Below are 141,159 nucleotides of genomic sequence, written 5' to 3'. Positions count from 1 at the left end.
CTGATGGAGCAGAGCCATTCGTGGTGAAGGCTGCAGCAGAACTCCATGGAGAGGTGGCCTTGGCCCACATAAGGTGCCTCTTAACACCCTGTGTGCCCCCCCTCAATTCCACCCAGGCTGGGAGCGGGGATAATACTCTGCACATAAACTCTGGGGTGGCACTGACCAGGGACAGAGACTTTTGGGTTGTTGGATTTTGGGGTGATTTGGACTTAAGACCCTGAGGGGAAAAGGACGTTGCAAAACTTACTTGGAGGCGGGTTTTTTGCTCATGATTTGTGTTATGAATCCTGTTTGTGGTGTTTCCCTAACATAATGCCGCATTGTTTCCCTACTTTATTAAAAGGATTTTGCTGCACTCAGACTCCGTGCTTGTGAGAGGGGAAGTATTGCCTCCTAGAGGTGCCCGGTGGAGGTGGTATGTATTTGTCCCAGGTCACTGGGTGGGGGCTCGAGCCAGTTTTGCATTGCATTATTGTAATGGAACCCCTGGATACTGAACCTGGCCCTTGTTGCTGCCAACTCAGAGGGGCAGAAGGGTTACACAAGTGCTTTGAAAGATAAGATTAAAATTCAAAATGATCTGGACAAGTTAGGAGAAGTGGTCTGAAGAAAATAGGATGAAATTCAATAAGGACAAATGCAAAGTACTCCACTTAGGAAGGAACAATTAGTTGCAAACATACAAAATGGGAAATGACTGCTGAGGAAGGAGTACTGCGGAAAGGGATCTGGGGGTCATAGTCAATCACAATCTGAAAATGAGACAACAGTGTGACACTTCCAGAAAAAGTGATCATTCTGGGATGTATTAGCAGGAGTGTTGTAAGCAAGACACAAGAAGTAATTCTGCTCTACTCAGCGCTGATTAAGCCTCAGTTGAAGTATTGTGTCCAGTTCTGGAAGCTACTTTTCAGGAGAGATGTGGACAAATTGGAGAAAGTCCAGAGAAAATCAACAAAAATGATTAAAGGTCACAAAACATGACCTATGAGGGAAGATTGAAAAAACTAGGTTTGTTTAGTTTGGAGAAGAGAAGACTGAGGGGGGACATGATAACAGATTTCAAATACATAAAAGGCCGTTACAAGGAGAAAAAATAAAAATTGTTCTCATTAACCTCTGAGGATAGGACAAGAAGCAATGGGCTTAAACTGCAGCAAGGGCAGTTTAGGTTGGACAGGGTGGTTAACTATCAGGGTGGTTAATCACTGTAATAAATTGCCTAGGGAGATTGTGGAATCTCTGTCATTGGAGATTTTTAAGAGCAGGTCAAACAAACACCTGTCAGGGATGGCCTAGAATGATAATACTTAGGCCTGCCTTAAGTGCAGTGAAATTGAATGAAACAATTATTCCACTCAGGAACTCAGATTAATATGCTGCCTGAACAAGATTATGAGACTGAAAATAAGTTTGAAACTGGACCCAACAAAAATGAGTTACTGATTATTCTGGAACAATTATACCAGTAGAGGAGAGGTGCACTGCTAGCATCAGCTACAAAAAGACCATGTGCAGGCTCCCATTCACTATGGCATCTAAGTTGGTGACACCAATTTTAGGCCTGTCTGCCTGTGAAAAACTGTCTGGCAAAACTGGTGCTCTCAATACTAGAGCATGCTGAACCTGGCTCTGAGGCACTCATTCACGAATATCGTGATCTGTTTCAAGGGTTGGATTGCTTTGCAGGGTAAACATACGATCCAGCTAAACAAGCAGTTCCCTCCAGTTATCCATCCATGTGGAAGGGGCATTTGCACTCCATTATAAACTCAAGGCTGAGTTCACAAGAGTGGAAGCTATGCAAGTAATACAAATAATTGATGAGCCAGTGGAATGGCACCCTAGTCATTGTGGAGAAAAATAAGAGTCAGCTATGCATAAGCTTAGATCCGCGAGACCTCAACAAGGCTGTACAAAAGGAAAATTTCAAACTGCCAACCAGAGAATATTATGGCTCCATTTGCAAATGCTCAATAGTTCAGTAAATTGGATTTCTCCTTAGGATTTTGGCAGCTAAAACTAACTGAAGAAAGCTCAAAACTATGCACATATGCAAATATCCTATTTGGAAGATACAGAGTCTTACGCTTATCGTTCAGCATGGCTTCAGCACCAGAAAGTGTATCATATTAATGGTTTTGAACTAAAGAGGAGCAAAACTGTAGACTTCAGGAAATCTTGATTGCAACTAGAATGGTGTCAAGGCTGAATCCCAACTCTGTCACTCTGAGTGCAGAAGTGGGGCCCGCAAGAATTTAAAAAATTAATACTTGCCACTCCAGGCTTGTAGTAAATTCTCAAGGTTACAGCTTTTTTCTGACCTTGACTTGGTAAACGCTACCACCACCCAAATGCAACCAAACCCCCTTTGAACCCAGAAAGGAGCACTTGGAAATTCCTCGCTATGGGATGCCCTCAAGCCCTTTCACTCCCTCTCCAGGAATGAGCTGAGAAAGGAAACAAAAGAAATTAGCCGTGGCTACCAGCTAATCAAACAACACCCACAAACCTGTTAGGACACCAAAAATCCAATGCTGTTCTTAAAAAAAGGGAGATGTTATTAAAAACAAAAAGAAAGCAAATACATCTAGAGTTTAGGCTTTTGCTAGATTTTAAAAGAGCAATTCCAAAAATCAAGCACTCAAAACAGCTTTCTTGGGAGGTTCAACTTAAAGGTTACAAGCAAACAAAACCATCTGTAGTTAGCACAGAGGAGTCCAAAAACCAATAAGAAATAACCCTAATCACATCTAGCTAAACATTCTGCTTTATATACACATTTGGCATTCAGATAAGTAGTTCTAGGCATGATCTGATGACTTATAATCATACCTGGCTTAGCTGTTTATAGCACGGCTGCTCTGTCCCTCCAGCCCAGAGAACAACAGACAAAGGCAAAGTTTCTTTCCCAATTTTAAAAAGTTCTACCTTCCCATTGGCTCTTCTGGACAGGTATCAACTTTTTTCCTTTTCCTGTGGGACTTCTTAACCCCTTAACAGGTAAAGCAAGTAAAGAACAGCTACCAAGAGGCATTTTACAGCTAACTGGCTGGTTGGGTGTCTATCAAAGGGAGCTAGCCCCCCACTTTATTTATCGGGTCCATACCAGCTGGGATTTCTTTCTGGAGGTTTAAAAAACAGAGTTAATAAGATACATGCACCTCTAATTTTACCAAAAATTACATGAAGAACTAAACAGTACTTTTTACATTTCAGGGACTACAATGATGTAGAATTCAGGGACATTTTTACCTGGCTGAATCTGGGAAACCTTCCCAGGGGAGTGCATCAGCCACTTTATTAGAGGCTCCTGAAATGTGTTGTATTTTAAAATCAAAGTCTTGGAGAGCTAATCTCCATCAAAGAAGTTTTTTGTTAGTCTCTTTGACTGTGTGAAGGCACTTCAGTGCAGCATGGTCAGTTTGCAGGTGGAAACACTGTCCCCAAATGTATGGCCATAGCTTCTCCAGAGCATGAACAATGGCATAACATTATTTTTCTGATACTGACCAGTGGCTTTCCCTCTCAGAAAGGTTTTTGCTGAGAAACATGACAGGATGGAATTGTTGATCTGGTCCTTCCTGCATTAAAATTGTTCCCACACCATGCTCAGATGCATCTGTGGTTGCAATGACTGGTTGGTTGAATTCCGGGGCCCTCAATACAGGGTCAGACGTAAGGGCTGCCTTAAGCTGGTTAAGGGCTTTTTGACACTTTTCAGTCCTGCATTTTCCTGGTCAGGTCTCTCAGTGAGGTGGCAATTTGGCTACAGTGTGGTACAATTCAATGATGATTCTATGAACTCGTTGGTAATACCCAGCCAAGGCCAAGAAGAATTGGACCTGCTTCTTTGACTTAGGGACAGGCTAATTGTGGATAGCATTTACCTTAATCTGTAGGGGGGGGGGTTGATGATTCCTTGACCCACCTGGTGTCCAAGGTACATTACCCTGTTTGACACTTTTTGGCCTCAACAGTTAATCATAGAATATCAGCGTTGGAAGGAAATTCAGGAAGACATCTAGTCCAACGCCATGCTCAAAGCAGGACCAATCCCCGGACAGATTTTTGCCCCAGATCCCTAAATGGCCCCCTCAAGGATTGATCTCACAACCCAGGCCAATGCTCAAAACACTGAGCTATCCCTCCCCCTTTTATGCACTGAAAGACAGCTTGGAGGTGTTCCAGGTGTTCTGCCCATGAATCTGAGCGCATAGACTCATAAACTTTAAGGTCAGAAGGGACCATTATGATCATTCCTGCACAACGCAGGCCACAGACTCTCACCCACCCACTCTTGTAACAAACCCCTACCTATCTCTGAGTTATTGAAGGCCTCAAATCGTAGTTTAAAGACCTCAAGGTGCAGAAAATCCTCCAGCAAGAGACTTTTGCCCCATGCTGCAGAGGAAGGTGAAAAACCTCCAGGGCCTCTGCCAATCTGCCCTGGACGAAAATTCCTTCCCAACCCCAAATATGGCGGTCAGTTAAACCCTAAGCATGTGGGCAAGATTCACCAAGCAGCACCCAGGAAAGAATTCTCTGTAGTAACTCAGATCCCGCCCCGTCTAACATCCCATCACAGACCATTGGGCATATTTACCTGCTAATAATCAAAGATTAATTAATTGCCAAAATTAGGCTGTCCCATCATACCATCCCCTCCATAAACTTATCAACCTTAGTCTTGAAGCCAGATATGTCTTTTGCCCTCACTACTCCCCTTGGAAAGCTGTTCCAGAACTTCACTTCTCTGATGGTTAGAAACCTTTGTCTAATTTCAAGTCTAAACTTCCTAGTGTCCAGTTTATAGCCATTAGTTCTTGTGTCCACATTGGTACTAAATAATTAAATAATTAATTAAATAATTCCTCTCCTTCCCTCATATTTATCTCTCTGATATATTTATAAAGAGCAATCATATCCTCAGCCTTCTTTTGGTTAGGCTAAACAAGTCAAGCTCTTTGAGTTTCCTTTAAGATGACAGGTTTTCCATTCCTTGGATCATACTAGTAGCCCTTCTTTGTACCTGTTCCAGTTTGAATTCATTCTTCTCAAACATGGGAGACTAGAACTGCACACAAAATTCCAGACTGGGAAGTTAAAGTCTCCCATGATCACATAATTCCCACTAGTGTTTACTTCATTAAAAACATTAAAGAGGTCTCTAGCCATATCCAAATCGGATCCCAGCGGTCTGCAGCACACCCCAAGCACTATCTCAGGGGAGACCTCTTTCCCAATGTGATTTTTTTGCCCAGAAAGACTTTGTCTTATCTATTCCATCACTTGTTATTTCTTTACAGTCTGCCTCGTCATTGATATACAATGCTTCTCCACCACCTTTGTCTTTATTACTGTCTTTCCTAAACAGCACATAGCCTTCAATACCTGTACTCCAGTCATGACCAGTAGAGTAGCTAGTGGGATGCAGGGGAAGCAGCTGCTTCCCCTCAGCACAGTTTCCAAAAGTGGAGCGCCTTAGTTAGGGATTACTGGCTCTGAACTCCTGCAGGCAAGGCAGGGGCAGGGATTGATCCCTGCGGTGGGGCGGGGTGACATCAAGCCGGTCACAGGAAGTGGAAAGCAGTGACGCTAGCAACTGCAGCAGCGGGGCTGGTACTGGAAGCAGCATGGAGCGGCCGCGAGAGGTGGGTGCAAGCAGTCCGGCTCTCCCTGCCTGGGGCTCCCCATGCCTGCCACGGAGCTCTAGCTCCTCCTGTGCTGCACTGCCTTTTTTATGTTTGTTCCCCTGCTTTTAGAATCTGGCTATGCCTCTGGTCATGACTACTATTCCACCAAGTTTCTGTTATCTCTATAATATCCGGTTTCACTTCCTGCACCAGTAGCTCTAGTTCCTCCATTTTGTTACCTAGGCTCATCGCATTAGTATACAGACATCTTAAGTTTTGCCGTTTGGCTTTACTGACATCCTTTACCCAATTAGGCACAGAGATTCTACCACCAGTATCACCTATTAGACTGGTATCTTCACTACCCTTCCTCCTTATGTTCATTCTCATATCCACGGCTGCATCCTTTCTTACTTCGTGTTCTTCCCTCTTTATGTTAAATTCCAGCGTGGAGATTACCTGGACATCTCCCAACCATCTTCCCCAAATTCCTAGTTTAAAGTTGTCTTAATTAGTTGTGCCAGCCTCCATCCTAGAAATCTATTTCTCTCCTTACTCAGGTGAAGTCCATCCTGAGAGAAGAGTCCTCTGTCCATGAATGCTTCCCAGTGGCCATACATCCCAAAGTCCTCCTTATACCACCACTGCCTGAGCCATCTGTTAGATCGCCATAATCTTCTCACACCTTTGTTGCCGTTCTCTAGAAACAGGCAGAATCCCACTGACGATCACCTGAGCCTCGATTTCCTTCAGCGTCTTCCCCAGTCTGGCATAGTCTCCCTTGATACGTTCCAGCGAGAATCTAGCCATATCATTCATTCCCACATGAAGGACAATCAAAGGATTCTTTAACGCTCCTGTTAGGATCCTTTTCAGCCTCAGGTCCACATCCCGTATCTTAGCACCTGACAGACAGCACACCCTTTTGTTCTTTGGATCAGCTCTAGTTACAGGCCTATCTATTCTTCTCAGTAAGGCGTCCCCTATCATGTAGACCTGCCTTTTCCTGGTGATGGTGTGATTCTCTGATATCCCTTGTTCTGTCTAGCTGCAAAGTCCTCTTGATTTCTATTGTCCCTTGCAATCCTCCGTAACCCACCCTGTATCCTCCTGGGGCTCATATTTAGTGTTGTCTCCATTGACTCTTCCCCTCTTCCCATAGGACTAGCTGCTCTTCTCTTCTTCCTTGCCCTCTCACCTTCCTTAACCACCTGCTGTGCCCCTTCTTCATTTTCCAACTCTGCAAACCTGTTCCTGAGCTCTATTTCTCCTTCACTGGCCCATCTTTTTCTCTGCCTGGTTCTCTTAGTCACATGCTTCCTCTGCCTGGTTCTTAGGGCTGGTCTACACTACGAGGGGAATCGATCTTAGATACACAACTTCTGAGGGTACGTCTACACTACAGGATAAATTTGAATTAGCTTAAACCGATTTTATAAAACAGATATTATAAAGTCGATTGTGCGCGTCCACACTAGCCACATTAATTTGGTGGTGTGCGTCCATGGTCCGAGGCTAGTGTCGATTTCTGGAGCGGTGCACTGTGGGTAGCTACTGTAAAAGAATGAGGCCAGTAACGTCGATTTGCGTCCACACTAACCCTACATCGATATAGTAATATCGATTTTAACGTTACTCCTCTCGTTTTGTAGAGTACAGAAATCGATTTAAAGAGCCCTTTAAATCGATATAAAGAGCAGTGTAGTGTGGATGGGTGCAGCGTTAAATCGATTTAACTCTGTTAAAATCGGTTTAACAGCTTAGTGTTGACCAGGCCTAGATGAGACGCAATATATCGATCCCCGAGCAATCAATTGCCACCCGCCGATACGACGGGTAGTGAAGACGTACTCTCAAAGAGCTTGGCTTGTTTAGCCTAACCAAAAGAAGGTTGAGGGGCGATATGATTGCTCTTTATAAATATATCAGAGGGATAAATATTACGGAGGGAGAGGAATTATTTAAGCTTAGTAGCAATGTATACACAAGAACAAGTTGATATAAACTGGACACCAGGAAGTTTAGTCTTGAAATTGGAGAAGGTTTCTAATCATTAGAGGAGTGAAGTTCCGGAACTGCCTTCCAAGGCGAGTAGTGGGGGCAAAAGACATATCTGGCTTTAAGACTAAGCTTGATAAGTTTATGGAGGGGATGGTATGATGAGCTAGCTTAATTTTGGCAATTAATTTGGCAATTGATCTTTGATTATCAGCAGGTAAGTATGCCCAATGGCTTGTGATGGGATGTTAGATGGGATGGGATCTGAGTTACTACAGAGAATTCTTTCCTGGGTGCTGGCTGGTGAGTCTTGCCCACATGCTCAGAGTTTAACTGATCGCCGTATTTGGGGTCGGGAAGGAATTTTCCTCCCGGGCAGATTGGCAGAGGCTCTGGAGGTTTTTCACCTTCCTCTGTAGCATGGGGCACGGGTCACTTGCTGGAGGATTCTCTGCAGCTTGAGGACTTCAAACCACAATCTGAGGACTTCAATAACAGACATAAGTTAGGGGTTTGTTATTTGAAATGGATGGGTGAGTTTGTGTGACCTGCATTGTGGAAGAGGTCAGATTAGATTATCATACTGTTCCCTTCTGACCTTAAAGTCTATGAGTCTATGACAGTGTTCTCAATTCTACTCCAGAGCGGGAGGGGGTGATGGGGTGATATTGGATGTGTTCCTGCTTCCATGGTCAGGGCCCCTGTTGTATGCCTTTCCGCTCTTCCCCTTGATAGGCAAGGTCCTACAGAAGGTGAAGTCAGACGGGGCAAGGGTCATTCTCATAGCCCCAGATTCGGCCCGTCAGCATTGGTACGAGTCCCTACTGCAACTCTTAGCGGCCCCTCCTTGCAGGCTGCCGCTGCGTCCGAACCTCCTCTCCCAGGAGGAAGGTCGTCTCCTCCATCCCAACCTAGCCACACTCCACCTTACAGCATGGCTGCTCCATGGTTAAATGAGGAGTAAGGGAGGTGTTCTGAGGATGTGAAGAAGGTCCTGCTGGAAAGTAGGAAACCTTCCACAAGTCTAACCTACCTGGCTAAATGGTATAGGTTCTTTATGTGGGCAAGGGATAGAGGTTCCTCTCCCTCCTCCGTGTCTATCTAGCTTGTCCCTGACTACCTCCTCTCCCTTAGGACCCAAGGGCTGATGCCCTCTTCAGTCATGGTGCACTTGGCGGCCATTTCGGCCTTCCACCACCCGCCCCCCCGCCCCGTTGCAGGGCCTGTCTGTGTTCTTGCATCACATGACAGCCTGGTTTCTGAAAGGATTAGATTGGGCATTCCCATACGCCAGACCCCCAGTTCTGCTCTGGAACCTGACAGGACCTCCCTTTAAGCCGTTAGCCACGTGCTCGTGGTCCCACCTGTCGTGGAAGGTGGCATTTCTAGTGGCCATCACCTCAGCCTGCCGCATCTCAGAGCTCAGGGCCCTGACTTCTGAACCGCCGTATACGGCCTTTCATAAGGACAAGGTTCAGCTCCACCCTCACCCCGCTCTTTTGCCGAAGGTAGTGTCGGCTTTTCACATGGATCAGCATATTTTCCTCCCGATCCTCTGTCCTAAATCCCATTCCTCCAATGAGGAACGCCGCCTGCACACGTTGGACATGCGCAGAGCGCTGGCCTTCTACCTGGACAGAACCAGGTCATTTAGGAGGTCCCCCCAGCTTTTTATTGCTTCTGCCGAGCATATGAGTGGACGGCCAGTGTCCACCCAGTGCATCTCCCACTGGATCACCTCGTGCATTTGCACCTGTTACGACCTGGCAGGGGTTCCCCGCCTCCTATTGTAGAGGTGCATTCCACCAGAGCCGAGGCCTCATCAGCGGCCTATGTGGTTCATATCCCTATCCAGGACATCTGTAGGGCTCCCAAACGAGGGATGACACCGGGTTTGGTAGGGCGGTGCTTAAAACTTTACATTTAAACTCCTACCCGCCTCCATCAGGTATAGCTTGGAGTCACCTAGAGTGGAATACACAAGAGCAATCACTCGAAGAAGAAAGGACAATTACCTGTTCCGTAACTGGCATTCTTTGAGATGTGTTGCTCAGGTGTATTCCATGTCCCACCCTCCTTCCCCTCTGTCGGAGTTGTCTGGCAAGAAGGAACTGAGGGTCGGGGGGGGGGAGTGATATGTCGACGCCACTCCAGGGATCCTAGCAATGCTTCCCCGCTACAGATACTGCTAAGGGAAAAACTTCCTGCACCGGTGCACGTGGCAAGCACACACACCTATAGTGGAATACACCTGAGCAACACATCTCGAAGAACGCCAGTTACAGAACAGATAACTGTCCTTTTCTAAGAAAGCTCACTGAGCGCATGAGTCTGGCCAAGGAGAACCTAGCCAGGGCCCAAGGGAAGCAGAAGGTCTGGTATGACCACTCAGTTCAGGCCCGCTCCTATGCCACCGAGGACCAAGTTATTGTTCTCATCCCAGTGTGAAAGAATAAGCTACAAGCTGCATGGGATGGGCCCTTTAAGGATATCAAACAGCTGAATGACGTGAACTATGTGGAATTGTCCAACTGGGCTCTCAGCCACCGAGGGTACCGGGTCAACATGATGAAGACGTACTGTGACAGGGAAAAGTTGGTGCTGGCAGTGTGTGGCCTGTGGGAGAAGAAGAGGGAAGAGCACCTAGTGGAGCTCTTTCCTGTGATGGAGTCAACCTCCCTCTGCAATTAATTCCCATTTTGACCAGCTATCCCCTGCCTCCCAGACAGAGATCTGAAAGGGGCTGCATTCATACCAGCAGCTGTTTTCCAACCGGCCTGGGCTCACTAACTGAGCTGTCCCACTGGGTGCCAGTCTTCCCATCAGGTATTCCCCATTCAGAGTCATTGGGAAAACCCAGGACCTGTCGAGAGAGATCAGGGACATGCTGGCTTTAGGGGTGGTCCAGCTGTCCTTCAGCCCCTGGGCGTTGCCTTTGGTGTGGGGCCCCAGGAAGGATGGGTTAATCCAGTTCTGTGTGAAAGCTCAATTCCATCATCGTGTTCAGTGCCTAACCCATGCCTCGCCTGATGAGCTCCTAGACAAGTTGCAGGGAGCTTGATACCTATGGATCTCACCAAGGATTACCAGCAGATGCCTTTGGAGCCAGATGCCAGGTTGAAATCTGTATCTATCTGAGGCTTATGGGTTCTTGGTCTTGCCTTTTGGCCTCAAGAGGGCACGTGACACCTCTCAGCACCCGGTGAACAAATTACTGAGGGGGATGGAGGACTTTCTTTGTCCTAGCGTATATTGATGATATCTGTGTCTTTAGCCAGACATGGGAGGCTCATGTGTCCCAGTGAAGAGGATGCTGGGTCACCTCTGGGATGCAGGACTGACTGTTAAAACTGAAAAGTGTAAGGTGGGGGCTGGCAGAAGTGTCGTACCTGGGCCACAAGGTGGGGCGCAGCTGCCTAAAGCCAGAATCGGCTAAGGTGGAGGTGCTCAGAGACTGGCCCGCTCCCAAGACTAAGAAACAGGTCCAGGCCTTTATTGCAATGGTGGGTTTGTACCCCACTTTAGTTCCCTAGCTGCCTCCATCATTGAGCTATGTAAGAAGGGTAAGCCAGATAAAGTGGTCTGGACCAAGCAGTGCCAGAGGGCTCTCTATGCTCTTAAGGAGGCTTTAGTCAAGTGCCTAGTTCTGGTAAACTCAGTCTTTGACAAAGCCTTCATGTGTTCACTGATGCCTCAGCCACTACACTGATGGGGAGGGATAGCTCAGTGGTTTGCGCATTGGCCTGCTAAACCCAAGTCTGTGAGTTCAATCCTTGAGGGGGGCATTTAGGGAGCTGGGGTAAAAATCTGTCTGGGGATAGGCCTTACTTTGAGCAGAGGGTTGGACTAGATGACCTTCTGAGGTCCCTTCCAACCCTGATATTTTATGATTATATTAAATTGATGTGAAGGGGGAGAGATACCCCATCATGTAGCTGAGCAGGAAGCTGCTACTCCTGGAGCAGAGCTATATGACCATAGAGAAGGCATGCCCGGCCCTGGTGTGGGCCCTTAAAAAGCTGCAGCCATATCCATTTGGGTGGTGCTTCACTATGTACACTGACCACTCGCCCCTGCTGTGGCTGCATCAGATGAAAGGGAGCAACACCTGTTAGGATATAGATATTCAGGCCTGTGTGTAAAGGCCTATATTTTAAGACTTTAGGTGTATTCTTATCACTTAGCTAGTTATAGAGGTATAAAAGAAAGAATCAAAATCACGGTCTGCCGGTGTAAGGGCCTTCTCTTACTGTGGCAGTCTGAGGCCTGGTTTTAGGCTAAGGCCTTCAGCAAAGTAGCAGAGACCAGCCATAAACTGGGAAGTGTATGGTCACATCCTCACATTCCAAACTAGTCACATTGAAATAAGGTGCTATTGGGCTGTCCTGTCCTGATATTCCTATCACCTCCAGAGAAAGGGAAAGGCCTAGAAGATATAAAAGAAACTTAGTTTAATAACATCCTGTCCAGCAAGAACTCACTTATCAATAGCTGGGATGTGAAATCCTCATTTCTGTATTGTTCTATCACTGTAGTCGCCATTTCTCTGTTGTTTGTCTGTATAATCTCTGTCTGGTTCTGTGATTGTTTCTGTCTGCTGTATAATTAATTTTGTTGGGTGTAAACCAATTAAGGTGGTGGGATCTAATTGGTTAAATAACCATGTTACATTATGTTAGGATTGGTTAGTTAAATTTCAGTAAAATGATTGGTTAAGGTATAGCTAAGCAGAACTCAAGTTTTGCTATATAGTCTGCAGTCAATCAGGAAGTAAGGGGGGAATGGGAACAGGGACTGGGGGTGGGGGAATTGGGATCATGTTTTGCTAAGGAGTGGGAATAGGGACACAGGCAAGGCTCAGTGGTGTCAGAGCTGGGAAGGGGGACACTAAGGAAGGAAACTGGAATCATGCTTGCTGGAAGTTCACCCCAATAAACATTGAATTGTTTGCACCTTCAGACTTCAGGTATTGTTGCTCTCTAGGAAAGGGTGAAGGAATAAGCCCCCTAACATCTTGGTGCCGTGACTTGGATGCATTGCATTGGATAGGTGAGTGTCAGCCTGTAAGTGCCCCTCCCCAATAGTTCGCGCAGCTCCCTGGTGGGGGTATAGCAAACTCTCGTGATGGTAGTTGTGGGCTCTAACAAGCTGGGTAAAGGATTTTTTTTTTGATAAATGGATAAGGAAGAACCAGGGCCTATACCAGGTGCCAGAGTCAGCCTGGGATGAGATTAAAAAGGAAATGGAGGAAGTGTTAGGGGACCCAGAGGAATGGGGGGTGGCTGAGGATCCGACCCTCCTTTGGTATATGGGTAGTGAAAGAAGGTCCCTGCCCATTGGGACTGAATTCCTTCCAGGGAAAGGAGGCACTTCAGTCCACTTGTGAGAGGTTTGAAGTAAGGGTAGCATTATGGAAAACTGCCAGTAATCTTTCAAGTTTGGTGCTGTTTCAGCAGGGGCCGCTGAAGCATTGTAAATTAGTTAGGGTGGTAAAAGATGATTTGGCACAACGGGGTTTAAAGTCAAAAGCAGAATTAACAGACTATCTTTAAAGACAGGAGCTGGGACTTGGTCCTGGGGGACTGGAGGGAAAAAAGAAAAGGTTTCAATGTGAAAAATGGCAGGGTTTGCAGGAGCAGGTAACAACCCCCCCTCTTCTCCCAGAGCCAGGATGAGAACCTGGGGATAAGGATTCCCAACTGTTTCAACCCAGGGAGCCTACTCTTGGTTCAGAGCTAACTATATCCTTTTCTTTCTTCTTTCTCTCTGTTTACTTAATTTGCTGCTGGTAGCCTGTACTTCAAACTGAACTAACAAGCTTGACTGGTTTCTTTCCATCTCTTCCCCCTCCTCTCCCCCTGCCTTTCCACACTTCTGTTTTTCTGAATTTTTAATGGAGGGTACTTTGGATACTTATGTGAAATGTTTTTGTTTGTTTTTGTTTTGTTTGGGACAAAGTATGACTAAGGTCTGCTGTATTTCACTGGAATTTTTGGAGTAAAAGATCCATGGGCACCCATGGAATCAAATGTTTTACTGCCTTTTGAACAGTCTCAAGGTAAAGACAGCACAGGTTAAGGCAGCTGTGTGGCAGTAATTGTACTTGGTCGCTGAGTTGTTAGAGATAAAGTGCACTACCTTAAAGAACTAAATGTAGGAGTAAGTGATTTAAAGAAATAAGTGAAAAGTTACAAATACCTTTTGCAAAAATTGATAATACAGGGTTTGGAGGAAAGTAAACATTTGGGAGTTTTGCAAATGGTACAGGTAACAGTTGTGGTGTTACAACAAGGAAGTTTTTGGTTTAATAATAAAACCCAGTTATATAAACGTAACTGTATGTGCAGCTCTGCGCAGTCACATTGGATGGAAGCTTGGTAATTAAATTATAACAGGGATTCAGGTAGAGTGGCTACTACCACCACTATGCTTCTGTCCCCAGAAGCCTTTACAGCTATTCTGAGGGAAAATGGACCCTTTCCCCACAGAAATGGTCTATAAGGGACTGCTGCAGAAATAATCTGGAGCAATAATCTGATCAAAATTATTTAACTATTGGGTAATGTAATCAAAATCATTAAAGAAATGTCAGGGTTTTCTATTGGAACTTAACTTGGCTACCCCTGGCTGTCTCTGGTTGTACAAGATGGGAGTGTAATCGGGGTACAGTTGTGTAAAAAAGAGTAATCACAGTGCGAGGGATGTTAGACAAAATAGAATTTTGTGTGTGCACACAGGAAAAGGAAAAGGGGAGCAATGATGGGAACATTGAACCTTGGGGTGGCTCTGGAGGATTGGACTGTGCAAACTCTGTGGGCATGGGGGAGGCAGTTACACCTTGTGTAGCATTGATAAGGCTAATATAATGTTATGGAGTTTAAACTGTTTCCCAGGACATGTGCAGTGTATATTTGAAGGGGTAAAAGAAATGCAAATATAATATGGTACTTAATTAAAATCCTGCTAGGGCTCCAAAAGGAGCCACAACAGGTTGTACTCTTTTTCAGATCTCTTGTGTGTTTTGGATCAGGAGATGAGTGAAAAGCAGGGGAGGCTCTAGGCACCAGCAAAGCAAGCACGTGCTTGCAGCAGCCCATTTGCAGGAGCAGCAGGGATCCAGCATGGGAGCTGAGAACCAACAGGGGGCCCTGGGAGCTGTAGTTCCTTGATAAGCTCCTGCCTATAGAGCCAGCTCTGGATCAGGGAAAGAACTACATTTCCCAGCATTCCCTTGGCCACCACCAACAGGAAAGGAAGCGGGAGGAAGCTGAGAGCTCATGCTGCAGCTTTCTGTGAATGGAGAGCTGTGCTGTGAAGGGTAGGGATACCATATTTTAACATTCAAAACATAGGACACTCCATTGGGAGGGAGGGTAGCCCCACTCTGCCACCATCCACTCCCTCTGACTGCCCCCTACAGAAACCCCAACCCATCCAATCGTCCCTGCTCCTTGATCACCACTCCCTCCCGGGACCCCAGCCCCTATCTAAGCGCCGCTGGTCCTTGTCCCCTGATTGCCCCCGCCCGGGACCCCTACCCCTAACTGCCCCTTGGAACCCCACCCCCTATCTAAGGCCTCCTTCTCCTTGTCCTCAGGGCACCCTCCTGAGACCCCCCAACTTCCCCCCTAGGACCCCACCCCCTATCTGTCCCCTGAAAAACCCCTGGCACTCCCATGCCTATCCAACCGCTGCCTGTCCCCTGACTGCCTCCTCCGAACCCCTGACCCATCTAACCCCCCCGTTCTCTCTGCCCCTGACTTCCCTCCCGAACCTCCGCCCCATCCAACCCCCACTGCTCCCTGTTCCTTGACTGCCCCCCCGGAACCTCCTAGCCTTCTCCAACCCCCCAGCCCCCTTACCGTGCCACTCAGACCAGCATGTCTAGCTCCGCGCAGTGCCAGACACGCTGCTGCTGTGCTCCCCTATGGAGCCACAGCCCCCCCCCCCCCAGCACCTGCCTTCCAGATTTGAACACCTCAAAATTCAGGAGTGCTCAAGCTCAGTTTGGGCAGCTGTTACTTCATTTCTTCCAAATCAAATATACTGATCCACTGTAACTTGCTGTAGAAAAAGTAGGATAAAATTGAGCAAGAAATGCTTCCCAGTGGTTATTAGGACTGGAATTGCTATTTTCAACAGCCATTGCCTTTTTTTTTTATTTGTTTAAAAGGAAGACAGTGATATTGCATTGGCAAATTCCCCATAGAAAGAAAGAGTGGAACAAAAGAATAATAAAGGCATCTCAATTTTTCCTTATTTATGGAGGACAGTCTTATAATATGCATCCAGATATCCTCCAATCACACAAGCTGAAAACTGTTCCACTTTACTGCAGTTCTGTAACCATATGGGAACCAATCCTGTCTGTGTTCTGTGCACATCTAAAATTCCGGCTGAATGACCTGCCCTGGGAGTGAGTTACCAGTGACCCAGGGCTGCAGTGGAAGGAGGGTGCAGGTGAGGACAGGGGGAGCCCAGGGCTGGGGCAGCAGGAGGTGTGTTGGTCAATGGTGGGGGGAAGCCCAGAGCTGGGGCAGCAGGGGGTGTGGGGGAAAGCCCAGGGCTGGGGCAGAAGGGGGGTGCAGTGAGGAGCCCAGGGCTGGGACAGGGGGCAGCCAAATTTTTTTTTGCTTGGGGTGGCAAAAAAACCTAGAGCCAGCCCTGGTGAAAAGTATTGAGAACTCTGGTGGAAGTGGAGTGTGTCCCCTTTTAAGACAGTCTCTGAGCTGCTAATAGCTTTGGATCTAAAAGCAAGCCAAGAAAGCCTCTGTGTGGATGCAAATTAGGTAACTGATGGGGGAAGGAGAAAACTGCCCATAAGTAGCAGCACAAAGAACCTGCAAATAATGAATATATCTGGTCAGCAAACAAGCTACTAGAAGACTCAGATTATGGCCTTCCAGAAAAGGGAGGTGAAAAAACAAGTCAAGCCTGAAAATAAAGGGGACAGGTTAACCCTAAGGGGGGTGTGTGTACAGAGCAGACATCGGAAGCTGTCTCTCAGCTATTACCTGAGAATAAACTTAAAGCTTGGTACAGCACAAAAATTATTGCAAACCTGGTCTGTTGTACAAGAGGGGAATCTGAGGGTATGTCTACACTACGGGATTATTCCGATTTTACATAAACCGGTTTTGTAAAACAAATTGTATAAAGTCGAGTGCACGCGGCCACACTAAGCACATTAATTCGGTGGTGTACGTCCATCGTCCGAGGGTAGCATTGATTTCTGGAGTGTTGCACTGTGGGTAGCTATTCTGTAACTATCCCATAGTTCTCGCAGTCTCCCCCGCCCCTTGGAATTCTGGGTTGAGATCCCAGTGCCTGATGGAGCAAAAATCATTGTCGCGGGTGGTTCTGGGTAAAAGTCATCAGTCATTCCTTCCTCCAGAAAAGCAACGGCAGACAATCATTTCACGCTCTTTTTCCCTGGATTGCCCTGGCAGACGCCATAGCATGGCGACCATGGAGCCCGTTCAGCTTTTTTTTTTACTGTCACCGTATGTGTACTGGATGCTGCTGACAGAGGCGATACTGCAGCGCTACACAGCAGCATTCATTTGCCTTTGCAGGACAGTAAAGATGGTTATCAGTTGTTCTGTACCATCTGCTGTGCTATTGTAAATTAGCAATGAGATGATGATTATCTGTTGTTCTGTACTGTCTGCTGCTGTTATGAGTGCCTTTGGCTAAGGTTGGTAGGGAGCGCAAAGACAAAAATGGGAATGGCTCCCTGAGTCAATTTCTCCTTTATAGTATCTAAAAATAAAGTCAGTCCTGCCTAGAAAATGGGGCACGTGTACTAGAAAACCAGTGTATCAGAGAACCAGAGGGCATAGCGGCTCTGTGTCAGATCCCGCAGAAATGATGAGCTGCATGCTATTCTAGGGGGTGTCCCTGCAACAACCCCACCCATTGCTTCCCTCCTCCCTAAACCTTCCTGGGCTACTGTGGCAGTGTCCCCCCCATTTGTATGATGAAGTAATAAAGAATGCAGGAATAAGAAACGCTGACTTGTAACTGAGATAAAATGAGGAGGAGGCAGCCTCCAGCTGCTATGATAGTCCAGGCAGGACATTAAGCAATGTGGGGGAGAGGAGCCCAGCACCCTGCTGCTATGATAGTCCAGGCAGGACAGAATCTTTTCTTTATACATGAAAGGGGAGGTGCTGATGGAGCTCAGCCCCCAGTTGCTATGATGAGAACGATTACCAGCCATTCTGTACCATCTACTGGGAATGACCAGGAATCATTCCTATTTTTACCCAGGCGCCTCTCGCCAGCCTCACCTGAGGCCAGCCAGGAGCACTCACAGGCTCATGACGAGGACGGCTATCAGTCCTTCTGCACAGTACCGTCTGCCACTGGGGAGGGGTGGAGAGAGGATGCTACTGATTACTGCTGCAGCACTGTGTCTACCAGCAGCATGCAGTGTACATAGGGTGACATATAAAAAAGTCAAGAAATGATTTTTTCCCCTTTTCTATCACAGAGGGGGAGGGGGGTAAATTGATGAGATAGACCCTGAACCACCCCGGACAATGTGTTTGACCCTACAGGCATTGGGAGCTCAGCCAAGAATGCAAATGATTTTTGGGGACGGTGGGGTAGCTGGAGTCCTCGGTACCCCCTGCCTCCCTCCATGAGCGTCCATTTGATTCTTTGGCTTTCCATTACGCGTCACGCAGCATTGTGCTGTGGACTCTGTATCATAGCCTGGAGATTTTTTAAAAATGCTTTGGCATTTTGTCTTCTGTAACGGAGCTCTGATAGAACAGATTTGTCTCCCCATACAGCAGTCAGATCCAGTATCTCCCATACAGTCCATGCTGGAGCTCTTTTTGGATTTGGGACCTCATCGCCACTTGTGCTGATCAGAGCTCCACGCTGGGCAAAGAGGAGATGAAATTCAAAAGTTCACGGGGCTTTTCCTGTCTACCTGGCCACTGCATCTGAGTTCAGATTGCTGTCCACAGTGGTCACAGTGGAGCACTGTGGGATACCGCCCGGAGGCCAATACCGTCGATTTGCGGCCACACTAACCGTAATCCGACATGGTAATACCGATTTTAGCGCTACTCCTCTCGATGGGGAGGAGTACAGAAACCGATTTAAAGAGCTGTTTATATCAATATAGAGGGCCTCATAGTGTGGACGAGTACAGCGTTAAATTGGTTTAACGCTGCTAAAATTGGTTTAAACGTGTAGTGTAGACCAGACCTGAGGCACACCACTTCATGAATTTAATAAATAACCAGTGAGTGGAGTAATTCACTATCCTGACTATAGAACAAAATAAGGACAGCCTGGAGGTAATTCTTCTGTATTTCCTGCAATTAGCAAGGAAAGTTGTAAAAGGAATTGGTATTATTATTTTTATTAATAAACAATAATCTGTCCCCACCAGGGGGGTGGAAATTTTGTTTTTGTTTTGCAAACACTCTACAAGCTGGCGCCAGCGGAAGAATAACCCAGAATACCATGGCTCTATATTTTGTGTTGTTTGTCTGTGGTGTTTGTCTTGTTGCTAGCATGAGGTGGGTCGGTTCAAAAGGTTGACCAGGGGGGTGGGTGGGTGTGTGTGTGTGTGTGTGTGTGTGCAAAATGCTCAATTACGAGGCCAGCACCTGTGTAATAGCTACCATGGTGCCTGGAAATAGAATGGCAACTAAGGTGGGCCCCACAAGCCCTATGGAAATAATGAGAAAGGGAGGCGCTCACTGGGAATCAATGGAGGGGTGTGTAAAATGGTGTAAATCCAGAGAAGATGTTTGGTTGTGCCCATCTCCTATGACTGTGGAGGAGCAGGATCAATGGCCTATGGCAAGGGGTGGACAATTGGGTGTACTGTGTATGAGGTGTTTTGCTGGAAATGTACATATTACTAGGGGGCACAATTACACCAGCCCCTAACCAAACTACACACATCTACACACTGCTATCTGGACTTTGGTGCACAAATGGATCTGTAAATCTTATTGCTGTGAATAATCGAACCAGGGCATACTGCCTGATTCCATACAATGTGGTTAAGTTGGTTTGGACAATAACCCATTTCTCTATGGACATTCAATGGACTTATGATATGAACAAAAGCACGTAAAACTTGCAGGGGCAGCTTGTTGCAACTGTCAGCAAATGGACACATTAAAATCTCGACCCTGTCAAAGGAGGAGAGGCAGTGTTTTGGTTGTGGCTCGGATGTTGGACCATACTGCAGTGGTCAGGACTTGATGTTGCTGTGGATAGTGTATTGTTAACTGTACTTGTGTTACGTTGCATATGGAGATAATCTATAAGTAATGTAGTAAGCCCTCCTCACCCCACAGTGTACTAAACAACCCGGACCCAACCTTCTCGGGCCCACTATAATGGGAAGTCTGGAACACTAATTGGAATAGATGTGGTATACCCATACGAGAGAAGGTGAAGGGCACTGTACTACACAAGGGGCAGTGGGACAAATGGAATATTGACATCTTCCACCTTGATGCCTGGCCCTATCAGGAAATGTGTTGCCATATGTCCTGTGCTTTTCCAGGGATACCTGGGCAGGAGGATCCCAAACGAAAAAAAAAGGGTGGAGTGTTAGGATATAGATATTCAGGGAAGACTTCGGGTATTGTTGCTTGCTGTTCATGCGAGAAGGACCAGGGAAGTGAGAGGGTGAAGGAATAAGCCCCCTAACAATGTCAAACTCCTGAGGTGGAGTGTGGTCCTCCAGGATGGAGGTGGTCCACGTGAATGGCAGTGCCAGTGTTATAGCTGATGCTTTGTCATGAACAGATGGGGTCTGAAGGAAAAGTTCCCCAGGTCACTGGCTAAACTGACCCTGCTCAGTTCAGTCTCAAAGAGGGAAGAGATGTGACAAAGTGGGAGATTTTTTTTTCTTAATGTTTTGCATGAATACCGTGTGTGCCACAGTTTCCCCTGTGTTACATCGATACCTAGGAGGTGAGACAAGGATGTGTTATTGTTTTACTGAGACTGTAGTGGGCAGGTGTGGCTGCCACTAGCTGCCTGCACACAGATAATGGTCAGCAGGGCCTGATTAACGCAGGGGCTCAAGGGGGGGGCCCCAGAAAAATAAATCACAGGTAGCGATCAAAGGGGTGCTCAGACAGGCTGCCTACATGTTGTGGCCGCACACCTCTCCCAGAGACTGCCGGCTGCTAGCACATCTCTGTGGCTTCCAGAGGGGAAGGGGCTCCGCACACTGCCTCCACCCCCAGCACAGTCCCTGGAGCTCCCATTGCACCCCCCCCTGCACCACAATGCCTTGCCCCAGGTCAGAATCCTCTCCTGCACTGAAACTCCCTCCCAGACCCTGCATACCCTCCTGCATCCCAATCTCCTGCCCCAGCCCCCTCCTGCACCAAACTCCCTCCCAGGAAAAAATACTTGTATACAGGGGCCCCACAAAATCTAATAGCCCCGGGCCCACAGGAGAGTTAATCTGGCCCTGATGGTCGGACACTTTGTAACCTGGGAACTGATGGCCAGGGCCCCTCTACCAGGAGCCAGCCAGCTGCGACAAGTTGCAACAAGGAGTGAGGTGGAGACCAGGTGACCTTTTTGCCCAGAAAAGAGACAAAGGACTAAGGACAAGCCGCTGGAGGCTAGTTAGTCTCCTGGTTTGGGACACAGTGGGACAGCCTCCAAGATGGACTTTGCTGTAACTTCCTGCTTTATGTGCTAACAAGCTCTGCTGTATGCTATGTTCTTGTCAACTACTAAACACTTCTATTTCACTATGCTGGCTGAGAGTCACTGCCAACTGTGAAGTGGGATGCAGGGACCCTTTGGGGGTGGAGGTGAGGCTTCCCCAGGTGGCCCATCCAGGGGGACTTGCTGGGGGGAGCTCACAGAGGGCTGAATGCTCCAAGGTCAGACACAGGAAGCGCTGAAGGTGAGCAGGTTGCCCTGGTGAGAGTGGCCCTGAGAGGAGACATGCCCCTGAGTCCTGCCTGGCTTCATTCAGAGCGGTTCCAGAGCACCCAGCCTGTGACTCCATGACAGCCAGTCTCCTCGAGCCAGGTAGCCAGCTCCTTAGCCAAGAGTCCCCTGTGACTCATCAGGCTATGTCTACACTACAATGGGATCAATGCTCTGAGAAGTGAAGACCTGCCAAATCATCAGCAGATTGCTCTCCAGTGGACCCCTGTACTCTACTCCTAATGAGGGACAGATCTACACTACTGCGGGGATCGACGCTCTGAGATGGATCTACCGGCGGTTGATTTAGCGGGTCTAATAAAGACTGCAGATTGCTGTCCAGTTGACCCCTATACTCTACCCCTGGTAAGAAGAGTAAAGTAAGGTAAGATTTTCTCCCATCTACCCCTCGTGGTGTAGACCCCATGGTAACTTGACCAAGGGACATTATTCATGTAGCTGGAATTGCGTAGTGTAGGTCAACTTACTGTGGTAGTATAGACTGTATAGATCCAGCAGCTCAGGGCTGCAGGCAACTCTGCTCCCCACCTGTCCCACAAGGAACACAGCTATGCTAGGAGGAAAAGCCATTGTCCCACCAAACCTGGCTGAACCCAGACTTGCTCACCAGGGACCCCAGTGCTGCTGGCCATGCCCATTCAGCTCAGTCCGGCAGCTGCTGCTAGTTGCTAGTGCCTGTCACCTTCTGGGCTGCCCAGCTCTCCTCAGTGCACATCAGCCCCACTTTGCTGTGTAGTCTCGCTCGATACAGGTCAAGTCATGGCACCCTCTGATTTCTATCAAGTCTTTTTATTCTGTTCCCACAGAAATACGTTGTAGGGGCAACGTCTTGGAGGGAGTCACAATACAAGAGGTGGCACACTGAAATACATGTTCTCACAGAGCACAGCAGGACTACACACCATTCACAAGGTCATTGCACTTACAACTGGCAATTTGTTCTTTTGATTGAGCTTTGAACAGCATGCCCTCCTCCCTCCAAAAGCCAATGCAAAGGAAAGCCCCGGGGGATGTGAGCATGGGGAGGGGATGGCAAGAGCAGTCAGCCCAGTGAGCCCACCACAGACATGTGGCCAGTGTGCTGGGCAGTGAGAGGTGCTCCGTGGCCTCGCTTTGTTTTGTTCTCAGTACCACTGGAAATTCCACACTGTACAACTATTTACATGGCAGGAATGAAGTGGGCTGGTGCAGCCACTTCTGAGCAAACCAGCGGAGCAAAGGAGTCCAGCTAGAGCCCTGGAGAAGCATCTGCAGACTATGCACTTGTCATCGGGGGAAACATCCTGGCAGGCCCTAGACCGTTTCTGCTCAGGAATGTCCTACTGCCTGGGGCAAGAACAGCCATGTCTGCCCCCTTCGAAGGCAGGCAGGAGCCCAAGAGCGAGGCTCTGTGTTCAGGACTAGCTCACTTTTATACCCAAACCAGTACCCCAAGTGAGCCCCTGGCCAAGGCCAAGAGGGGGCATGCCTGGGCAATGCCCCAGCCAGGCAGGATGTTAAGGGAGTCAGGTCTCTCTGTTCTGCTTCACCTGCAGGGCTGACACCATTCTGCCCACAAGTGTGGCCAGTGCAAATCAGCAGGTGTAGTGCCCAGCAGCTGTGCTGGGTCCATGACTAGCTGCTTGCCTGCTAACTGCAGTGTGGCCATGTCTGCAGTGACCGCACACTTGTTGGCAGCGCCACGTTGACCAGGCTGACCCTGCCACACTCTGACCCGGGGGCTGCTGCTCTGCACTCTCCGACAGCCTGGCCAGGCAAAGGGCTCTGTCACCGCCCCCCTCACTCTGTCACACCCAGGCCAGGGGCCTGGTTTTACCTCCTCTCTGAGCTGCAGCACCTAAGCAGGAGGTGGGAGAGGATGTGCTCCTGGCACAGCTGGGGACGGACTGACTCTCAGTCCTCCAGCGACAGTGACACTGTGCCCTGCATGGAAAGAGGAGAACTCAGCCTCCATGGCCACAAGGATGTGGCCTCCGTGCTGAGACACCACCCAGGGGCTCAGTCACTGACTATGACGCTGCAACGTAATGGGAGGACAGTGAAACAAACCCTAAGCAGAGTGTGGAGCCCAAGATCCCTGACCAGAGGTGCTTTGGGATCCGAGAAGGAGGGTGTTGGCTGGGCTGATCACTCACCAATCTGGCACAGCCAAGCTGGTGCACACTGCAGAGTGAGTGCTGTGGTGAGCACCCCCGGGTCCTGCCCAGTCCCCACAGGCTCACAGTGCCCAGGGGCACAGAGAAGGCTCTGGCCCCATCTCTCACCTGAAAGAGCTTTACAGGCTTCATCTAGCTTGTGCAAACACAGGGTTCAGCCAGGTGCTTATGGGCAGGGAGGGAACTGTAACTGCGGGGCAGTCTGCTCTGCTTTACTATCACTGGATCATGCTCAGTTCTCTCTCCATAGATTCCTGGAGTAGTTGTTCGGGCTCTTCAGTCACTGGTAATACTGCACTGGAAGGAGTGGCACTGGGAACTGACACCACTATGAAACCTCTCAGCCTCACAAAGCAGGGCAGCGCAGGGAAGCTTCAGTGCAAAAATTCTAAAACCAATTTCCAGAGCTGCTCCAGCTGCCCTGCCCAACTGGCTACTGGTCTCGCCCGCCCCACCCCCAATTGCCCGGTTGCCTATTCTGAGATGGACCAGGGCTGGACAAAGGTCTATGTCAGGGAATCCCTGGTGGTGCTGTGTATTGGACCTTGGCAGCCACTGCAGGGCAAGAGGCAGAGAGTTCAGATGCATCAGCTGCAGGCTGTCCTGCTTCACATTGGGACTGCACCATCAATAACAAGTGCATAAATCTGCTACTAGCATTCAACATAGAAGATGAACCATGAGAAAAAAGTCCTCCAAGCAAAGAACTGCAAGCATTAAACGTATATGAGAGCGTGCAGAAAAGTAGCAAGCCATGCTCTACTACAGGACAGTCACAGGCCTTTGGCAAAGTGTCCCTCAATGGGTCAAACATGCCACTAATTGAAATGTTATACACACAGGTGTTTGATATAAAGATCACTTTCCAGTATCAATAGCACAGTTGCAATTAAATCCTTATACAGAACATAGAACTTAGTAAATATTAACAGGATTTTTTCAATTTTGTATTTCATTGCATAGAACATTAGACATGAGACTCACTCGCAGTTACCCAAAGTGGATGGAAGCTCCAATGGATCACACCAATGAACTGTTGTTTTGAGCATGCTCAGCATGAACCAAAGACTGGCAGGAAACTGACAACAAAAACAAATGAAAACCAGAACATTTGTACATTTGCTGATTTCTTTAAGGTGAAACAAGCTTTCCATTTGGTTTCCTTCTGCTCTCCTGGGTTATGGTCCGAGGAACTTCATCCTGTCAAGTTAAACTTTTTGTTGTGAGTAGCTCCTCATCTTTCGGAGCATGCCTACCGGCAATGGCTTAAGAAGGACTTGAATTGCACAGTAATAAGAAGGAGAATGGCAGAGGCAGCACTCTCCTGACCTTGTGCTCTTTATAGCCTTCTGGACTCTATTGCTTCTACAGACAATAGCCTGGGTGCTAACTCAGCACAAAGCAGAAAGGAAAGAGAATTCAGTACAAAGGAAACCAAACCAAAAAGAAACAAGAAACCTCCAGCCCCTGGGTGTTGATGAGGTATAGACGTAAATCAAAGTGGAATGATTAAGGCTGTTCTGGAAATAAAAATAATACCCAGGCATACGTAAAACAATGTGTGACGTTACCAGTGGATAGCACTGCCATTTGAATGCTTTAGAATGGCTTCTGGATGGCTTTGGGGCAGCTGAGAGACGTGCCTGGCCAGTATCTACTTTGGGAAAAGTCAGCCAGTTTATGCACTGCCTTTCAGAGTCCTATGGCCTCGTATCTCAGTAAGGAAACAGTGTTAGGTCCTAAATGAAGTTCTCTCAATCCCCGGATGGGGGTGTGGAACACTTTCTGTCACAGGGATGGTGAGAGTACAGGAACGCTGTGCGTGTGGATGGGCCGATGGGGCAAACTGGAATGTGAAGGAGATTGGAGCCTTCAGCTGCCAGCCCTCGACTCGTACATGGCTCAGAGAGAGGGAAAAACCTATGAAGATACTAGAGTTAAGATTCAGTGAGTGAGCAACTCTGTGTATACTCTCTAGAAAGGGCCAGGTCCCCACATCAGATCCCCGGCCCAAGTTGACTACAGGAAGGAGCAGTCCTGCACAACCTCAGAAGTATCCTCTGAGAGTAGGGCAAACCCCACCACCATGACAGTCACATTGTGGCACGGGCCCATACTTTGTCAATGTTCCTGATGGACACCAAGCCTGCGCGCTGGGCACGTGTTCCCATAGCTTGCTCCAGACAGTGCACAGAGCTAAGAAGAGATCACTCCCCACGCCCTCCTGCAGTGCTGCCTCAGGCTCTGAAGAAGCTTGCTACGGGTAAAGGCCTGGTTTGCTCAGTGAGACCCAACATCCTGGCTTCAGCCTTCCATGTCACACTGGGCCCTTCTGGCCTTGCAATTTGTGAAGCAGCCTAGTGGTTTCCATGGTTTCAAAAGCTTGATGAGAGACAGAAAGAGATAGAAAGATCATTGACAACTCTGTGTGTGTGCAGCGCCTGGTGCAAAGGGCCCTGGTCCATGACTGAGCTCCAAGCACTTTCATTATCACTCCTGCCCCCACAGCATGCACAGTCCTCTGGCTTGGGAACAGCTCCCTGCAGGCACAGTGGCCAGCGAGAGGAGTGTGTAGCCTGTTTACAATCAAGGATATGGCTGACGAGCTGCTGACCCAATGAACTGCCCAACCCCCGGGGACCCTTAGCTTAAATCTGGGCTCAGAGCTGTGCATTTCACCCTCTGCAAATCAGCACTGCAGTCCCCGCCCACACACACCTCCCCAGCAGGCCAGGACAGGCTCCCGCAGCTATCCTGCCACAACTCTGGTGTTCGGCTACCCATTGCCAGGCAGGGGTTCAGTAGCCCAGCAACACCCAAGCAGTGGGTGATGCTCCAAGCAGGAGGAGTGGCCTGGGCAAGCCATGATTCAGCAGCCACAATGTCAACCAGTCCCCCTTGGCAAAGGGCTGGTGGGGAGGGTGCTGGGGCAGTGGCAGCCAAAGAGAGATCAGCTCATCTCTGTGGGCAAACATGGGCCAGCCGGCAAGGAGGCCTTCCCAGTGGGGTCATGACCTCCCTGTGGGTTCGGTACTCCAGTGGCTTGTTGGTCACATGCTCTGGGCAGTCCCGTCTCTCACTCCCAGCTCTCCCAGGCAGGGACTGTTATGTTCTGTGCAGTGCCCACACCACAGGGACCAGCCTGCTCTGTCAGACTTCTTCTGTACCCATGTGAATGGCCACCCGGGGCGTGAATGTTGGTGAGAGCAGGGCTGGGGGAGCTGGCCTAGACACTGAGCAGCCTAGGCAATGGCTGCCATGCCCAGGAGATGGCATGGGGCAGGGTCTGGTTCCCAGGGAAGGGAGTGATAGGCCGAGCCTCTCCCACACTTTATTCTTCCCACTGGGACAAGGGCCTCTCAAATGGCCTATCCACTCGCGGCCTGGGGGGCACTGCCCTGTTCCAGCCACCTTCGCCCTGTCAACCTCATCATACAGCAAACATACCACACCTCAGGCGTTTTGCTCTCCAACGCACTATGACTGATGGCACATGGAAAATGAGCCTGTCCGTTCTGGTACCAGCAGAAAGCCTGCACACAGCTTTAATGACGGGCACACTTTCTTCAGGAACAGCAGGGGGCTGTGGGTCGGGAATGAGGGGCACTGGCAGAGCTAGTGGAGGGGGGAGCTGAAATAGCAGAAGGATGTGGTTTGGGAGAGAGGGCACTGGCTGAGCTGGGATAGGGGGGATCCCAGGGCTGGCCTAGCAGGGGCTGCGGGTTGAAGTGGGGCTAGCCTGTGGCTGCAAGGCGGGTGTTGGAGAGGCAACAGCAGAGCTGAGGGAGGAACCTTGCTGTGTGCCTGACCCTGCCCATGGGCATTAATTTCCACATAATCCAATCTGCAAAAAGCAAAAAGCAGCAATTCCCCTCACGACTGTAGCCCAACCCCCACGTGGCTGTACCCGACCCCCGTGCAGCTGCACCCTCAGACCCCCATGCGGCTCTATCCCTAGAAGTCCCCCTTGTGGATGTAGCACCCGCGCAGACCCCTTGCAGCTGTACCCCAACAGACACCAGCCCCACTTTGCAGTGACACTCACTGTTATACCCAGAGTCCAACGTTGCCTGCTGAATTCACTGGTTTCTTCATAGGTTTTTTCCACTGCAAAGACTAGATTGCCACCTGCTTTCCTAGCCTCCTGTTGGGGGAAGAGGGTGGGTTGGGGCAGAGAGGGGGCCGGCAGCTAATGAAAGGTACCCCCAGGCAATTCTTACCTCAGTAGGGTAGTGCAGTCAGCAAATAACAGGTGGGCTACTGGGCAGGAGAGAGGATGGGAGGTCAGTGCAGTGTGCAGGGGCTGGGGAGTGGGCACACGGTGAGTGACTGCTGGTGGGGTATGGAGAAAGTGAGTGGCTGGAGGGATGGTGACTTGGGTGAGTGGTGGGGGATAATGGGGGCCAGGGAGTGGGGGAATGGGTCAGTGGCACATGGATGGGGGCTGGATGGGCTGATTTTCATCTCCCTAGCGTGACATTGCAGACATTGCTTGGGATGCTCTCACCCATTCCCAGCATCCAGCGGACACTATAAAGCCCACACACCTAGTCCGGAGCATCAGGCAGGGCCAATACAGCAGAGCAGTAGTAGGGTAGCGAAGGCTGGGGCATCAGGGTGGATGTGTTCGTCGGGGCAGTTGTCGGGTGGTGAGGGCTGGTGCTTCGGAGCGGTTGTGGGGAGGCAAAGGCTGGTTTGTCAGGAGAGTTGCAGGGAGATGAGGGCTGGCGTGTCCTGGAGGCTGTGGGGAGGCAAGGGCTGGCGCATTGAGGCAGTTGTAAGGGGCGACGGCTGGCACATCAGGGCCGCTCTAGGGAGGCAAGGGCTGGCACATAAGGGCAGATGTGGGGAGACGAGGGCTGGAGTGTTGGGGCAGCTGTGGGGAGGCGAGGGCTGCCACATCGGGGCAGCTCTGGGGAGGTGAGGGCTGGTGTTTTGGGTCCATTGTGGGTACACGAGAGCTGGAGTGTCAGGGCAGCTGTAAGGTGGGGAGAGCTGGTGCTTCGGGGTGGCCATGAGGAGGTGAAGGCTGGTGCTTCGAGGCAGCTGTGGGAATACGAGGGCTGGTGCGTCAGGGTGTCTTTGATGAGGCAAGAGCTGGTGGTTCCGAGTGGTTGTGGGGAGGGGATGGTTGGTGCATGGGGGAAGCAAGGGCTGGAGCGCCTGTGGGGAGGTGAGGGATGGAACATCAGGACGGTTGTGGGGAGGAGAGGGCTGGTGCATCAGGGCAGCTCTGGGGAGGCGAGGGCTAGCACGTAAGGGTGGATGTTGGGAGACGAGGCCTGGAGTGTTGGGGCGGTTGTGGGGAGGTGATGGCTGGCATGTCAGGGAGGCTGTGGGGAGGTGAGGGGGCATGTGTCAGGGTCGCTGCGAGGAGGCAAGAGGTTGGATGTCAGGATGGCTGTGAGGTGGCAAGGACTGATGTGCCGGGACTGTTGTGGGAAGGTAAGGGCTGATGTGTCAGGGTGGTCATAGAGAGACGAGGGCTGGTTGTTCAGAGCAGTTGTGGAGAGTCGAGGGCTGACACATCTGGGCGGCTGTGGGGAGCTGAGGACTGGCGCATTGGGACAGTTGTGGGGAGTCGAGGTTTGGCACATCAGGGCACCATGGGGTGACTACAGATGGCAAATCAGGGTGTCTGTAGGGTGGCAAGGGCTGGTGCTTCTGGGCAGCTGTGAGCAGGAGAGGGCTGGTGCTTCAGGGCAGTTGTCAGGATGCAAGGGCTGGTGCTTCGGGGCGACTATGAAAAGGCAAAGGTTGGTGCTTTGGGGCAGCTGTGGGAAGACGAGGGTTAGTGTGTGAGGGCAGCTGTGGGGAGATGAGAGATGGTGGTTCTGAGTGGTTGTGAGGAGAGGATGGCTGGTGTGTCAGGGTGGTTGTGGGGAAGCGACGTGTGACATTATTGACACGAACTGTGACCGTAAAGACCATTGTTGCAACCAAAATCCTTTAGTGGCACCCAATCTTGTACAAAGAAGGTCAAGTAAGGTGTCTATGAGGAGGTTATGATTTACTGGTTATGATTATGCTATCCATATGCATGTATCATTTTTGTATTTAAAGTTGTAAGTATTGGCTCTATACTGTCTTATTTCAAACCTGTGCTATGCTTCTGGGTGACACCACAGACAATTTGGCATCAGCACTGCCTAGCCTGCTTGATAGCCCATTAAGGACCATCAGCTATACAACTGACCCACTGAGAGAAAGCAGATATGCCTTGTGACTCAGCAAGGCATGCAGGGACATGCCTATGGACAGAACTCTAAGGTTTTTCTATGCCATGTGCTGGATGGCTTATCTTTGGGACAAAGAAAGCAGAGGCCACATGGCAAGAGACTATAAAAGACTGCTGCATCTCCTCCATCTTGTCTTCAATCCTGCATCTGACCTCTGGAGGAACCTTGCTGCAAACTGAAGCTCTGAACAAAGGACCAAATGACCCATCCTTGTGGATGTACTCCAGAGACTTGATTTGAACCTGCAGTTTATTCCATCTGTGATGGAGCAGGGTGGATTTGACCTGGGAATGTTGCAGGGAGGTTACATTGGGAATGAGAAGAAATCTACCTGTGCTGTAACCTGAGCCAGGAGGGGGTTGAGGGAATTCACACCGGCTGCCTAGGGAGACTGAACAAAGGGAGGAGGGGCAGAGGAGAGGAGAAAGAGAGGGGCTGGAGGAATTTTTAGTTTCAGTTTGGGCTAAGCGGTACAACGCAGGGAACCCCAAGGTTGGGGTCTAAGCTCCCTGAATCCCCAGAAGGACTTGATTGAGGGATCCTTGTTGTGCCTACAAACTCTGCTGTAGACAGAGTTCCTATTGTCCAATAAACCTTCCGACTTACTGGCTGGCTGTGAGTCACTGTGAATCCCAGGAAGAGGGGTGCAGGGCCCCGACTCCCCCACACTCCGTGACACCATCACTGCTACAAGCCTGAACCAAGAACTTTGCCATTACTGTATGTAATTGATTCCATTTAACCAATTCTAGCTCTCATTTATATTTCTTTCTTTTTCTGAATAAACCTTTATATTTAGATTCTAAAGGATTGTCAACAGAATGATTTGTGGGTAATATCTAACTGGTATATTAACCTGGGTCTGGTGCTTGGTCCTTTGGTATCAGGAGAACCTTTTTTGCTTTTACTGGGATATTGGTTTTCATAACCATTCATCCCCATAAGGAGTGGCACTGGTGGTGATACCGGGAAACTGAAGTGTCTAAGAGAATTACTTATATGAGTTATGGTTAGCTGGGGGGGGGGGGGAGCGTTAAAACCAAAGCCCTCTCTGTCTGTCTGATTTGGTTTGCCTTAGAAGTGGAGAAACCCCAGCCTTGGGCTGTCACTGCCCTGCTCTAAGCAACTTGTCCTGAATTGATACTCTCAGAAGTGTCTTACCAAGGGCAGCATCGTTACAGTTGGCACATTGGGGCAGTTGTGGGGAGGCGAGGTCTGGCATGTCAGCTTGGACATGGGGATGACAGCTGGAGCATCAGGGCGGCCATGGGGAGGTGAGGACTGGAGCTTCAGGGCAGCTGTGGAGAGGCGAGGGCTGGCGTGTCGGGGTGGCTGTGGGGAGGCGAGGTCTGGTGCGTCAGAGCAGCTGTTGAGAGTTGAGGGCTGGTGCATCGGAGTGGCTCTGAGGAGACAAGGGCTGGTGGTTCTGATCGGTTCTGAGGAGAGGAGTGGCTTTGGAGAGACGAGGGCTCATGGTTCCAGGTGGCTGGGGGAGGAGGGAATACTGGTGATTCAGGGCAGCAATCAGGTGGTGAGCTGGCACACTAGGCGTGGTATTGGCTGGCATTATGGGTGGCCATAGGCTGGCGTGTGAGGGTGGCTGTGGGGATGCGAAGGCTGGCACATAAGGGCGGCTGTGAGGAGGTGAGGGCTGGTGCATCGGGGGCAGCTGTGGGGAGGCGAGGGTTGATGTGTCAGGGCAGCTCTTGGGAGGCAAGGTCTGATGTGTCAGGGCCACTGTGTGAAAGTGACGGCTGAAGCATCAGGGTGGCTGTAGGGAGGCAAAGGGTGGCACATCAGGGCGGCTGTGAGGAGGCGAGGGCTGGCACATCAGGGCGGCTGTGGGGAGGCAAGGGCTGGTGCCTCAGGGCAACTATAGGGAGGCTAGGGCCCACGTGTGAGGGTGGCTGTGAGGATGCAAGGGTTGGTGCATCAGGGCTGCTTTCGGGAGGTGAGGGCTGGCGTGTCAGGATGGCTGTGGGGTGGAGAGGGCTGGTGGTTCAGAGCGGTTTTGGGGAGATAAGGCGTGGCGTGTCTAGGCGGGTGTGGGTAGTCGAGGACTGGAGCGTCAGGGTGGCTGTGGGGAGGCGTGGACTGGCGCTTCGGGACAGTTGTGGTGTGTTGAGGGTGACAACAGCTGGCAAATCAGGGTGGCAAGGGCTGATACTTCCGCACAGCTGTGGGGAGGCAAGGGCTGGAGCATCAGGGCAGCCATGGGGAGGTGAGGGCTGGAGTGTCAGGGAGGCTTTCGGGAGGCAAGGGCTGGAGCATCAGGGTGGCTGTGAGGAGGTGAGGGCTCGAGCATAACAGCAACCATAGGGAGTTGAGGGCTGGTGGTCCAGAGTGGTTGTGAGGAGAGGAGGGTTAGTGGAGAGGAGCGGCTTTGGAGAGATGAGGGCTCATGATTCCAGGTGGCTGGGGGTGTGAGGGAGTACTGGTGATTCGGGGTGGCGATCAGGTGGTGAGGGCTGGCACACTAGGCATGGTGTTGACTAGCTAAAATTCATGTGGTTTGGGAAGGTTTGGAAAGTGTTTTGACTGTGGGGGTAATGGAACCCCTCCTATTTGACCCTCTTCTTGGTAATGATTTTTTCCATGTAGCTCAGGTTAAAGTATTTGCCTGAAGCAGGAGGGGGGTATTATCCTGGGACCCCCAAGGGAAAGGGGAAGGTCTCAGGAACTGCCAAGAGAATGAGACTTTATTCTTCTGCAGCAGGGAGCAACCACATGCTTCCAGGTGGGAGGGTGGTTGAGACCAGCTTCTGCACTGCAGCTGGAAGCAACACCTCATCAGGAAGGGATGGGGGTGTAATGCCTGCCAGGGAGAGAACTGTCCAGGTTGTTAGCTGCCAGCAGGTCATGGCTGAACCAGAGACAAACCCGGCCCTAGGGAGCAGAGATAAATGTGTCCCATAGGAGAACCCAAAGAAGGGGCAGGGAACCTCAGAAACCACTGAGGTGGGTGAGGATTCCTGTGACTCTGTAACACAGGGAAGCAGGGTGCTTCCAAGTATGGGAGGGGCTGAGACTAGCTCCTTTCCAGCAGAAGGCAACATGCCCTCAGGTGCAGGGGCAGGAGAGGTGTTGTCAGGGATTAAGGAAATTGTCCCAGTTGTTAGCTGGCAGAGTTCTGCAGATGAACAAGAGATAGAATCCTCCCTAAGGAGCACAGAGAAATGTGTCTTAGGAGGGGGCCCAGAGGAGGAAATTGTGGAAAGAATAGTGGGGGTACAGGAATGTCTCTTCACTGGTCACTTGGAACAGGATGCCCAGGACACTAGGAGGATGGCTGGGTCAGCAACTGTGCACCCAGGCACTCAGCCTGTGACCCAGGTTTTGAGAAAGAACTGTGTACCTGACATCCTGGAGGGGAGCAGTCACACAGCTGATTTCTCAGGGACAGAGAAGGAGGTGGCAGAATGTACTCCAATCCAGGTCCCAATTTTTCAGGATGCTATTTCTGATAGGTTTTTGGAAAGTAACTGTGTCTCTTTAAATCAAGATGCAGCTCCAATGCCTGTGATAACAGAGGAGTTGGGTCCAGGAAATTGCCAGGTGGTAGTTTGTGAGAACATAAATGACCCAACTGACAAAGAAGGGGGTGTTTCCCCCCAGGCTGGTGAAACACAGAGACCAGTTATGGGAAGGCTGCTGGGAAAAGGTAAATCTGATTAAAGGGTAAACACACCTAGCCCAGAGAGCACAGATCTTAGCCCTCTAAGGGGCAGGGAAGGATTCAGTGCTGGGAGGGGGAAACACAGGGTAAACTCAAAAAGGGAGCTGGATTTTCTGCATATGTACACTCCTGGGGTTAGGAGACCGTTGGCCCTTATCTTGCCAGACCCTGATACATCAAAATGCTAGAAACAGGATTAAATTTAGAGCCAATACAGAAAGAACACTGGAGGGAAGGAAAAGCCAGTGACTGATTTCATGGGAGAGAGTCAAAGGACACCATGGGTAACGAATAAACTAACTTCGAATAGAATACCTGAACAGAGGACATCTGTATTAAAAATTTGGTATTAATGTTAAGTTTTGGTATAAGAAAGGAGGTCAAATAAGGTATCCAAGACAAGGCTATGATTTGCTGGTTATGATTATGCTATCTGTATGCACGTGTCATTTTTGTATTTGAAGTTATAAATATTGACTATGTACTTGTATCTCAATGTGTTTGATTCTAAGTAGCACCAGTGAAGCATTTGGCCAGCTTATTGAGAAGGGACTCTTCAGATTAAGTGCCCAGCCAAGAATCACTTAGCTGACAATGGACCTTGGGAGACTCCAATCAACATACCATGTTCAAGGTAGCATGTGAGCAATGGCTGCTCTACCTGTAAAGAATTGAGTCATGCATGGACATTTGACTTGCCCATGTGACTCCACACTCCATCTTGCTGCTGTGAATTTCCACACTAAGAACAAAGAGGTGTTATTCCACATGGCAGAGGATAGAAAAGGCCCTGGAAACCCCTCCATTTTGGTCTTCAATCCCGCTTCTTACCTCTGGAGGATCTTTGCTACAAACTGAAGTTCGGAACAAAGTACTGAATGACCCACCTAGCTATGGATGTACTCCAGAGACTTGATTTGGACTTGCAGTTTATTCCATTACTGCTATAAGCCTGAACCAAGAATTTTGCTGTATATAATTGATTCAATTTAACCAATTTTAGCTCTCAACTATATTTCTTTCTTTTTCTGAATAAACCTTTAGATTTTAGATTGTAAAGGATTGGCAGCAGTGGGTAAGATCTAGCTGGTATATTGACCTGGGTCTGGGGCTTGGTCCTTTGGGATCAGGAGAACCCTTTTTCTTTTTACTGGGGTATTGGTTTTCATAACCATTCATCCCATAAGGAGCAGTGCTGGTGGTGATACTGGGAAACTGGAGTGTCTAAGGGAATTCTTGTATGACTTCTGGTTAGCCAGTGGGGTAAAACCAAAGTCTTCTCTGTTTGTCTGGTTTGATGTGCCTTAGTAGTGAAGGATCCCCAGCCTTAGGCGGTGACTGCCCTATTCTAAGCAATGTGTCCTGAATTGATACTCTCAGTAGTGTCCCACCAAAGGCCGCCTTGTTACGCGAGCCGTTGTCGTTCCAGGTACCTGTGGGGAAGAGAGGGCTGGTGCTTCAGGGTGGCTATTAGGTGGTGTGAGCTGGCATACTATGTATGGTGTTGGCTGGCATGTTGTGTGACTATGGGCTGGTGCATCACGGTGGCTGTGTGGAGTCCAGGGCTGGCGAGTCAGAAGAGTTATGGGGAGGCAATGGCTGGTGCGTCAGGTTGGCTGTGGGGAGACAAGGGCTGGCATGTCAGCAGAGTTATGGGAGAGGAGGGCTGGCATGTTTGGGCAGATTGGGGAAGTGAGGGCTGGCACATTAGGGTGGCTGTGGGGAGAAAAGGGCTAGAGCATCTGGTCCTGGGTGGTCCATGTTCCACACCTGTTTGGGAACCCAGCTTCAGAGTCCTTTCGTGTCTTTCCAGGGTCCTTCCATCGTGCCTAATTGTGGTGTCAATGAAACTGGGTTTATTTCTGTCAGTGGCTGACAAAGATCCTGCATTGTTTTCCTGGGATCGCCTTGATTTTTCAGAGTGCTTTGCAGAACTCTCAGTCACTTAAATTAACAGGCATTCAATGGCCTCTGTCCCCAGAGGATGCTGCTAATGAACTTTGTTTTCACTGCTTTTTTATCTGGCTGTGCAGGTGTCCAAGACACAAGAACAGAGATCTTCAACCTCTCACTTTGCAGGGCAGCAGGACTAGTCCCTTCCTGAACTCAGATCTAATTATAGGTTCCCCAACTTCTATTTGAAGATTAAAAAGCTCAGTGCTGAGGCTGGGCTTGCAGCTACAGCAGACTTTACAGATCAAAACACAGCACTCAGTTGAGCAGCAGTTGAATTTATCAAATGGCCTTTTGGCCCATTTGCAGCTCTAGGGAGTTTGGAGTGAAGAAGGGAGGCAGGGTTTGTATTACAGGCAAAGAAAATGTCCATCATCAGGCATTGGCAGCGGAGGGGAGCAGGTGGGACTGGCCCCAACAGTGCTAGAAACTGTAAGTAATGACATGGCTGGCCCAGGGATCAGGATTGTCCTGCTCCTCTGTCAGCTATAGGGAGCTGTTGTTTAATGATTGCTGAGTCCCCAAGGCAGGAGAGGCCCTAACACCATCTTGAACGTAGGCAGCCCTCTAGAGAGACAGCTAATATTTAGGTCAGACAGGCTTTGAGGGTGCCATAGCCACCCCTGGGAAGGGATAGCTCAGTGGTTTGAGCATTGGCCTGCTAAACCCAGGGTTCTGAGTTCAATCCTTGAGGGGATAATTTGAGGATTGGTCCTGCCTTGAGCAGGGGGTTGGACTAGATGATCTCCTGAGGTCCCTTCCAACCCTAATAATCTATGATTCTAGAAGGGAGGGCTGGTGTGTCAGGGCAGTTACGGGCAGGCAAGGGGTGGTGCGTCAAGAGAGCTGTGGGGAAATGAGGGCTGGTGCATTGGGATGGTTATGGGGAGGGGATGCTGGTGCTTTGGGGCAGCCATGGGGAGGCAAGGGCTGGCGTGTCTGTGGGGAGGTGAGGGCTGGTGCTTTGGGATGACAATGGCATGGTGAGGGTTGGCACACTGGCGGTGGTTTTGGCTGGGACATTGGGTGGCAGTAGGATTTGTGCATCAGGGCAGTTGTGGGGAGGCAAGGGCTGGTGCATTGATGTGGCTCTGGGGAGGTGAGGGCTGGTGCATCAGGGTAGCTGTGGGGAGACAAAAGTTCGTACATCAGGATGGCCAAGGGGTGGGGCATTGGGGAAGTTGAGTGTGACTCACCTTGTGGCATTTGCTCACCAGAACGATGTGAATTTCTTTCCGAACGCCGACACAGCTGTGATGGGCAAAGAAAAGAGGAGGGTGAGGCATGCAATGACACTGTGCAGTATCAGCATTGTCTGGGGTCAAGGCATGGCCTGCAGGGGAGTGACAGGGCAGCTCCCGGTGACCTCACTGCAGCTCTGGGCCCTGACAGCAAAGCTGCTCTCCAAGTCCAGCCCATGCTGGCACTAGCTCTTTCTCCTGTAACCAGAGGTGAAAGTAAGCCAGTTTGGTTCAGTATGGCGTACTGGCTCTTGCCAGTACGCCATGCTGGACTGGACTGGCTTCCCCAGCGGTGATTTAAAGGGCGCGGGGCTCCAGCCGCTGCGAGGAGCCCCGGGCCCTTTAAAGTACCACTGGAGCTCTGGCAGCAGGGCTCCAGTGGCACTTTAAAGGGCCCGGGGCTTCTCACAGCGGCTGGAGCTCTGGGCCCTTTAAATCCTCACCCAAGCCCTGCTGCCCCGGGGGAAGCAGGGGCAGGACTCCTGCAGTGATTTAAAGGGCCCAGAGCTCTGCAGCTGCCGGAGCCCCAGGCCCTTTAATTCACCCTTGAGCCTCTGCAGCTGGTACTCCAGGGTGATTTAAAGGCCCTGGGGCTCCCAGCCACAGCTGGAGCCCCAGGGCCTTTAAATATTGAAAGGCCCTACCTCTTCCAGTTTAGGCCACACCTCTTCCGGTTGAGGCCATGCCCCTGCTCAGGACTCCGGTGTACCAGTAAGTCCTTTAAGTTACTTTCACCCCTGGTTGTAACCCTGGCTCCACAGTGACAGCCAGGTTGGCTCTGCAATCGCTTGATTGTTTCTAAAACAACACCACCATCTACAACATAAGAACAAAACAGGGAGAAATTCTGAGCCTGCCGTACCCCCCTTCTCCTCCCATTACCTCTTCCAGATATACGGGGCAAGGCCCAGGGAACTGGAGATATGCTAATGTTGTGCCACCACCTGGAAAAGGCAAACAGGGTCGGGCAAATGGTTGGGCAAAGCCATTGAATGGTTGACACAAGTAGCCAAGAATAAATGTGCCTGATTAACGCCAGTCAACATGATTCTCTGTAAAATAGGGCAACAGGAGTGGGTCCCAGAGCCTAGCCGCCAGTCCGAGACCAGATGTCTACACTGCAGTTTTCCAGCCCAAGCCTTATGAGCATGCATGAGCTGACATAGATCAGCCACAGAACTCATTGCAATGTAGCCACATCCCACACAATGGTTGGCAGCCCTAATCTAGGGAGTGAACTTTCTAATTGCACAAAACTGAACACCACTGCCCTGCCCCTTCCCCGAGGTCCCACCCCTGCCCCTCCCCTTCCCAGAGGCCCCATCCCTGCTCACTCCATCTCCCCTCCCTCCATTGATCGCTCTCCCCCACCCTCACTCACCTTCACTGGGCTGGAGCAGGAGGGTTAGGGCTCTGGCTGGGGGTGCGGGCTCTAGGGTGAGGCCGGGGATGTGGGGTTCAGGTTGCAGAGAGGGCTCCGGGCTGGGACAAGAAGTTGGGGTATGTGGGGGTGAGAGCTCTGGCTGAGGGTGTGGGCCCTGGGGTGGGGCTGGGGATGAGGGTTTGAGGTGCAGGAGAGGGCTCTGGTCTTGGACAAGGAGTTGGGGTATGGAGGGGTGAGGGCTCTGGCTGGGGGTGTGGGCTCTGGGTTGGGGCCAGGGATGAGAGGTTTTGGGTGCAGAAGCAGGCTTAGGGCTGGGGCAGGGGGTTGGGGTGTGAAGGGGTTGCGGGGTGCAGGCCCTGGGAGGGAGTTTGAATGTGGGAGGAGGTGCGAGGTCCTGGTGACACTTACAGCTCCTAGATGCAGGTGTGGCCAGTGAAGTTCTGTGCGCTGCCCTCTTGTCTGCAGTCACCACCCCCGCAGCTCCCATTGGTTGTAGTTCCCAGCCAATGGGAGCTGATTAGCTGGCACTCGGGGCACGGGCAGGGCCTCCCTGGCCACCCATGAGCCTAGGGGCCACTGGAACCCAGAGGCCGCTTCCGGGAGTTGCATGGAGCTAGGGTAGGTAGGGAGCTTGCCTTAGACTTGGATCCCTGCTGTGCCTCCGACCAGACTTTTAACATCCAGGTCGATGGTGCCAACCGGAGCTCCTAGGGTCCCTTTCCAACCAGGCATTCCAGTCGAAAACCAGATGCCTGGCAACACTACTCTAGAGCCTCATTCACAGGAATTGCGCTGGAGTTTATTTATATAGATTCCTGCTTTGAAGGTCAGAAGGGTCCCTGTGATCAGCTTGGTTGAGCCCATTTGGCCCAGGTGAGAGAGCGGCCCCACAACACTTCCTAGAGCAGAGCCAGTCATGAATTAGAAATTGATAGTGCCAGAGAATCCACTAGGACCCCAGTAAAAGGCACCAATGGTTAATTCTTCCAACTATTGCAAATGTACACCTGATTTCCAGACTGACTTTGTTCAGCTTCAATGTTCAGCCATTGGAGGGTGTTAGCGCTTTCTCTGCCACCCTGATGAGCCGAGGCTGAAATTTTGTTTGCTGTGAAGCTCCTCCTCCAGGTGCAGCCTGGGCAGCTAATTGGCCTGCCTGTGTGGGGTGAACACCCATCACAGCTTGTCAAAAGGAAATTATCAGCCAGTGTGTGTGGAGGGGGTGTTCTTTTGGGTCTTGTGGGGATCTGTTCTCAGCCCACTGCTGTTCCAGATCTTTACCAAAGATTTGGAAGAAAATGTACAGTCCTTGTGGGTAACATGTGCTGGTGACATGCAGCTGGGGGTGTTGGCAGATAACCTAAGGATGAGTTAGTTACTCATTCATAAAATCATAGAAGATTAGGGTTGGAAGAGACCTCAGAAGGTCATTTAGTCCAACCCCCTGCTCAAAGCAGGACCAACCCCAAATAAATCATCTTAGCCAGGGCTTTGTCAAAGCCAGGCCTTAAAAACCTCTACGGATGGAGATTCCACCAGTTCCCTAAGTAACCCATTCCAGTGCTTCACCACCCTCCTAGTGAAATAGTTTTTCCTAATGTCCAACCTAAACCTCCCGCCACTGCAACTTGAGACCACTGCTCCTCGTTCTGACATCTGCCATGACTTTGAACAGCCTAGCTCCATCCTCTTTAGAATCCCCCTTCAGGTAGTTGAAGGCTGCTATCAAATCCCCCCTCACTCTTCTCTTCTACAGACTAAATAAGCCCAGTTCCCTCAGCCTCTCCTCATAAATCATGTGCTCCAGCCCTCTAATAATTTTCGTTGCCCTCCACTGGACTCTCTCCAATTTGTCCACATCCTTTCTGTTGCGGGTATCCCAAAACTGGATGCAAAACTCCAGATGTGGCCTCACCAGTGCTGAATAGAGGGGAATAATCACATCCCTCGATCGATCTACTGGCAGTGCTCCTACTAATACAGCCCAATATGCCATTAGCCTTCTTGGCAACAAGGGCACACTGTTGACTCATATCCAACTTCTTGTCCACTGTAATCCTCAGGTACTTTTCTGCAGAACTGCCGCTTAGCCAGTCAGGCCCCAGCCTGTAGCAGTGCATGGGATTGTTCCATCCTAAGTGTAGGACTCTGCACTTGTCCTTGTTGAACCTCATCAGATTTCTTTTGGCCCAATCCTCCAATTTCTCTAGGTCACTTTGGACCCTATCCCTACCCTCCAGTGTATTTACCTCTCCTCCCAGCTTAGTGTCATCCACAAACTTGTTGAGGGTGCAATCCATTCGATCACCCAGATCATTAATGAAGATGTGGAACAAAACTGGCCTCAGTACTGACCCCTGGGGCACTCCGCTTGATATCGGCTGCCAACTAGACATCAAGCCATTGATCACTGCCTCTTGAGCCTGATGAACTAGCCAGCTATCTACCTCACTCCAGCCCTGAAGGGGTTAAAGTAGCCCTGGAGGTGGCTGTGTTTGAGAAGCTAGGCTGATTGGGAAAACAGCCAGAGCTGTAGCCAGTGCAATCAGGTCCCAGCTGGCCCTTATAAGAGGGCAGTGGGCCAGAAGGAAACACACTCTCTCTCTCTGCATCTGAAGAAGTGAGGTTATTTACCAACAAAAGCTTATGCCCAAATATGCCCAAATAAATCTTTAAGGTGCCACCAGACTCCTTGTTGTTTTTGTGGATACAGACTAACATGGCTACCTCCTGATACTCTCTCTCTAGCTTCTGAGAGAGAAGGACCTGGCTGCCTGGGAGCTGAGCAGCGTACCTAGAGTGGAGCAGTGCACCTAGAATGGAGCAGGGCTGTGGAAGGGCAGAGGGAGCTGGGGAGCTCCAGCTTGGAAAAATCCCAGGCTGCAGGCCTTGAAAAGGGCCTATAAGAAGATACTGGGGCTGCAGAGGGGCAGCCCAGAGATAGGCAAAGGCAGCAGGTCCTAAACCCCCTTGCCAATGATGATTGGCCATGACAGACTGCAGTCTGCTCCAGGGAGTGGGGGCTAGATGATGACTGGCAGTAGCCACTGAGGCAAGGTGGGGATAGGGTGCTGGGGGTTCCCGTGGGTGGGGAGACCCAGATTGTGGGTTGCTGCTAGGGGGCAGAACCCTGACACAGAAGGGCAACGGGGTCTGCGACGGACACGGGGATCAGCGGCAGGCGAGACACTGGCCTGCAGAGGGTGCTCCAGAGGCTGGAAGAGCTAATTCCCGAGATGACCAGCAGGCGGTGCCGTGCCAGTGAGTCGTAACCCAGCCACACCACCGTATAGTCCATTCATTCAATCCATACTTTTATAACTTGCTGGCAAGAATACTGCGGGTGACTGTATCAAAAGCTTTGCTAAAGTCAAGATATATCACGTCCATCACTTTCCCCATATTCACAGAGCCAGTTATCTCATCATAGAAGGCAATTAGGTTAGTCAGGCATGACTTGTCCTTGGTGAATCCATGTTGACTGTTCCTGATCACCTTCCTCTCCTCCAAGTGCTTCAAAGTGGATTCCTTGAGGACCTGATCCATGATTTCTCCAGGGACCGAGGTGAGGCTGTTCTCATGGCTCCTCTTAGAACCAATTTATCAACATCCTTCTTGAGTTTGGACCCTCTACAATTTATCAACATCCTTCTTGAGAACTGGACACACTATTCTAGAGCATTCACACCAGTGCCAAATCCAGAGGTAAAATAATCTCTCTACCACTTGAGATTTGTCTCTTTAGGCATCCCAGGATTGCATTAGCCCTTTTGGCCACCGGTCACACAAGCAGCTCATATTCAGCTGAGTATCCACCATCACCCCAAATCTTTTTCAGAGTCACTGCTTTCCAGGATAGAGTCCCCATTGTGTAAGTATTGCCTGCATTCTGTGTTCCTGGATGTGTACATTTACATTTAGCCATATTAAAATGCATATTATTTGCTTGCTTCCCATTTACCAAGCAATCCTTATCACTCTATCAATGATCTGTTATGTTCATTATTTATCAGTCCCCCAATTTTTGGATCATCTGCAAACTTATAGGTGATGATTACACATTTTCTTCCAGGTCATTAATAAGCATGTTAAATAGCATAGGGCCAAGAACTGATCCCTGTGGGACCCACTGGAAACACACCCATTCAATGATGATTCCCCATTCTCAGTTCCATTTTGAGCCCTATTTGCCAGCCAGCATTTAATCCATTCATCATTTGCCATGTTAGTTTTATATCATTCTAGTTTTTTACTCAGTGTCATGCAGTCCCAAGTCAAAGGCCTTGCAGGCGTCTAAGAACCTTACATCAGCATTGTGACCTTTAACAACCAAACGTGTAACCTTGTCAAAAAAGCTATCAAGATAGCAAGCTGGGTTCCCCAGGCAGGCAATGGAACTAGCCCTACAGGCATGAGTGCTTTTACAGCCCTGGTCTGGTCTTGCTTTTTACCCAAACACTCACAAAGTAAATCAGCTGAAAAGACTGGGGAGACTGTGCAGAGGCTTCAGACAGCTCCATGAGGAGAAGGCATGTCCTTCCCCTTCCCCTTCCTTTTATACTCTGGCCCAAGCAGCCACAGGACCAGCCAGAACCTGTTAACCTGCTGCAGTGCCTCCACCTTGCAAGAATTGTGGATAGTGCTTATATTTTTAATTTAGGATGTTGTGTGGGACTGAGTCAAATGCCTTACAGAAGACTTAAGCCCATCTGAACATCTCTTAATGCAGCACAATGCAAAGGCATTCATCTAAGAAAAAGAATGCAGGCCATCCCTGCTGGATAGGTGTGACATTCTATATCTTTGGGAAGCACCCTGTAACCCCCATATTCCTCATTTATATATAATTGTGATATTGCATATAAAGCATGCCATATGAGGTATCATGGGAAAGGTTATGATATGCTGAAACCCACTGTCCCATCTAAATATGTACATCATTAATGCATATGAAGTTATGAGAATGTGTCTGGGTTTGGGAAGCACCCAGAAATTAGCTCTCCAGAGACAATGACAAGGGAAGAGGTAATCAACACCAGGGTGGGTGCTGAACAGACATCACCAGTCATTGTCCAGAAGAGGATTTACAATTCAATGACTCACTCACAGGAGACACACCAGGATATTGCTTCATCTTGTGACTCAGCAATGACCACCAGACATGCCTGGATTTGTGTTCTCCAAGCACATGGGATTAAGGGTATAAAACAGAACACAGGGCCTCTATGCTTGGCCTTTCTCCTTCCCTCACCTATGTTCAAGCAACAAGGACACTTAGAAGACTGAAGACTCCAAGAGAGGAGACTAGCCCAGGTTTATGGGACAAACCTGCATACTGAAGACTGCAATATCCAGTGGGGTGAGAAAAACTGCTTCATCCAGATGTTGCCTGGTCTAATAGGGTTGAGAATTTAGCCTGCATACTTATATTTTATTTTATTTTATTTTGGTAACTAATTCTGACTTTTTGCCTATCACTTATAATCACTTTATAGTCAATATACTTGTTTAACTCTTTATCTTTACCAATGAGTTTGCCTGAAGTGTTTGGTAAGAATATTTGCTTAGGTTTACCACTGATGAAGTGGTGAACCAATTAATAAACTTGCACTGCCTATATCCTGAGATACAAGGCTGGGAACTGGGGGGATTTGGCTGGTGCCTTTCTCTGTGTGATTCATGAGTGCCCCTGGGAGCATTCATGCAATCTAGCTGGGCGTGGGGCTCCACATGTGTTTGTGCTGAGTGATTGCATCTGGAGGGGCTTGTTGCTTGTTACTAGCAAAGCATTTTGAGAGACAGCCTAGGCTGGAGAGTTAAGGCACACAGCAGTTCCACAGTCCCAGGCTGCACCCCAGGGATCCAATCAGTTGTGCAGTGAGCAGGGTGAAATACAGAGATTGTTGTACTGAGCAAGATTTGCACTTCATACACTGGTGTAATGATTTTAAGTGAGGCTTTAAGTGTGGTGGCTAAGGACAGTCAGGAGGAGGCTATCGGTTTGTTATTTTCTGTTTGCTTATTTTGGGAAAGGGAAGTAGGGACAGAAAAGCAGGAAAATGAGTGAAAGCAGTGAAGTTATTGCAAAGTTGGAGTTTTGAGAGAGAGCACCATAAAATATTGGAACTGAAACAACTGGAGATAAAGGAAAGAGAAAGAGAGTGAAAATACCAACTGGACCTGCTAGAAAAGCAAAAACAGAATCCAGTGATTCCCATCACTCCAAAAATCCACAATTGGGACCATTTATGTCCTGCATACAATGAGGCAGATGATATTGCTGAGTAACTGACTATCTCTGAAAGACTGTGTGCAGTGCATGAAATCCCTGATGCCAAGTGAATTCCCTACTCTGATTGCAAAATTAACTGGTAAAGTGCTACATGTATTCAATGAAATGTCCATTGAGGATGTTTTGCAGTGGTTTCAGATTACCCCTGAAACGTATAGAGTTAAATTTAGGAATCTCAAGAGGGATGGATATTGGTATGAGTCATGGGGAATATGTGAACAAAATGAAAGATATAATGGGAAAATGGGTGAGGGGCAAAGATGTTACAAGCTTTGAAGGAATGTTTGATCTTATTGCTCAAGAGCATTTCCGTGTCTATGGGACAAATGTAAGAATCTGTAGATGAGATGGTATCTCTAGCTGATGCCTTTGAACAGACCCAGGCATCTATTGAAAGCAAACTACCAAAAGAGGGGTTTAAACATGGTGGAAAGGGAGGATCCTGTTTTATCCCTATCAAGAAAGAGGGTGGCTGGGAGACTGAGTACTCACCTCCCCCAAATCATTCCTCTAACCCTCACCCCAAATCTCCTGTAAAAAGAAGAAGATCCCAAAAGGTGCTATTGGTGTAATCCCACCAATCTGAGGAATAAATGCCCTGTGCTAGGAGGAAGCAGGCAACCAATAGCTCATGTTAGTTCTGCTATCCTCAATACAGAGCCCCCCAGGAGATTGAAACCTATCATATTGGTTTTGTGAGGTTAGCCTCTGCAGAACCAGATATGGAGCATGTTAAGGTTGTCAAAACTAATGTCAGGGAGTACTTGGGTCAGAAGGATACAGGGAACCAGATCTCTCTGGTTAACCTGGTGAAATGGCAGAGCTTGCGAGGATCGGTGAAAGCAGATTCCTCATACACTAGCTAAAATCCATGTGGTGTAGGAAGATTTGGAAAGTGTTTTGACTGTGGGGGTAATGGAACACCTCCTAGTTGACCTGCTTCTTGGTTATGATTTTTCCACATAGCTCAGGTTAAAGTGTTTGCCTGCAGCAGGAGGGAGTGTTACTCTGGGACCCCCAGGGGAAAGGGTAAGGTCTCAGGAACTGCTGAGAGAATGAGAGCGAGCCTCCTTGATTCCTCTGCAGCAGGGGGAAGCCAGATGCTTGCAGCTGGGAGGTTGGCTGAAACCAGCTCCCGCACTGCAGCTGGAGGCAACACCACCTCAAGAAGGGATGGGGGTGTGGTGCCTGCCAGGGAGAGAACTGTCTAGGTCAGTGGTTCCCAAACTTGTTCTGCCACTTGTGCAGGGAAAGCCCCTGGTGGGCCCGGCTGGTTTGTTTACCTGCCGCGTCCGCAGATTCGGCCGATCGTGGCTCCCAGTAGCTGCGGTTCGTTGCTCCAGCCAATGGGAGTTGCTGGAAGCGGCACGGGCGAGGACCGTAATGGCCGCCACTTCCAGCAGCTCCCTTTGGCCTGGAACAGTGAACTGTGGCCACTGGGAGCCGCGATTGGCTGAACCTGCGGCTGCAGCAAGTAAACAAACAGGCCTGCCCCACCAGGGGCTTTCCCTGCACAAGCGGCGGAACAAGTTTGGGAACCACTGGTCTAGGTTGTTAGCTGCCAACAGATCACAGCTGAACCAGAGACAGTTCCCTCTAAGGAGCAAAGGGAGATGTGTTCCAGAGGGGGGCCCAGAGAAGGGGGAGGGTGTAACATGTCATTCCACATTCTTTATGAAAATATGCTTATAATATGAATATGGTATAACTGAGATATACTTTATGCAAGATGGTTCATGTGAGATATTATTGGAAAGGTTATGATTTACTGAATGTGATGTTCCTATTTGTATGCTTGTATAATTTCTGTATTTGAAGTTACGAATATTGATTTTGTATCTGTATTTCAACTATGCTGCTTTGAGTGATGCCCCCTGTTAACATTTCAGGTACAACAATGGAAAAGCCAGACAGGGTGGATGGTCCAAGAACAATGGACTGTAAAAGAGCATAGTCTTCCTGGGAATTTGTGGGTCAGCCTGTGAAGAATGGCTACAAGGGCCCTACAGAGGCATGTAACCATGTCACCTGATACTGGAACCCATCTTGAGTTCTGTACTTTTCCACGAGAAACTGGGGGTGGAGGGGTGGGTGTTAAATTAGGAAACAAAGGACTCCTGCCTTATGCAAATCCTATGTAAGAGTTGGGAGTGAGGTAATCCGGGTCATCAGTTCTCACCTGCTACCCCACCCAAGATGACTGCTGGAAACAACCAAGACTGAACAGGGGGAAAGAACGGGGCCCAAGCTGGAAGGGCATCTGGCCTGTGAAAAAGATTATTAGAACCATATTTAGGGGGAAACTATCAGAGAGGTAGCTGTGTTAGTCTGGATCTGTAAAAGCAGCAAAGAACCCTGTGGCACCTTATAGACTAACAGACGTTTTGGAGCATGAGCTTTCGTGGGTGAATACGCACTTCGTCAGATGCATTTATTTAGGGGGAAAACTCACATGTAACTAGTTTCTTTAGTGTATTAAGCTTAGTTTGCATGCTCTGTTTTATTTTCTTAGTTATCTGCCTTGTTCTTTGTGCTACCTCCTTAACTACTTAAAAAGCATGTGTTTATAGTTAATAAATGTATTTTTGGTTTATAATACAACCCAGTGTATGTGATTTCTAACTGGTGTGTGTGTGTGTGTGGTGGGGGCAAGAAATTGTGCATACCCTCTTCCACATGAGGAAAGAAGCGAATTTCACATGATTTTGGGTTTGTACTCCAAGCGGGGGAGTGGACATGTGGGTGCTGTGGCAAGCCCCTTAAGATGAGCTTTCCCGGAGTGGATCACTGTCTTTCTGTGCAAGCTGGTGTGGCCCTGCCTGCGTACTTGCCTGGAAAAGGTTGGGGAGCCTATCCCAGCTAGACCAGATGAAAAGGGGGCCTAGGCTGGCAGAGTAGTCTGACTCAGTGATCCACAGCCCCATTTGGCCTAGGTGCCCCATACACTTCATGGGGAGAGTTAGGCACTGAAAATGGGATCCACAGAGCCAGCACACGGAGTGGAGAGCCGCCTCAGCTAGCTAGCAGAAAATGCCAAGGAGAGGGGTGTGGCCTTGTGATAAATGAAGAGAGGGGGTATTAATCCTGAGATGGGGGGAAAGTGTGAGTGTGGGCAGGAGGAAGATTACTGCGTGGACAGACACTAGAGCACAGGTGTCAGCTATCCACCAATCCCTGGTGGACCTCAAATTCATCACCCAGAGGCCCAAGTGACAGTGCAACCCTTTAAGGCCAACTCTTTTAACTCGCTTACAGCCATGTTGCCTGTCCAGTACAAGAGCTGCTCAGGAATATGGACTATGACGATTATCCCATTCCCATGCTGCTGGGAGAAGCCAACCAACTGAGGCTAACAAAAAGGGTGAGGATGGTCACCCACAGCGAGGCTAAACAGGCCTCCACATCTAACTCCATTCCTGAGCCTCCTACAAGGACCCAGTCTGTGTCCTCTGATAGCACAGGCCCAGGGACCCAGCCAGAGGTGGTGAAACCAGACCAGAGTCTATGGCAGTGGTTGTAGATCCAGTACCTGGGACCCAACCAGAACCAGCCCAAGGATTGGAACTGGTGTAGCCATCGGCATCAGAGCCTGTGCTTGCAACCCCACCAGAGTCAGGGGAGCCAACACTAAAGGGTACCATAGAGCCTGCACCTGCAGCAGCTGCTATACTAGTGGAAGAAGCTCAACTGGAGCCTGAAATACAACCTAGTGCACCAGTGGAAAGCGGCTCACAGTCGATGGAGACACTCCCATCACATGCATCACTTCCAGTAGCACCAAGCCCAATCCACAACCCAGCGAGGAACTAATGTCTCCAGCATCAAGGGAGCAGTTCCAGGCAGAGCAGGAAGTGGATGAGAGACTCAAGGGACCTTGGACAGTGGCATGGAATGACCCACCACCTCTCAGCTCTTCTAATAAGTCCAGGTTTGTTATAGAAGGAGGACTCTTATATAAGGAAACCCTTTCTGGTGGGCACAAAGAGGACTGGCATCCTCAGAGACAGTTGGTAGTTCCAATTAAGTATAGGAAAGAGCTCTTGAGCTTAGCCCATGATCACCCTAGTGGCCATGCTGGGGTGAATAGGACCAAGGACCATTTGGGAAAGTCATTCCACTGAGAGGGAATGGGCAAAGACGTTTCTACCTATGTCCGGTCTTGTGAGGTGTGCCAGAGGGTGGGAAAGCCCCAAGACCAGGTCAAGGCCCCTCTCCAGCCACTCCCCATAACTGAGATTCCATTTCAGCGTTTAGCTGTGGATATTCTGGGTCCTCTCCCTAAGAAGACACCCGGAGGAAAGCTGTACATACTGATTGTGATGTTGCACTTTATAGGTTTATGGAAATATGCACTCTGTATGTTTATGGAAATATGCTTGTAAGTATATATATATAATCTACCTGGAATATGCTTTGTGCTAGATATGCCATGTACCATATATTTGCAAAGGTTATGATCTACTGAATATATTCATCCTATTTGTATGCATGTATCATTTGTATATCTGAATTTATGAGCATTGGCTCTATGCTTGTATTTGAAGTGTTTGCTGTAGGTACATTAGCCTTTTTCCAGTCATCCGGGATCTCGCCCGATCGCCATGAGTTTCCCAATTTGCAATGTGTGGGCATCAGATCTGGACAGGTCAGGCTTAGCAAAGCTCTGGCTGGGATGATTTAGTTGGGGATTAGATCCTGCTTTGAGCAGGGAGGTGGACTAGATGACCTCCTGAGGTCCCTTCCAACCCTATGATTTTATGAAACACATAAGGGAGGTTTGGCCAACATATTGTGAAGGAGCTATTCAAGTAACTAGGAGTACTTAATTAACAATGGACTTTGGGAGATGTAAATCCACATCTGAGCTTTCCTGGGAACGTTCAAACTAACATGTAAACAATGGCATCAACCTACAAAAAGCTGAAGCATTGATGGGCATGTGACTTTCCTAGGTGGCTACAAACTCCATCTTGTTGCTGTGATTTTGCACAGAAGAACAAAGGAGTTTCTGCCCACAAGAGAGAGAATATACAAGGCCATGGAAGCCAATCCATTTTTGTCTTCAGCTGGCTCAAGAGATGGACTGTCCACTCCAAAGAGATGCCTGAAAGAAACTGGAACAAAGGACTAACTACGGGGATGTGAGTGATTGCTGGACCCAGGCCATAAACTACAACGTTGATCTGAAAAGTATTGTACCTGAGATAACATCTAGCATGAGAAGTTAGTATTTGTAACTAGATCCTTAGTGTACTAAGTTAGCCTTGTGTGTTTTGCTTTATTTTGCTTTGTAACTTACTTTGTTCTCTCTGTTATTACTTGAAACCACTTAATCCTACTTTTTATACTTAATAAAATCACTTTTGTTTATTAATTAACTCAGAGTAAGTAAGTAATAACTGGGGAGAAAACAGCTGTGCATAAGTCTCTATAAGTGTTAGAGAGGGCAGACAATTTATGAATTTGCCCTGTATAAGCTTTATACAGAGTAAAACGGATGTATTTGGGATTTAGGCTCTCAGAAACACTGAGGTCTGGTCAATACTACGTGTTTAAACCAAATTTAGCAGCGTTAAACCGATTTAACCCTGCACCCATCCACACAACGAGGCCCTTTATATCGATATTAAGGGCTCTTTAAACCAGTTTCTGTACTCCTCCCCGATGAGAGGAGTAACGCTGAAATCGGTATTGCCATGTCAGATTAGGGTTAGTGTGGCCGCAAATCGACAGTATTGTCCTCCGGGTGGTATCCCACAGTGCACCATTGTGACCGCTCTGGAAAGCAATCTGAACTTGGATGCAGTGGCCAGGTAGACAGGAAAAACCCTGCGAACTTTGAATTTCATTTCCTGTTTGCCCAGCATGGAGCTCTGATCAGCATGGGTGGTGATGCAGTCCCAAATCCAAAAAGAGCTCCAGCATGGACCGTATGGGAGATACTGAATCTGATCACTGTATGGGGAGACAGATCTGTTCTATCAGAGCTCCGTTACAGAAGACGAAATGTCAAAGCATTTGAAAAAAAATCTCCAGGCTATGAACAGAGTCCACCGCAGAGTGCTGTGTGACAAGCGTAACGAAAAACCAAAGAATCAAATGGATGCTCACGGAGGGAGGGAGGGAGGGAGGGAGGGGGTACTGAGGACTCCAGCTATCCCACAGTCCCCGCAATCTCCGAAAATTATTTGCATTCTTGGCTGAGCTCCCAATGCCTGTAGGGTCAAACACATTGTCCGGGGTGGTTCAGGGTATAGCTCGTCAATTTACGCCCCCTGCCCCTGTGAAAGAAAAGGGGAAAAAAATCGTTTCTTGACTTTTTTCAATGTCACTGTATGTCTACTGCATGCTGCTGGTAGACGTGGTGCTGCAGCACTGAACAGCAGCATCCTCTCCTCTCCCTTCCCCGGTGGCAGATGGTACAGTGCAGAATGACTGATAGCCATCCTCATCACCATCCCGTGAATGCTCCTGGTTGGCCTCAGGTGAGGTCGGCCGGGAGTGCCTGGGTAAAAATAATAATGACTCCCGGTCATTCCCGGCAGATGGTACAGAACGGCTGATAGCTGTCTTCAGCATAGCAGCTGGAGGCTGGGCTCCATCAGCCCCCCCTCCCCTTCATGTCTAAAGAAAAGATTCTATACTGCCTGGACTATCATAACAGCTGGAGGCTGCCTCCCCCTCATTTTATCTCACTAAAAAGTCAGTGTTTCTTATTCCTGCATTCTTTATTACTTCATCACACAAATGAGAGGACACTGCAATGGTGGCCTAGGAGGGTTGGGGGAGGAGGGAAGCAACGGGTGGGGTTGTTGCAGGGGCACCCCCTAGAATGGCATGCAGCTCATCATTTCTGCCGGATCTGACACAGAGCGGCTGTGCTCTCTGGTTTTCTAGTACACTGGTTCTCTAGTACACTTGCCCCATATTCTAAGCAGGACTGACTTTATTTTTAGATAAAACATAAAGGAGGGAATGACTTGGGGAGTCATTCTTGTTTTTGTTTTTGTGCCCCTGGCCGACCTCAGTGAAGGCCAGCCAGGAGCACCCATGACAGCAGTAGACAGTACAGAACAACTGATAATCATCATCTCATCACCAATTTACACTAGCATGGCAAACAGTACAGAACAACTGATAACCATCTCTGCTACCTTGCAAAGGCAAATGAATGCTGCTGTGTAGTGCTGCAGTACCGCCTCTGTCAGCGGCATCCAGTACACATACAGTGACAAAAGGCAAAACGGGGTCCATAGTTGCCATAGTATGGCGTCTGCCAGGGCAACCAGGGAAAAAAGGGTGCGAAATGATTGTCTGCCATTGCTTTCATGGAGGAAGGAATGAGTGACAACATTTACCCAGAATCACCTGCGACACTGTTTTTGCACCATCATGCATTGGGATCTCAACTCAGAATTCCAATCGGCAGGGGAGACTGCGGGAACTATGGGATAGCTACCCACAGTGCAACACTCCAGAAATCGACGCTAGCCTCGGTACATGGATGCACACCACCGAATTAATGTGCTCAGTGTGGCCGCGTGCACTCAACTTTATACAATCTGTTTTACAAAACCGGTTTATGTAAAATCGGAATAATCCCGTAGTGTAGACATACCCTGAATATTGGGTGCTGGGAAAGTCCCTATTAGCAGAGAAGCCCCTGGGCTAAGTGAATCTTAGTTTCCGTGAACTGCAGGGGGGCATGGCCCAATTTCTTGGTCTGTGCTGGAGCCGACTGGGTGTATCTAGCTCAGCAAGACAGAAGTGGAGGGAAGCCTTTTCTGGCAGGGGGGTTTGTTCTCAGTGGTATCCCAGCGCGTCTAGTAACAGTCTTGAGGGAGTTTCTGTGACCCAAAACAACACAGTGGTGTAGTCAAGCAGGATCTGTGCACAGCTGATTGCTTTGAGACACTAGTAGTGATTTTAAGTGAGTTTTAAGTGTGGTAGCTAGAGAACAGACATAGTGGTTAAATAAATTTGTTAGTTTCTAAGGTGTCACAAGTACTCCTCATTCATTTTTTTTATAGTGGTTACTGGTTTGTTATTTTCTGTTTATTTATTTCGGGTGAGGGAAATAAGCACAAGAAAGCAGGAAAATTACTACCAGTGAGGCAGCTACCAAACTAGAGCTGGCCAGACCAGAAGCAGAAGAGAATGCAAAGGACTGCATGTGATGTTGCGCTCCATATGATTTTATGAAAATATGCTAATGAGTGTGAATATAATATAACTGGAATATGCTTCATGCAAAATGAAAGGTATGATTACAAAGCTTATAATCTGAGTGTGGTCATCCTATTTGTATAAATGTATCATTCTTGTATCTGAAACTAGAAATATGAAATACAACTCTGAGGTCCTATTGTAATTATGCACAGTGTGGGCCATTAATGGGAGTTTGGAATCTTGATGGCTCATGTCAACTAGGACAATTGGTTGTAAATGACTCTGTTTACTTGCAAGCCTTCCTGTGAGTCAGGCCAGGAAGAATGAAGGCTTAGGGTCTCACAGGACATGTGACCATGTCACCTGGTACTGGCATCCGTCTTAAACCTTCCATTTAGAAGGAAGGGTGGGGACCCGGAGAGACAAAAGATTCCCGCCTTGTGCCAAAGCTACATAAGAGAGTGGAACAGAACAAAGGAGGCTGCAGTCATGAGAAATCCCCCAGCTACCACCTGAGCTGGAACAAAGACTGCACCAAGGGAAAGGATTGGGCCCAGACTAGAAAGGAATCTAGTCTGTGAAAGAAGCTTATTGGAATATCACTGAGGGTGAGACTTACCTGTATTCAATTTCTTAAATGTATTAGGCTTAGACTTGTGTATTTTGTTTTATTTTGATTGGTAACTTACTTTGTTCTATTTGTTATTACTAGGAACCACTTAAATCCTACTTTTTATACTTAATAAAATCACTTTTGCTTATTAATTAACCCAGAATAAGCAATTAATACCCAGGGGAGCAAACGGCTGTGCATATCTCTCTATCACTGTTATAGAGGGTGGACAATTTATGAGTTCACCCTGTATAAGCTTTATACAGAGTAAAATGGATTTATTTGTGGTTTGGATCCCATTGGGAGCTGGGTGTCCGGGTGCTAGAGACAGGAGCACTTGCTAAGCCATTTTCAGTTAAATCTGCAGGTTTGGTGGTGGGGGTCAGACCCAGGGCCTGTGTTGCAGCAGATTAGCATATCTGGATCAACAAGACAGGGTTCTAGAGTCCCAAGCAGGCAGAGAAAACGGGCTCAGAGTTAGTCACAGCACATCAAGTGACAGTCCGAAGGAGGTCTTTGTGATCGAACCCATCAGACCGAGAGTTTCAAATGAGGCTCAAAGAAGCAGAAGCAGCCAGGTAGGAAGCTGCTCACAAAAGAGCCATCAAGTTAAAAGACAAAGAGCTTGAAGCCCAGCAAGATGCTCAGGAGGAGAAGGAAAGAGAGAGGCAGCTAGCCCTGGAATTAAAAGATAGAGAAATACAACCCAGCTTGAGATCCAGAAGCATTAACTGGCTGCAATGGAGTGAAAGAGACAAAACACTTCAGCAACTGGTTCCACTTCCCCAAAAATTCGCAAATGGGAGTGGTTATGTCCACAGTATGATGAATCCAGTGATATTGCTGAATATTTCATCAACTTTGAGAGACTGTGCATACTCCATGAGATTCCTGGAGATCAAAAAATGACTACTTTAGTTGCAAAATTGACCGTGAGAGCTCTAGACATATTCAATAAGATGCCTATTGATGATGCTTCAAACTATGATAAATGTAAGGAACTGGTTTTAAAACAGTTTCAGATTTCACTTGAAACCTACAGGGTTAAATTCAGGAGTCTTAAGAGGGGATCTGGATTGACCAATGTGGCTTATATAAATGAAATGAGAGATTTGTTAGCCAAGTGGGTGAGGGGAAAAGGTATTACAAGCCTGGAAGAAATGTGTGATTTAGTTACTCAGGAACAGTTCCTGAATATGTGGAGTGATGATGTTAAAAAGTATTTGTGGGACAAAAAGATGAATGCAGTGGGGGAATTAGCTGGGTTCACAGACTCTTACGAGCAGTCACAAGCTGCAATTAAACTTAAACCACTGGCAGAAGGATACAGGGTTGGTGGAAAGCAGAATCACCATTTTACCCCTAGGAAAAAGGAGGCTAGGCATTCATTTCCCCATAACACTGTTACTTGTCCCAAGTCTCCTATACAAGCAGAAGAGCCCTAAAGGTGGTATCATTGTAAGTCCACTGAGCACCTGAGGAATAAATGTCCTTGGCTGAGTGGAAACAGGCAGCAGGTAACATAGATTCATAGAATATCAGGGTTGGAAGGGAGCTCAGGAGGTCATCTAGTTGAACCCTCTGCTCAAAGCAGGACCAATCCCCAACTAAATCATCCCAGCCAGGGCTTTGACGAGCCTCACCATAAAAACGTCTAAGGAAGGAGATTCCACCACCTCCCTAGGTAATCCATTCCAGTGCTTCACCACCCTCCTAGTGAAAACATTTTTCCTAATATCCAAGCTAAACCTCCCCCACTGCAACTTGAGACCATTACTCCTTGTTCTGTCATCGGGTACCACTGAGAACAGTCTAGATACATCCTCTTTGGAACCCCCTTTCAGGTAATTGAAAGTAGCTATCAAATAGACTCATAGACTCGTAGACTTTAAGGTCAGAAGGGACCATTATGCTCATCTAGTCTGACCTCCTGCACAATGCAGGCCATAGAATCTCACCCACCCACTCCTGTAACAAACTCCTAACCTATGTCTGAGTTATTGAAGTCCTCAAATTGTGGTTTGAAGACCTCAAGCTGCAGAGAATCCTCCAGCAAGTGACCCGTGCCCCACGCTGCAGAGGAAGGCCAAAAACCTCCAGAGCTTCTGCCAATCTGCCCTGGAGGAAAATTCCTTCCTGACACCAAATATGGTGATCAGTTAAACCCTGAGCATGTGGGAAAGACTCACTAGCCAGCACCCTGCTCATTCTTCTCTTCTGCAAACTAAATAAGCCCAGTTCCCTCAGCCTCTCCTCATAAGTCATGTGCTCCAGCCCCCTAATCATCTTTGTTGCCCTTTGCTGGACTGTTTACAATTTGTCCATATCCCTTCTGTAGTGGGGGGCCCAAAACTGGATGCAATACTCCAGATGTGGCTTCATCAATGCCGAATAGAGGGGAATAATCACTTCACTTGATCTGCTGGCAATGCTCCTACTAATGCAGTTCAATATGCCATTAGCCTTCTTGGCAACAAGGACACACTGTTGACTCATATCCAGCTTCTCATCCACTATAATCCACAGGTCCTTTTCTGCAGAACTGTTGCCTAGCCACTCGGTCCCTAGTCTGTAGGAGTGCCTGGGATTCTTCCGTCCTAAGTGCAGGACTCTGCACTTGTCCTTGTTGAACCTCATCAGGTTTCTTTTAGCCCAATCCTCCAATTTCTCTAGGTCCCTCTGTAGCCTATCCCCACCTTCCAGTTTATCTACTGCTCCTCCCAGTTTAGTGTCATCTGCAAACTTGCTGAGGGTGCAGTCCACGCCATCCTCCAGATCATTAATGAAGATATTGAACAAAACCAGTCCCAGGATCGACCCTTGGGGCACTCCGCTTGATACCGGCTGCCAACTAGACATGGAGCCATTGATCACTACCCGATGAGCTAGCCAGTTTTCTATCCACCTTATAGTCCATTCATCCATCCCATACTTCTTTAACTTGCTGGCAAGAATACTGTGGGAGAGCATTTCAAAAGCTTCGATAAAGTCAAGGACTAACACGTCCAATGCTTTCCTCTCATCCACAGTGCCAGTTGTCTCGTCATAGAAGGCAAATAGGTTAGTCAGGCATGATTTTCCCTTGGTGAACCCATGCTGTCTGTCCCTGATCACTTTCCTCTCCTCTAAGTACTTCAAAATTGATTCCTTGAGGACCTGCTCCATGATTTTTTTCAGGGACTGAGGTGAAGATGACTGGCCTGTAGTTCCCCAGATCCTTCTTCTTACCTTTTTAAAAGATGGGTTCTACATTAGCCTTTTTCCAGTTATCCAGGACCTCCTCCGATTGCTGTGAGTTTTCAAAGACAATGGCCAATGGCTCTATAATCACATCCGCCAACTCCTTTAGCACCCTCGGATGCATGGCATCCGGCCCCATGGACTTGTGCTTGTCCAGCTTTTCTAAGTAATCCTGAACCACTTCTTTCTCCACAGAGGGCCGGTCACCTCCTCACCATACTATGCTGCCCAATGCAGTAGTCTGGGAGCTGACCTTGTTCGTGAAGACAGAGGCAAAAAAAGCATTGACTACATTAGCTTCTTCCACATCCTCTATCACTAGGTTGCCTCCCCCATTCAGTAAGGGGCCCACACTTTCCTGGACCTTCTTCTTGTTGCTAACATACATGCTAACATGAAGCTGCTGTTTCCCAGAGCACAGGGATATCCCAGGCTACTGCCTCTTTCCAGACAGGATTTTTAAAGGTTGCTTCTACACAACCAAGCAGTGAGCATATGCATGCTGTTAAGCTTAAGGGGAAAGTGCTCCAAAGTTGAAGGGATACTGGTACAGAGATTTCTGCGGTCAGGAGAGACCTGATCCATGAGAAGAATTTGTTACCTGGAAAAATGGCAGAATTAGAATTGGTGGGAGGTTACAAAGTGCTTGCACCTTTAGCTAAGGTACATATGAAAACTGGTGATTTGCAGACTGAACTGACTGTTGAAGCAATGGCACACAATTTGGCACCGTTTCTACTGGGGAATGATTTTTTTTTGATGTGGCAGAATCTGTCCCAGGGTTTGTTAGCTGCAAGAAGGAATCTTGTGCTAAGAGCCCCAGGGGGAGGCTGAAGTCACATGTGCTGCTGAGGGAATAGGGGAGTGTCTCTTTAATTCTTCTGTAACAGTGGAGAATGCAGCTTTGGGGCAGGGATGGTCATAACCAGTTCCTGTAGGTCCAGGGCTCAAGGCAAGTCCCTGTGGGAAGAGCTAGATAAAGCCAGTTCCTGTGCTGTGATCATCTCCCTAGGGGAGGGGGACGTTCCACCTTGTAACAGGGAGGCCTTCCCAGCCGCTGACTGCCAGGAAGTTGCAGGTCAGCAGGGGACAGGGGTCCTGCCTTGGGGTGCACAGAGACATCTATCCCGGAGATGGAAGTTGGGGTCCTGATGCCCACTGCGGCAGGGCCACCCAGCAGATTCAGGGGGCCTGGGGCAAAGCAATTTTGGGGGCCCCTTCCATAAAAAAATTGCAATATTATAAAATGCTATTTTCTCACGGGGTCCCCTGCGGGACCCAGTGCAAATTGCCCCACTTGCTCCCCCCCCCCGCACAGACGGCCCTGGGAAAAATAAACCTTCTGCATCGCGGCACAAACGCAGTTCTGAGAAAACTTCTTTACAAGGTGTCACTGGTTCTCAGCATCAGCTAGTGCTAAAAGACACTAATGCTCATTAAAAGGGTTGGACAAATATTTTCTGTCAAAACTTTTTCTGGATTGAAAACTAAGGGTTTTTAAAAAGCAGAAAAAAATCACGGACAATGTCTGCTTTCCTTCAAAATTTTTTTGTGGTTTTTTTAATTGAAAAGCTGAAATTAGTCTGCCAAAACCTGAATATGGTTTGGGGTTTCAGAAGTGTGTGGCCAAATATTTGCTGCTTGCTGTGTTTGATTGTTTAAAGAAACAATAAAAAAATTCTGCTTAAAAAGATCCAAAACTTTTGAACCACCTCAGCTTGTGACCAAACGCCTGAGCCCATCCAGTCAGAGATTTTTCCAGGTTTCTGATACTCTGCTGGCTTCCTTGACTCATATCTGTCTCCATAACTTTGGGTTCATTTAGCTTAGAACATAAGAACGGCTGTACCGGGTCAGACCAAAAGTCCATCCAGCCCAGTATCCTGCCTACCGACAATGACCAAGGCCAAGTGCCCCAGAGGGAGTAAACCTAACAGGTAATGATCAAGTGATCTCTCTCCTGCCATCCATCTTCATCCTCTGACAAACAGAGGCTAGGGACACCATTCCTTACCCATCCTGGCTAACAGCCATTAATAGACTTAACCACTATGCATTTATCTGGTTCCTGGAGACTGGCTCCATGGTGTCCCTCACAAACTGGAGACAGTTACTGTGGGTTTGTCTTTAGTATAAGTTATGTACATACTCCATGAACTAAGCATTTGAGCTTGTTCCAGAATCTGGGATGAACCTATGCTGTGAAAACTGAAATGCTCAAAATAGCACATGCATGTGAATGGACACAGGGTGCTAAAATTAAATTAACCCAGGAGTTCTCAAACTGGGGGTCAGGACCCCCTAGGGGGTCACGAGGTTATTACTGGGGGTCATGAGCTGTCAGCCTCCACCTCAAACCCCGCTTTGCCTCCAGCATTTATAATAGTCTTAAATATATAAAAAAGTGTTTTTAATTTATAAGGTGGGGGGTGTCGCACTCAGAGGTTTGCTATGTAAAAGGGGTCACCAGAATAAAGTTTGAGAACCACTGAATTAATCCCTCTGGAGCCCCAGGGAATGCAGGGGAGGGGGAGTCTCCCTTGATAGGGTTGGGAAGGATATTGCTCTTCTCATGTGATCCCTCCCCTAGTGGCTAATTTTAAATGAACCTACCCTCCTCTGACATGAATCTCCCTATGGCACTGAAATTGAATGTAGACTATAATTTGGCATTTGAGAAGTGAAAGGGATGGTAGCCCTAATGGAAAAGCTAACAGCTTGGCTCTTCCGCAAGCCTCAAACTGCTGAATAAGCTTTAGGGTAGGCAAGGCTGTGCCTCCCAAACAGCCTGGCCCTGCCCCCTATCCAACCCTCACCCACTTCCTGCCCTTCGACTGCCCACTCGCCCCCCCTCAGAATCCCCAACCCATCCTGCTCCTTGTCCCCTCACCGTCCCCCAGAGACCCCACCACCACCACCCTGGGACCCCACCCCTGCTCTCTGTCCCCTGACTGCCACGACCCCTATCTACCCCCCCTCGCTGAGTCCTGACAGACCCCTAGAACGCCCATGATCCAACCCCCCATTCCCTGTCCACTGAATGCCCTCCCAACCTCTGCCTACTCCCTGTCCCTTGGACTCCCTGCCCCTTAGGCAACCCCCCCCGACCCCTTACCCCCAGTTCCCCCCTCACCTGGAGCCTCAGCCAATCCAGCAGCATCCCTCGACAGCTGCAGTGTGGCTCTTGCAGGGCCCCTGAGCTCCTCTCTGGTCAGAGTTGCGTGGTCAGGGGGCGGGGCTGTGAGTGCCAGGCTGAGCTCCGCTCCCTCCGCTCAGCCTGGAGCTCCCAGCCCCGCCTCCTGACCACGCGGCTCTGAGTGGGGTGGGACTCAGGGGCCCCGCTGGAGCCACGCTGCAGCTGTTCAGGGATGCCGCTGGATGCGCTGAGGCTCCAGGACAGGGCCGGGGCCAGGGCCGGGGAGGGAGCCTCAGCCATTCTCGTGGGGGCCCCTGCAGAGCCTGGGGCCTGGGGCAAATTGCCCCACTTGCCCCACCCCTCTGGGTGGTCCTGCACTGTGGTGGGAACAGACCCCAAGGGTCCTGTAGCTGGAAGCAAGCCTAACCTGAGTGAAGGGAGGAGGCCGGGATTTTGCTGGCCAGTGAAGGGTCTGTCATAGCTGGTAGCTGTGAGCCCACAGCTGGATCAGGGTCACCTTCCCTTTTTGGGGACGTAGGAGTGTCTGCTTCAGAGGGGAACTCAGAGAGAGAAATCCAGACAGAAGGTGAGGGGGGACAGGAAGGTCTGCCCATCCTTTGTAGGGAGCCTTTACCTCAGGGGGAGGGTGGAGGATCTGCATCTAAAATGCCAGACCCCTCATCTGTGGATCAGGTTTTGAGGAAAGACCGGGGGTCACATTTCCTGGAGGGGAAAGTCCACCCAGCTGACCTGTTGAGAACAGAGAAGGGGGTGACTGAGGGGATATTACCAATCCAAAGCACTCCGTTAAAGAAGTTCCCAGACCCTACCCTAAAATCTAAAGTATGCCATGTTAATTATCAAAAGCCTTTTTATTCCCAAGAAATCAAGGTTCTCCAGTTTACAGCCCAGGAAAGAGATGATGCTAAGTGGCCTGAACGAGTCTACTACAAAGGGAAAAACAACGCTGGCGTAGAAGAGGTGAGCCTTTCCACCACTGTTGGGCATAAGCAGTGACAGTAAATCCAGGAGCTGTGCACTAGCTTCACGCCAAAGCTTTCAGCCACCCCAGGACGGACAGAACGGGGGTACCACTCCATTGACACAGGCAATGCTCGCCCAATTAGAGCCCTTCCCTACCGGATGGCTCCTCAAGCCAAAACTGCAATAGAAAGGGAGATCAAGGACATGTTACAGATGGGTGTAATCCATCCTTCTGAGAGTGCATGGGCCTCTCCAGTGGTTTTGGTTCCCAAACCAGATGAGGAAATCCACTTTTGCATGGACTACAGTATGCTCAATGCTGTAACTCACCCAGAGAACTATCCAATGCCACACATAAATGAGCTATTGGAGAAACTGGGATGTGCCCAATTCATCTTGACCTTAGACTTAACTAAGGGGTATTGGCAAGTGCCGCTAGATGACCCAGCCAAAGAAAGGTCAGCATTCATCACCCATGCAGGGCTGTATGAGTTTAATGTGCTCCCTTTCAGACTGCAAAATGCACCTGGCACCTTCCAGAGACTGGTAGATAACCTTCTGTCTGGATTTGGGGAATTTGCAGTTGCCTGCCTTGACAACGTGGTCATATTCTCAGATTCATGGGCAGAACACCTGGAACCTCTTATGAGGTTCAACAAGGACAAATGCAGAGTCCTGCACTTAGGATGGAAGAATCCCATGCACTGCTACAGACTAGGGACCGAATGGCTAGGCAGCAGTTTTGCAGAGAAGTACCTAGGGGTTATAGTGGATGAGACGCTGGATATGGGTCAACAGTGTGCCCTTGTTGCCAAGAAGGCTAATGGCATTTTGGGCTCTATAAGTAGGAGCATTGCCAGCAGACTGAGGGATGTGACCATTCCCCTCTATTCAGCATTGGGAAAGCCTCATCTGGAGTACTGTGTCCAGTTTTGGGCCCCACACTACAAGAAGGATGTGGAAAAATTGGAAAGAGTCCAGTGGAGGGCAACAAAAATGATTAGGGGGCTGGAGCACATGACTTATGAGGAGAGGCTGAGAGAACTGGGATTATCTAGTCTGCAGAAGAGAAGAATGAGGGGGGGATTTGATAGCTGCTTTCAACTATCTGAAAGGGGGTTCCAAAGAGGATGGATCTAGACTGTTCTCAGTGGTACCAGATGATAGAAAAAGGAGTAGTGGTCTCAAGTTGCAGTGGGGGAGGTTTAGGTTGGATATTAGGAAAAACGTTTTCACTAGGAGGGTGGTGAAGCACTGGAATGGGTTACCTAGGGAGGTGGTGATATCTCCTTCCTTAGAGGTTTTTAAGGTCAGGTTTGACAAAGCCCTGGCTGGGATGATTTAGTTAGAGATTGGTCCTGCTTTGAGCAGGGGGTTGGACTAGATGACCTCCTGAGGTCCCTTCCAACTCTGATATTCGATGATTCTATGAACACCTGCAAGCTGTCTTCCAGTGCATAAGGGAGGCATGATTAACCGTTAGGGCCACAAATGTCAAATAGGCCTAAACAGGGTAATGTGCCTTGGACACCAGATGGGTCAAGGAATCATCAACCCCCTACAGGCTAAGGTAAATGCTATCCAAAATTGGCCTGTCGCAAAGTCAAAGAAGCAGGTCCAATCCTTCTTGGGGTTGGCCAGGTATTACAGACAAGTTGTACCACATTACAGCCAAATTGCCACTCCACTGACCGACCTAACCAGGAAAAAACAGCCAAATGCAGTTCAGTGGACTGAGAAATGCCAGAAAGCCTTTAACCAGCTTAAGTGGCCCTTACATCTGACCCTGTAGTAAGGGCCCCAGACTTCGACCAACCTTTTGTTGTAACCACAGATGCGTCTGAGCGTGGTGTCGAAGCAGTTTTAATGCAGGAAGGACCAGATCAACAATTCCATCCTGTCATGTTTCTCAGCAATAAACTTTCTGAGAGGGAAAGCCACTCGTCAGTCTCAGAAAAAGAATGTTACTCCATTGTGTATGCTCTGGAGAAGCTAAGCCCATATATTTGGGGACGGCATTTCCACTTGCAGACTGACCATGCTGCACTGAAGTGACCTCACACAGTCAAGGAGACTAACAAAAAAACTTCTTTGGTGGAGTTTAGCTCTTTTAGACTTTGATTTTGAAATACAACACATTTCAGGAGCCTCTAACAAAGTGGCTAATGCACTCCCCGGGGAACGTTTCCCAGAATCAGCCAGGTAAAAATGTCCCTGTATTCTGTCATTGTACTCCTTAAAATGTGGAACATACTATTTAGTTCTTCATATAATTACTAGTAAAATTAGAGGTGCATGTATCTAATTAACTCTGTTTTCCTAAACCTCCAGGAAGAAATCCCAGCTGTGTGGACCTGACCTGAACTAGGCTGTCCAACACTGTCTGTGATTTGGGGGGTAGCATGATAAATGGGTGTGTGTGTGATAAATGAAGTGGTGGGGTAGCTCTCTTTTATGGACACCCAGCCATCCAATAGCTATAAAACCCCTCTTAGTAGCTGTTCTCTAATTGCTCTACCTGTAAAAGGTTAAAAAGTCTCACTGCTATGCATAGGTAAAAGGAAGGTACCTGGCCAAAAGAGCCTAAAGGAAGGCTAGAACTTTTTAAAATTGAAAAAAGACTCCCCTTTTGCCTGTCTGTTGCTGCTCTCTCAGGGAGAGGCGGATAGGGCATAGCTATGCTTTAAGAAACTTGGGCCAGATATGAAAAATCATCAGTATCATACCTAGAAACTACTCATTTAAAACCCCAGATATGTAAGTAGATCAAGAAATGTCTGGGAAGATGTGATTAGGTTTATCACTTTTATTTAGTTATGGCTTGTGGATTCCTCTGTGCTAACACCAGGTGCTTTTGTTTTGCTTGTAACATTTAAGCTGGAGCTCAAGAAAGCTATTCTTGGTGCTTAATTCTTGTAGTTGCTCTTTTAAACTCTAGCAATAGCCCGAGTTCCCAGATGCATTTTCTTTCTTTTTTTTTTATTAATAAAATTTACCTTTTTTAAGAACAGAATTGGATTTTTGTGTCTGAAGAAGTTTGTGCACATTGTTTAATTAGCTGGCACCAATAGCTGATTTCCTTTTTTTTCTTCTTCTTTCTCAGCTTTTTCCCAGAAGGGGGTGAAGGGGCTTGAGGGTACCCCACAGGAAGAAATTCCCAAGTGCACCTTCCTGAGCTCTCAAAGGGATTCTACACTTGGGTGGTGGCAGCATCTGCAAATCCAAGGTCAGAGAAAAGCTGTAACCTTGGGAGTTTAATACAAGCCTGAAGTGGCCAGTATTAATTTTTAGAATTCTTGCGGGCCCCACTTCTGCACTCGAAGTGCCAGAGTGGGGAATTAGCCTTGAGAGGCCTAAACCCCGCTCTTTAAAGGGACTTAGGGAGGCACAATCCCAGCTGAGGGCCTTCTGCTGCACTCAGGCATCAGTGGTCAGCGCAGCCTTTCCTGGAACAAATTCAGCAGGAGGAGCTGGGTATCCATTGCTGAGTGCTCAGTTCTGGCCTGGTCTGTCAGGCAGGGTGGGGCCTGGTGTCCCACTGGCTGGTGGGGGGCTCTGCAGGGAGAATGCAGTCAGATTGGGCACAAGTCCCCAAAGTGCCACCTACCTGTTTCTCAGCATGAGCAGGGACTTAATTTGCAATCCCCCGGCAGATCCTTTGATCAAATTCTCACTAAGGGCTTGACTACACTGGAGAGTTGCAGCGCTGGTGGTGGGTTTACAGCACTGCAACTTAGTAACTGTCCACACCTGAAAGGCACATCTAGCGCTGGAACTCCCTGGCTGCAGCGCTGGCTGTACACCTGGTCTGCTTGGGGTGTAACGATTGCAGCGCTGGTGATGCAGCGCTGCTCATCAAGTGTGGCCACCAAAAGCACTGTTATTGGCCTCCAGGGTATTAGGAGGTATCCCAGAATGCCTGCTCACAACAAACCGGAAGAATGGCTGAACTCCGAGCTCCCCCGAGCTGCTTATCTAAAAAACAAACACAGCTCCTGTTTGCTGGAGCGAGCGAGCAGAGGCAGGCAGGGGAATTGCTTTGGAAGGTTCACAGCTGTTTGCTTGAAGAGAGAAGTCACACGGCAGGGGGGGTGGGGGGAGTCCGTGTTGAGCCGCTGCTTATGTGGTCTGAAGGCTATTTAGGAGTGCATAATTTGCATTTAGTGAATAAGAGAGGGGTGGGGGAAGGGCTCGAAACTTTTAAATTGATTGCAGGTTGGTGATGTGTATGTTCCAGTCCTTAGAACTTGCAATGCAGGGAGCTGACAGATCCAAAAATCCACTCTCTCTCTCTCCCCCATGTTTCCCCTCACCCTCCTCTTTTGAAAAGCACGTTGCAGCCACTTGAACGCTGGGATAGCTGCCCACAATGCGCCACTCCCAACAGCGCTGCAAATGTGGCCACACTGCAGCGCTGGTAGCTGTCAGTGTGGCCACACTGCAGCGCTTTCCCTACACAGCTGTACGAAGACAGCTATAACTCCCAGCGCTGTACAACTGTAAGTGTAGCCATACTCTAAGTAGCTTTCCCTGTGGGTCTGGTCTCCTCCACGCCCCTCACTCGAGTCAGGTTCAATCCTGCCCCATTTTCCTGATCTTGTCCTTCCCATCTAATTTACTCCCGGCCACTCGACACTCAGCACAGTGAGAGCCAGCAGCGACTCTTGTGACAGTCTGTCCCCCTATGTTCACCCTTTTTAAAGACTATGATAGATTTTGAAAAAGTATGCCGTGTGAGGTATCCTTTGAAAACTCATAATTTGCTGATCGTTATTGTCCTGGAAAAATGTGTGTGACAACACTGTATGTAAATTGTGAGATTCTACTATATGATGTTTTTGAGATGTTCCAAGTCTGGAAAAACAGCCACAAACTGGTTCCTCAGAGACAAATGGCAAACTGATGCCTCAGCCTGATGTCAACAGGATCAAATGGACTGGCTAAGTGGCCATTCTTTGGCAGGAAAGAGGATGTGGGTAAAAATTTACATTTTGACAAAGGAACAGCTTGAGATTCCTGTCCAAACAGATTTTCTGTCACCTGAACCTCACCTGGAGGTGGTTTTCAAAAAAGGAAAGCTATAAGAAAGGGGAATGGACCACCTCAAAATACTCCTTCCTTTCTCTCTGCTCATAGCATCAGCAACAATTGAAAGACATGGAAAGTAACAATGAACTGAAGGAGGGATCCTCTGAGGTCCTATTGTAATTTTTGTGCAAAAAACACGCTAGCATCTTCACTGGAAATCCACATTTTGCACTGAAACTCAGCAGTTTCAGCACAAAAATAAAACCATCCCAACGAGAGTCTTTTTGCCCTGATTCTTTTGCACTGATGTGCCAGTGAAGACTCTTCATTGCTTTTACTGGTCTAATTGCCCTCCAGAGCTGTCCCACAATGCAGAGTGGGAGTGGCAGATCTTTGAAACTCAGCAGTCCTGCCTGCACGTATGTGCCCCTCCCCTTTAGCTCTGTTCTGACAGCTGGTGCTGTCACTGCTCCGGACAACAAAACAAATCATTATTGTGAAATGCTCCTGCTGCCTCCCACAATGCAAACAGAGGCAGACAGACAGAATGTGCTGTGCAGAGTCAGGAGGGGAGGCGGGGGCTGGAGTTGGGGTGTCCCCCTCCCCCTGCATTAGGACTGGTTGCTTCTGGCAACTGTCACACACACACATCCACTTCTGCCACAATAATGATTTGCTTTGTATCCTGGAGCAGTGCATAGTGGGATAGCTACCACAGTGCACTCCTCTCATCTGCAATGCAAGTACTGCATATGTAAACACGCTCTGATGCCCGTGGAAAACAATGTGAACACACACCAGCGCTTTTCTATCACTGACAAAACTGTCTGCAAAAAAACTCTGCAAGTGTAGACATAGCCTTACCTTCTGTCAGTTTGCCTGCTTGTTCTGCAGCTCCTCCTGGCAGGATTTTGGAGAACATGCTCTCTCCATCCACCCCGGGCTGTCCAGCTGCTGCCCCAGTGGGTGGGGGAGCCCCTGATGGCTTCTGACCCACTTTAATACCTGCCAGGGAACATATAGAGCTATAGTAAGGAGGAGAACCCAGCCACAGCCCCTCCCCAGTACGGGCAGCGCCTATGTGACTTATTAGAGCTGGGGCCAGAGCTCAGATGGCATGATTGGTACAGATTAGGGTAGGCTGCTTTTGGGCACCCTCTGCACATCTGCTTCCCTGACTCGGGGATGCCAACCCACCCTAGGTCAGTGCTGACCCCTCTCCTGCCCTGAGGACCATGACTGCCCAGTGCTAGGCTGGGGATCTGGCCCCATTCCATAGCCTGCCAAGAGCAGGACGCATTTGTTTCCAGGCCCCGAGTGATCTTAGCCTCTGAATGCTGTGACGTGCTAGGGAGGGATAAAAGTGGATCTTCTCCTTGGAGAGACCAGGCAGTCATGGCCCCAGTGAACACATCTGGTGCCTGGCTGCTCTTTCAGTGCCAAGGGCACTGCCAGCCAGCATGGGCGCAAGAGACCTGGCAAGGCCCAATGTGTCGATCTGGCTCACTGACCTGCTGCAGTCGTTCCCAGTGGCTGTGCTTGGGGCGCTCTCCTGTGTGGTAGTGGCACTTTTGTGGTGGGTTTGGGCATATCCACCTGATCCGCTTTTGGCTGTAACATGAAATGCATATTTCAGAATTCCCCTGGTCTCTCTGTGCATGGGTGGGCAGGTGAGTAGGGCATGGGGCTGGCAGAACAGGAGTCCCAGGGGCATAGGGGCACATCAGTAAACGCCGGCAGAAAATCAATCCCTCGCACCAGGCCAAAGACTATATGAACCCAGGATTACGCATGTCACTTCCTGGGAAACGCAGCCAGACACCCCTCAGCTCCCAGTCACACACATGCACATCACCTCCACACACAAAGGCCTGCCTTGCAAGCCAGACTGGCTCCCCAAGGCAATCACCCAGCCTCTGTCATACCTCACAATCCACAGCCAGCTCCACTCAGTCAGCTGCTCCCTCCGCTGCACTTCCTCAGCGGGCAGGCGCTGGGCCTGACTCAGGAGGAAGCTGGTCAGGGGGAGGCCTATGCACCGGTCTGGGGACATGGATTGTCTGCCTAGATACCCAATCCCATCTCCTCCCACCTCCTCCTACCCCAAATCCTTGCTTCCTTCACATGGCCCCTCCCATCTGTTCTCTGTCCTGATCTCCACATTCCCCACTCCCTCCTCCCTGGCTCCCTCCCCAGCCCTCCGATCTTCTCCAGTCTCATCTCTCCCTTATGCCCTCCATGCTCAGCTGGTTGCGCTGGAGAATGGAAATAGCTGGCAGACCTGAGCAGTGCCATTGGCTCATTGTGCTGTAAGGCTTGTCCTGGCCAAGTCAGGGGAGGAGGGGTGGTAGCTCCGGGTGTGTTTGACTGGATAACTGGAGCCTGAAGTCAGGCAATAAAGGGTGAAATGGAGGGATTTTATTCCTGCTCTTAGTGCTGATCTTGGCACAGCCTCAGCTCTGCCGCTCCCCTGAGATCTCCATAATTTAACTCCTTTCCTGCTGTGGCACATCCTAGTTAAGTCTCCTGTGTGACAGAACACATCAGCTACCTAGCAGCTGGGGCCCTCCTCACTGCATGATGTACTCCTCAGTGCTGCTTGGACTGGGGGAGCTCATGACAGTGCACAGCCTGTGCCTTGGGATGCACCAGGGGCTCCCGGCATCTGTCTCCTTCCTGTACAACCAGCTCCTCCCAAGGTGCTATCCCCAGTGCTGCAGGACAAACCATCAGCCAGGCACCTGCTGTGTAAGTGATGAACCAATGGCCAAAGAGCATGTGAACTTACTAGTCCTACTTGGTGACTGCCTGGCTGTGCAGGGAGGGTTGACTGGGGCTTCCCGACATGCTGGGATTGGATGGGTTTTTGTTGTGGTGGTCGAGAAGAAGGTAGTCCTTGAGCCCCCGGCTGCTGCTGCAACCTAGCTTGCTGCTGCTGCTGCTCCTTCTGTGGCTGAGGAGGTTGCTGCAAAGGGCCTGCCTGCTGTTGTGGAGACTGCCTGGCTGATGGCTGCTGCTGCCTGGATGGCAGCTGCTGCTGTCCGGATTGCTGCTGTCTTGTTTGTGGTTGCTGCTGAGAATGGTGCAGCAAGGGCTCTCCTTTCGGCTGTTGGGGCAGTGGCCCATGCTCCACCTGCCGTTGGGATTTCTGGGACTCTGAGGTATGGTGGTAGCTGGACGGCTGCTCAGACTGCTGTGAGTACTCCACTGAGCTGGAGGGGAAAGCTGTCTGGGCTTTCATGTCTGACTGCTGGGCCTTCTTCTGGGCAGACGGCTGCATGTGTGTGCGGGCTTCATGACGGCCCTGGTCTCGGGCATGCTGCTTGGATGTCCTCCTGGGCTGTTCATCACTCAGGTGGCGGGAAGAGGCTGAGTGCCTGCCATACTCTCCATGGTGCCGGTGGTCTTTGGAAGAAGAGTGACGTGCCTGAGAATAGTCATCATGCTGCCACAGGTCTTCATCTGGAGGCTCATCGTAATCATGAAAGGTGTGTTTGATGGGAGGTTTCTTCTGGGAGGAGAAGTGACCAGTGTAGTGCCTTACCCGCTCTGAGCGAGCTTCCCTGGGCTTATCAAACCAGTCTGTCTCCTCCTGACCCAAATGATAGGCTTCAGAAACCAAATACAGAACACAGTCAGTCTCTCGGTCCCAAGGTGGGAGCATACCCCACACTGAAGCCATGCAATGAGATAAAAGAATGCAAGCAGCTTATTACATGCATCTGGGAGACATCATAGACCCTTCCCCAACAAATACAACACATAGTTACATGCAGCAGGCACTGAACACTGATATGCTACCACCAGACACCCGGAACATGCAGTGGAACAAGGGAGAAAGGCACATGGTATGCAAACGCAGGCTGTGAGACTGTCTATGCAAATGACCCATAGGAGCATGCTCTGGGATATGTCACCATTGGTAACTGTTACCTTCACTGTCTGAAACAACACAATGTGAATCATCCATGATGTAACCTTCTTCATGCTTGTAAGAGTGGTTCCTTGGCACATCTTTGATATGTTCTTGCACATCAGGCAATGAGTGGCTGGAGCAGAACTGGGAACAGCTATCACCAGAGGACTGAGAGAGAGGTCCACCTGAGGAGTGGGACACACCCACAGACTTTCCTAAAGGGCTGATGGGACTTTCCTCTTCTGAGGTCTGTGTACGAATCGGAGGCCGCCCACGACTCTGACTCATACTAAGAGAAGATGGTTTGGAGCTTCCTTTCTGAGGCTTCTCCATGCACTCTCTCTCATAGGACTTGCTTCTGCTGCTGGCATCGCGGCTTGATGTTTTTTCTGTCCCATAACCAGATGATCTAGATCTGCTTCCAGTGCTGTATGCTCGATCGTCTTCTTCCATCATATCCCTGCTGGACATGCCATAGTATTTCTGCTGCTCATACACATTCTTCTTGAGGCCGTAGGTGATCTCGTCCTGAAGCTTCTTTGCCCTGGATGCCACATTGCTGCTGCTGCTGCTGATAGACGTAGTCACTGTGTAGGAGGCCAGGTCCGACTCCACATCTTTCGCTTCCTCTATGGGGGAGAATTTGGAGATCTTTTGCTCCATGCCTTGTTTCCTGTGTTTACTGCGCTTGGATGAGATGACAGCAGGAGCCAGGTTTTTGGAGGAATGCTTCTGCAACCCCAGTCCAGAGCCATGCTTGTCTGAGCGTGTGGAGTGCCGATAATCATCCCTGTAATAGGAGCAGGGGCTGCTGGAGCTGCTTGACATCCTGCCATTGCTCTCCATGCCCCTATGGTAGCTGTTCTTCCCCCGATGGTCAGCACCATGCTGATCATACATATCCTCCTCTGACTCCTCCTCTGCTTTGGAGTAGCAGCAAGTTCTGCTGGAGCCTTCCATCTCCACCAGCTCACTCTTCTCTTTGAGCTGGTGGCCAGTGCTGCTCTCCACCTGCATCTCCCCCTTGTGACTATCTGCTGCAGTGATCTCTTTGGTTAGCTCACTGATGTCCTCGATCATCACATAGTTGCGGGGAATGTTCTGCTCCAGGTTTGCGTACAGAGAATCTGAAGAGTAACTGGCTGAAGGGCTTTGCACGGCATTGCTCTGGTCAGCTGGCCTGGCTTCTGGGGCCTTGTGCTGGGCATAGCTGCTGGTCACTGTCGTGGGGCTGTATGTAACTTCTGGGGCTGCTGAGGAGATCACCACAGTGGGATTTCCAATCACTTCATAATTAGTGGGGATCTTTTGCTCCAAGTCTGCTAGTGATGTCTGCCGTGGCTTCTGGTGCGTGGCGTGCACATCTGGCTGTGTTTGGAAGAGGGCACTCTCTGCCGGCTGTGAGGGCAGCTGGTTAGGGTATGTGGTCTGAGCTTGGTAGTGATGAGGCAGCCGAAAGCCTTGATGGCTCTGCAAGCCCAGCTGGGGCTGGTAACTGGTGCTGGGAGGGAAGCTGTGTGTCTGATATGTACCTTGGGAGGGGAAGGTGGGGAGCTGACCAGCCTGGAAGCCATTCTGAGATGTGCCACTGCTGACCGCAGGGTAATGGGGGTGCTGGAGCCGTGTTTGCTGGAAGGTGACAGGGCCTGGTGGGGCTGCTGGGTATGGGTAGGGGGCATAGGAGGAGGCTGATGTGTACTGCGTGCTGGAGAAGTCAGCGTAATGGTTAGTGGGGGCAGTACTAGGTCTGCTGAGCAGACTGCTGCCCTCATAGCTGGAGAGGCGTAAATTGTTCAGCTCACTATCAGACCTGTAGTCCCGGTTCTCACCTAGGCACCTAAGGTAAGGGTAATCCCGCCCTCCCCTCTCCTTCAGAAGAGACTCCTTCCTCTGAGTAATGCCCAGCTCCAAGTACTTCAGCTTGGCATCGATCTCCTTCTCTTCCTCATCCAGCTCTGCTTGCTTCTTCCGCAGCTTCGTGGACTCATGCTCCACCAGCTTCAGGTCACAGTCAATGTCTCTGAGAAGGCTGGCTTTGGTTACCTGAGTGGCCTGCTCTCCTACCCCCTTCTGCATGAAGCTGGGCAAGTACAGCTGGGAGTGGCCTTGGCCGGCCAGGGGCAGGTGAGCTTCCTCTGGAGGGGGGCTGGGTAGCGTCCGCTTCACCTTCCGCATCAGAGTGTTTGACTGCAAAGCAGAGATCTAGAAAACAATTGAAACTGGCATTAATCCTAGACACTGGGAGCGCTGCAACTCCCTCGGGATAACGGTGAGGTGAGAACTCTGTCCTGCTGCAGTGTCTTTCAGCAGAGCTTATCAAAGTGCTTAAACATTCATTTCTTAAGCCTTGGCATATCCCTATGTTATCACTGCAGTAAGTGGAGAAATGGGAAACTGAGATACAGGGACAGTCCATGACTTGCGCAATATCACAGATTGAGAGTGAGCACTGGAAACAGAGTCCAAGAGGCCTAACTCCTCATCCCCTGCTTCCCTTGGTGGGAAATGAACAGCTGCCCAGTGCTCATGGCTGTGTGGTGGAGTGGGCAAGGCAATTAACTACAATCTTGAAGGTTAGGGGAGCTGAGTCTCACTTGATCGCACACTAAAATGCCACATCCAAGTCACCCAGTGGCAGTCAGAGGTGATGCTGGCCACATCAATGCCTTGTGCACTATTAGCTGCAAAACTAGCACATCTTAAGCAGCTGAGCCTGCAGAGCCATTGGCTCAGAGGAACTCTGGTGTTGGTCCTTGCTGCCTTTTGATTAGCATGTACGTCGGCTGTACTGTGAAGTATGTATCTGCTGCACTATCACTGTGCACATGGAAATGACCACATCAGCAATGAGAAAAAATAAGAGCCAACTTTACTCTTTTCCCCAAATTGAACCAGAACAGAAACAATCCAAACTGGTTCTGAGGTTTCAAAGAATTAAGTCAAAAAATGCATCGTAAGGGGACAATTGTAACTTGTGGGATGGAAGAGAAACATCTTTTCCTGTGGGACTAGTGGAGCTCTGCAACAGACAACTTCCCACAGGTCTTGGGGGGAGTTGTTGGGGTGGCAAACCTTTATAGGGTCCAATAAGAAGGCCCCTGGGAAGGCTTTGGCAGTTAAACAACAATACAGAGATGTATGTTAAACCCTCCCTAGGATTGAAAGGAAGCCACTCAACACACAGCTGTGCAAGTGCCCAGGATGGGAGCAGACACACCATCTAAAAGGCACTTTTCTGTGGCTCTGAAACATCTTATGAGCTGACTTGAGAATTTTAGGTGATCTATTTTCACTGCAAAATAACCTGGATGGTTGGGTGAAAAACTACACAAGATGTGGTCATATGGAAGGTGATCTACCCTGAGCTTCTGACTCTCAAATCTTATCTCAGCCTTTAAGAGTGATGGAATCCAGCAAGCCACAGCTTATATTGGCTGAACAACAAAGGCAGAGGCCAAGTCTTCTAGGCAGAAGCCCAGTGGGAATACCAACCCCTCTAATGTCTTCTGTGGAGATTAATAGAGAGTGGCTGAGGAGTAGGTCCCAGGCAGAAGGGACAGCATGGGATTTGGGGGATCCAGAAGGGCAGCACTGGAACCTGGGATGGGGTGGGGGGGGGCAAGTGGGGCAATTTGCCCCAGGCTGCGGGCCCTGCAGGGGCCCCCATGAGAGTTTTTCGAGGCCCCTGGAGCAGTGTCCTTCACTCGCTCTGGGGGCCCTGGAAAACTCTTGTGGGGCCTAGGCCCCTGGAGCTTCCTCCACTCCGGATCTTCAGTGGCAGTTTGGCGGCAGGGGGAGTCCTTCCACCCCGGGACCAGGGGAAGGAAACCAAAGCCCTGAGATAAGTGGGGAAATGGGATACCAGGAGGAAGCACAAGCAGGAGAGTGCAAGAGGGGAGGACTCCTGTCTCAGACTGAGAAAGCGGGACAATCAGCGAGTTATCTTAAGTGCCTATACACAAATGCAAGAAGCATGGGAAACAGGCAGGGAGAACTGGAAGTCCTGGCACAGTCAAGGAACTATGATGTGATTGGAATAACAGAGACTTGGTGGGATAACTCACATGACTGGAGTACTGTAATACATGGATATAAACTGTTCAGGAAGGACAGGCAGGGCAGAAAAGGTGGGAGAGTTGCATTGTACGTAAGAGAGCAATATGACTGCTCAGAGCTCCGGTATGAAACTGCAGAAAAACCTGACAGTCTCTGGATTAAGTTTAGAAGTATGAGCAACAAGGGTGATGTCATGGTGGGAGTCTGCTATAGATCACCAGACCAGGGGGATGAGGTGGACAAGGCTTTCTTCTGGCAACCAGCAGAAGTTACTGGATCGCAGGCCCTGGTTCTCATGGGAGACTTTAATCACCCTGATATCTGCTGCGAGAGCAATACAGCGGTGCACAGACAATCCAGGAAGTTTTTGGAAAGTGTAGGGGACAATTTCCTGGTGCAAGTGCTAGAGGAACCAACTGGGGCAGAGCTCTTCTTGACCTGCAGCTCAGAAACAGAGAAGAGTTAGTAGGGGAAACAAAAGTGGATGGGAACCTGGGAGGCAGTGACCAGGAGATGGCCGAGTTCAGGATCCTGACACAAGGAAGAAAGGAGAGCAGCAGAATACAGACCCTGGACTTCAGAAAAGCAGACTTTGACTCCCTCAGGGAGCTGATGGGCAGGATCCCCTGGGAAAATAACATGAGGGGGAAAGGAGTCCAGGAGAGCTGGCTGTATTTTAAAGAATCCTTATTGAGATTGCAGGAAAAAAACATCCCGATGTGTAGTAAGAATAGTAAATATGGCAAGCGAACAGCTTGGCTTAACAGTGTAATCCTTGCTGATCTTAAACACAAAAAAGAAGCTTACAAGAAGTGGAAGCTTGGACAAATGACCAGGGAGGAGTATAAAAATATTGCTCAGGCATGCAGGACTGAAATCAGGCAGGCCAAATCACACTTGGAGTTGCAGCTAGCAAGAGATGTTAAGAGTAACAAGAAGGGTTTCTTCAGGTACGTTAGCAACAAGAAGAAAGTCAAGGAAAGTGTGAGCCCCTTACTGAATGAGGGAGGCAACCTAGTTACAGAGGATATGAAAAAAGCTAATGTACTCAATGCTTTTTTTGCCTCTGTCTTCACAAACAAGGTCAGCTCCTAGGCTGCTGCACTAGGCAGCACAGTATGGGGAGAAGGTGACCAGCCCTCTGCGGAGAAAGAAGTGGTTCGGGACTATTTAGAAAAACTGGACGAGCACAAGTCCATGGGGCCGGATGCGCTGCATCTGAGGGTGCTAAAGGAGTTGGTGGATGTGATTGCAGAGCCATTGGCCATTATCTTTGAAAACTCATGGCGAACAGGTGAGGTCCTGGATGATTGGAAAAAGCCTACTGTAGTGCCCATCTTTAAAAAAGGGGAGGAGGAGGATCTGGGGAACTACAGACCAGTCAGCCTCACCTCAGTCCCTGGAAAAATCATAGAGCAGGTCCTCAAGGAATCAATTCTGAAGCACTTAGAGGAGAGGAAAGTGATCAGGAACAGTCAGCATGGATTCACCAAGGGCAAGTCATGCCTGACTAACCTAACTGCCTTCTATGAGGACATAACTGGGTCTGTGGATGAGGGGAAAGCAGTGGATTTGTTATTCCTTGACTTTAGCAAAGCTTTTGAACCGGTCTCCCACAGTATTCTTTCCAGCAAATTAAAGAAGTATGGGCTGGATGATTGGACTACAAGGTGGATAGAAAGCTGGCTAGATTGTCGGGCTCAACGGGTAGTGATCAATGGCTCCATGTCTAGTTGGCAGCCGGTTTCAAGTGGAGTGCCCCAAGGGTTGGTCCTGGGGCCGGTTTTGTTCAATATCTTCATTAATGATCTGGAGGATGGCGTGGACTGCACTCTCAGCAAATTTTCAGATGACACTAAACTGGGAGGAGTGGTAGATACGCAGGAAGGTAGGGATAGGATACAGAGGAACCTAGACAAATTAGAGAATTAGGCCAAAAGAAACCTGATCAGGTTCAACAAGGACAAGTGCAGAGTCCTGCACTTACGACGGAAGAATCCCATTCACTGTTACAGACTACGGACCGAATGGCTAGGAAGCAGTTCTGCAGAAAAGGACCTAGGGGTTACAGTGCATGAGAAGCTGGATATGAGTCAACAGTGTGTCCTTGTTCCCAAGAAGGCTAATGGCATTTTGGGCTGTATAAGTAGGGGCATTGCCAGCAGATCGAGGAATGTGATCATTCCCCTGTATTCGACATTGGTGAGGCCTCATCTGGAGTACTGTGTCCAGTTTTGGGCCCCACACTGCAAGGAGGATGTGGAAAAATTGGAAAGAGTCCAGCGGAGGTCAACAAAAATGATTAGGGGGCTGGAGGACATGACTTATGAGGAAAGGCTGTGGGAACCGGTCTTGTTTAGTCTGCAGAAGAGAAGGATGAGGTGGGATTTGATAGCTGCTTTCAACTACGTGAAAGGGCGTTCCAAAGAGGATGGATCTAGACTGTTCTCAGTGGTACCCGATGACAGAACAAGGAGTAATGGTATCAAGTTGCAGTGGGGGAGGTTTAGGTTGGATATTAGGAAAAACTTTTTCACTCAGAGAGTGGTGAAGCACTGGAACGGGTTACCTCGGGAGGTGGTGGAATCTCCTTCCTTAGAGGTTTTTAAGGTCAGGCTTGACAAAGCCCTGGCTGGGATGATTTAGTTGGGAATTGGTCCTGCTGTGAGCAGGGGGTTGGACTAGATGACCTCCTGAGGTCCCTTCCAACCCTGATATTCTATGATTCTATGACCCACCGCTGAAGTGCCGGGTCTTCGGTGGCAATTCGGCAGTGGGGGGCCCTCGTCGCCGAAGACCCCAGGCCCCCTGAATCCTCTGGGCGGCCCTGGGATGGGGAAAGCAGTCTCCTACTTCAGTTCTGTGTGGGCTTGCCCACACAAGGACACTCAGGACAGTTAATCAGAATGAACTAAAAGTGTGAATTCAAAGTGGATTAATTAACAGGATTAAACCGCTGTGTGGATGCTCTTATTCAGCATTTAAGCGGACTTAATCCAATTTCGCTTAATGCACTTTGGAAGTGGGTGGGTTTCCTTAGGAGGAGCAGGCAGAATTCCTTGCTGGCACAATGTCATCATTTTGACCTGAAAAGATGCCATGAGTAGAAATAAAAGGATGGCCTGGGGAATGTGTGGCTCTCCATGAGAATCTGCAGAGATTCTGAACTCTGATGAGGTGACAACAATCTGCACAGCTCCGTGCATGACGGGAGCAAAGCCTGTTCAAAGGACTCTGTCTTTTGTGTTCCCACACAACCCTCCTGAGTGGTGAGATGAGATTGGATGGCCGCTGGCTGAAATCCATTCGGGGAGGGAGGCTGACAGTGCTCCCCCCATGTGTGTTGCTGGCTCTGGCCCCATTCAGCCCCATGATGAGTGTGCTGATGTGCAGGGCCAGCTCTAGGTTTTTTGCCGCCCCAATCAAAAAAATGTTTGGCTGCCCTCCACCCCAACCCTGGGCTCTCTCTTCTCCCCACCCCACCTGCACCCCCTGCCAACCCATTCCTGGGCTCCCCCCCACCAGTGCTGACTCCGGCTGCTCCCCCCTCACCTCCAGCTGGTCTGGCACTGGCAGGGTCGGGGTAAGCAGTGGGGCTCCTGGGTCCCGCCTGACCTCAGGGTCCCTCCAGTCAGGGCTCCTGCCTTCAGGACTGGCAGGGACCCGGGAGGGCAGAGCCGGGGGGACTGCCCCGGCAGGGGACTGAGGAGCTGGGGCAGGGTAGCCCCAGAGGGAGCGGAGCCCCAGAGAGCGGGATGCAGGCCCCGCATGGCAGCGCACTGCCCTCTATAGCCCTGCTGCTTCTGCGGCTTCTGGCTGCCCTGCCGCAGTCCATGGGTGGATCAGGCCGCTTCACTCAGCCCCGGCTGTTGCACTGAGGGGCAGCCACCCTGCGGCACCTGCAGGCAGCTCCATGTGCACCACGAGGCGGCCCCCCAGCCTGAGTGTCCCCCCGTTCGAAGCCTGCCTGGTCCAGCCACAAGGTGCGGATGCTACTCCACCCGCAGCACGAACCGCAGTGGCCCCAGGGCACCCCCCGCGCACGATGCACTGCTGCTGCCAGTGCAGGCTCTAGGCTTTTGTTGCACAAAGCCAAACAAAAAAAAAGGTGGCCGGTATGCCACCCCTGAAAATTTGCTGCCCCAAGCATGTGCTTGGGTTGCTGGTGCCTAGAGCCGGCCCTGGGCACAGTGGGGGAGACTTGGGACTGGGAGGGCTCCTGGGGTCATCCTGCAAGAAGTACTAGGCTGGTCGGAGCTGGGGTGAGAGCCTGTGGTGATGGGCAGGTTACTGGTGTCAGGGCTCTGCACTAAAGCTGCATAGCATAAAGGCACCCATGGTTCCAAGGCAGTTGGTGCCAGAACCCCTCACTGGTCTGGGTGATACCCAAAACACCCCAGCAACACCTCCTCCACTTCTGACCTTTGCAGCAATACAACTGCAGGGCCATTGCAGGATATTTGCTCCTTGTGGCTGGGAAACGCTGTCTGCTTTAACTCCACCCCATTTAATGTGCCCTGGATAATTCCGCGTAACAAGAACAGCCTTCTCTAAACAGAGAGAATGATAGGCCAGAGGGGTCAGAACTGATGCAAGGGCTGGGGCTGCTCAGAGGATGAGTGGTGCTCCCTGCTTCCCAATTAGAGCAGTAAATGAATGCAAAGTCATTATGAGGTTGCTTGCCTCAGGACCTATCTGCTAATCACAGCAGTATGGGGCTGGGGAAACCTATGCACAGCAAGTCAGAGAAAGCATTCTTCCACTTGGCATGATTCATTTATATCATATTGTGTTCCTCCATGCAGGGAGGGGTCTCACAGACATCTTCAGCTTGGCTTTACAAACTGGGAAGACACCCAGCTTCAGTCTTTAGCTTCGTGTCTCTGTTGAGCACTAACAGTAGAACAACAGCTTGGCTGAGAAAGAAAGATATGTCCCTGCAGTCCTAGATGAGATCTCTCTCAAAGCCACACTCTTGTTAGCTGCACACAGCCACGTCTGAGGCGCCAACACTGTTAACCCTCTGGAAGCATCCTATTTCTGATATACTCCAAAGTCCCTTTGCCTGCCACTGAATGCAGAGCAGGTCTGCAGAAAATAGGTTGTTATTAGAAGAGCTCCTCAAATGAGGTTCATTGCTACTGAACGCTGGTGTGTTTACAGAATATCCCTGATTGGTTCACTCCCTTGGGAAGTATTTGGTTTGCTTCACAAAACAGAAACACTATAACAAAAATCCATGTGCACAATGTCTCAGTTCTCTTGGAAATTACAATTTCTGCACACGCTGGAGGAAAGCTAATGCTGTGCACCTTGTTCTGACCTTGCCTAGCACAGGAGTTAGCCTGAACCCTGCCCAGGGATCTCCTGTGCCAATTTGCTAGATTAAATACAAGAAACAAGGTCATCTAAAGCAAAGGGGTTCATGGAGGGAGCACGGCTTGAGCGGAGCGGCACACAGATGGGGTGTGTTCGGTTCAGCAGTACCTGAGCATTAAAAACTGCATTATGTGATGTCTCCTGTATGCAGAGGCTGATTAGGCTTTTATGGGGCCCTGGGCCAGAGCAAGTGGGGGCTCCTCTTCACTCCTTCTGCCTGCAGTCCCCCAACCCCCTCCATGCTCCTGATGGGGAAATGGGGTCAGGGCACGAGGGCTTGCCCTGCTCTGCCCCCTGCCCAGTGCTCCTGCTGGGGAGTGGGGTCAGGACAGGGAACTTCCTCTGCTCCCCGGCAGGAGCACCACATGGGTGGAGCGGGTTGGGGTGCGGGGCCCCGCAATAGGCCAGGGCCTCTGGGCATGGCCTGTATGCACACTGTAGGCTAATGTAGGCTAATACACCACTGCCTGTATGCACACCAACTGCCGTATGCTCTTTGTTCCTCATGCCTTTCTGATGCCCAACAGAAGACATTCTCATTTCAGCCACCTCTGCCCCTCAGAAACATGACAATGGTGCTCTGGCACATTCAGCCTCAGAGACCGAGATGAGCTTTAGAAGGCTGGATAGTGAAAAGTTACCATGTGAGATAACCAGCTATGTTCATGGCCTGAAGCAGATGACGTGGGCCATTGGTAAAACACTGCAGCCACTCAGGTGTCAGCTGTCTCCTTTTGAAAGGATGAGCGCTGCACTCAGGAGCATGGGAGACAACCACTGCTTGGATAGAGCTAGCTAACAAGAACAATTATCCCAAGTCTCCAATGGACGGCAGTGAACATCCTGTAGGTGGAGAGGTGAAGGCCCAGATTGTGTCTCTCTCCTCCTCACTGGACAGGGGCTCTAACTAAAGTGCTACCAGAGGCACTGGGAACAGAGAAGCTACTGGCTACTGGCATGTGTGTCTGGCCTCCTCCCTGTGCAGAACAGTGTCCTGGTGCACAGAGGGGGCACTGGAAAGAGTCTCTCCCGTAGGTGCCTCCCTTCCCTGCTTCTGCCCCTTTGTAAAAAGCCAACCAGCCTTCAGAATGCTAGGGGGACACTTCCTCCTCCCTGCCTGGTCTTTGCCAGGCATTCGCACACACACACTAGCTCTCCTCAGTTCCCTGTAGGCCCTGTTACACAAAAGACCCTGGGTCCAGTTCAAAGAAAGCAACAGGATAAGGGGCAGTTTGCTCCAGACAGCCTTCAATTAAACACACTATCAGGCTCTAGATATCCCCACAAGCACCTCCAACTCCAGCCCAGCCACCTGCGAGGAAGACCCTTTGATCAGTGCTGCCCTTACCTGCTCTCAGCCTCCCTCAGTCTGTAGAGTGGAGCAGCACTGGCTCTCTCTAGGCCTGTGTCTAGCCCCTCTTGGTCCTCCAAGTGCATGGGGTTGACACAGAGCATGGAAGGGGACAGCTTTCCACAGTGGGCACCTGGCATCAGCCTGTGGTCTCTGGCTTAGAATGAGCTCAGGTGGCCACAGGTATATATTTGCCATTCCAAACTGATTTGTCACAGTCTCAGATCTGTGTGCTGAGAGCACAGAGGTGGCTCTCAAGGAAGTGGAGACAAGATCCAGTAGGTGGCTGAAGATTCTCCTCAGGGGAGGTGGGCGACACCATGCCCAGCATACTGGGGCACCTCGCAAGGTGGTGCCTGCTTGGCTTTTGTACGTCCCTCTGTCATGCTGCCTGAGTGCTCTCTGGACAGTTAGTATATGCCTAGCTCTGCCACAGTTGGTCATCTCTTGATGATCTCTAGATGGCAGGACACAGTTTGTGCCTATACTCCCGGCATGATTCTCTTCGGGGGTTCCAGTGTGCACCGGAGACATGATCAGGGAGAGTATCTCCTCACTCACTTTCAGAGCTTCATTATGAAGCAATGTTTAATACAGAGGAGAAAATGAGAATAAGCCTGCTGAGGGTCTGTCTACAAGAGAAGAGCCCTTCTGCCAGGCTCGGCCTAGGGATTGCTGAGCCCAGAAAGGAAGGCAGCAAATGCCCCAGTGCAGTGGTACAGGCAATGTGAGGGGAGCAGCTGAGTTTTTAGGGCCTCACTCTGACATGCAGGCACAGCTAGGTGGTGCTGCTAGGGTTTTCCTGGCTTCTTGGCAATCCTGTGCCTCTCAGTGGAGGGTCTTCTCTCCTGCAGGTGCAGTAACTGGCTTAGGAGCCTCCCCTGCTGCCGAGATGCTAGATGTGCCAGGCCTCTCTGGTCTCAACTACCAGCAGCTCAATTAACAAGCCCTTGGGGTTGTTTCCTCTGCCGCTGAGCTGGGGATGGCCTGTGACGTTTCATTCCATATTCTTTATGAAAATATACTTATGATATGAATCTGACATAACTAAGATATACTTTATGCAAGATGGCTCATGTGAGGTATCACTAGAAAAGTTATGATTTACTGAATGTGATTATTTAATTGGCATACCTGTATCATTTCTGTATCTGAAGTTAGGAATATTAACTATGTACCTGCATTTCAAATGTGCTACTTTGGGTGTCACCCCCTGAGCTGTTCCCCTGGTGTTATCTGGACTGGTGATCTGCTAGGTCACTCCAATCCTTGACTCTGGGAGCCAGCCTTACCCTGCTTTGCTATGAGAACTCCCACTCTTGGGCTGTTCACCTCTAGTCTCTAGCGTGTAAGCTGCTCCCAGCTGCTGCTTGGATTGTGCAACCTGAATGACACTAGCCAATAACTCCAGTCCTGGACAACACTAGGGGGAACATCACAGTGGTGCCGTGAGCAGGGTGTATGTGCAGCTTGTTACTCCAAGTGGAGTCCACACTTTAAGCACTGATATTTGTGATTTTATGTGAGTATTAAGTGCAGTGGCTAAGAACAGTCAGAAGGAGGTCACAGTTTTGTTATGATCTGTTCGTTTTGGGTGAGGAAAATGAGCACAAGAGAGCAGAAAAATTACTACCAATGAGGCAACTACAAAACTAGAGCTGGCCAGACAGGAAGCGGTAAAGAAGGCATAGGACCATGAGTTTTAAATGTGGCAGGCAAATGAGGCTCAAAGAAGCAGCTGCGACCAGGGAAACTATGGAGGCGGAGGCAGCCAGAAAGGAGGCTGCACACAGAAGGGCTATGGAAGAAAAAAAGAGAGAGGAGAAAGAGAAAGAGAGAGGAAACACCAGCTGGACCTGCTAGAGAAACAGAAGCAGAACGCCGTGACCCGCATCACTGCAAAAATCCACAAATGGGAACATTTATGTCCTGCATAGAGTGAGGAGGAGGATATTGCTGAATATCTGACTACCTTTGAAAGGCTGTGTGTAATACATGAAATCCCTGATAATAAGAGAGTTCCTACCCTGATTGCAAAATTAACTGGTAAAGCTCGAAATGTATTCAATGGAATGCCTATTGGAAATGCTTTAGACTATTGTAAATTTAAATATAAGATACTGTTTTGCAAAGTTTTCAGATTACCCCTGAAACATATAGAATTAAATTTTGGAATCTTAAAAGGGATATTGGGATGAGTAATGGGGAATATGTAAACAAAATGAAAGATTTGTTGGGAATATGGGTGAGGAGTAAAGAGGTGGCAAGTTTTGAAGGCACGCTTGATCTTGTTGCTCAAGAGCATTTATTTAGCATACGTAAGGCCAAAGTAAAGCAGTGTCTATGGGATGAAAATGTAAAGACTGTGGATGAGATGGCTGTTTTAGCTGATGTCTTTGAACAGACTCAGGCGTCTATTGAGGACAGGCCACAGAAAGGGGGGGTTAAAACTGGTGGGAAGGGAGGATCCCATTTTGTCCCAGGAAGAAAGAAGGGGACTGGGAGCCTAAACATTCTCTTATCCAAAAATATCCTTCTACTGGTAACTCCTATCCCAAACCTTCCAGCAAAACAGAGGAACCCAGAAGGTGCTACAATTGTAATTCCATGTAATTCCACAGAATACCTGATGAACAGATGCCCCAAGCTGAGGGAAAGTAAGCCTCCACCAGCCCATGTTATGCGGTTGTCCTCAGTACAGAGGCCTCAGAGGGGAACCAAGCAGGAACTCCCAAAACGTACCTAGCAAGTTTTGTGGGGACTGGCCCCAGTGAACCAGATATAGGGCTCATTAAAGCTGTCAATATTAATGGCAGGGAATACTTGGGGATGGGGGGGAAGATACAGGGACCCAGATCTCTCTGATTAAGTGGAGTGTGGTCCCAAAGGCTAGTATATTACCTGGTCAAATGGCAGAAATTGTGGGAGGTGGGTGAAACCAGGTTCCCTGTACTGCTAGCTAAAATACATGTGATGTGGGAAGGTTTGGAAAGCAATCTGGTTGTGGGGGTAATGGACGGCATCCTGGCTGACATGTTAGTGAGTAATGATTTCTTCCACAAGACTAAGACCATTAGTGTGGTGACCTGTAGCAAGAAGGAATATTGTATTGGGTCCCCGGGGGGATGGTTGAAGCCCCAGAAACTGCTTGAAAGTCTCCTTGATTCCCCTGCAGCAGAAAGCAGCATTCTGCCTTCAGATAGTGGAGGGGCTGGAATGTGCTCCTCCATGCCCAAGGAGGACAGCATGCCCTCAGGGCCAAGGATGGGGGAAAAGTCGTCTGTGACTGAGGACTTTGTCCCAGTTGCTAGCTGCCAGGATTTTGCAGTTGAGCAAAGACTGACCCCACTCTAGAAAGCATAAGGAAGTATGTTCTAGAGAGAATCACAGAGAAGGAGAATGGGGAGAAGTTTTTTGAAGATGGCAGGAATTTATATAGAGGGGCTCCTGTAGGAAAAAACAAAAGCCTTGGGCAGCCCTTTAAACAGTTGGTTGTACCTAGCCAATGCCATAGGGACTTAATGCAGCTAGCACATGATGGTCCCTTTGCTGGTCATTTGGGGGTGCAATGAACCTATGACAGGCTGAAGAAGAATTTATACTGGTCAGGAATACAAAATGACATAAAGGATTATTGCAGGTCTTGTGTATTGTGCCAGGAGAGGAAAAGGCCTGTAGGACCCCAGAAAATTCCTTTATGTTCCTTGCCTGTGATACAGGAGGCATTCCTAAGAGTAGCGATGGACATCATGGGCCCTATGCAGCGTTTCACTCAGAGAGGGAACAGGTATATCTTAGTCATAGTGGATTTTGCCACCAGGTGTCCTGAGGCAGTTGCTCTGTCTAATATTGAAGCCGAGACTGTGGTGAAGGCCCTTCTCACTATATTCAGCAGAGTGGGTTTCCTTAAAGAAATTTCATCTGATCGAGGGTCAAATTTCATGTCACAAAGTTTCAACGAACCATGGAAGTTGTGTGGGACAAAATAATTTAAAATTGCCCCATACCACTCACAGGCCAATGGTTTAGTGGAAAGGTTCAGTGGGACTCTAAAATCCATGTTAGGGATATAAACTTAGAAGAGGGGCCAAAACTGAGATGAGTTATTACCATTTCTATTTTATGCTTACAGGGAGGTACCCCAAGAATCCACAGGTTTTCCCCCATTTTATCTTTCATATGGAAAAAAAGTTGAGGGGACCCCTCAATTTCATTAAAGATTCCTGGGAGAGAAACACTGAGGTAAAAGAAGAACTGGTAATTGAATATGTTCAGAAGTTTAGAAAAGAGTTAAAAGATATGATGAAAATTGTTCAAACCAACCTCCAAGACAGTCAATCCAGGCAAAAGGCGTGGTATGATAAAAATACTTGTAAGAACACTTTTGACATAGGGGATTTGAAAATGGTATTAAGCCCCGCAAAAAAAGTATAAAAAGCAAAACTCTTGTGAGGGATCCTTCGAGGTAATAGAAGTGGCAAATGAGGACACATATCAAGTTAAAAAGCCGCTTGATGATGCTGTCCCACAACTTGTGCATGTGAACAGGCTGAAAGCCTATCACAACAGAGAGGCCATAGTAAACATGATCTGTTGTGTGGAAGTGGAAACTGAGGCACACCGCCTCATGGCCTTGATGGCTGGATGCCAAGAGAATTATAACACAGACTGACATTGAGATAGTCAGTGACTAACCCTCTTGAAGTAAACCTAAGGGGGCAGATGTGACACTCCGTATTTTGGGTGAACACCCTGCACCCCCATGTTCTTCCTTATAGTAAGATTATGTGGTATCCAATGCAAAATTTGCCGTGTCAGGTATCTTCAGAAGGCTCATGATGCACTGATCATTGTTGTTATAGTAATGTTATAGTAATGTTATAGGTTGTAATTTCATGTATATAGTTATGAGGCTGCAAATGTGTCCTCATGGCTTAAAACAAGCACGTGCAAAACTCTCCAGGAACAGATGGGCAGTTCACACCTCATCAGGGCATGTATGGGACAAACCCAGGCCAGCCTCACAAGAACAAAGGACACTGGCCTCAGCAGTAACAAAGGACTCTTGAGTGAGTCACCCCCCTTCCCTTGGTCAGTTTGGAACTATGATGAGGTAATACTCACCTGACCCTCCAGACAGCCTGCGAGTAATGGCTGCTACAGCCCTGCAGAGACATGGGTCTGAGTCACCTGGTACTGGACCCATCCCTTGGAATGCCAGTGTTATTCCACTGGGAGACAAACGGTTCCCACCTTACACAAGAGCTATATAAGGCAGTGGAGTGACATCATTGTGGTTCTCCTCTGACCCCCGGAGACACTGGGAAACACTTGGAAGCAAGAACTGAACTGGGGTGAGAAGGGTTGAGCCCAAGCTGGAAGGGCATCTAACTTGTGAGTAATAATACCTGAAGTCTCAAGCTGGAGACCAGTGCAGCTGCCTTTCCAGACTTTCTGTAATCTGCCTGCAACGATATCTAGGGTGAGAAATTACTATTTGTAACCAATTTCTTTAGTGAAACAAGCTTAGTTTGTGTGTTTGGTTTTATTTCTTTAGTAATCTGCTTTGTTCTGTTTGCTATCTCTTTAACCACTTAAAACACCACCTTTTGTAGTTAACTAACTTATTTCTTGTTTATAAAATTCATAAGGGGGGGGGAAGTGGGGATAAGAGGCTGTGCATACCTTCCTCCACATTGAGAGAGGAGGTGGATTTCATAATATACCTTTGGATCTGCACTCCAAGGGAGGTGGACACCTGAGTGCTGGGGCAAGTCCCTTAAACTGAGCCTTCCCAGAACTAATCTCAGTGTCTGTTTTGTTCTGCAGTTGGGTGTGGCCCTGCCTGGGAGTTTGCTGGAGGATGCTTAATAGCCTGGCTCAGTGAGACAGGTAAAAAGGGTGCCCAGGTTGGCATAACTGGCAGGCTCAGTGGTATCTCAGCACTTCAGGTGGCATCCTAAGGGGTCCAGCCTGTCACAGTGGCATAGTCAAGCAGGATAGTGTGCACAACTTATTGCCCTGAAACACTGGTGGTGATTTTGAGTGAGTTTAAAGTGTGGTGGCTAGGGAACAGACAAAGTAGGTACTGATTTGTTATTTTTTGTTTGCTTATTTCAGGCAAGAGAAGTAGGGACAGGAAAAACAAAAAAATGAGTGAAAGTGAAGCTACCAAAAAGATGGAGCTCTGCAGGTTCCAGGCAGATGAGAGAGCGAGAGAGAAAACATAAGAGACAGATGGAATTTAAATAGATGGAAATTGAGGCAGAAGCAGCCAGACAGAAAGCTGACCATAAGAGAGCCATGGAGATCCAGAAGCAAGCCCTGTAGTTGAAGGACAAAGAAATTGAGGCCCAGAAGCAAGCCATAGAACTGAGAGACAAAGGGTATGTCTACACTACGGGATTATTCCAATTTTACATAAACCGGTTTTTTAAAACACATCGTATAAAGTCGAGTGCACGCGCCCACACAAAGCACAATAATTCGGCGGTGTGCATCCATGTACCGAGGTTAGCGTCGATTTCTGGAGCATTGCACTGTGGGTAGCTATCCTGTAGCTATCCCACAGTTCCCCCAGTCTCCCCCTCTCATTGGAATTCTGGGTTGAGATCACAATGCATAATGGTGCAAAAACAGTGTCGCGGGTGATTCTGGGTAAATGTCGTCACTCATTTCTTCCTCCATGAAAGCAACGGCAATCATTTCGCGCCCTTTTTCCCTGGATTGCCCTGGCAGACACCATACCATGGCAACTATGGAGCCCGTTTTGCCTTTTGTCACTGTTACCATGTGTGTACTGGATGCCGCTGACAGAGGCGGTACTGCAGCACTACACAGCAGCATTCATTTGCCTTTGCAAGGTAGCAGAGATGGTTATCAGTTGTTCTGTACTGTTTGCTGTGCCAGTGTAAATTAGCAATGAGATGATGGTTATCAGTCGTTCTGTACTGTCTGCTGCTGTCATGGGTGCTCCTGGCTGGCCTTCACTGAGGTCGGCTGGGGCCACAAAAACAAAAATGAGAATGACTCCCCAAGTCATTCCCTCCTTTATGTTTTATCTAAAAATAGAGTCAGTCCTGCCTAGAATATGGGGCAAGTGTACTAGAGAACCAGTGTACCAGAAAACCAGAGAGCACAGCCGCTCTGTGTCAGATCCCGCAGAAATGATGAGCTGCATGCCATTCTAGGGGGTGCTCCTGCAACAACCCCACCCGTTGCTTCCCTCCTTCCCCAATCCTCCTGGGCTACCATTGCAGTGTCACCCCATTTGTGTGATGAAGTAATAAAGAATGCAGGAAAAAGAAACACTGACCTTTTAGTGAGATAAAACGAGGGTGAGGCAGCCTCCAGCTGCTATGATAGTCCAGGCAGGACATTAAATGGTGGGGGGGAGAGGAGCCCAGCATCCCGCTACTGTGATAGTCCAGGCAGTATAGAATCTTTTCTTTAGACATGAAAGGGGGGGCGGCTGATGGAGCTCAGCCTCCAGTTGCTATGATGAAGACGGCTACCAGCCGTTTTGTACCAACTGCTGGGAATCATCCTATTTTTACGCAGGCGCCCCCGGCTGCCACCTGAGGCCAGCCAGGAGCATTCACGGGATGATGATGAGGATGGCTATCAGTCATTCTGCACTGTACCAACTACTACCGGGGAAGGGAGAGGAGAGGATGCTGCTGTTCAGTGCTGCAGCACCACGTCTACCAGCAGCATGCAGTAGACATACAGTGACATTGAAAAAAGTCAAGAAACGATTTTTCCCCTTTTCTTTCACGGGGGCGAGGGGGCGTAAATTGACGAGATATACTCTGAACCACCCCGGACAATGTGTTTGACCCTACAGGCATTGGGAGCTCAGCCAAGAATGCAAATGTTTTTTGGAGACTGCGGGGACTGTGGGATAGCTGGAGTCCTCAGTACCCCCTCCCTCCCTCCCTCCGTGAGCGTCCATTTGATTCTTTGGCTTTCCGTTACGCTTGTCACACAGCACTCTGAGGTGGACTCTGTTCATAGCCTGGAGATTTTTTTCAAATGCTTTGGCATTTCGTCTTCTGTAACAGAGCTCTGATAGAACAGATTTGTCTCGCCATACAGCGATCAGATTCAGTATCTCCCGTACGGTCCATGCTAGAGCTCTTTTTGGATTTGGGACTGCATCACCACCCATGCTGATCAGAGCTCCACATTGGGCAAACAGGAAATGAAATTCAAAAGTTCCCGGGGCTTTTCCTGTCTACCTGGCCACTGCATCCGAGTTCAGATTGCTTTCCAGAGCGGTCACAATGGTGCACTGTGGGACACCACCTAGAGGCCAACACTGTCGATTTGCGGCCACACTAACCCTAATCCGACATGGCAATACCGATTTCAGCGCTACTCCTCTCATCGGGGAGGAGTACAGAAACCGGTTTAAAGAGCCCTTTATATCGATATAAAGGGCCTCGTTGTGTGGATTGGTGCAGGGTTAAATCGGTTTAACACTGCTAAATTCAGTTTAAACGCGTAGTGTAGACCAGGCCAAAGAAATGAAGCATAAACTGGCTGTAATGGAGAGGAGGAGACAGAACCCCCCACTAGGGGGATCCACCTCTCCAAAAATCCACAAGTGGGAGCAGTTTTGTCCAGCATACAAGGAGTCTGGTGACACTGCTGAATATTTCATCACCTTTGAGAGACTGTGTATGTTCCATGTGATTCCTGAGGATCAGAAGATGACCACTTTGGTTGCAAAATTGACTCGGAGAGCTCTGGATATATTCAATCCGATGCCAATGCCAACTATAGTAAATTTAAGGACTTGGTTTTGAAACAGTTTCAGATTACACCTGAAACTTATAGAGTAAAATGTATAAGCCTTAAGAGAGGGGCTGGATTAAGTAATGTGGCTCATGTGAGCCAAATGAGAGATCTACTGGATAAGTGGGTGAGGGGAAAAGGTATTACTAGCTTTGAAGGAATGTGTGATTTGGTTGCTCAGGAATAGTTCCTGAATATGTCTAGTGATCATGTAAAATACTGTTTATGGGATAAAAAGGTAGAGACGGTCAATGAACCTGCAGTTTTTGCAGATAAATTTGAGCACTCCCAAGAACCTAGTAGGAATAAATCACAGGCAGAAGGGTTAAAGTTTGGTGAGAAGCAAGGTCTCTGTTTCCACACTGTGAAGAAAGAGGGTGGATGGAAGGCTTGACACTCACCTTCCCAAGTTCACTCCTCCAGTCCTCATCCCAAATCTTCTGTAAAAGCAGAAGAGCCCAGGAGGTGCTATCATTGTAATTCTACTGAGCACCTCAGGAATAAATGCCCTGTGCTGAGTGGGAACAGGCAGCAGGAAACTCATGGAAATGCTGCTACCCAGAGCAGTCGGACACCCGGGACCCGCCACCGAAGTGCCAGGTCTTCTGTAGCAATTCAGCGGCAGGGGCCCCCTGCCACCGAAGACCCCAGGCCCCCTGAATCCTCTGGGCAGCCCTGACTGGGAATGCACAGCAGTACGTGCAGCTCCAGCTCACAAGTCACACAAGCACCTCTCTTACCTGGCTGCTTTGGAGTAAAGGGTGCTGGTATATGGAGAACCTGTCCTTCCCAGACTCCTCTGAGGTTGGGCTGGTGGGCTTGGGGTCAGAGAAGGATCTCTGCATGGTTTTGATGGGACGAGGCAGGGTCTGCTGGCGCTGGATAGATTCAGCTGTGAAGTGCTTCTGTGGTGTCACGTGGGCCTTGTTAAGTCTTTCATTGGTAGTGAAAGAGGACTCCAACAGCCGATGGGGGGAAAGAGGAGAGACAGGGGAGTAGAGTACCTGGGGGGATTTGGGGGGTTGGCAGGTCACTAGCTGAGAAAGGGACTCTGCGGACAAATGGGACTGATACCCAATTTCCAGAGGATCGGGCTTCTTCTTCTCAAACTTGCCAAGGGTCTGCTGCTGGATGGCACATGGGTCCAGGGGGCCTGTGCTTACCAGCTGGAGGTTGGAGGAGTAGGGCATTATGGTTGTAGGCACAGTGAGCTGGGGGACCACAACACCTGGCTGCGGTTGTGCTTCCAGCTCAGTCTGGCAGGCCAGGCTCTCCCCTCGCTGGGTCTTCTCTGGCGCAGAGATATACTTCACGATCTCCACCTTGGGGTCAGGGGTGGTAATGTGGATAGAGGGTGACATGTGGGGCAGCTGGTCGGGCTCAGTCTGTACAGAGCAGTCACTGCTGGTCTGGATGCCTATGCTGGCCATGCCTTTGGAGGAGGCGTCTTGCTTGCTCTCAGCGCTGGAGTCTGAGTGCCGGGAGAAACGGGATCGCCGACGACGCACCGGCTGCTCCCACTCAGCATTGTCCTCCTCGTCAGTCTGCACGCTGCAGTCAGTGCTGCGCCTGGAGCGCCGGCGCCGGGACAGGAAGTAGCGCTCCTCACTGTCCTCCTCATCAGTCTGCACACTGCTGTCCGTGATCTTCTTCACCATGTAGGGCTCATGGGGGGTCTCTTTGCCATAGGCGTCCCGCAGGCGCGGCATAGAGTTCCTCTTCTTTATCCCCCGGCTAGCTTCCCACTGCTCCTCGGGCTGCAGGGACATTTCAGAGGCAGAGTTGGTGAGTGGGCGCTGGAGCCCGGGGTAACGTGACAGTGCTGGCCCTTCCTGCCCTGGGGCTGCAGGAGCCATGAAGGGCTGGTTCAGGGGGGGCCAGTACTGTCCATTTTGGGCTAGAGTCCTTTGCATTTCCATGGTTATCTCGGACATGGCCTGGGGAGGAATCCTTCCTGTGGGGTCACACACAGGGGGGAAGGTGCTTTTCTGCCTCTTCTGCTCCTCTAGCTGCTGTTGCAGCTGTTGCTGCAGCTGCTGAATCTGCTCCAGCTGCAGGCGTTGCTGGGCCAGCTGCTCCCTCTGCAGGGCAAACTGGGCCTGGCGCTCTTCTTGCTGCTGCTGCAGGACCTGGTGCTTTATGGACTGCAGCTCCTGGATCTCCCTGTGCACCAGCATCTGCTCCTTCTCTCTGTGCCGCTGAAGCTCCACACGCTCTCTCTCCAGCTCCTCGTGAAGCCTCAGCTGCCTCAGTTTCTCCAGCTCCACCCTCTCCCTCTCCATCTGGAGGATGTGCTCCTGTTGTTTTCTCTGGCGCTCCTCTTCCTTCTCCTTCTCCTCTCGCTCTGTGCTGCCTTTGCTGGAGACGCTGGCCTGGGATACCTCAGCCTGCTGGGTTTGGACTGGAGGTGGTGGCTGCTGAGGCAGACTAGTCTCTTTCGAGGCACTCTGCATGCCAGCAGCTGCCACGGGCACCTCCTCTCGAGCACCAGCTCCTGTCTGCTCAGGTCTTTGCAGGTTCACTGCAGTAGGAGCTGCTGCTTTAGTAGCAGACACTGGGCCAACATTGCTTGCAGCAGTGCTGGCTGCAGCGGTGCTAACAGGCTTCCCCAAGTACATGGGCATTTCCATCACTGATGTTGTAGAAACAGATGGGAACCTGCTAGGAGCTGAATAACGATACAGCCCTTGGGCAGCAAGGGGAACCCTGGGGGTAACTAGAGGTACTCTGGTCAGGCTGGCCAGAGGGACCGCTGTGATATTGCCTGGGGCGTAGGGTCGATATAAGCCTCGGAGCATTGGCTGCAGCACAGAAGCTGGCTGGGTGGTGATAGGAAGGGTGGATGCTATGGGAGTATTTATTGTGGAATAAATCATGCCATCTGCTGCTCGCACCGTGGCTGTGGAAGGGAAGATCTGCCTGACAGCTCCCAGCCGGGCACCAGAGAGACTGTACTGTGCTAGGTTCCCAAAGCCCTGGCGTGTCTCCGGGAAGTTGGGATTGTACATCATGTTTGGTTTGATGGCGGAAATGCCCTGTGGTGCTGAGATGCCACTGCTCCCTGTTGGCCCATACTGCAGGATGTCAGGGCTGTTTGAGTGCCTAGCCCCATACTGGTCCATGGAATTGAGTGCTGCACACATACGGCTGATTTCCCGAGCTGTGGTGGCACTGTACTGGGCCAGACTGGATTCCTGGAAATTTGCCAGGTCTCCTCTAGGTGAGTACTTGTAATCGGAATAGATATTGGAGGCTGAGCTGTACCGTCTCATTGGGAGCGGGTGGCTTAACAAGTCTGTGGGCTGCCGGAGGTCAGAGAATGAGCCGTACTGCATTCCCTGACCCAGGTAGCCCCCCTCAGTTAAGTTAATGCTGTAGGAATGTTTCATTGTGGTCAAATCCACAGCAGAGTCTCCTGCAGGGGAGTGGAAGGGCTGCTCCCCCTTTGGAGGGTAATAGTTCAGGCCAATTTCTGACAGATTTGTATCTGACATGGATGAATACAGCCTCCCAAACAGGCCTTGTGGGTAGAACTGGTGCTCCTCGTACAGGCTGGGAGCTGGGCCCGTTTGCTCTCTGTAGGGATAAGTCTCCAGCGGATCTGGCTCTCTGTTTTCATAGTACTGGATGCTCGGTTTGCCAGATTGAGCAGCATCCCCAACGTTCTTCTCTGGGATCTTGGGGGAGGGGTTGAAGGTACCTGTGCAGCTGCTGCTGAAGGGAAATTTGTACACTACATCACAGCATGCCACCTGGCTTTCAGGCTTTATTCCAGTGAGATCCAATGCACTGGCAGGTGGTGGTTCTTTGATCAGCTTTGTTACTGGGCCTGCTGCTATCTCATTCATCTGCACCATTATGGCTTGGGACTTTTTGCCTCCTAGGTTGCTTGGAGGACTCTGGGTTTTCAGTCCCACTGGCACCCCTCTATATAGGTCTGTGCTTTGGTCCTGAAGCACTGGCCTCAGACTGGTGCTGATACTAACAGCACTCTGGACACTGCTAGTCTGAGTGATTAGCACATCTTTCTTCACCAAGGACATCATCTGGTTAGGCAAATTATATCTTGCAAATTTGGTTTGCTGAGGACTAGCCACTTCTGGCTTTATGCTTGGTGCAGAAATGTCAATGCTGCTCATGCTCCCTCGGAAGGTGCCAGTCTGAACTGCTTGTTCTACCTGTTTAACATGAGTCAGACAGACTGGACTTCCTGCCCCTTGCCCAAAGTCCATCCTGTTTTGGAAAGGATCTCCATAGACCACAGGCTGCTTGAGTTGTGACATGAGCATGGAAGAGGCAACAGTTATGCTGACTGTAGTGGTTGTGCCTATAATAGCATGGGGTTGCTCTTGAGCATTGAGGTTAATGATTAAGGGTTGGACGGTTGTGGATTGCCTACTTGGGGTCTGTTCCAGAGTGAGGCAATATTTTCTGCTCTCTGTAGCTAGGGAAGTGAGATCCATGCCTTGGTCTGTTATGATGATTGGGGCTGACTTTATAGCAGTCCGTAAGTCCACAGCATTAGTGGTCAGTGGCTTGGGTCCAGGTTCTACCCTGGATGTGCCAGGGATTGATGATATTCTACAAAAGGAGATGTTTTCTGCAGGCAAGGGCCCCCAGCTGTACACACCAGCAGTGCTGTCAGCAGTAGAAGTGGCATGCCCTTTCTGAAGCATGGCACTGACAGCAGAGGCTCTTTCTATCAATGACTGTGTCTTGGCATAAGTGGACTGCAGCTGCTCCTGCTGAAGCTGTGCTGGGCTGACTGCTGTCTGACTGTAGCTATGCATTGTCTGCTGGCGGCTCAGTCGGGTGGGAGAGGAGGCTGGGGAGGTGGTGGAGCACGCACTTGTTAGCTTGGTTTGGCTAGATGCATCTGATGCTAATGTGATGACCATAAATGGAGCTTCTTGTGATGACCGCTGCCTAGCAAGGCGAGGAGAGCTCGCATGATGAGGTGTCTGGGTCTCTTGAGCAATCATTGGAGAGGACGTTGATGCACTAGTGGTAGTGGGGATATCATAGGAGAAAACTGTGCTTTGCGTTTGGGTGGAAAACTCTGCAGTTGCCTTACTGGATGGCTGCCCTGCTTTTGGAGCAGAATGAGAGGAACTTTGAGTAGGAGACATCGGGGAAAGCGGAGGGCTGGAGCTTTGGAAGTAGGAATACATTTTAGATGACACAGGGACATTGGTCTTGATCTCACTCTTACTTTGGAGCTTCTCTCTTGATGATGCTCCACTGAGCTCAGTAGCACTCTGGCTCCTGGAGCTGTCCTCTGTCTGAGAGCTATAATTCATGGTGCCCTTCATCTGACTGTAGCTTCTGCTAGGGGCTGATACAGGTGTTACATCTGAGCTACTCAGAGATGGAGAACTGTAAATTCGTGGAGCACTTGCTGGGCTGGAAACAACAGTTGTGACTGTGCTGGAACCTCTGCTGTAAGTACAGGGAGCTGTCATAACCTTGGGAGCTGAGCTGGGTGCGATTGGTGAGCTGTGAAGCTTTGGGTGATCATGCCTCTCTTTTGCAAAATGCTGAGTGACTCGAACATCAGGAATAACCCTACCTGTGCTGCCTTCAGAGGAGGAAAACGAGACAGGAGCAGATAACTGGGTGGGGCTTGTTCCTGGTGTGAGTGGACCGCTGTTTTGCTTCATCATATCAGCATAAGCATTCTCAGCATTCAGAAACTGCTTTTCCTGATATGTTTCTTCTCTCTCTTTCTTCTTTTTCTCCTCTTCTAGGGCCATATCAAATGAGGAGGACTGGTGCATCCTGGAAATGCTCTGTGACGTCTGCAAGATTTCCTCATATACTGCTCCTGGCTCTGAAAGTTCATGCTGGAAGTCAGATGGACAGGAGTCCATACGCCCATTATCATAATTGTATTCATCTATGTACTGGTATTCAAAACTGCTCTGGCCTTCTGCACTGTGGTACCCTACCTGTTGGTAGGCATTGCTGTAGACGCTTTGCTGGGACTGTTGGACTTGTTGCTTTTGGAACAGTTCAGCCTTCCTCATCATCTCTTCATAGGCTTCTTCTGCACTTTTCAGGGGCTTACTGGAGTGGTAATGCGAGCTGCTGTTTGTTATTTCTGTTGGGGAGTAAAGGGACATGAATGTTGGCAGGTTGTACTCACTGCCAGACTTGTAGAGCTTGGACGCTATGACATCAAAGCCCTCTGCCTCTGAATCGATAGAAGGCGAGTACTCTGAGCAGGAGGACCTGTGCAGCTCTTCCATCTCTGCTGCCTGGCGCAACTCCTCGGTGGGCGAAGCATCTTCAATGGGAGACAGGTTACTGGGTGGGGTTTTGGATCTCTCTCTCCTCCTCTGCGCCCTCAGCTCTTCTTTGTCCCGTTTAGTTTTGCGTGCAGTGCTTCGGATGCGCTGCTGCTCCACCTCTCGCATCTTCTCCTGCTCCCGCAAAAGCTCCTCTTCCTCACGCAGTTCATCCTCCTCTGACGAATCCTCTATGGTTGGCAGCAAAGGACCATGGGAGCGATGCCGAGCTTTGCGCTGCTGCTTTACCTCTTCCAGTCGCTGCCTCCGGCTAGGACTGCTGTCGCTGTCCTCTTCCAGAGACGAGAGGGATGTAGGGGAGGTGCCCGATGTGTAGCTGGGTGTAGTTGCTGGCAAGGTGGAGGAATATTCCCCCCTTGACCGTTCCTCTGGGGAGCCCGTCAGACTTTCCATCTCCAGCTCTGGCTCTCTGTCCAGGGTAATGTCTGCATCCTGGCTAAGCTCCATGTCCCTGCTGTAGCTGCTCGTGCTATTTAACTCAATGGTCTTGAAGCGCCGCAATCCGCCCTGGGATGTGGTTACATCCTCCCCCTTGATAGCTTCCAGCTCTTTTCTCTCCTCCTCATATACACCGATAGAGACATGAGGCAGGCACCTCTTGGATGAGGTTGGCTCTTTGCTTTTCTCCAGATCAGGCTTGTGCCCACTTTTTGTTCCACTGTATTTCACGTGACTGTACTCTTCTTCCTCCTCCTCCAGATTGTCCTCTTCTGCACTCATCTCCAGGATCTGCCTCCTCATGAACTCCTCATCTGTCATCTCTGTCTCCCTGCCTTTTGGCCTGCTGGGCAGTGGGGAGACCCCCCCTTCACTGCTGTCCTCCACATAGTCATGGCGCAGCTTGCTGCCAAAGTCGTCAGACGATTCCACACTCTCTCTTTGATCCCTCTGGTTCTCCCATTCCAGAGACTCTTCATCTTCTTCCATAATGTCTTCCAGTTCCTCATCAGAATCAAAGGCTTCAGGGGTGATAGAAAGGGACTGAGGCCTCTGCCTCTGTCGCTGCTCTTCCCGTAACTCATGATACATTTTCCCTCTGTTGCTCTGCTCTTGGGAAATGCCCTTTGACTCCAGCAAGGGGCGCATACTGCTCTCCAGTTTGGTAAGTTCAGAAGGACTTGCAGGGCTTTGGTCTTTTAGGCCAGTGCCATTCAGCTGCTCTTCTTCCTGCTGCACCAAGCCAGTGATCTCGCTCTGGGAGCTGGAGATGCCATCTGATGAGTAGCCAGTGTCACTCAAGCTTTGGGGGCTGCGGGACAGGTCATGGGGATAAGGCTTGCTTGTCTCCTGCAAGAAGAGAAAAGAGATATTATAAATTAGACCACGGACCCAAGGTGGGGAAATGCTGTCACCTCCTGGTAGCCTGGCAGTGAAATGGGCAGAAATGTGGAGTCATGCTGGTGTCAGAATTCACAGCAGGGAAGCTGGAAACAACCCCTGGAGCAGGTGGCAGTGCCCTCAAAGCCCCATGGCAGGATTCAGGGGGGTCCTGAGTTCTAGTCCCTCTCCCCTCACCTAAGGCCAGGCTCCTGAACATGGGGACAGCCCCTTCAGATGAACTGAGTAAGACAATAGACTCCTGCCAGATGCCAGACATCAAGGCATGCAGAACTAAACACAAGTGACAGTCCTCTCTTGCAGACCTAGCATGGCTTATGTATATTGTGACACTGCATCCCATATTCATCATAGTGATATATTATGGCATAATTATGATGCCTTTTGTCCAAGATGGGTTATGTGAGGTGTCATTGGAAAAGTTATGAATTGCTGAATATGATTATCCTATTTGTGTGCATGCATCATTTTTGTATCTGAAGTTAAGATTGACTATGTATTTGTATTTCAAATGTGCTTACTGTGGGTGACACCCACTACTAGCATTTCAGGTACAACAATGAAGAAGCTAGACAGTGCTAATGGCTCATCAACAAAGACAATGGAAGAGCTTAGCCTTCCTGTGAACATTTCAGCCAGCTATGACTCAGCAAGGCATGCAAAGGCATGTGACCAGACCATATGACACTGAACTCCATTTTGGTACCTGTATTTTCCCCACAAACTGGGTTGGGGATTTAGCTTGAAACAAAGAGTTCCTGCCATTTTGAAAACTATATAAGGCAGGGAGTGACATCATCTTGGGGCCTCACTCCCCACACAAGAGAACTCCTAGAACATGCGAGAAACAAAGACTGAACTGGGGAAGTGCTAGTCCCAGGCTAAAGGGATTTCTAGAGTGTGTATGGAAACTTGGTGGACTGTTTGTATCATCAGTCAGGAAGAGAAATAGATAAGACTTGAATTAACAATCTAGTATGTTTAGGCTTAGTTTGTTTTTGTTTATTTGCTATGTAATGTGCTTTGATCTGTTTGCTATCACTTATAATCACTTAATCTATCTTTCTGTAGTTAATAAACTTGTTTTATGGTTTATTTTAACCAGTGTGTTTTGAATGAAGTGTCTGGGGAAAATCTCAGCTCTGTGAACAAAGGCTGTTGTGTATCTTTCCCACATTGAGGGGGAAGCGAATATATAAATGAGCTTACATTGTACAGATCTCTGTGCAGTGCAAGATGCTATAATTCTGGGTTTATGCGCCAGCCATGAGGCAAGGCTGGGGAGCTGGGAAATTGGCTGTTGTATCCTGTCTGTCCGGAGTGGCTTAGTTAAAGCACTCAGGTGGCTCAGTTAGGTGTGTGGTGCCACCTGCTGTTGTGTTGGGTGAAAAAGGCCCGGAGAAGTTGGCTGAATCACCAGCAAAGCAGTGTGAGAGAGGCCTGCCCAGCTGGGGGATTGGGGGGCACAGTGGTTCCCACAGCTCCCAGGCTGCACCCTGGGGGTGACAACCCATCACATACGTTTCTACTCCTGTTGCTCCCTGGGGTGATAGAGCACAGAGGTCCATGGCCACTCTTTCCATCAATGAAAAAGTACGCCCTTGACAGAAAATTGTAGTTCACGTTAAGAGCTCCTAGGTCTTGCTCAGTATTCCCCCTCCATCTTCTCCTGGTTGGTCACAAGGTCAGACACCACAAGGCCATCCTTCCAGGGGATGCTCAGCTGATCTGTCTCCCATCATCTTAACTAAAGTCCTGCTCACTGAGCTTGCTGGGGTATACTGACTGAAAAAATACCATTAGCTAGCCTCACGTCAATGGGAAAGAAAGAAACTGTCTTACGGTTCCATTTGTGGATGACATTTGGATACTGCGGTGATAGGGGACGGTAGAAGATGTTGGCTGGATGCACGGATGGATAGGTAAGCATTTGATGTTATTTATTATTTTAATTAGATCATTACAATTATCTCATTCTAGAGCTAGGGAAAGAGGCTCAGAGGGCCTCAGAGAGCCTTGCCCAAGGGACCTGGCAAGTCAGTGATCATGAACCTCTCTCACTTTCCCCAGCTGTAAACTGGGGCCAATTATATTTACTGTAGTTAAAGCCCTGAATAGCGGCCATGATTTCAGGTCTTTGCAGCCACTGCTCAGGTAGGTAAGAGCATGCCACTATCCCTGATGACAGGTTTGGAAATGGAGGCTGTGACACTGGCAGACAAATTGCCAGTTCTTGCCAGGCTTTAGGCTTGAGTTGAGCACAGACAATTTCATTGCTGGAAACCAGGCCAGCTCACCTGTGTGCTACAATGGAAAAGAGTGGGACTGGACTTAAAACAATGTGTTTAGTGTTCAGACTTTATTAAATGCATGTAATTTGCAACATGCATTACTCCTACTTATAACATCAGTATCCTGTGCTATAATGTAACACTTTAATGTTTGCTGGATAGCTGTAAAATGTTTGTTCTGATCTGTTAAACTCACCAAACAAGGAAAAACTTTACCTAGTGTAAGAGGCTGAATTCCTCTGAGAGCTATTACTTCCTGCCCATCAGGAAGGCCTATCAAAACTAAACAGGCCATTGTGGGACATCACAATAAAAAGGCTTTGCTAGTTACTCCTGCACACCCCTGAAGAGGCTATGTGCAAATGAGATCATCCCATAAGCTTGAATTCTGGAAGAAGGAAATAAAGATAGCTGGCAAGAAAATTGTTCATCTCTTTGGCTGTTTAGACTCTCGCAGGGCTGGAGCTACAAAACAGAAGCAGAGATCCCCAGGGTCAACCTGGGTTAGCCCTAACAGATATTCAGTACTGACAAATTGCTACAATTCTGTCATCTTTTGGAACTATGGGCTGTAACTCATTTGTGTATACATGTTGCCTGCTTTAACATGTATATAACTCTCTCATTTATTTTTCCTAAGTTAATACATTCTTAGTTAGTTTACTATAGGATTGGCTACGGCATTGTCTTTCGTGTGAGATCTGAGATCATGTGGTCCAGCTTGCCTTGGTGGCAAGAGAGACTGGAAGGGGGGGCCAAGGGGACTCTCTGTGACTCCTTGGTAAGACTGTTTTATGCTTCAGGAGTACATATTTATTACTGGGTTGGTGCTATCTAATTTTAGACCATACCCTCAGTTTGGGGTGTCCTGCATTGCTTTCTGCAATCTGCCTGGAGGTTGGCACTTCCAGTCGTGAGCCACTCCAGGCAGTGTGTGTCATAACCTCTTCCCAGATTTAGATCTTAGCATCCAAAATATGGGGGTTAGCATGAAAACCTCCAAGCTTAGTTTCCAGCTTGGACCTGGTAAAGCTGCCACCACCCAAAAAATTAGAGTGTTTTGGGGCACTTTGGTCCCCCCAAAAACCTTCCCTGGGGACCCCAAGACCCAAATTCCTTGAGTCTCACAACAAACGGGAATAAACCATTTCCCTTCCCCCCTCCAGGTGTTCCCTCCCTGGGTTCCTGGAGAGATACACAGAAGCAAGCTCCGTGAATCTAAACAGAGGGACTCCACCCTCTCCTGTTTCCAGTCCTGGAAACACAAGTACTTCCCTCTTCACCCAGAGGGAATGCAAAGTCAGGCTAGTAAATCTAACACACACAGATTTCCCCCTGACTTCTTCCTCCCACCAATTCCCTGGTGAGCACAGACTCAGTTCCCTGGAGTTCCCCACTAAAGAAAAACTCCAACAGGTCTTAAAAAGAAAGCTTTATGTAAAAAGAAAGAAAAATACATAAAAATGGTCTCTCTGTATTAAGGTGACAAATACAGGGTCAATTGCTTAAAAGAAATATGAATAAACAGCCTTATTCAAAAGAACACAATTCAAAACACTCCAGCAACTACACACATGTAAATACAAAAGAAAAAAAAACAATAACCCTTATTGTTTTATGATCTTTGTACTCACAACTTGGAAACAGAAGATTAGAAAGCAGGAGATAGAAAAATCCTTCCCATAGCCGAGAGGGAGTACAGGCACAAGACCAGAACAAAGGACTCACACACAAACTTCCCTCCACCCAGATCTGAAAAAGTCTTGTTTCCTGATTGGTCCTCTGGTCAGGTGTTTCAGGTTACTCCTTTCCAGGTAAAAGAACATTAACCCTTAGCTATCTGTTTATGGCACGCCCCCCAAATTGCAGACAGTGGGGAAGCTCACTGACGGCGATTTCCTCCTAGAACTGTAAAATAAACAGATTAATACAATACATGCACCTTTACATATACCACTAAGTATATAACTAACAGACTTTTACATTTTAAGAACACTTTTTAACTACTGGATTCTGGGAAACTCTCACGGGAGAGTGCATCAGCTACTTTGTTAGAAGCTCCTGAGATGTGTTGAATTTCAAAATCAAAATCTTGGAGAGCTAAACTCCAACGAAGAAGTTTCTTGTTGTTCCCCTTGGCAGTATGAAGCCACTTTAGTGCAGCATGGTCAGTTTGTAGCTGGAACCGCCGTCCCCAAACATATGGGCGCAGCTTTTCCAGGGCGTACACAATGGCATAGCATTCCTTTTCAATGATTGACCAGTGACTTTCACTCTCAGGCAGTTTCTTGCTGAGAAACACGACAGGATGGAAGTTGTGATCCGTTGCTTCCTGCATGAGAACTGCTCCTATACCACGCTTAGATGCATCCGTGGTTACTAGGAATGGCTTGTCAAAGTCCGGGGCCCTGAGCACAGGGTCAGACATGAGCGTTGCCTTAAGTTGGGTAAAGGCCTTTTGACACTCATCAGTCCACTTAACTGCATTTGGCTGGGTCTTTTTGGTCAGGTCGGTCAGTGGGGCAGCGATTTGGCTGTACTGTGGTACAAATTGCCTGTAGTACCCGGCCAAGCCTAAGAAGGATTGGACCTGTTTCTTTGACTTTGGGACAGGCCACTTTTGGATAGCATCCACCTTGGCCTGTAGGGGGTTTATGGTTCCTCGACCCACCTGGTGTCCCAGGTAAGTCACTCTGTTTTGGCCTATTTGACACTTTTTGGCCTTAACAGTTAGTCCGGCCTGCCTGATGCGCTCAAAGACCTTTTCCAGGTGTAGTAGGTGTTCGGACCAGGAGTCTGAAAAAATGGCCACATCATGGAGGTAGGCAACTGCATATTCTCCCAGTCCTGCTAGCAGACCATCTACCAGCCTCTGGAAAGTGGTGGGTGCATTTCGCAACCCAAAAGGAAGGACATTAAATTCATACACCCCTGCATGGGTGACGAATGCTGACCTTTCCTTGGCAGGTTCATCTAGCAGCACTTGCCAGTACCCCTTGGTTAAGTCTATTGTAGAGATGAACTGGGCACGTCCCAACTTCTCAAATAGCTCATCGGTGCGTGGCATTGGATAGTTGTCTGGACGAGTTACCTCATTTAGCTTACGGTAGTCCACGCAAAAGCGTATTTCCCCATCTGGTTTGGGTACCAGAACCACTGGAGATGCCCATGCACTGGTAGATGAGCAGATTATACCCATCTGTAGCATGTTCTGGATCTCCCGTTCTATAGCAGCTTGGGCATGAGGAGACACCCGGTAGGGTGGGGTTCTAATGGAGTGAGCATTACCTGTGTCAATGGAGTGGTATGCCCGTTCAGTCCATCCTGGGGTGGCTGAGAACAATGGGGCAAAGCTAGTGCACAGCTCCTTGATTTGTCGCCGCTGCAGACGTTCCAGAGTGGTTGAGAGGTTCACCTCTTCAACGCCACCGTCTTTTTTCCCTTCGTAGTAGACACCTTCAGCCACTCAGCATCATTTCCCTGGACTGTAAACTGACAAACCTGTAAGTCTCTGGAATAGAAAGGCTTGAGAGAATTAACATGGTACGCTCTGGGCTTTAGTGAGGAATTGGGAAATGCTATGAGGTCGTTCACAGTTCCCAGGCGCTCTTGGACCGTGAATGGCCCTTCCAATGATGCTTCCATCTTATGGGCCTGTTGCGCCTTCAAGACCATAACCTGGTCTCCTACTTTGAAGGAACGTTCTCTGGTATGTCTGTCATACCAGGCCTTTTGCTCTTCCTGAGCATCCTTTAGGTTCTCTTTAGCAAGGGCTAAAGAGTGTTGGAGGGGGTTTTGTAGGTTGCTTACAAAGTCCGGAATGTTAGTCCCTGGAGAAGGCGTAAACCCCTCCCATTGCTGCTTCACCAACTGTAATGGCCCCTTAGCCTCGTGACCATACAGAAGTTCAAACGGTGAAAACCCTAAACTGGGATGTGGTACAGCTCTGTAGGCAAACTGCAACTGCTGCAACACTAGGTCCCAATTATTGGAATGTTCATTGATGAATTTACGTATCATGGCCCCCAAAGTTCCATTAAACCTTTCCACCAGGCCATTGGTTTGATGGTGGTACGGGGTGGCAACTAAGTGGTTCACCCCATGAGTTTCCCATAGTTCTTTCATGGTCCCTGCCAGGAAATTAGATCCTGAATCTGTAAGGATGTCGGAGGGCCAGGCACACAGTGTTAGCCCTGGTGTTGCCTAGAGCTACCGCTTCCGGCCATCGGGTAGCAAAGTCCACGAAAGTCAGTATGTATTGCTTTCCTCTGGGAGTCTTTTTTGGGAAAGGACCGAGAATATCCACAGCTACTCGCTGAAATGGGACCTCGATTATGGGGAGTGGCTGGAGAGGGGCCTTGACCTGGTCTTGGGGCTTTCCCACTCTTTGGCATACCTCACAAGACCGGACATACTTGGCAACGTCCTTGCCCATCCCCTCCCAGTGGAAGGACTTCCCCAACCGGTCCTTGGTTCTGTTCACCCCAGCATGGCCACTGGGATGATCATGGGCTAAGCTTAAGAGCTTCCCCCGGTACTTAGTTGGAACCACCAACTGTTTTTGCGGCTGCCATTCTTCCCGGTGTCCACCAGAAAGAATCTCCTTGTATAAAACTCCTTGGTCTATAACAAACCGGGATCGATTAGAAGAGCTGAGAGGCGGTGGGGTGCTCTGTGCCGTCGCCCAAGCTTTCTGAAGGCTGTCATATGCTTCCTGCTCAGTCTGGAACTGTTCCCTTGAGGCTGGGATCACCAGTTCTTCCTCAGACTGGGGACTTGGGCTTGGTCCCTCTGGAAGCGATGTAGGTGATGGGGTTGTTTCCGTTGCTGGTGTACCGCTCTCCGCTGGTGCACCTGAGGGTATTTCAGGCTCTGGCTGAGCCTTTTGTTGCTTCTGCCAGTTTTGGCTCGCTGGCACCCTCTGGCGTTGAGTTTGAAGATGTGGTTGCAATTGCTGGTTGCTGTTCCAGTTCCGGGCCTGGGACTGGAGGTGCTGTGGCTGTTTCACAGTGGTTGGCATGGAATCCGGGACCACTACCTCTGTCTGGGTCTCTGGTAACAAAGACGGGGCGTCTGTGGACGACTCAGGAACAGGAATGAGTCTGGAAGCTTGCCTGGTTTGGCTACGTCTCTTGGCCCGCTTCACCTGGTTGGCCAAGTCTTCCCCCAGTAGCATGGGGATGGGATAGTTGTCATAGACTGCAAAAGTCCACATTCCTGACCAGCCTTTGTACTGGACAGGCAGTTCAGCTGTAGGCAAGTCTACAGCTTGTGACATGAAGGGGTAAATTGTCACTTTGGCCTTTGGGTTGATGAATTTGGGGTCTACGAAGGATTGGTGGATAGCTGACACTTGTGCCCCCGTGTCTCTCCACGCAGTAACCTTCTTTCCGCCCACTCTCAAATTTTCCCTTCGCTCCAAGGGTATTTGAGAGGCATCTGGGCCTGGGGATCTTTTGGGTGATGGTGGTGTAATGAACTGCACTCGGCTGGCAGTCTTTGGGCAGTTGGCCTTGATATGTCCCAGTTCATTACACTTAAAGCATCTTCCATCTGACTGGTCACTGGGTCGAGGTGGGTTACTGGAGACTGGTGAGGTGGAAGAATAGTGTGTCTGTGGCTTTCCTTGGGTTGTAGGTGGGGTCTTTGGTTGCCCTTGGTTGTAGGGTTTATTGTCGGTGTGCCCTCTGGGGTATTCATTCCCCTTGACAGTAGCTTTCTTGCTTTCTGCCACTTCCATCCATCTGGCTCCAATCTCCCCTGCCTCGGTGAGATTTTTGGGTTTTCCATCTTGTATGTACCGTGTTATGTCCTCAGGAACACCATCCAAGAAGTGCTCCATTTGTATGAGGAGGTGCAGTTCATCCAAGGATTTAACATTGTGTCCTGATATCCAGGCCTCATAATTTTTCCCAACGTAGTAGGCGTGTTTGGGAAATGACACATCTGGTTTCCACTTTTGGGTTCTGAAACGCCGACGGGCATGATCCGGGGTTATCCCCATTCTGTATCTGGCCTTGGTTTGAAAAAGTTTATAGTCGTTCATGTTCTCCTTAGGCATTTCAGCTGCCACCTCTGCTAAAGGTCCACTGAGCTGTGGCCTCAATTCTACCATGTACTGGTCTTCAGGGATGCTGTACCCAAGACAGGCTCTTTCAAAATTTTCCAAGAAGGCCTCGGTGTCATCACCTGCCTTGTAGGTGGGAAATTTCCTGTGATGTGGAACCATAATTGGCGAAGGGTTGTAAGGATTGGCTGGAGCCTGTTGCTTAGCCTTTTCTAATTCCATGGCCTGTCGGTGGGTTTCCCTCTGGAGTTCCAGCTGTTTTTGGTGGTCTGCATCTCTGGCTGCTTGCTCTCTTTTGTAGGCTGCCTCTTCTTCTTCTTGTTTCCTGTGGTGGGCTGCATTTTTGGCATCTTGTTCTTTTTGTAGCCTTTCCATCTCTTGTTTATGAGTTGCCTCATCTCTGGCCATTTGTGTTCTGAGCAGTTCTATCTGTTTTTCCATTGCTTCGAGCTGTACTGCATCTGGTTTTCGTGACATCCTGTTTTCTTGTGTTGGGGTGCCCTCCGGTGTTTGTTGTCTGAACTGCAGGTTCTCTGCTGCCTCCTGGGGCCTGCCTAGCAACAGTGCCTTTTTCCCTTTCTTCCTCTAGCTAATCTTTTAAATGTAAAGTAAACCAGAAAAACCACTTTATTTGCATGTGTATTGCTGAATACTGACTCTCAATGGGAGTGCTATTGTCACAAAAGACCCTTTATAGCTCCTTAATGGTTCCTTGCTTAATATGCAAGCCACAACTGCCAGAGAGAGCAGAAAAAAAATTCTCTCTGGTTCCTTTTTAAAACCAAACCCTCTCTGCTTAAAAGCCCTTAACAGAGAAAAGAAAAATATAATATTCCTACTGGCTTCTGGATTCTATCTTTCCCACAACGCTGCACACCATGTCATAACCTATTCCCAGATTTGGACCTTAGCGTCCAAAATATGGGAGTTAGCATGAAAACCTCCAAGCTTAGTTTCCAGCTTGGACCTGGGAAAGCTGCCACCACTCAAAAAATTAGAGTGTTTTGGGGCACTCTGGTCCTCCCAAAAACCTTCCCTGGGGACCCCAAGACCCAAATTCCTTGAGTCTCACAACAAACGGAAATAAACCATTTCCCTTCCCCCCTCCAGGTGTTCCCTCCCTGGGTTCCTGGAGAGATACACAGAAGCAAGCTCCGTGAATCTAAACAGAGGGACTCCACCCTCTCCTATTTCCAGTCCTGGAAACACAAGTACTTCCCTCTTCACCCAGAGGGAATGCAAAGTCAGGCTAGTAAATCTAACACACACAGATTTCCCCCTGACTTCTTCCTCCCACCAATTCCCTGGTGAGCACAGACTCAGTTCCCTGGAGTTCCCCACTAAAGAAAAGCTCCAACAGGTCTTAAAAAGAAAGCTTTATGTAAAAAGAAAGAAAAATACATAAAAATGGTCTCTCTGTATTAAGGTGACAAATACAGGGTCAATTGCTTAAAAGAAATATGAATAAACAGCCTTATTCAAAAGAACACAATTCAAAACACTCCAGCAACTACACACATGTAAATACAAAAGAAAAAAAACAATAACCCTTATTGTTTTATGATCTTTGTACTCACAACTTGGAAACAGAAGATTAGAAAGCAGGAGATAGAAAAATCCTTCCCATAGCCGAGAGGGAGTACAGGCACAAGACCAGAACAAAGGACTCAACACACAAACTGCCCTCCACTCAGATTTGAAAAAGTCTTGTTTCCTGATTGGTCCTCTGGTCAGGTGTTTCAGGTTACTCCTTTCCAGGTAAAAGAACATTAACCCTTAGCTATCTGTTTATGACAGTGTGACAGAGGCTCAGAAGGGTGAAGTAATCTGCCCAGTAAGTACTGTGATCCAGAGGCTGGGCAGGAGACACTGGCTTGCTGTGTCACTGTGGGGATAGGCTACTGGCCTATTTCCTGACTGTGAAGAGCTATAAGTGACACATTCTTAAGGCCATTCAGGGCTCATCTACATGACCAGTTAGTTCATGGCAAGCTGGGATGTGAATCTTCTCTGCACTAGCCTTCTGCAGTCTACGCTATGTGTGTGGACCCTGCTGATGTACACTAATGGTTCATTTAATGTGCTTTGATCTATCCCTCTTTGAAACAGGACTAGATCAAAGTACATTAATGAACTGTCAGTGCACATCAGCAGGGCCACAGAACAGTCAGTGTGCAGCGGGCTACTGTGCAGCAGCTTTATACCCAGCTTGCTACAAACTGTCCCTGCAGACGAGCCCCGAGTGGCAAGAAGAGCACATGGCTCAGCCTTCTGGCTCCTACCAATGAGCCCAATCATCTCCTCCTCTGACAGCTGTAACCAGTTGACAAAGGTGATTTTGGGATTATCCACCAACCTAGAGCTAGTGGGGAATGGCGGAGGGGACGACATTTCATCAGGAAGTTTGTAAATGTCATTAAATTTCTTCAAAGGGCAAAAATTTTGCAAACTTATAAAGAGGCATATTGAGACTGAAAACAAGCTTCGGTAGAAGGATTTCTCCTGGCTTTGCCTCAGAACAGACTCAGTGGATCATTCCCATTGTATATCACTTTTTGCATTTCTAATGCATCCACTTCACTCTTTGTGTATTTTTATCAACGGGCAGCTGCACCTAACCCTTCCCCAAGATGAGTCCCACAGAAATGTGCTTGCTGAGATCAGAGTGCAGAGCAGGGGAAATCCAAGCTGCTACTCCTGCAAGTTTGGAAGGCTGCATAGTGCATTCCCAACCCCACAGCTTACACACCACTCCCCCCGTTTAAAGGATGCCATCTGGCTTGCCCAAGGCTGCTCTTGGGGCAGGGAAGGTTCTAGGCACCAGCAAAGCAAGCACGTGCTTGCAGCAGCCCATTTGCAGGGGCGGCAGGGATCCAGCATGGGAGCTGAGAACCAACAGGAGGCCCTGGGAACTGTAGTTCCTCGTTTAGCTCCCTGCCTATAGAGCCAGACTCAGATCAGGGAAAGAACTACATTTCCCAGCATTCCCTTGGCCACTACCAACAGGAAAGAAAGGGAGAGGAAGTGAGGTAGCTGAGAGCTCATGCTGCAGCTTGCTGTGAATGGAGAGCTGCACTGTGAAGGGTAGGGATACCATATTTTAACATTCAAAACAAAGGACACTCCATTGAGAGGGAGGGTAGCCCCACTCTGCCACCATCCACTCCCTCCAACTGCTCCCCACAGAAACCCCAACCCATCCAACCCCCCTGCTCCCTGATAACCCCTTCCCGGGACCTCTGCCCCTGACTACCCCCCAGGACCTTACCCCCTATCTAAGCGCTGCTGGTTCTTGTCCCCTTGTTGGTGTCACAAAGCATAACCCTAAGTAACTTAAAAAGTAAAAGGCAATAAGGAGATGGAATCTCCCTGTTTAGGCCTCAGATGAGCAAAAGTCCCTCCATGTTTAAACTCTAATTGACCTAACAGGCCAATAAATAGAAAAGGCCAGGTGCAACATCCGTTATCAGTTGCCATACAGCTCAAACCAGTATAAGGCAGAACTAATGAGGCCTGCATACTTTTGGCCGAGGGAGAGGAGATAACGGTTCACAAAGAAGAAAGGACAAGGTCGTAATTCAAAGGAGTGGACCTAACAAGATAGACTTGTAGTCTCCAGTTTTAATTAACTGTTTAGTGTAACTGCTTGATGTAACTGCTACAAGGGGGGAAAAGGGGGAGGGAGGAAAGAAGGGATGGGCTTAGCTAAAAGTAAAGTATAAAATGGTAAACTGCTTGTATTAGATGTGCTGGATCTGAGACGTGCCAAGTCTCCCAGCACCGCTTTGAGCTCAAATAAACTTGTGTTTTGCTTCTCCACCCTGGTGTGTTTATTGGCGCTAAGCCCTCTGGGCACAAACCACTGTTGCTTGCCTCGGGCAGTGTCTGTGCCTGCAACACCCTGATTGCCTCCTCCCGGGACCCCTGCCCCTATCTAAGCCTGCCTTCTCCTTGTCCCCAACTGCCCCATCCTGAGACTCCCCCCAACTTCCCCCCTAGGACCCCACCCCCTGCCTGTCCCCTGAAAAACCCCTGGCACTCCCATGCCTATCCAACTGCTGCCTGTCCTCTGACTGCCCCCCCTAAAACCCTGACCCATCTAATCTCCCCTTCTCCCTGCCCCTGACTGCCCTCCTGAACCTCCACCCCATCCAACTCCTACTGCTCCCTGTCCCTTGAATGCCCCCCCCGGAACCCCCTACCTCTTCTCCAATCCCCCCCCCCAACCCCCTTACTGTGCCACTCAGACCAGTGTGTCTGGCTCCGTGCAGTGCCAGACACACTGCTGCATACATGCTGCCATGCTCCCCTGCGGCGCCACAGCCCCCCCTCCACCAGCACGTTGTGATGCAGTAGGGACTGTCTGTGCGGGGAGTGGGAGAGCAGGGGAGGACTTTAGGAGATGGACGATGCCAGAGCCTGTAACCTGAGCTAGGTAAGGGAGGGGAAAGGTCAACACCTTTGCCCGGGAAGGGGACAAAGGAAGGGAGTGGCAGGAGGGAAGCAGTTTGAGTTTGGGCTTGGGGCTGTGTGGGCGGAATTCAGGGTATCCTAGCTGGGATCCAAGCACCCTGAAAGCCCAGAAGGACTCGGTGGAGGGGTCCTGACTGTGCCTGCAAGCTCTGCTGTAACCTGTGTTCCTGTTGTCCAATAAACCTTCTGTTTTACTGGCTGGCTAAGAGTCACTGTGGGTCCCAGGAAGAGAGGTGCAGGGCCGGACTCCCCCACACTCCGTGACAACTGGTGGCAGCGGTGGGATATACTGCACCCCGTGGACGGCGCTTCCTGCAGTAAGTGGCTGGGGAGCAGTAAAACGAAGGGGTGACTAACCCCTGGGAGTGTGTGCCCAGTGAGAAGGACTTTGCAGTAACAGGGTCCCCCGGGGGATTGCAGCGAGTGGTCCCAGGGGCGGAGGAGTCTGCAGCTCGACCCTGGCAGAGAGGTGGTGACCTCACGAAGGGCTGGTGCACTAGGGGTCCCCCTGGAAACCGTGGGGAGCGGTGAGCACCCCGGCCTGTGAGTGGCCAGCAGGAAGATGTATGCCAAGCGGCGCAAGTGTGACCTGGTGGAGCTGTGTAAGCAGCGGGGGCTGCACCCAGGGAGGCTCAGCAAGGACCAGCTGATTGCCCAGCTGGAGCAGGGAGACCGCATGAATGAACGGAGCCCTGTCTCTGAGGGAAGCAGCCGAGCAGATGCAGCGCAGGCACCAGTGACTGTCCCTGCTGGGAGTGGTCAGCCGGCAGACGAGGGCTTCCCGAGACCCCCCCTTCCTAGGCGTAGAGGAAGGGCGGGGAGGAGCCCAGTGTATACCGAGGGCACCGTGACACCCCCGGCCAGCAGGGAATCCGCCCGGCGAAGCTCACCCCCCAGCAGGGGATCCTCCCGGCAACGCTCGGCATCCGTGGAGCGGATGCGGCTGGAATATGAAAGGGAGCTGAGACGAGAGGAGCTCGAGTTAAAGAGGCGAGAGCTGGAGGAGAAGGCGAAACAACGTGAACATGAGCGGGAGGAGAAGGAGAAACAGCGTAAACATGAGCTGGACCTGGCCCGGCTGAGGAGAAGTGAGGCCCCGGCTGCGGTGAGTGAGGGGGGACCCAAGCCTACAAAGAGCTTTGATAAGCACTTGCTGCCCCGGCGTAAGGAGGGGGAGGACATAGATACCTTCCTGACGGCTTTTGAGAATGCCTGCGAGCTGCACAGGGTTGACCCTGCAGACAGGATTGCAGTTCTCACCCCCTTACTGGACTCCACAGCCGTGGAGGTGTACAGCCGACTGAAAGGGGCGGAGGCAGGGGACTACGAACGGTTCAAACAGGCCCTGCTCCGCGAGTTTGGGCTGACTCCTGAGATGTACCGGAAAAAGTTCCGGAGCCAGCGTAAAACCCGTGAGGTTACATACCTACAACTGGTCAACCGGGCGCAGGGGTATGCTCGCAAGTGGACAGCTGGGGCCCAAACTAAAGAGGACCTGCTTGACCTATTTATACTGGAGCACCTGTACGAGCAGTGCCCGTCCGACCTGAGGCTGCGGTTGATGGACCAGAAGCCGGAGAACCCGCAGCATGCAGGCCAGCTGGCCGACCAATTTGTGGACAGTCGGGCAGGGGATGGCAGGGAGGAGTCTCGAAGGAGCAGGCCTGCCTCAACGCAGAGAGAGAGTCATCATGGGACCTCCCAAAGGGGGCCTATGGAGAACCCCCCCAAAAGGGGAACATCCAGCGGCAGGTCCCTCCGACCCACTCAAGGGGACCCACGAGATATGGGCTGCTATCGCTGTGGCCAACGAGGTCACATACGGGCCCAGTGCCCCAAGCTCAGGGACAGACCAAGCAGACCCAACCCGCAGAGGGTGGACTGGGTAAAAACCCAATCAGAGGAGGGGCTACATTCCCAGGAAAGGGGGGTTGGCAACATACCACCTGTGGATGCTCCCGGTTCCGGGTTTTTGGTTTACCGGGTGGGCGCGGGGCTGCCCCTCCGGAAAGAGTGCATTGTTTCCCTGGAAGTGGATGGGAGGAAGGTCACTGGGTACTGGGACACGGGCGCAGAGGTGACGCTGGCCCGGCCCGAGGTGGTGGCCTCAGATCGGATGGTGCCCGACACCTACCTGACCCTGATGGGCGTGGGCGGGACCCCATTCAAGGTACCCGTGGCAAGGGTACACCTGAAATGGGGGGCCAAGGAGGGCCCCAAGGATGTGGGGGTACACCAATATTTGCCCACTGACGTGTTAATGGGAGGGGACCTTGAGGACTGGCCTAGTAACACCCAGAGTGCCCTGGTCGTGACTCGTAGTCAGAGTCGGCAAATGGCACTGCACCCCAAAAACGGGGAAGGTACTCGACCTGAGGTGCAGGACCCTAACTCAGGGAGCGGGGAACGCCCAGGGGCACGGTGCAGAGAGGCTGCGGCCTCAGACCCAGCCAGCAAGAGAGAGCCGGTCCCCATTCCTGTCCCAGCTGCTGAGTTCCAGGCCGAGTTGCAGAAAGATCCCTCCTTGCGGAAGCACAGGGACCGGGCTGACCTTAGTGCGGTACAGACCATGAGGAGAGGTTGCAAGGAGAGGTTCCTGTGGGAGAAGGGGTTCCTGTACCGAGAATGGGCTCCCCCAGGGGAAGTAGAGTCATGGGGGATCAGGAGGCAGCTGGTGGTTCCCCAGAAGTTCCGTCACAAGCTGTTGTACCTGGCCCATGACATCCCTCTCGCAGGGCACCAGGGAATCCGGCGCACCAGGCAGAGGCTGCTACAGAACTTTTACTGGCCTGGGGTCTTTACCCATGTCCGACAGTACTGCCAATCCTGTGACCCCTGCCAGAGGGTGGGGAAGGCCCGGGACAAGGGGAAAGCGGCTTTGAGGCCTTTACCCATCATAGAAGAACCTTTCCAGAAGGTAGCCATGGACATAGTGGGACCTCTCAGCAAGACGACCCGGTCAGGGAAGAAATACATCCTGGTGGTGGTGGATTTTGCCACTCGCTACCCCGAGGCGGTGGCCTTGTCCTCTATCGAAGCAGACACAGTGGCAGATGCGCTGCTGACAATTTTCAGCCGGGTGGGGTTCCCCAAGGAGGTCTTAACGGACCAGGGGTCCAACTTCATGTCGGCCCTGCTCCGGTCCTTATGGCAGAAATGTGGGGTCCAGCACAACTGGGCCTCAGCGTATCACCCCCAGTCCAACGGGCTGGTAGAAAGGTTCAACGGGACGCTGAAGAGGATGCTAAAAACATTTATGAACCAGCATCCGCAAGATTGGGACAAGTACTTACCTCACCTGCTGTTTGCGTACAGGGAGGTACCCCAGGAATCTACTGGGTTTTCACCTTTCGAACTGTTGTATGGAAGGCGGGTGAGGGGGCCCCTAGACCTGATGAGGGACGAATGGGAGGGGAAGGCCGCTCCCGAGGGAGAGTCAGTGGTGGAGTATGTCCTGACCTTCCGGGAAAGACTGGCCGAGCTCATGGGCCTGGCCAGGGAGAATCTGGCCCGAGCCCAGAGGAGGCAGAAGGTCTGGTATGACCGCACAGCACGAGCCCGTACCTTCGCCACCGGGGATCAGGTGATGGTTCTTATCCCCGTGAGGAGAAACAAACTCCAGGCCACCTGGGAAGGGCCCTTCAAGGTTATCAAGCAACTGAATGAGGTAAACTATGTGGTGGAGCTGTCAAACCGGGCACATCACCATCGGGTGTACCACGTGAACATGATGAAACCATACTATGACAGGGGGAATGTGGTGTTGGCCGTGTGTGGACATTGGGAGGGGCAGGGAGATGACCCCTTAGTGGATCTATTCCCTGGGACAAAAGCTGGTTCCCCCCTGGAGGCGATTCCCCTCTCTGAGCAACTGACCCCGGGCCAGCACGCTGAGATCAGAGGGGTGCTGCATCTGTACCGACAGCTGTTTTCCAACCAGCCTGGACGCACTAATTTGACTGTCCACCGGGTGGAGACCGGGTCACACCCCCCTATAAGATGCTCCCCTTTTCGGGTCACTGGTAAAACTGCCCAGGATCTTGAAAGAGAGGTCAGGGACATGCTGGCTTTGGGGGTGATCCAGCCATCTTCCAGCCCTTGGGCCTCGCCAGTAGTGCTGGTTCCCAAGAAGGATGGGTCAATCCGGTTCTGTGTGGACTATCGAAAGCTCAATGCCATTACCGTATCTGATGCCTACCCTATGCCCAGGCCTGACGAGCTCTTAGACAAGCTGGGAGGTGCTCGGTACCTCACCACTATGGATCTTACCAAAGGCTACTGGCAAGTGCCGCTGGACGCAGATGCCAGGCTGAAATCGGCCTTTATCACCCCTCTGGGGCTCTATGAGTTTTTGACCCTGCCCTTCGGCCTCAAGGGAGCGCCGGCCACCTTCCAGCGCCTGGTGGATCAGCTACTGAGGGGGATGGAGAGTTTTGCCGTGGCGTATATTGACGACATCTGCGTCTTCAGCCAGACCTGGGAGGACCACGTGTCCCAGGTTAAACAAGTCCTGGACCGACTCCGAAAGGCTGGGTTAACAGTAAAGGCTGAGAAGTGCAAGGTGGGGATGGCTGAAGTATCTTACCTGGGCCATCGGGTGGGGAGTGGCTGCCTGAAGCCGGAACCAGCCAAGGTGGAGGTGATCAGAGACTGGCCTGCTTCCCAAACCAAAAAGCAGGTCCAGGCCTTTATTGGGATGGCGGGGTACTATCGAAGGTTCGTGCCCCACTTCAGTGCCATAGCCGGCCCCATCACTGAACTGTGCAAAAAGAGGAAGCCAGACAAGGTGATCTGGACTGAGCAGTGCCAGGAGGCTTTCCGGGCGCTGAAGGAGGCTCTGGTTAGCGACCCAGTTCTGGCAAACCCAGATTTTGACAAACCCTTTATGGTGTTCACCGATGCCTCAGACACTGGACTGGGGGCGGTGTTAATGCAGGAGGATGAAAAGGGGGAGAGACACCCCATCGTGTACCTGAGTAAGAAGCTGCTACCCCGGGAACAAAGCTACGCGGCCATCGAGAAGGAATGCCTGGCCATGGTGTGGGCCCTTAAGAAGCTAGAGCCATATCTCTTTGGGCGACACTTCACCGTGTACACCGACCACTCTCCCCTGACCTGGCTGCACCAGATGAAAGGAGCCAACGCCAAGCTCCTGAGGTGGAGCCTGCTCCTGCAGGACTATGACATGGACGTGGTCCATGTGAAGGGAAGTGCCAACCTGACAGCGGATGCGTTGTCCCAGAGAGGGGACCCTGAACTTCCCCAGGTCACTGGGCAGAGTGACCCCGCTCAGTTCAGTCTCGAAGGGGGGAGAGATGTGATGCAGTAGGGACTGTCTGTGCGGGGAGTGGGAGAGCAGGGGAGGACTTTAGGAGATGGACGATGCCAGAGCCTGTAACCTGAGCTAGGTAAGGGAGGGGAAAGGTCAACACCTTTGCCCGGGAAGGGGACAAAGGAAGGGAGTGGCAGGAGGGAAGCAGTTTGAGTTTGGGCTTGGGGCTGTGTGGGCGGAATTCAGGGTATCCTAGCTGGGATCCAAGCACCCTGAAAGCCCAGAAGGACTCGGTGGAGGGGTCCTGACTGTGCCTGCAAGCTCTGCTGTAACCTGTGTTCCTGTTGTCCAATAAACCTTCTGTTTTACTGGCTGGCTAAGAGTCACTGTGGGTCCCAGGAAGAGAGGTGCAGGGCCGGACTCCCCCACACTCCGTGACACACGTGCCTTCCAGATTTGAACACCTCAAAATTCAGGAGTGCTCAAGCTCAGTTTAGGCAACTGTTACTTCATTTCTCCCAAATCAAATATACTGATCCACTGTAACTTGCTGTAGAAAAAGTAGGATAAAATTGAACAAGAAATGCTTCCCAGTGGTTATTAGGACTGGAATTGCTATTTTCAACAGCCATTGCCTTTTTGTTGTTTGTTTGTTTAAAAGGAAGACAGCGATATTGCATTAGCAAATTCCCCATAGAAACAAAGAGTGGAACAAAAGGCACCTCAGCTTTTCCTCATTCATGGAGGACAGTCTTATAATATGCATCCAGATACCCTCCAATCACACAAGCTGAAAACTGTTCCACTTTACTGCAGTTCTGTAACCATATGGGAACCAATCCTGTCTGTGTTCTGTGCACATCTAAAATTCCTGCTGAATGACCTGCCCTGGGAGCGAGTTACCAGTGACCCAGGGCTGCGGCGTAAGGAGGGTGCAGGTAGGGGTGAGGAGAGCCCAGGACTGGGGCAGCAGGAGGTGTGTGTGTGTGGGGCAATGGTGGTGGGGGGGAGAGCCCAGGGCTGAGACGGGGGCTGCCAAAATTTTTTTTGCTTGGGGTGGCAAAAAACCTAGAACTGGCCCTGTCTTGGGGCTCCTCAAGCTTGACATGTAGTACAAACAAGGCTTCTGGCTTTGTAACCAGAAGCCCTTTAAAGCCAATCTGTGTCATCTTCACTGTGTTCCTCTCCCAGGCAGCCTGGAGAACCAACTCCACTGGTTTACTGGGAATTTGGTTTGGTTATTGCCCAGAGCTGATAAACACGCCTGGTACCGACATGCATTTCAATAACACTCTCCTATGTTAACTTACAAACACTTGGCCAGTACTGAGGAAGGAACAACTCATGAAGTTAGCAGTATGCATTCATGCACACACTTGTACACCAAGACACCAGATGTGTTTGCATGAGTACCTGGCCAATTAAGTGCCTCACTGTCCGTGGGCATGTACCAATATCTGATCTGTGTGCATGCATCTGGAACTGGCACACTCAAATATTTACGTGTCCTTAACTCTGGCCCAGGATAGTCACTAGCTGCTCTCCAGGGTCTAGGAATGGGTTATAAACAATTTATAAGAACATTAGTAAAAATACTTCCCAGATTAAGCTAAAATCAGCTTTTGTAAAAGCAAACATTCTCTGGTGTGTAAGAACAGTTAACACAGAGTCCATCCAATAGCAATATATTACAAAGTGCTACATTAACAAAAGGCGGGAGATGGGTTACTCAGCTGAAGTGTAAATACATTTCAGAAACTGAGATCTGTTAATTAGTTTCTGTATGTAAATAAATACAATACTAGGAAACTTTCTAGCTACAATGCAGTTTTTGTCTTTACATTACCTGCCTGGAGATCATTAATCTCTTGGGATGTCAAATTAGTTAGTTAGTTAGTACCCATTACGCCTCTGGCGTTCAGGGCAGCAGCGAAGCTCCTCCACTCCTGTGTGTTTCTGGCAAGTCTTTCAATGGTTCCCCAGCTGTGCCCCAGGTTTTTCAGCTCAGCTTCCACAGCTCTTTGCCATGTTGTTTTCAGAAGGCCTCATTTTCACTTGCCTTCAGGTATCCATCTTATTGCTACTCTGGTGATGGAATCAGTTTCTATCTGAAGCACATGGCCAATCCATCTCCAGCACCACCTGGTAATGATGGTGCTCATATCTTCTTGGCTGCACTATGTGAATAGGTCTGACGCAGATTGGAATTAAGAGTTTGGACACGTCATACTTGATGTCAAGGCTAAGGGTAAAATCTGAAACTACATTGTAAATTTCAGGATGTTTATGTTCCCAGTGACAGGGCCTGGCCATCAGCTCCGAGGAGGAGTTCCAGGTCTACTGTCCGACATCCAGTCTCCAAATGGTCTACACACATGGCAATCACAACTTGAGGGGACAGGGAGCACACTGGGTTAATGTGTTAGCGTTCTCCAGACAGAAAGCTGGATACAAACCCTGTCTCAGGTCACATGTATGGGGATTACAGTCCTCAGTAAGTGTTTATGCACATCATAAAACTCCCACATAATTTAGCAAGATCAGGCTTCTCTCTTCCAAGCAGGCCTCTAAACTGGAGGACCACAGGGTATCAGAGCCTAGAGCTGGGAATAGGGAGGGCAGCAGGCTAGGATGACAGGGCATCAGCAAGGCTTCCTTGTGAGGGGAAAGGCTGACCTGACCTGCTGATGTTAGGCTTGGCTATGGACCAAGTGCTATTGGCTTGATGCTTTTATGAGGAAGCATTTCCTCCCCTCTGAAATAAATCACCTCTTCATGTCCAATTATTTCTAATGCTCCAGGAGTTCTTTGAGGGCAGCTACCATAACCCTGATTTTGGGCCCCATAGAATCATAGATTATCAGGGTTGGAAGGGACCTCAGGAGATCATCTAGTCTAACCCCCTGCTCAAAGCAGGACCAATCCTCAAATTGCCCCCTCAAGGACTGAACTCACAACCCTGGGTTTAGCAGGCCAATGCTCAAACCACTGAGCTATCCCTCCCCAGGGCTGGCTGTGGCACCCCCAAAGCCTGTCTGACCTAGATATTAGCTCTCTCTCTAGAGGGCTGCCTATGTTCAAGGTGGCGTTAGGGCCTCTCCTGCCCTGGGGACTCAGCAATCATTAAACAACAGCTCCCTGTAGCTGACAGAGGAGCAGGACAATCCTGACCCCTGGGCCAGCCGTGTCATTACTTACAGTTTCTGGCACTGTTGGGGCCAGTCCCACCTGCTCCCCTCCCCTGCCAATGCCTGATGATGGACATTTTCTTTGCCTGTAATACAAACCCTGCCTCCCTTCTTCACTCCAAACTCCCTAGAGCTGCAAATGGGCCAAAAGGCCATTTGATAAATTCAACTGCTGCTCAACTGAGTGCTGTGTTTTAATCTGTAAAGTCTGCGGTAGCTGCAAGCCCAGCCTCAGCACTGAGCTTTTTAATCTTCAAATAGAAGTTGGGGAACCAATAATTAGATCTGAGTTCAGGAAGGGACTAGTCCTGCTGCCCTGCAAAGTGAGAGGTTGAAGATCTCTGTTCTTGTGTCTTGGACACCTGCACAGCCGGATAAAAAAGCAGTGAAAACAAGGTTCATTAGCAGCATCCTCTGGGGACAGAGGCCATTGAATGCCTGTTAATTTAAGTGACTGAGAGTTCTGCAAAGCACTCTGAAAAATCAAGGCGATCCCAGGAAAACAATGCAGGATCCTTGTCAGCCACTGACAGAAATAAACCCAGTTTCATTGACACCACAATTAAGCACGATGGAAGGACCCTGGAAAGACATGAAAGGACTCTGAAGCTGGGTTCCCAAACAGGTGTGGAACATGGACCACCCAGGACCCAACCTGTAACTTGTGAAAAGAGGTGACCCCCAGCCACTACAGAGTGACCCCAATCTGTTTGCAGGCAGAAGTTATTCAACTAGAGACGTCACAACAGCCATCTGTGCAAGGAGCCCTTTGTGAAGTCAGTTTCCTTAGTGTTTGCCCAGGAGATGGCTCTGGAATGCTGCCTGGGGAAGCAGCAGGCAAATGTAACAGCGCATCAGCTCATGTAGCTTTCCGTGCTGCTCAGCATGCAGCTGTCAGCAGTACGTTCATGCCTGGCCTGACCCTGACTCTGCCATTAGGAAGTGCATCAGATCCCAGTCCCGGGCTCTCACCTCCAGCTATTGTCTCATGCTGGGGCACCTCTGTGGGGAGGACACCTAATGCCACACCTCCTCTGACCCATTCTTTGCTCCGCTTCATCTCCTGCCAGCACTAGCACGACTTTCCAGTGGGTGCTTCCAGGGGCTCCACTGTACCAGTTTTACACCATGTAAGTGCTCTGACCCCACTGGCGTTACTCCTGATTCACAGCAGGGCTAGCACCTTCAGCCTTAGGCCCAAAGACTGTATTGCTCCTTCCAGGTAATAAGTTCAGTGACAAGGATATCTCTGTCATTCTCCTTAGCCTTGCCCTTAACTCACGCACATGCCTAGGGTGACCAGATGTCCGATTTTATAGGGACAGTCCCGATTTTTGGGTCTTTTTCTTATATAGGCTCCTATTACCCCCCACCCCGTCCCGATTTTTCACATTTGCTGTCTGGTCACACTACCCAGGCCAGAAATCCTGGCGTCCCCGGATCTTCTTATTGGTAAGTCACAGCTGTCTAGGATCCTCCTGGAGTTTACCCCTCCCTGAGCAGGCTCAGCTGACACCCTTAGTTGTCCCCCTCTGTGCTGGTATCATTTCCCACTTCTATGACTGCAGTTCCCTTCCTGTGTTCTTCCAAAATCCCTGCTTCAGGAGGTGGCTGCAGCCAGACTAGTCTCCTGCTCTCAGAAATGAGAGCTTAGCCCTTCAGCCCATTTGGCACCACACAGACCATCTGCCCTTCCCAGACAGCTCTGCAGCCAATTCCACATGGCTCTTGAGGGTTCAATGCTCCCAGGGACTTACTCCCGCCTTCGGTCTTCAGTACCCTCCTGGTCTGGTACTGACTTGCCATCTGGCCCATCATTCAGCTCCCTATACAGCAGCTGCTAGTGACTCTTTCATTTGTATAACTTCATGTACCTGGAATTCTTTCACTGTTGAGATATTGGGCCCAATTCCCCAACCCCCACTAAGGTCAGTGGAGTTACACTGGGGGAATCATCTAAGTGAGATGGGAAGCAGCCTGTAAAGTCACCCTAAGACATTTCTCTTCTCTGCAGCCTGTTGCTGACTCTCCCAGCTGTTTGGGCTTGGTGTCTGAAGGACACTGCCTACTAGAATGGATTGTGCAGTGATTTCCAAAGAGCTGACAGAGAAATGGGGATTGGAATCAAAGCATTAGACAGAAATGTACATGACACATTTCTGACGGGCCGTGGGACATCGCTTCCCCAGTGCAGTCATTTATACATGCTTTCTCCAGCTCTCTACTGGGTCAGACCTGAAGGCCAAGCCCCTGTTTTTCTGAGGCTACCATGTTCTTTCTGTTCCCCTGCCCCTGCCCCTGCAGACTGTTAGCTAATGCCGCCATCCCAGACCTTTCCCTAAGGTGAGAGGGGGCGCTGCTTGCTCTGAGTACAAGGCAATGTTATACTCTGGCAGGAACAAGCCAGCCCAGTGGGAGGTAGGAGTGAAGTGGAAGGGGTGCTTACCTCCTGCTCTCTCACTTGCTGAGCCTCAGTGACTGCCTTGCTTGCTTTGCTCTCTGCTTCTGCCTTCATAGTCATGCTTTTCCCCTTTGGCAATGCACTTTCAGGAACTTTTGGAGCCTCACCAGGAAGTTTTGTCAGTGGATTTTCTTCTGAGGGGGCAAGGGGCTTGCTCTCTTGCACCATGGCCTGTAGCTTGCTCCGCTCTGAAGTCCTGAGATGTTTTCCTTGGACGAGGTGCCTGTCCTGGGGAGTGGACGTTTCTGACTTTTGAGCTGTTACACGCTGAGGGCCTCCTCTATGCTGACCGGCTTCACCTGGTTGGTGTCGGGGGGATCCTGTTGGCTGCTGCTTTGGAGTAGGTAGTGGCATTGGAGCAGGGTCTCCTAGGCTTCCTTCTAGCAGCCTCTGAGTTTGGCAGTTCAAACACAGCCATTCATTTTTCTGCAAAACAGTGAAAGAAAATACCATCCCTAAGTTACTGAGCTTTCCACTGCTGGTCTCTGTGGAGTGTGTTGTTCTGCCAGTGTTCAGAGGGGCAGAGAATTCAGGTTGCAGCTGAACCAGAGGCAAAACCAGCTCTAGGGAGCAGAGAGAAATGTGTCCCAGAGAGCCCAGAGAAGGGGCAGGGAATCTCAGAAACCACTGAGGTGGGTGAGGATTCCTGTGACTCTGTAACACAGGGAAGCAGGGTGCTTCCAAGTATGGGAGGGGCTGAGACTAGCTCCTTTCCAGCAGAAAGCAACATGCCCTCAGGTGCAGAAACAGGAGAGGTGTTGTCAGTGATGAAGGAAACTGTCCCACTTGTTAGCTGCAGTGAACAAGAGACAGAACCCTTCCTAGGGAGCACAGAGAAAATGTGTCTTAGGTGGGGGCCCAGAGGAGAAAACTATGAAAGGAATAGTGGGGTACAGGAATGTCTCATCACTGGTCACTTGGGGCAGGATGCCCAGGACACTAGGAGGATGGCTGGGGCAGCATCGGTGCACCCAGGCACTCAGCCTGTGACCCAGGTTTTGAAAAGGAACTGTGTACCTGACGTCCTGGAGGGGAGCAGTCACACAGCTGATTTCTCAGGGACAGACAAAGGGGTGGTGGAGGGTACTCCAATCCAGGTCCCAATTTTTCAGGATGCTATTTCTGATAAGTTTTTGGAAAGTAACTGTGTCTCTTTAAATCAAGATGCAGCTCCAATGCCTGTGATAACAGAGGAGTTGGGTCCAGGAAATTGCCAGGTGGTAGTTTGCCAGAATACAAATGATCCAACTGACAGAGAAGGGGGTGTTTTTCCCCCCAGGCTGGTGAGATATAGAGAGCAGTTACGGGAAAGTTGCTGGGAAAAGGTGCATCTGATCAAAGGGTGCCCAGAGAGCACAGATCACAGCCCTCTAGGGGGCAGGGAAGGACTCAATGCTGGGATGGGGAAACAGAGGGTAACCCCAAAATGGGAGCTGGATTTTCTACATATGTACAGTCCTGGGATCGGGAGACCACTCCCCAAAGGGCCAACCAATGTGCAGGATCCCCCTGAACACCGATCTTGCCAGACCCTGAGGCACCAAAATGCCAAAAGCATGATTAAATTAAGAGCCCACACAAAGGGAAACATTGGAGGGAAAGAAAAGCCAGTGACTAATTACATGGGAGAGAGTCAAAGGACACCATGGGTAATGAATAAACTAACCTCAAACTACACTATCTAAACAGAGGCCATGGTATCATAAAGATGCTTGTAAACACACAGCTGTGATAAAAAAATTGATATTAATGTTAAATTTTGAGGATTTATATTTATATTTCATACTGCTCAGTAGACCCCTGGACCATATAATCTCATAGACAGTCTGCCATTCCAACACTCGGAATGATTATGTACCAGCATTTGTTATCTCAAGTAGAGGTTTCCCAAACACTTCAATCAAAATGAAGCAATAAATCAAGTGTATTAGCTAGAAAAAGATAGAATTTAAGTGACTATTAAGGATATTTAATTATCATTATTAAATATTTAATACTTTTCAATTGGTATTCTATTGTTTAACAGTGTGATTAAAATGTGATTAATTGCGATTCATTTTTTTAATTGTGATTCATTTTTTGAGATAATCATGTGAGTTAACTGCAAATAATCAACAGCCCTAAAAGTGATACATTAAACAGTAAGAAGTCACCAGGATCAGATGGTATTCACTCAAGAGTTCTCAAGGAACTCAAATATGAAATTACAGAACTACTAACTGTGGTTGTAACCTATAGCTTAGATCAGCTTCTGAAACCAGATGACTGGAGGACAGCTAATGTAACTTCTATTTTTAAGAAAAGCTCCAGAGGTGATCCTGACAATTAGAGGCTGGTAAGCCTAATTTCAGTACCAGGCAAATTGGTTAAAACTATAGTAAAGCAGGTTTAAAACAAACAAAAGGAAGTATTTCTTCACACAATGCACTGTCATCCCATGGAACTCTTTTGTCAGAGGACGTTGTGAAGGCCAAGACTATAACAGGGTTCAAAAAAGAACTAGATAAATTCATGGAGGATAGGTCCATCAGTGGCTATTAGTCAGGTTAGGCAGGGTTGGTGTCCCTAGCCTCAGTTGCCAGAAACTGGGAATGGGTGACAGGGGATGGATCACTTAATGATTACCTGTTCCGTTCATTCCCTCTAGGGCACTTGGCATTGGCCACTGTTGGAAGACAGGATATTGGGCTAGATGGACCTTTTGTCTTACCCAGTATAGCCATTCTTGTGTTCGTAAAGAACAGAATTATCAGACACATAGATGGCCACGATTTGTTGGGGAACAGTCAGCTAGGATTTTGTAAAGGGAAATCATGCCTCACCAATCCATTAGAATTCTTTGAGGTGTGAACAAGCATGTGGACAATGGTGATCCAGTGGATATAGTGTGCTTGGACTTTCAGAAAGCCTTTGACAAAGTCCCTCACTGAAGTCTCTTAAGCAAAGTAAGCAGCCATGGGATAAGAGGGAGGGTTCCTTCATGGATCAGTAACTGGTTAAAAATAGGAAACAAAGGGTATAACAAATGCTCAGTTTTCACAATGGAGAGGGTAAATAGTGGGATCCCCCAAGGATCTGTACGGGAGAGGGGGGATAAAATTTGCAGACAAAATTACTAGGGCTGTCAAGCGATTAAAAAATTAATCTTGATTAATTGTGCGATTAATCGCGCTGTTAAACAATAATAGAATGACATTTAAAAATATTTTTGGCTGTTTTCCACATTTTCAAATATATTGGTTTCAGTTACAACACAGAATACAAAATGTACAGTGATCACTTTATATTTATTTTTATTACAAATATTTGCATTATAAAAAACAAAAGAAATAGTATTTTTCAATTCACCTAATACAAGTGCTGTAGTGCAATCTTTTTATCATGAAAGTTGAACTTTCAAATGTAGAATTATGTACAAAAAATACTTACATTCAAAAATAAAACAATGTACAACTTTAAAGCCTATAAGTCCACTCAGTCCTACTTCAGCCAATCGCCCAGACAACACGTTTGGTTACAATTTACGGGTGATAATGCTGCCCACTTCTTGTTTACAATGTCACCTGAAAGTCAGAACAGGTGCATGGCACTGTTGTAACTGGCATCACAAGATATTTATGTGCCAGATGTGCTGAAGATTCATACGTCTTTTCATGCTTCAACCACCATTCCAGAGGACATGCATCCATCCTGATGATGGGTTCTGATAACAATCCAAAGCAGGGAGGACTGACACATGTTCATTTTCATCAGAAGGTTGATTTTATTTTTGGTGGTTCAGGTTCTGTAGTTTCCGCATCTGAGTGTTGCTCTTTTAAGACTTCTGAAAGCATGTTCCACACCTCATCCCTCTCAGATTTTGGATGGCACTTCAGATTCTTAAACTTTGGGTCAGGTGCTGTAGCTATTTTTAGAAATCTCACATTGGTACCTTCTTTGCATTTTGTCAAGTCTGCAGTGAAAGTATTCTTAAAACGAACATGTGCTGGGTTATCATCCAAGTCTGATATAACATGAAATATATGGCAGAATGCAGGAAAAACAGAACAGGAGACATACAGTTCTCCCCCAAGGAGTTCAGTAACAAATTTAATTAACATACTGTTTTTTTAATGAGCATCATCTGCATGGAAGCATGTCCTCTGGAATGGTGGCCGAAGCATGAAGGTGCATATGAATGTTTAGCATATCTGGCACGTAAATATATTGCAACGCTGGCTACAAAAGTGCCATGCGAACGCCTGTTCTCACTTTCAGGTGACATTGTAACTAAGAAGCAGGCAGCAGTATCTCCCGTAAATGTAAACAAACTTGTTTGTCTTAGCAATTGGCTGAACAAGAAGTAGGACTGAGTGGACTTGTAGTCTTTAAAGTTTTACGTTGTTTTGTTTTTGAGTGAAGTTATGTAACAAAAAAATCTAAATTTGTAAGTTATACTTTCACAATAATTGTAATTATTATTTTACAATAATTGTTTCCCACGGTATTCTTGTCAGCCAGTTAAAAAAGTATGGATTCGATGAATGGACTATAAGGTGGATCGAAAGCTGACTAGACTGTCGGGCTCAACGGGTAGTGATCAATGGCTCCATGTCTAGTTGGCAGCCGGTATCAAGTGGAGTGCCCCAGGGGTTGGTCCTGGGGCCGGTTTTGTTCAATATCTTCACTAATGATCTGGAGGATGGCGTGGATTACACCCTCAGCAAGTTTGCAGATGACACTAAACTGGGAGGAGCGGTAGATAAACTGGAAGGTGAGGATAGGATACAGAGGGACCTAGAGAAATTGGAGGATTGGGCTAAAAGAAATCTGATGAGGTTCAACAAGGACAAGTGCAGAGTCTTGCACTTAGGACGGAAGAATCCCAGGCACTCCTACCTACTAGGGACCGAGTGGCTAGGCAGCAGTTCTCCAGAAAAGGACCTGGGGATTATAGTGGATGAGAAGCTGGATATGAGTCAACAGTGTGTCCTTGTTGCCAAGAAGGCTAATGGCATATTGAACTGCATTAGTAGGAGCATTGCCAGCAGATCAAGTGAAGTGATTATTCCCCTCTATTCGGCACTGATGAGGCCACATCTGGAGTATTGCGTCCAGTTTTGGGCCCCCAACTACAGAAAGGATGTGGACAAATTGGAGAGAGTCCAGCGGAGGGCAACAAAAATGATCAGTGGGCTGGGACACATGACTTATGAGGAGAGGCTGAGGGAACTGGGCTTGTTTAGTCTGCAGAAGAGAAGAGTGAGGGGGGATTTGATAGCAGGCTTCAACTACCTGAAGGGAGGTTCCAAAGAGGATGGAGCTAGGCTGTTCTCAGTGGTGGCAGATGACAGAACAAGAAGCAATGGTCTCAAGTTGCAGTGTGGGAGGTCTAGGTTGGAAATTAGGAAACACTATTTCACTAGGAGGGTGGTGGTGAAGCCCTGGAATGGGTTACCTAAGGAGGTGATGGAATCTCCATCCTTAGAGGTTTTTAAGGCCCAACTTGACAAAGCACTGGCTGGGATGATTTAGTTGGTGTTGGTCCTGCTTTGAGCAGGGGGTTGGACTAGATGACCTCCTGGTATCTTCCAACACTAATCTTCTATGATTCTATGATAAAGAGATTGCACTACAGTACTTGTATGAGGTTCAATTGAAAAATACTATGCTTTTGTTTATCATTTTACAGTGCAAATATTTGTAATCAAATATAATAATATAAAGAGAGCACTGTACACTTTGTACTGTGCTCTGGGTGTCACTAAACCTCCAATTGCTAGAAACTGAGACTGGATGATGGGATGGATCATTCAACACTGTCCTGTTCTGTTCATTCCCTCTGGCTACTGTCAGAGACTGGATACTGGCTAGAGGAACCACTGAGCTGACCAAGTACTGCTGTTCTTATGTCTGCAGGGCACAGTTAAGGTTGTTTGAAGGCCTTAGCAGTACATTTTCATACTTTCAAATGCTATGTTTTCTTTGAGTTTTAACTAGGGCTGTCACATGATTTAAAAATTAATCACGATTACTCATGAAATTAAAAAAACATGATTAATCATAACTGTAATTGCATTGTTAAAGAATAACAGAATGCTACTTATTTAAATATTTTTGGAAGTTTTCTACATTTTCAAATATATTGATTTCAATTACAACACAGAATACGAACTGTACAGTACTCACTGTATATTATTTTTTTATTTCAAATATTTGCACTATAAAAATGATAAACACAAGAAATAGTATTTTTCAGTTCACCTCAGACAAGTACTGAAGAGCAATTGCTTTATTGTGAAAGTGCAATTTACATATTACAAAAATTTACAACTTACCAGTCTGCTTGTGCAGCTCAGGGGCAGCTTTTGGAAAATAACCAGCATTTGCTGGTTTGTCTGATTCAGACCTTGCTGTTGCATCTGGGGAACAAGTCACTTATTTAAAGGAATTTTGCCTTAATGAGAGACCACCCTTCTGGGAGGCGCTTGCACTGAATGCTGGATGTGTCTGCAGACCTAGAGATGGAGATGAGGTGTTACAACTTCTTCTATCTCTGGTTCCTTTCCCAGCACAAATGCCTGGCCTGGATGGGCTTGGAGAGGTACTTGCAGACACACCTTGCTCTAATACATCAATTGGTCAACAGCTCCCTTCATACCTGGAGCGAATCTTAACCATTTATTAATCCCAGATGCTTCATTTTGGCTTCCAAGTGTGTCACAGCTCTCTGGTACTTGCTTTCTTGAAATCACACTGCTCCCGACCACCATCAGGACAATCACTATCCAGGGCACAGTCATGTATCTGCTGAAAGCCGTGCACTCATGAGAAAGCCGAGAGGTGTCCATTTACAGAGTATTAAGCAAGAGAGGCCAGCTATCTCACAGGGAGCCTGTGTAATGACACTGAAAGCTTAGGGTCTGTAGTGATGCTAGCAGGAGGGCCAGGTTAGAATTTAGGGACACTAGGCACCCGGGCAGTGTTAGTCAGGGAGCTGGGCAGCCAGAGGGAGCCACAGGGTCTGTCTGCTTCCAGCAGCCTCGAAAAAGAATCTTTATAAGGATTAGAGCTGAATCCTGTCTCCTCTCTGCTACGCACAGAGGCTGCAGGATCCTGTGGCATGCATAACACGTCACATCTGAAAACCAGCTACTTTTCCTCCCCTGACATGTACCCTCCTCATGGGCGGTGGGTGAACCCCAGCTTTGGGGAGACTAGTCCACCAGCCCCATCCCTTCTGCCCAAGGCCCCACCCCCCCTGCATGCCAGAGCCCCGAATCTCTCCCGTAAAAGGAGAAGCCCTGATTGGCCCCCATGACTGGAGGAGCTCCAGTCCACCTGCCCACCCCCACCACATTGGGCTGATCCTCCTTCGCTGGCGCCCCTGCCCCTTTCTCCCATAAGCACCAGGCCAAGCCTCTAGCCTCCCTGAGTGCCGGGCCGGCCCCAGCGTCAGGTCGAACCGCCAACTCCCAATCCTCCCCCCGCCCCAAGCACCAGGCCTGTCCAGCACTGGGTTGGTTCCCTGGGCGCCAGCCTCTCCCAGCTCTGAAGTCCCTCTCTTGGCCGAGCCACTGACCCCCACCAGTGCCGGGCTGAGCTGCCAGCTCCCCCAGTGCTAGCTCCTCCTGCCCCTGAAGGCATCCTCCAAGCCGCTGGCCCCAGAGTGCTTTGGAGGAGGCAGTGGGGATCTCAGGGAAGGGTGGCTTCAGGTGTGGAGTAGCTAAGCCTTCCCTGGCCTATTATATCTGCTTCCCATGACCCTCCTCCAGCGGGGGGCCACCCTCCCTCATTCTGAATAAGCAGGTAGAACTGCTTGTCATGTTCTCTGACACACACATTTGCAAATGTGCATGCTTGATAGAAATCTCTTCCCATTTTGCTCATTCCAATGGTAGGAAGCACAAAGCATGATGCCAAGTGACTTTCCCATCTGTTTCTCTTCTCATTTGTGCTGAGAGGTGCTCCTGCTTTTCTGAAGCATGGGGTGGCATATCCTCTGGAAGATCCCTCCCCTGCCTGAGTACTGAGCCCAATTGCTATGGTCTGGGAGGTAATGAGACTTAGGCTATGTCTATACTGCACTTTTGTCGGTAAAACTTTTATCGATCAGGGGAGTGAAAAAAACCACTCCCCTGACTGACACAAGTTTTACCAATGAAAAGTGATGGTGTAGATAGCACTTTTTCAGTGGGAGAGGCTCTCCTTCCATCAAAGCTACTGCCCCTCATTAGGAGTGGTTTTATTTTGGTTGCAGGAGAGCTCTCTCTTGCCAGCTAAGAGCGGCTACATGGGAGACCTTACAGGTGCCACTGTAAGGTATGCAGTGTAGACATAGCTTTTGGAAATGCACTCCCTGCTGAAGAATTCAGCTTGTGTCCTGGGAATACATGGATGTCTGTTTCCCAGCTCATGCAAGGGTGTCACCGCCAGATACAGCAGAGACAACCTGCTGATGCGTGTTCTGCTGTGCTGGGCTCAGCCACAGATCACATGGCACAGATCCTAGGAACTCTGCCCCACTTTCCTGAGCCAGGCAGCTGAGCTTACTTCCCTGACTGAGAAGCACAGTGAGGATTGCAGCTGAGGAAGTGGACCTGGCAGGAAATAACAAGGAGCTAGAGGAATCTTTTCGCAATGAGAATGGCACAGGGTGGAAGGGGTGACTGTCCTGTCCCAACACACGGGAGGATGCCACCTCAGACTCTGTATCCAAAGGGGATGAGATGGCAGAAGGCTGGTGTTTGTGCAACGCACTTTGCAGCAAGCAGCTGAGAATGATCATGCTTTGCTGAAGAATCTGTCCTTGAGCGTTTAAGCTCAAAGTTTGAGCTGCCAAGACTTTGGGAGAAATGAACGAACCCAGGATTCTCACACAGCCAGAGCTGCTCATGGCAAGGCTGTGTCAGGGACCAGTGGGGGGCCTGAGGAACTGCCCCTCTAAAGTTGCAGTGGGGTATAACACTCTGCACCCCAAAGAAATACCCTGGCATTCCCATATTCACCATATGAATGGGTGGTGTCATTCTAAAAGTCTTGATCTGTTGAACATTAGTATCTGTTGGATTGTATGTGCTATTGTATGTGGAGTTATGAAGTTTTGTTATGTGCATGTTACTGGAATATGTTGTGAGGTTGGAAACACCTACAACCAGCCTTTCAAGTACAACAATGTAGAGGCCAGACAGTGTTGATTGCCCATTAAGGGGAATCCACACACTCACAAGGACTGTCCCAGGCACTGTGTACAATGGAGACCTCAGAGATAGCATGTACACAATGGACACTGCTTGATGCACGTCATAGCAAACGATGTTTCCAGCAAACTGGAAGAAGCTATAAAAGGGGGAAGTGATATCATTACTTGGCCTCTCTTCCCTCACAACTCAACACCCGTACACACATCTGGAGAACAAAGACTGAACTGGGGAGGTGGTCCCAGGCTGGAAAGGAGTTCCAACCTGTGTATTAAGGATCCCATAGGATCTCATCTATCTCTCATTTATCTCTCTTCCAACCAGTGCAGGGTGCCATGGTTCCTACAATTACTCCTTTGCAAACAGACTCCAGCGAGTTATCTCCTGATCAGAGCAAGGAGGCCAGGCATTTCTCTTTCCAGGAGCTCATATCAGGTTACCCACCCAGGCAGCACAACCTTCCTGCTATTATTCACCCACTGGGAAATGGAGGTGGAGGGGAGTAACTGGGACCCACTCCTGAGAAAGACCTGGAACCACCCATGCCTCAGACTAGGGTGACCAGACATCTCGATAGTAGGGGCTTTGTCTAGAACCCTAGTATCCCTCCTGCCTCATCCCAATTTTTCACACTTGTTATTTGGTCACCCTATTTCAAACTGAAGCCAGATCTGGTGTTGGCAAAACACCTAAAAGGGAGCATCCTGCACTTATTAGGTCCAGGGAAAAATTGCTTCTGGGCTTAGAGACCCATAGCTTTTTAAGAGCAGAAGAGACCATCATGCTCACACAGATCATGTATTTCCCCTTGTGATTCTTGCATCCAGTCCGTCAACCTGCGGTTGAACTATGGTCTCTCTCTCTCTCTTAGAAAGACACCCAGTCGTGACTCAAAGACTCAAAGCAATGGAGAACCCATCTCATCCCTGGGGAGCTGCTCCTGGTCAGTTGTCCTCACTCTTAAAAACCTGTATCTTATTTCCAATTTGAATTTTTCTGTCTTCAACATCCATAACTTCTTAGTGTGCCTTCTGCCTGTTAGATTAACGACTCCTGTGTAGTTACCTATGGCTCACAGGGTATGTCTCTGATGCAGCTGGGATGTGATGGCAGTGCATAGAGACGGACCTGTGCCAGCTGAACTCTAGCTAGCTAGCTAACAGTAGCAGAGAGAATGCCATGACGGACACAGGCTTTAGCAGATGCTGCACAAACCCACCTGATTCCCCTGGTACAGGCTTGTGCAGCCAATGCTGAAGCCATACCACTGCATCCTCCTCACATATATGTTTAACCAACTAGCTAGAGAACAGCTAGCACAGTTTCATCCACATGAGCTGAAAATTACATGCCCAGCTGCAACGTAAAGGTACCTATAACCAAGTTGTCTTTCAGTTGTCTCTTTGATAGGACTGACTGAGCTCCTTTGGTCTCTCACTGGAAGGCGTATTTTCCAGCTCTCAAAAAACAGTTGTGCTTTTTCTCTGGACCCTCTCCAATTTTGCAATAGCTTTTTAAAAGTGTGGCTAACAGAGCTGTACCCAGTAACCACGAATGGTCTCACCAGTGCTGTGTGCAGAGGAAATATCACACCCTACTCCTTAACATTTCCTGCCTAATACACCTACAGTCATGTTAGCCCTCTTAGCCACAGCACTGTGCTGGGAGCTCATCTTCAGTTGGTTACCACCCCATGACCTCAATGTCTTTTTCAGTCACTGATTTCCAGGATGCAGCCCCATCTGACGTAAGTATGGCCTACACTCTTTGCTCCTAAATGCATGACCTTGCTTTGGCTTGTATAAGGCTGTATGCTATGTGATGGCACCCTTTTTACCAGGTAATCTATCATATCATTCTGTATCAGTGACGACCATCATTATTAACAGCCCCCCCCCAGTGTTATCTACAAACCTTTTCAGCAATGATTCTATATTTTCTTGTAGACGTTAACCCCAACCCTGCCTTGTCTACACTAGACTTAGAATGTGTTTGTTAGACTATAGCAGCTAACGCTTTCTAACAACACACCTTTTGATCCTAATCAAGACAAAGCCACAGTGCCTGTGCAGTGAATGACACTGATTTCCTTACTGATACTCTAGGCACAATTCAAACTGCACTTGGTTAAAGTGCTCACACCCCTCCATTTCCCCTAATGGTTCCTAACATTCTGTTCGCTTTTTTTGACTACCGCTGCACATTGAGTGGATGTTTTCAGAGAATTATCCACAGTGACTCCCAGATCTCTTTCTTGAGTGGAAACAGCTAATTTAGACTCCATCATGTTGTATGTATAGTTGGGATTATGTTTTCCAGTGTGCATTACTTTGCATTTACTTTCTTATATCACTTTTGGAACCTTAATAAAAGAACTAATAAATTTATCCAGAAATAAAATTAATGCAGAATATTTTGCTCCATATCATTGTCCTTTCAATGTCACACCAATCACCAACACACACCTACATACAGTACCTTTAAACTTTCATTTATATTACCTTCTGAAAAATTAGATGCAAACATACACACTCTTAATTTTGTATATCTCATTTCTCATTAAGAAGTTATGAAGTCTAATATAGTTGAGTTTCCCCTCAAACATTCTTCTAAAACATGGCGTAACTAACAAATTAGACAAGAAATTAGTTTTGGCACTAGCTTAATAAAAAGGAAAGATGAAAAAATTTTGAAGTGATAATTGGAAAGAAAATATTACAGTAGATTTGCCAACATAAGTTTCCACAACTAAGGGCTTCCGGTTCCACTGTTGAGAGCGCAGAGCAGTGGTTCATTTACTGTTGCACTGTGCTATAGTATGAAACTCAGGGGGATGCTCCCCAAATGGTGCCTCTGCTCACTGGGGCACTTGCCAGGGAGGCTGGGGGAGCCTAGGTCCTGAGGTGTCAGAAGGACAAAGAGCTCTGGTCTCTATCCCAGAGTCCCGTTGGGACCTGTCTCCCCTAGACTCACCAAGCAGGAGAAGATGGAGCCCAGCGCTCAGTGAAGGCCTAAAGCAGGGAGGGAAGAAAGAAAGGGGAGAGCCTGGGCATGCAGCCCTGTGTCTGGCACGCACACAGAGCAGCAGGGCTGTAGGGATGGGAGGCCAACTCAACACTTAACTTCACACCAAGGGCCCTGGAGGAGCAGCTGTCACCCCCCACCGCACTGCCCCATTCCAGCCATGCACAGTCCCTGGCTGGAGTGGCCAGGCCAGTCCACAGAGGGAGAACCATGCACACTTGCCTCTGGCCCCAGGGCTCCGCACTCCAGACCTAGTGTGCTCCTGCAATGACTTATGGGGCTGCTGGAGCGCCCAGCCGGGGCAGGTTGTAGCCTCCAGCTCTGCTCCTGCTGCCCCCTGACTCCCCAGGCCTCAGTGCCGCCCTAGTCCCAAGACACACCAGGCCCTGGCCCTGCTGTGCCACGCGCCTCCTCCAACCATAGCTCCCTGAGTGGCCACCCACTCCTCTGGCTGGTTCTGATATCAACACCATGGCAACTGATGTCAACCCAGCTGGTTCGTTTATTTATTTGTTATTTGTTAGTGTTCAGGAATAATTGAATGAATCCAGTGATGTAAAATGCAAATACAAAAAAACTTTACATTTTAAATATTACTATTCGGTGTCAAGGAAATCTCAGGGACTGGCAAGGAGGCTGCCAGGGACCCGCATCAGTCCACAGACGGGTTGTGGAGAAACACTGCTCTAGCATACAATGGTATTTTATCTTTTCTCTCTGCTCTGCCTACAGGGAGGAGGAAATGGAAGCAGCACCATGTTCTTAGTCACACAAATATATTTTGTTTCTTAAATGCACATTACTTACATTTACAAGCCTCTATTCCTTCCTAGGAGCAGCGTGGAGAGTGGAAGGGGGAGCTGGTGACTCAGGCGGGGATATGAACAGTAAGTGGAGAACACAAGTATTGGGGCTGGATGTCCTTGTGGTGTGTTTGTGTGTGTGGAGGGAGGATTGGTAAATTAAGGGAGAGTCTTATGCAGGGAGGATGTATCACAATGTGGAGTGCTCAAAAGGGAGGCCAAAAGTCTCCAAGGGGAGTGATGTCTCCACTGAAAGAAGCCCAAGGCATGAGCACAAAGTGGCCATACCTCTCACAATGAAGATATGGTGGAGACATGTGTGGGAATGACAGCTGGGTGAGGGACCTCTTTGTGTGAATGTGGCTAGGTGTAGCTGGCCACAAGTGGCATCCTCTCCACTCTCCTAGAGGCAGGAGGAGAGCTCTTCTCCAAAGGTTTCAGCCTCAGTGGTTCTTGCCTTTAATGACAGCTCTAAACTGGGATGACGACTTCCACACCCTATGACCCCACAATCTCTCTGCTAGCCAAGATGTGGCATGATGATGCCATTTAACTAGCTTTCTCTGTGATGGTTCTTTGCCTCCAGACCTGTTACGCTACAGATGTCTACATTAAATGGCATTTCCCTTTGTCAGTTTAAGATTTCAAAGCTCTCTGAGCTGCCATCCCCCAGTGTACTCACTACCACAGCAGCGTGTGTGTGTGTGTGTGTCTGTGTGTGTGTGTGTGTGTGTCTGTGTCTGTGTGTGTGTGTGTGTCTGTGTGTGTGTGTGTGTGTGACCTTACAGCCAGCAAAGCAGCAGAGGATCCTGAGGGAAGGATGGGATTTGCTTGTACCATCCCACTTGCAAGAGTAAACCTGAGTCTGGCTGCCCCATTTCTTCGGCCAGTTCTTTCTGTCCTCAAATGTTCTTGGAGAGGAGGCACTAGGCTGCACACAAGCCCTGACCTTTTCCATATACTGGAGTCCGATTCACTGGCTTCTTACATTTGCTCCCAGCTCCAGAAATGCACCACAATAAACCCACAGGACTCTCAGAGCTGAGGCCTGAGGCCTGAGGCCACCAAATTAAAAAATCTTCCAGGGCTGAGCAAATCCTGCTGGAGTCCTATGGTGCATCTTGCTGGAACCCTCAGCAAGATTCTCTTTGGAGCCCAAGGTCAGCAGCACCCCTTGCGCTGCTGCAGAAGGCACTGGGCAGCATGATGAACTCCCTCTCTGCATGGCACCCCGTAAGGAAGACACTGCAGCTCTTGTTTGAATTTCGTTTCTAACTGGCCCCAGCTGCTGATACTCTGGTTAACATCAGAGAATGGGGCAATTAATGCTGCTGAGTAGTTGGCTTTTCAAGAAGCTCCATTAGTTCACGTGATTATAGCCTGCTCCCCCTAAGAAGGAGTAAGCTGTGACCCCAGGAGACTGATGGTGCAGCAGGAATTGGGAGTAAAAATAACCCTCTGAAATGGAGAAGGTTACCATGGTGATGGGAGTGATAGAAATGGACAAACAGATGCACAAAAGGTTGTGTATTTGGTTGTCATAGTAATAGAATCTTGTTGTTGTTATGACAACTGAGTTAGATTATTAGGGGATAGCCTAGCCAGTTTTGGCTGGTTTTTGGTTAGTTCAGTGTGTGGCAATAAATGGCTGCTTTTAAGGTTTACAGCTCTCTGTGTCTCCAGTGATTTCTTCCTAAAACTGTTGCCCCCAAGGATATAACAACGTGGTGACGAGGGTGGGATATCTCTGCTACCCCAGCAACAGAAGGAAGTAGAAGTTAAGGTACAAAAAAAATCTTTTTGCTGCTGACTGTGCAAACTGAAACTACAATCATGGCTACACTTACAGGGCCACTGGAACCTTCTGAGGAGACTATAGTGCAGTGGCATGTATATACTGAGCGTTGCTGAAAGATATCGGTTCCACAAAAAAGACCAGAAAGAAGATGAAACAGTTGTACAATTTGTAGCAACTTTGAGAAAGCTTGCAGAACAATGTGAATTTAAGGAGATACTAAATGATACCCTACGTGACAGGTTAGTGTGTGGCCTGCACAGTGAAGCTATATGGAAGCGCCTATTGACAGAGGCTCAACTTACCTTACAGAAGGCTGTTGACATTGAGGTCTCTATGGAACTGGCAACAAAGGAGACGCAACCATCAGTGCATCCCCTAGGGTGCATAAGGTGTCACAAGAGCCTACCCACAAAACTGTGGGGAGTCAGGAATGTTACTGCTGTGGTAAGCCGGGTCACCATGCATCAGAATGCTGGTGTAAGGATCTGGTGTGTTTACACTGTGGCAAAAAGGGACACATTGAGTGTGCCTGTAAACAAAAGAAAAAGAGGCCTGTGGTCTGGCCGACCAAAAAGGGAAATCTGCATACCCTAGAGCAGACCCAGGATGACCAAGGAGATACCTCATCACAAGAAAAAGACCCACTCCACATTTTGTCTTTGGCAGTGGGCTCACATGAATACTAGGTAACGCTGTTGTTGGACGGCAAACCTATACGCATGGAACTGGACACCGGTGCAGCCGTCTCGCAGGTCTCTGAGACTGTGTATAAAGAAAAGCTACAGCATCTTCTGCTTAAGGCAACACAAACAGTTCTGAAGACATATACGGGAGAAGCTGTGCCCATGCTGGGCACTACTGATGTTCAGATGGAGCTCAATGGACAGGCTGCTAAACTGCCACTGTTTGTGGTGAGAGGTAATTACCCAGCCTTAATGGGTAGGTCTTGGCTTAGGAAGATCCAGCTGAATGGAGCAGAAGTGCACTGAATGACTAAAGTAGAAACCAGTCTGCCCGCTATACTAAGGAAACATGCTGCTGTTTTTGGAGAGGATCTGGGAAGTATGAAGGGAATCACTGTGACATTGATATTAAACCTGACAGTCAAGCAAAATATCTGAAAGCCAGAACTGTGCCATATGCCATCAGGCCAACGGTTTAAGTGGACCTGGAGTGCCTGGTCACAAATAGAGTCCTAATACCAGTTACCCATAGCCCATGGGCAACTCCTATTGTTCCAGGAGTGAAGAAAATATATGGAGATATATCTATCTTATAGAACTGGAAGGGACCCTGAAAGGTCATTGAGTCCAGCCCCCTGCCTTCACCAGCAGGGCCAAGTACTGATTTTGCCCCAGATGCCTAAGTGGCCCCCTCAAGGATTGAACTCACAACCCGGGGTTTAGCAGGCCAATGCTCAAACCACTGAGCAATCCCTCCTCCGCTAAAGAAAGATGGCTCCCTCTGGATTTGTGGTGATTTTAAAGTCACTGTCAATCCAGTGTTGTGTGCAAAGCAATACCCGCTTCCCCGCATCGATGACCTCTTCGCACGCCTGGCTGGGTGACAAAGTTCAGTAAGATTGATCTGAGTCAAGTGTATTTACAGATGCATGTTGATGAAAAGTCCCAAGAGCTGTTGACTATTGTGAGGCATAAGAAACTTTATCGATACTGTCGCCTACCCTTCGGAATAACGTCTGCTCCTGCCCTGTTCCAGAGGGCTATGGACCAGATCTTGTGTGGCTTGCCAGGAGTCCAGTGCTATCTGGATGACATCCTAGTCACTGGAAGGAATGAGGAGGATCACCTAAAGAATTTAGAGGCTAACCTCCAAAGACTGGAAGAGTATGGCCTATGAGTCCGCAAAGACAAATGTGAATTCTTCCAGCCCTCTGCTGAATATTTGGTACACATCATTGATGCTACAGGTCTTCATAAGGCCCCTGCAAAAGTTAAGGCTATTTTCGAGGCACTCCCTCCTCAAAATGTTAGCCAGCTCTGCTCATTTCTAGGACTATTGAACTATTATGGAAAGTTCATATCACAGTTAGCTACTCTGCTAAAACCACTTCACGAGCTCCTTGGGCAGAACAAGGCCTGGAAGTGGACTGAAGCCTGTGATGTTGCATTTAACAAAGCTAAGGATGAACTGCTAAATTCTGAAGTTCTGATGCAATTTGATCCATCCTTACCACTACAGTTGGCCTGCGATGCATCCTCTTATGGAGTTGGAGCAGTTGTGTCACACATTATGCCTTCGGGAGAAGAGTGACCTATAGCTTTTGCTTCATGAACTCTAAGCAAAGCAGAAACTAACTATGCCCAAATTAAAAGCAGCAAAGAATCCTGTGGCACCTTATAGACTAACAGACGTTTTGCAGCATGAGCTTTCGTGGGTGAATACCCACTTCGTCAGATGCATGTAGTGGAAATTTCCAGGGGCAGGTATATATATGCAGGCAAGCTAGAGATAATGAGGTAGTTCAATCAGGGAGGATGAGGCCCTGTTCTAGCAGTTGAAGTGTGAAAACCAAGGGAGGAGAAACTGGTTTTGTAATTGGCAAGCCATTCACAGTCTTTGTTTAATCCTGAGCTGATGGTGTCAAATTTGCAGATGAACTGAAGCTCAGCAGTTTCTCTTTGAAGTCTGGTCCTGAAGTTTTTTTGCTGCAGGATGGCCACCTTAAGGTCTGCTATAGTGTGGCCAGGGAGGTTGAAGTGTTCTCCTACAGGTTTTTGTATATTGCCATTCCTAATATCTGATTTGTGTCTGTTTATCCTTTTCCGTAGAGACTGTCCAGTTTGGCCAATGTACATAGCAGAAGGGCACTGCTGGCATATGATGGCGTATATTACATTGGTGGATGTGCAGGTGAATGAACTGGTGATGGTGTGGCTGATCTGGTTAGGTCCTGTGATGGTGTCGCTGGTGTAGCTATGTGGGCAGAGTTGGCACCGAGGTTTGTTGCATGGATTGGTTCCTGAGCTTGAGTTCCTATGGTGCGGTGTGCAGTTACTGGTGAGAATATGTTTCAGGTTGGCAGGTTGCCTGTGGGCGAGGACCGGCCTGCCACCCAAGGCCTGTGAAAGTGTGGGATCATTGTCCAGGATGGGTTCTAGATCCCTGATGATGCGTTGGAGAGGTTTTAGCTGGGGACTGTATGTGATGGCCAGTGGAGTCCTGTCGGTTTCTTTCTTGGGTTTGTCTTGCAGTAGGAGGCTTCTGGATACATGTCTGGCTCTGTTGATCTGTTTCCTTATTTCCTCGTGTGGGTATTGTAGTTTTGAGAATGCTTGCTGGAGATTTTGTAGGTGTTGGTCTCTGTCTGAGGGGTTAGAGCAGATGCGGTTATACCTCAGTGCTTGGCTGTAGACAATGGATCGTGTGATGTGCCCGAGATGGAAGCTGGAGGCATGAAGGTAGGCATAGCGGTCGGTAGGTTTTCGGTATAGGGTGGTGTTAATGTGACAATCACTTATTTGCACTGTGCTGTCTAGGAAGTGGACCTCCCGTGTAGATTGATCCAGGCTGAGGTTGATGGTGGGGTGGAAGCTGTTGAAATCGTGGTGGAATTTTTCCAGAGTCTCCTTCCCATGGGTCCAGATGATGAAGATGTCATCAATGTAGTGTAGGCAGAGAAGGGGCGTGAGTGGACGAGAGCTGAGGAAGCGTAGTTCCAGGTCGGCCATAAAAATATTGGCATATTGTGGGGCCATGCGGGTGCCCATAGCGGTGCCACTGATCTGGAGATATATATTGTCATCAAATTTGAAATAGTTGTGTGTGAGAATAAAGGCACAGGGCTCAGCAGCCAGTTGTGCTGTGGCATCATCAGGGATACTATTCCTGACAGCTTGTATTCCATCTGTGTGTGGGATGTTTGTGTAGAAAGCCTCTACATCCATGGTGGCTAGGAGGGTGTTTTCTGGAAGGTCACCAATGCATTGTAGTTTCCTCAGGAAATCAGTGGTGTCACGGAGATAGCTGGGAATGCTGGTGGCATAGGGTCTGAGTAGAGAGTCCACATATCCAGACAGTCCTTCAGTGAGAGTGCCAATGCCCGAGATGATGGGGCATCCAGGATTTCTGGGTTTGTGGATCTTGGGTAGTAGACAGAATAACCCTGGTCGGGGCTCTAAGGGTATGTTGATTTTTTCCGGTGTTAGTGTAGGGAGTGTCCTGAGTAGATGTTGCAGTTTCTTAGTGTATTCGTCAGTGGAATCTGAGGGAAGTGGCCTGTAGAATTTGGTGTTGGAGAGTTGTCTGGCAGCCTCCTTTTTGTAGTCAGACCTGTAGAATTTGGTGTTGGAGAGTTGTCTGGCAGCCTCCTTTTGGTAGTATGCCCAAATTGAACGTGAGGCATTGGGAATCATTTTCGGAATTTGGAAGTTTCATCAGTACCTGTTCGGACAGAAGTTTACTCTTCTCACAGACCATTGACCCCTGACTTCAATTTTTGGACCCTACACAGGCATTCCCCCATTAGCTGCTAGTTGTATGCAATGTTGGGCACTGTTGCTTTCCACGCACACGTATGAAATCAAACGTCGGAAATCCACTCTGCATGGCAATGTGGATGGTCTCTCAAGGCTGCCTTTGCCAGTCAAACGTCAAGATATTGCCCAGAAGGAAATCTTTTACTTTGAACAGGTAGAGAATACACCCATCACCGCTACTCAGATAAAGAAGGCAACTTGAGTTGACCCAGTATTGTCCCAAGTTATGGACCTAGTGATGCTTGGAACATCTCGACGAACCTCTCTGGTCTCACCCAACCTTGTTACCTACATGTCCAGGAAGATGGAGTTATCAATCCAATCTGGCTGTCTGTTGTGGGAGAGACAGGTCATTATCCCACCACCACTGAGATCACAGATATTAGAACAGCTACATTCAGGTCACCGTGGAATTGTATGCATGAAGGAAATTGCATGAAGCTATTTTTGGTGGCCTGGATTGAACAGTGCTATTGAAGAGAAGGCAAGAGCTTGTATGTCAGGTCAGGGTATGAGGAATGCACCCCAGTGGGCACCCCTACACCTATGGGACTGGCCTGAAAACCCATGGCAACGTATTCACATTGACTTCGCTGGCCCCCTTGAAGGAAGCATGTTCTTGGTGTTGGTAGATGCCCATTCTAAATGGCCAGAAGTCTCTATAATGCAGTCCACTACTGCAGCGAGTACTATCCAAAAATTACAAGGACTCTTTAGTCATTTCGGTCTGCCAGAACGTGTGAGCGACAACGGACTGCAATTCATCTCTCAGGAGTTTTAAAATTTTATGAAGGCAAATAGGATGCACCACATCACTTCAGCACCATATCATCCATCCACCAATGGATTAGCTGAAAGATTTGTGCAGACAATGAAACAAGCTTTGAAATTGGCAAGGGGACAATTATCTATTCAAAAACGTCTGGACACCTTCTTACTATCCTACAGAAACACACCTCATTCTATGACCAAGGCATCCCCGCCTTTTCTAATGACAGGACGACAGCTGTGCACTTGTTTTGATCTGCTGAAACCTTCTGAACCCTGACAAAATGTGCAATTTCAGCAGCAAGATCAGGTCATCAGGCGTGCACTCAGAGCAAAAGACTGAACCTTTAGCCTGGAACAACTGGTTTTGGCTCAGAATTATACTTCTGGAGCTAAATGGGTCCCTGCCACTGTCATCACTCAAAGGAGACCTGTTTTCTACACAGTCCGGACTGCAGAGGATCTCACCTGGCGGCAGCATG

At 49.2% G+C, this 141,159-nt stretch overlaps 1 protein-coding gene across 1 annotated transcript; it reads right to left on the bottom strand.

The window, feature by feature from the left end:
- Positions 1-22,501: 22,501 nt before the first annotated feature.
- On the bottom strand, positions 22,502-121,059 carry BSN (bassoon presynaptic cytomatrix protein). Its single transcript, XM_050958626.1, has 9 exons — positions 120,592-121,059; positions 89,949-96,803; positions 69,641-71,825; positions 68,496-69,316; positions 67,219-67,318; positions 66,572-66,712; positions 36,817-36,871; positions 27,798-27,896; positions 22,502-26,134 (listed from the first exon to the last, which is right to left on the bottom strand). The coding sequence occupies exons 1-7, from the start codon at positions 121,057-121,059 to the stop codon at positions 36,831-36,833; spliced, it is 10,611 nt and encodes a 3,536-aa protein (XP_050814583.1). The 3' UTR covers positions 22,502-26,134; positions 27,798-27,896; positions 36,817-36,830.
- Between the last annotated feature and the right edge of the window lie 20,100 nt (positions 121,060-141,159).

The sequence above is a fragment of the Gopherus flavomarginatus genome, chromosome 6 (assembly GCF_025201925.1).
Source record: "Gopherus flavomarginatus isolate rGopFla2 chromosome 6, rGopFla2.mat.asm, whole genome shotgun sequence".
In the NCBI taxonomy this organism is placed as follows: domain Eukaryota; kingdom Metazoa; phylum Chordata; order Testudines; family Testudinidae; genus Gopherus; species Gopherus flavomarginatus.
This window is presented reverse-complemented; position numbering and strand designations above follow the sequence as displayed.

Bases quoted from the DNA above. Each gene is read 5' to 3' on its own strand.
- BSN (XM_050958626.1), bottom strand. From the start codon at position 121,059: ATGGTATTTTCTTTCACTGTTTTGCAGAAAAATGAATGGCTGTGTTTG. The intron at 67,319-68,495 runs GTAAGTTCACAT...TTCATGTTACAG, and splicing joins GCAGTCACCAAGTAGGACTA to CCAAAAGCGGATCAGGTGGA. The intron at 36,872-66,571 runs GTAAGGCTATGT...TGCCCATCACAG, and splicing joins AGCAGGCAAACTGACAGAAG to CTGTGTCGGCGTTCGGAAAG.